Raw genomic sequence first — 144,179 nt, 5'->3', positions numbered from 1 at the left:
GAGTTGGACCCTCCCCCTCATCTGCACACAGTCTACCCTGCCAGTAGTTTCAAAACATGGATGGTCTCTCAACATTTATTTCATACTCTGAATACAATGTGGATCCTTGTTTAAACAGTTGAAAGGTTAGAATTAAGCAATAAGCGCGTTTGATGCCGTTGTAAATATCACGATAACCTCACACCTTGACTGCATTTCTTTCTAATGCGCTACCACAAAACTAGCACAAAAGTTAGAGTGGCTGCGTCTTGTTGTGGCATGGCAACCATTCATATGGAGGGAATATATTTCATGGCGGAAGATGAAATATGAATATATCGTTACTTTTTCGTTGCTGTGCCTTTGTTTCATTAAATCTTGCTAAATCAACGTACAGTAGTAACCATTTTAGAAAAGCAATTACGCGATTCAGCCAATCACAGTCAAGGACCGGAATTATCCGTTTTAGAATATGATCAATTACTACAGTATAGTGGTATGCAAATTGTCACTGGCCAGAATAACATTTGATTGGAACAATGTTACCAGTTCAAACCCCCTTTACAGTACATTCACTACATGCATAAACTCACTGGAAAAAAATGAGAAATCTCTACTTGGTATATTATATTTCTCCTAGGTGAGCTTAATTTAAAACCAATTCTAGAATAACTAACTCTTATTGCTCCTTATTTCTCATTAGGATAAGCAGGGGAGCTACAGCTGATTTTGTGTCTCATGAGACCATGAAACAACACTTTCCAGAGAAGACTTTGTTTCTTTGGGAAGCTTCAAGTCCTTGTCCCTGAGTTTCAGTTCTAACTGTGTGATGCGGATGGACTGAAACCGTAGGGTGCTACACATACACAGATCAATGTCTTCCCTCCGGAGCCAAGTACTGATGATGTTTGGGTTTTCCCTGACTAGTCTCAGCGGGAGCTCTGCCCCTGTGGACACAGCACTGAAGCTCCCTTTGTAGAGTGCTCTATGTCCATCACAATGTCAGTTATCAGTTGGACACCCACGGATCGGAAGAGGAAATGTTGGAAGTCCAGGTATTACAAAACACTGACAAGCACCCCCCCCCCACACCCACACAGACCTCCCCACCCCAACTCCTCCCTCAAAGTTTAAATCTTAGTTTGGGTTTGGGTATTCTTTCTATGTCGAATTTAGTATGCAAAGGTAGGCCTAATCTCTTCCCTCTAAAGCTGTGAATACAAATGCTATTTTAAGCTGCTAGTGTAGGACACTAATGACAGGAAAACAATGCACTTGCATTAATTACCCATTTGGGTAGCCCTTCAAAAACCAAGGGGCTAGTTGTCGTTATACAAATGGACCCCAACTCAATTGAGGGATTGATACCTTTATGACGCACACAAAATGGAGCATTTGGTCTAATTTAAGAGCATAACAATCTCCCTCTTCTCCATGATTTACTCATAAGCCTGGACTGTACAAATGGGACTAATTGGATCAACAAAGCAAACAGTTGCAGCTGGGAAGGTTTTAAAACCATTTGTGCTGCAGGGAGTTTTCTTGTACTGGTTCTCTGTTCTTTAAACAGTGAACGTCTTTGTCGTCATCGTGCCCAAACACAAAAGTGAGTCAGCCACAGCACAAGTTCAAAGCGGTCTCTTTGTGATACACCTCTGGCGTGTTTGACATTTTAGTATTGCACATGTTGCCGCGAGCCGAAGGTACGGTACAGATGGTGAGTTCCTTGTTATGCAACGGATCCACCTCAGGTATGGGGGGGCTTTAGTGGTGATTAAGTCTCCGTGTGTCTCCTGTTGTCTTTCACATCTTTAACATGCGTTCAGGAGATGTACCCCGGTTTCTCTCAGTGTGCGCTTCGGCTCCCGTGAGCTGATTAATTCATGTGGACTCCCAAGTTTGAGTCAGCATGTTTCAGGGGGACGGGCCAGCTGATCCGTTAGGGTTTACCTGAGTTGATGGAGCAAACCAGACGCACTTGCTTGTGGCATGTGGAAGGTAATGACGCTTGCCATCTAACGCTATCAAGCACAATAACCGAGACGCCATCAACCTGTTTACAGTGTGACAAAAAGATGGCTGATTTGAGAGAGCTCATAGGCTGACGTGGCTTGCACAGTCTGACATTCTGGTATGACATGCATGCACCAAGGCAGGAGTTCTCTTCAGCGCAATGCTCCTTTTTTTTTAAGTGTGAGAGGGCCTGGAACATTGATCTCTTTTATGCTTGACTTTCACATTAGACTGATTTGATTGATGGTTAGAAAATTAGAGATTTATCAAAAGAACTGAGGCAAATAGCAGTTAAATTGTAAACAGAATTCCTCTCAAGAGGTTGAACGGAAACATACAATGACAATCTTTATGTTGAATAAAAATGCACTAAAGGAAACAATAATTTATATAAAGTACTCTCAACTTAACACACACAGACACTGACACACACACACACACACACACACATGCACATATTAGAACTTGATGGAGTTAAATTTAAATGCACTTACTTCCTCTGTTTTCACTTCCACTGAATACCCATGAAGCATGTGAAACAAATGGGCAAATATGCAAAAATGCCCATGTTTTCATGTCAGTGACATGCATACTGTTCATACTGTATCTTTCATCATGGAGTGTCTGTCTAATGATGTGATAACGAAAAGTTACAACGTTTAAATGACTTAATTTTGCAGTTTGACAACTTTTTTTGATGACTTTGGCCATTGTATTCAGCTGAGCAGTTCCAGATTGCATAAAGGATAAACCTTCTCCTCCTTCAGGCTGCCTCACCAACTGTGAGGCTTCTTGGCACTGCACAAACTTTCATCCACTGGATGGGATGTGAATGCTAGTGTGTACATCATCATCAGCATTTGACAGAGTTCCATTAAAAGTCTGTAATATCCAAATATAAAACATACAAAGATTAGTCATTTAATGTTTGATTTAAACATGTGTAAATTACTACTAGGGGGGGCAGGTCCTTTTTTGTTAATTGTGTAAATTATTAAGATTTTGAAGCACGTATTACTATAATATGTAATGCCGTTTGTACCTCATTCAGAGTAGTTCAGTTTTCACTCTACATGGCATTAAAACAATACTGCATGAACAAAGATGAATATATTCAACTCACATATAGCTCACCGCAGGTGTAAAGTTACATTAATGCACTCAATTTGAACTTCAGGCTGAGTTAAAGTAGGTTATGGTAACTTCTATATGTATTCTCCAGGGCAGGCACAAAAGCCTTGAATTTAAAACATCTGCGAAGTACAAGATTATTAAAAGGAAAAAAAAAAGAAGCTCTGCTTCTTGTTTCACTCCCCAGATAGCAATTTCCTTTGGGCTGGATCCGCATGAAAGCCTTTAGATCCGTATGTAGCGGACCTACGGTATCTGACTGTGGGCCAGATGTGGCCCACACACAATAAGCGGACCCGTATTGCAGATCCGTACAACACAGAATAAGCGGACCCGTGTCACACACAATAAACGGAACCATATTGCAGATCCGTACCACACACAAGAAGTGGACCCGTACCACACACAAGAGGCGGACCCGTATTGCAGATCCGTACAACACAGAATAAGAGGACCCGTGCCACACACACACAATAAAAGGACCCGTATTGCAGATCCGTACCACACACAAGAGGCAGACCTGTACGGGTTCGCTTACTGTGTGTGGTACGGATCTGCAATACAGTTCCGCCTCTTATGTGTGGTACGGGTCCGCTTATAGGGCTCGGGAACCTGACGTGAAAACTTTGCGGGCACAGCACAGCTAATACTATATTTCTGCTTCTTGTCTTCTGCATCTGAATGAATGGACATCACGTTCAGTGCGCTACCAACATGGCGGCAATATTCCTAGAATGCAAGTCGTGTGCCCGAGCCCTATTGTGTGTGGTACGGATCTGCAATGCGGTTCCGCCTCTTATGTGTGGTACGGGTCCGCTTCTTGTGTGTGGTACGGATCTGCAATGCAGGTCCCATATCACATATGACTTTAAGCAGACATTCACATCCCCAACTGGTCACCACTATAAAAAACTTTGCAGAAGAATTAAGGATGCTTATCACAATTTTATGACTTTATAAACCTCATGGTTTAGATATAAAATATAACCTAGACATTCTCTGATAACTTTAATTATATTTTGTGTAGGCCTACTTTGTTTGCTTGTTTGTTTGCTTTGTTTGCTTCCCAGCATGCATTGCAAATATTAGTTTTGAATTTTGAAACAATGTGGTTGGGATATTTTAGCTTATAGGCTAACCTACTCCACTGATGTTTTGAACAACAACATTACCAGATATGACCATTGACTTAGTAATTTATTAGGGGGGAAATACACCGTAGTCGTGAAAGTATTAGACCTAACCGGGTATAAATACCCAGCTAACTGATCCAATTTTTATTCATTTGGACGTGATCATCAATCTCCAAGCCGCACCCACAGGTAAGCTAAATAAATGTGTGAAATGAAATACTAGACGTAGGCGTAATTGCAAATCATTACTGCATGCCAATTACTGCTTACCGACGTTGACAGCTGTTTCACTCACATAAATAGTATCCTAACGCCACACGCTCGTGACAGATTGACTTGGGTAATCTCCATGGCGCAAATGCTAAACGGTGAACAGGTAGTTGGGTGAAATTCGATTTTTCCTCTTTTTACGTCGCAGTGACAAAATACGTTTTTTAAAAAGCTCTGAATCATCGCCGGGACGTTATCTTGTTTGTTGGGAGCAGTCTCAGCCCTTATTGCCACCAGATCAGTTAAACGGATCCAAAACAATTTTGGACCGATGTGCGTTTGGACGGCGGATCAGGTCCACTATTCAGATCCGTGCCGGATGTCGTGGTAGGTGTGTTTTGCTATCTGGGACGGACCTGGACGAGTGCAAGTTCATATCTGCCGCAAATCCGTCAAACAGATCCAAAACAATTTTGGACCGATGTGCGTTTGGACGCCAGATCAGGTCCATTATAAAGATCCGTGCCGAATGTTGTGGTACATGTGGCCCAGTTCCGTCCCAGTGCAGTTTTGCTATCTGGGTCAGCGATCCATTTGTACATCTGCTTTGGAATTCTACCTCAGGTCCTGTGTGCAGAGTGGTTAGCCATGAGTCTAGAGCCAACCCACTGGCCATCGCTGGCCCAATAATGAACCTAGGGAGAAGCTTTTAAATGGTACACCCAGACAGAAATTGAAATGCAAATAGAAATAGTATGTCACTGTGAATGGTGCCTCATTGGTGACATGAAAAAGATTTGGGTTTTTTTGGCAATTGATTATTGAGCTCAATAGGTTATCAATACAGCCCTCTTTTCAGTATTCATGATGAAGCAATGTAGATTCACTCAATTTGACAAAAAAAAAAAAAAAAAAAGATAGTGGATAAGAATCGTAGACTGCACCTTTAAAGGTTAATTAGCTTGTTTGCCATCTACCCCAGAGTTAAGGCTCGTTCACACCAAGAACGATAACGATAACGATAACGATAACTATAAACAAATATCGCTCTCATTAATATGAATGACAACGTTCACACCTAAACTATAACGATAACGACATAAAGAACGATATCGTTGTTGATCACTTTCAGAGCGATTTTGAGAACGATAAAAAGCTAACAGCCAATCAGAACCCATAATATTCTAGCCATCACATTCATTAACATGAGGAGAGACACTTCTTATCGTTGGCCAGTGTGGACGCTTTTATCGTTATCGTTATAGTTATAGTTATCGTTATCGTTCTTGGTGTGAACGGCCCTTTACTGTAGATCAGAGACTAGCTATAGGCTAACTGGTCTAACCCACTTCCAGTGAATTATGCTAAGCTAGGCTAATGGTGACCGACAGGGTTATTGTATTGACCTGTGTATCCTCCTATCTAACTCCAGGATAGACAGGAAATAAGCTGATTTCTCAAAAAGCTGCGATACCTGTGGAAATAGATGGTTGTCTGGTGAGGTAAAGTGAAACAGTTCCTATTACATGTGGGGATTGGGATTTCAGGCAGGAAGGACTGCTGTGGTCATTGATGGACAAGTTTTAGTGATGAAACTAAACTCAAACAAGATCAGTAGGCCTACGTGCTATTCAGTAGGGATCCTGCACATGTGGAAATCATTGACTCAGTAGTCTCACCATCAAATACCACAGACAGATAGAGAGAGAGAGAGAGAGAGAGAGAGAGAGAGAGAGAGAGAGAGAGAGAGAGAGAGATGGGTACTGTATGTGGAGGCGGTAATAGGTAATAAAGAGAAACTGATGGGAAAATGATTAGACAGGTTAATGACAGTATGATTTTTTACAGCATTTGTAGTCATGATACAAATGCTTACGGGGAAAGGTTTGCAGGTCTAGGTAGCAGGGCTTGCTCTGTGTTGTGTACTGTATGTGTGGTGTTTCTCTGTAGTATCTTAACACACAGTGTTTTCTATATTAGAGTCACATTTGGATCTGCAGCATCGCAGCAGCGTTGACTCTGTCCACTCTGCATACAGTACTTCAACAAAGCTGAGGAAACCATCTCTAAAGATATTGACTCACATCCTCCATTTTGAATTTCTAAATATGAGCATAGTTTTGGACAAAGCGATAAGCAATGTTTCAGCGTTTCTTTCTGCACACTTGGTTGTATTTTACTTCACACACACACTGGGTTCAGCATTTTCTAAACTTTGATACAGCTGAGCTACAGTCCATGCCATTAAAATCACATGTGCATTCCATGAAATATATGAAAAACAATTTCATGAAAAGATACATGCCCCCCGGCAAACTGCTGATGTGTGTATCATTTTATCAGCATGCACAAGCTGGCTCTGCCTGTGCCAACGCAAACGTTTCTCCAGCAGGAGGAGGTTTGTCTAGCCCTCAGCTCTAAAATGATGCAATCAGGCAGCTAGGCAGCCAGGCTGTGGGTCTCTTTGAAAGCCCACCTTTCCCCCATGTTAGTTTCCAACAGAGACATATTCCGGCTTTTTTCTAAGAGCAATATGGTGGTCAGAATACTGGACCCTGGAAACCCAGAGAGATTTCAACAGTCGATAGGCTGGAGGAGTGCCCGTGTTGCAGTGCTGGTTTGACACAGGTTTTGAAGAGCTTTTTGCTCATGCTAGGCTGAGCCGTATGAGAGTTCCATGGACATTTGTAGCCATTCCTCACAACTAAAGTTCTATTTTTAGCGTCTTTTTTTTTTTTTTTTTTTCAAAAACACACTTGATGATAGACCTACAGGATAAAGAGCAGCTGGTGTGCCTGTGGAAATTGAAGCTTTGAAGCACATGCAGTTGTCATATCTGCAACATATTCATTTTGTGCAAAGTTCTCAGGTATTACGACTTGGTATTCACTGAATCCAATTCACTCAAAGACATGAAGTATTCCTGAATAATTCTTGACAGATACTGTACTTTGGACCCTATTACTTGATTCCCCTAAACCCTAAGACCAGCAGCAAACACAAACACACACACACAAAATAAATCAACTAGGCCTACATCACTTAAACACTAATCACTATTAAATTCCACTGAATAAACATATAATGAAAAATGAGGGATAGTGGAATTGTTGCATTGCGCACTCTATTCATATGTGTGACTCAGTTAATTAGATAGTTTCTACCTGTGACAGTTAATTAGATAGTTGCTATTTACTGTCTGTAACAAGTTCTCAGTTAATTAGATAGTTGCTATTTATCTGTAGCCTAACAAGTTCTCAGTATGAGGAATCATGCACTGAACAACAGCAAACTGTTTCTATGGAAACCATACAAGTGGAAGCCACTTGTTCTTAAATCAGAGAATATGCTTGGTTGAATACAAGAATGTAAACGATATCTCAGTGTTGATAACAGTGCTTGTGTGCATTTACCTCATTTTGCAAACGGAAATACATACCTGTCATTTAGTTTGAATCAGCAGACCAATATGTGCTAAGATATTACACAAACAGCATGATTTTGTCATCCACAGTGCATTATCTTCCGAACCCGCATGCAGGGCTTTGACTTAACACTCTCTCTCTTTCTCTCTCTCTCTCTCTGTCTCTCTCTCTCTCTCTCTCTCTCTCTCTCTCTCTCTCTCTCTCTCTCACCCTCACTCTCATTCCCCCAGTGAATAGCCTACCACAAATTGTATTTTGAAGTCTCTTACATAAAATAAACAAATCAGTTTTCTGTGGTCATGCGTTTCCGGCGTCTTGAGGCACGACGGCGAGCGCATCTCCGTGCCGAGGCGTCGTTCGGGAAGCTGGAGGGGAGGAGTCACGTTGTTTACCCTACCCCGTGCCTTCCTCCTTTACCGCCCTGCCTGGCTCCTATTAAATCAAAGAGCACATGGACGCGTTATTAAATGTAAAATATTGAAATCCAGAAATTTCTGTTTTCATTCCACTCCCCCGCTCTTAAATTGATTTCACGCTCCACGGCTATCTGCATGGGAAATAATACGCTGAATTATTAACTGCAGGGATGAGGAGGAAGAGGCTGAGGAGGAGGAGGAGGAGGAGGAGGAGAGGAGGAGGAGGACAGAGTCTCTTCTTCACATAATCAGAGATAAATACCTCCTGTCCATTAAGGGACACAGTAACAATAGAGTGCGTACTAAAGGTGGCCTCGTTCGTGGCCTCAGATGATGGCACTGCAGCCTCTGAGCCGACAATGGAGACATCAGATCTGCTCCTGTCATTGCGCTTACATAATTAAACCTGTCGGGTGCAAGCTCCAGCAGGCCATTTGGGTCTAATCCAAGCCCAAATAGAATGGCTAGAGTTTAGAGTGTGCCGTTATGGCGAGCAACGCGACCGGGACAAAGCACTTCTCTTCCTATTTAAAGTTACAGTACAACCGAAGTGGAAAGTTGTATGCGGCTATCATCATTTGTGCACCATTAGGATGTTATGTAATATTATCATGTTAAACTTTGTCCCAGTTGTGATTGCTAAAACATACACTATAAGAAACTGAAAAAGTGTGATTTAATATGAAATTAAATCAAATACAACTTACAACTGTTTACAACAAATTAACGTGAGCGGTACCCATGGGAACGGTATATGCCACTGTGTCAACCACTATCTCATCATTATGTCCTCATTTGTTATGTCATCATTACGTCATTACTTTCACTATTTAGGACTTACTCGATACATTTCTGTTCTGCGACAGTTCAGCTATGAATATTTTTGGGGACTTTCTGTGTTTCAGCATTGATGATCTAAAGCCTCTCACACAAACAGCACTCACAAACAGGCAGCGCAGAGAGAGATCACCGGCGCGGGGGTTAGTCATGACACAGAGAAGTGCTTTTTAATTTAACAGAGAGCGTTTTATCTCTGAATTAGCACGCTTGTGTAAAAGGCCCTTAATCCCTCAACGCAGTGCAGTGCGGCGCGGCGCGCTGTTTGGTGGTGCCGCACGGCTCTCGGTAAGAGATGATGTGTCCTGCACTCTACAACTCTGCGCAGCCACATCTCATGGGGCCCCTTGAATTTCAGCAGACAGATGTAGTGTCCAGCTGTCCTCCCACACCGGCTCAGGCTGGCTCTCCCAGGAGGAGTGGGAGGCCCAGGAGTCAGGGCTGAGAGATAGTAGCCCTGACAGGGCCAGAGACAATATCCTTCTGGGATGACAGCCCTGTAATATCAGCCAGGCTTTGATACAGCTGAACACAAGTGCACAAACACACAGCGACACACACACACACACACACACACACACACACACACACACACACGCACACACACACACACACACACACACACACACACACACACACACACACACACACACACATGCATCAATGTTAACAGCCCCACCAATATGCACCCACATGCGCTACACCCATCAATAGATGTATAGGTAAAAATATAGGTAAAGGTCTATAGATCAACGTGAGATAAGATATTCATGTTAGAATAACATATAATATGAGCATACATACATTTATTTGACAATTAAATTAAAAGCCACACGTAAGATACAACATTAGGTCTGCAGAGGTTCTTAAAATGCATGAAAAATGTTTTTGTAAATGACAAAAAAAAAATCAGCTTCCAATATGATTCCAAGCTTACCAGAGGGTATCATTATTATGTATAAGAAATGACAAGAATGAAATGAAAGGCTGTAATTGATACCTGCAGCTAGTGAATTGCCATTTTCAGTCCCAGCCCTGATTTTGTAAAACACAATTCCAAGCGATTGGCCTTTAAGTCTATTAATAATTCATGCATTATGTTCATGATCATAATGTTTAAATGTTGAAGGTGCTCACCGGAAATAAATATAGATGATATATATATATATATATAATTATAATATTGTTATTTATCAAATTCATTCTAGCTCATGGTGTAGGATCTGTCATCCCTGCAAAAGCCTATCAGTGTAGCAAAAGCACTGACACTCAGCAGACGTGTCTGGTTACCATGAGGACGTTTATTTGTACACAATGGGAAGGCTGTTGTGCGATATCTGGCTTATTACACACTCTCCTGACCAAATCAGTAATCTGACAAAGAACATTAATTAGTTTTCATTTTAAAATGAATATCTATAAATAGTGCTCCTGGGCATGTTGCTTTGCGGCAGCAACCACCACAATGGGGTTCTTTCTCCAAACAGGCGATGAGACACATTAATGAAACAAGATCTGTTCTTGTTGTCAGGAATTGTTTGAGGTACTTCAAGCTAATGATGGTCATTAACAAAATGTGCTTTTATGTCAGCATTTTTAAGCAAGTAGAGCGTTAGTTCTGACATCCAAAACATGACTTGACTATCATATGACCATGCGTTACAGTAATGCAGCTGGTAAATTCTTTGTTAAATTCAACATTATTTTCAAAGTGGATTAATTGAAGCATAAGGTTCACCATTCATGCTTTAGAGACCATGACTAGAGACCAACATTTTTCTCAAACAGAGACTGACCATGTGCATGTCCATGTAAATCTTATTTGAAGGGATGTTGTTCATGTCCTTTATGACAGATTTAAGAGTCTTGCCAGGTAAATTACTTTTTTGAGCATCCTGTGTGAAGGGGTGAGAGCCTAATCTTACATTGTGGCAGAGTGGTGAACCTTGCCTACAATAACTGTTACTGTAATAGCCCTCATGCCACACAGATCTGTAAATATGAAGTTGGATTTGGAATGCACGGTAACAGTTAATCTGCCTCGACAAACTGAATTGAATTATAAATGATTGGTCAACCACTCAATCAAACCCTACACCACTGATTATGTTGCTCAACAGAACAAAGAGGCAGAGTACTGTATGAATTGTATAACTTCCATTAACATTTATAAGGTGCCAATATTTGTGTTAATCTGCCAATGTTCCTGGTAGACCCACCACAACATCAGGCTTTTAAATCAATACAGCCATAACTGGCATATCCCACAGCCCTGATCTATGTCATCGCACAACCCTATCTCAAAGGTCTGTCTATGGACAATTCTTTCAACCTTGTGGCACAGGTGTACTCAAGTAGAAACATCTCAGGGACCATTGATAGAAGTAGGATGCACCAGAGCTCAATTGGAAGTGTCATAATAAAGTCTTTTCATTTAGTTAAAAAAGGGGAAAATCAGGAAACACTCTAAACACTTGGTTTTCTTGTGTTGGAGCATTGCATGTATATTGATAAGAAAAAAAAAATCCAGTAAGATGCATCTGAAACATAACAAAATGTGGAAAATTTGAAAGGGTCTGAAATCTTTCCGGTTGCACTGTTGTGTTTGAAAAACAAGATCAAGTTACTTCCTGTTATATTTTTGTGTGTTTGGTAGAAAATTGTGTGTGGTGATTTGCAAAGTCTGTTTTAGGATATTGAAAACTGTGTCAAACACTGAGAATTTCTGTTTTGCAGATTTGGTGTGAGGTTATGGTGTTTGCAAGACATGTTAGAAAATTGTGCGACAAACAAAGATTTAGTGTACAATCAGTTGAAAAACACTGTATTACACTCGGGTCCAGTGGAGGGGTGTACCGCCTGCAGTCATTGAAAAGAAGTTATTTTTTCATGCTCTTCACAGGAAATGAGTCTGAGTTTAAAGAAATAATCAATAGAATCATTTTTCTTTTAGCAAACATTGAAAACAAGTCCCACAGACCCGAGCACGTTAAGGGTTAAAGACGGAAGTAGATATATTTATTAGGGCTCAGCTCTGACATGTATTTTGCTGACCAACAATTTCTTTTTTGATTGCTGAGTTAGGTCTCTGGAGAAATCACACAGGTGCTTTACTGAGTGACTCATAATCTCATAACAACCTAAACTGCTTTCTTCACGTGCAATAGACAGCCCATTACCCAGTAACAATGGTGGTTGTCCCTGTAGAGACCAACTGTGGAATGGCTATTGATGCCGGTAACTGATTCCATTGAATGCCCCTTGAAAGGAGTAGCCTATGAAACCCTGAAAGTGGTTCTCAAGCGACCATTAGTATATGGTCTAGCCTGGGGACCAGGCAAACCTGGGAGCTCATGACATTTGCACTGCCACATTTCTGCCCGGCCAATAACAATTGTTGATCTGAAATAGGGCGGGCTTTATAAAATGACAGGCAGATAACCTGGACAATGCCTTCATTGATAAGAAAAATATATATTTGCTTAATACAATAATTAATATTAAATATATATTAATATACATATGAATATGTATTTGTACATTAAAAAATTTATTTCCGACAGGATTCTGTATAAGTTTAATGTAATGTTTAATTTACCCATTGGTAATGCCTCTTGGAAATTTAAAATGGACTCCTTGGGTCCAGAATCAATATGTCAATTGGCCTGGCCTTTCTTTTCTCAATGAAATCCCACTCTCTTTGCTTCAGTGGTCTTGTATTGGTATAACTGAGTGATGCAACTTTTGCGCTTCAATATATAACAGAATGAACAGAATGCCAATCTTCCTTTGAGTGTCTATGCCAGGCATATGGCCAGAGAGGATCCTTTCTGAACAGCCGAGGACTTGGAGCAGGTGGGTCCAAACGGTCTAGGCGGTAGTTGTGGCTGACTGATTCTTGGTAGGAACTGCTAGGGCATATTTCGAAAACAAGTTGGTCATTACCAGGATGTAGGGGTAGCTTTCTTCAGATCGGCCCAATGACAGGTAGTTTATCCTCTCCATTTGGAATGGGTAACTTGTCTGTATAAGTGTCAAGGGTGCTCTGAACTCGGGCCTGGTCTTATTGGTGATGCACTGTGGCCATTCTTGCACCAAGGTAGTTACATCCTTGGCCATTCCTGACCAGGCCCGAGTGGCTTGTTGTGGAACCAACACTTGCTGGCCAGGGTCGCTGGTCTCTTGCCGAGCCCACCTTCTCTGCAGCTCTCCGTCCCTGTTCTCCAGCTGAGACCATACTCGCCTCCACCTATCATCCACTAATTGTGTCCCGAGGGTCTTTACCTGTTTGGACATCTCTTGCTGCAGTTCACCACGTGGTTCCTCTTTCCAGTCCTCCAGCTTCCTATGCGTCTGTTCTGGTTCTTGATCTCTTGTCCTGTCCATAATCAGCACTGCACAGGTAAGGGTGGCTCTTACGGCACTTGCCTGGACCTCCATGGTTAAACTGCTCAGTTCCTCTTCTAAAGCAAGGGGCTTAGCAGTCAAAGCCCTGGATCCTTGCCAGGGCTGTCAACATTAAAGTTTGTTCCATGCATCACCAGCCTTCAAGCCGAGCACAAACTGGTCCAACAGTGAAAATAGACAGCACAGCATCTTCTTCTCCTGAAATGGACAGTGCAGCATCTTCTTCTCCAGCAGATTCTTTGTGTAATAATTGTCGACACATAGCATGGCACTTTTACAGTCGCACTCCCCACCTTCTCCTCAGGGCATTGGCCACACTTGAAGAACTGACGGTCTCCCCAAACAATCCCTGTAAGCCTTTAAGAAGTTGTTCACCTGTGTCACATCTCTGGGCATCTAGCAGTGCAACGTCACATCTGGCTTGGCCTTTTAATGAACAGGAAGATTGTTGTTCGCCAGAGAATACATGTAAATGTGCGCGCAGCAAAGTTTCCACCTGGGATCGCCATTCCCCAAACCGCCACATGCTCCCCACAGAACTTTGGAGGTCAGGAGGCACTGTAAGACCATGACATGGGTAAAGGTGAAGCAGGAGTACCTGACATACCATCAGTTCCCTGAACAGGTACATTAGGTATACTGGTAACCCCCCCCCTTTAACTACTTGGCCCTGAGTGGTCATCTTCTGTGTTACTGCATCCTGCCGACTACGCCAGAAAAGAAGGAGTGTCAGCCTCATGACATTTTAGCAGACATTTTTTTCATCCAAAGTCATTTACATAGACAACTATATTACAAGAGATTACAATATCATTACATTGTCCCCGGAGCAACTTGGGGTTAAGTGCCTTGCTTAAGGGCACAATGGTGGAAGCCGGGAATTGAACCAACAACTTTCAGGCTACTACATGCTAGCCCAGCTCTGTCCTGGCTTAAGTGCTGTATCACCTCTACTCCTCTCTGTCTGTTGAGATCATGGATAGGCTAAGTAATAAGATTCTGTATAATAATACTCCAAGTTAGCTGTGAGTCTCGGTAGGAAGTGAGTGAATAGCAATCTCCCGTCACATAGTGAAGCCAATCAGAAGAGTCACAACAAATTGATCAATCACATAAACGTGGGCACTGCAACCAGTCACAAAGTGAATGTATTAATAAGAAACACAACAATCTATAGTTAAGTTAATGTGAGCACTACAATCAAACATCACCCTAAATCAATGCTTTTCCCACAACTATTCCCAGTAGGCTGACATCTACAACTCTTGGGTGGTCTATCATTATTAAGTCTCTATTGAGGTCAATGAACATTTCAGCTTATTTTCGGTCTCTGTCAATGCTAGTTACATAAATGTTTCATTTATTCTAGTGAAAGGCTTTTGAACGGAACACTTTTGTAAAGGAATAAAACAACAACAATTAGCTAGCCAGGGAAACTCCAAGGTTAACTTTATATGCAACGCACCGAGTTAATAATGTAGTGGTCCCTGTAGTCGTGTATGGACTAGAAGCACATTATACTTGCAGAAATTCAAGATATAGCTGTTTATCTCATTAGACGCAATGCACAGGAGAATGTAAACATTACAAAGGGAGAGTGGATGTGGACCTTGAGACATTGAAAGCCATTTATGATCTTTATCATGCTTTCTTGTATACTGTACTTACAAGTGTAGTGTAAGTCACATAAATGAAACAGTTTGCTACCAATGTCTAATGTGAGAAGTGTGTCTAAAATTAGTCTTAAGCTTTTAAAAGGCACCTTCACTGTGACATGCTGGCTCTAGGCATGAAACATGAACGGGGAGACCACGCAGATATTCCAAAAGAATAAGTGAATTTATTAAGTAAAGATAATTAACCCATTTAATCCCAACGGTCACAATTGTGACCGATTTTTTTTTTTTGCTTCTGTGCCTTTACAGATGTCATTGTATGAAGTATCAATACATTTTCCCCAAAAATGGAAACCTGAAAGGGTCTCAGTTAAATATGTGAAGTGCCAAATGTGTAGTGTAATTTGTCACATGGTCAGAGCTGCTTATGTTTTGGTTGCACCCTGAACAGAAAATTTCCACCCAAAAGCTCCCAAACTAAAGCTTAGAAAAGTATGTTTATGTAAAAATAGGGCAAAGAGTTTGGGTACACATAATCTTTAAGGTGTCTAGTATGGAGGGATGCAAATGAAATATGTGAACTTTGTTCAGCGTTCTCATAGCATGAGTGAACATGAAGACGGTCACAATTGTGACCGCTAGGCAACTACAGAGTCAGATTTTGGGGATTTTCTCTTTTTTTGACACATTTCTTTGTCCAATCATCTAATTTCCAATAAATTCCAAACAGAGATGATATGGGGACATTGTCCCAGGTCTGTTATTTACATTTGAATGTGTATCACAATACAATACTCAACATTGCCTCTGCAATTCTCTGCTATATTCTAAGTGTGCCGATTTTTACATAGAGAAACCATTGTATCACACTATTATACATAGCTATTGTAATAGCTAATTTTCTATGTTGTTCTTTTTCTTAATTTTACTTTCAGTAATGTCCTACACATATAAGATCTAACTGACTGTCCAGATTTTACAATCATACCTCAAAAACAGTAAATCATTGTCCCCATTGACTATATTCCTATTCCTATATTGCATATGTCACAGGTGGTGGGGGTTGTAATCAACTCGCCAGTCAGCCTGTTGAAGGCAAATTGGCTGAATGTATGCAAAGACTTGCAATAGACATGAACAACCTTACCAGAAAATATATTCCCCACCCCTTTCCCAACAGCCCCCCAACCCACCCCCCAACACACACACTTATGCACAGTAAAGGGCCTATGTCACAGGGGCCAGGCAGACAAACCAGAAGCACAGCTTCATGTGATCAAAAATAATTGTCTCATCAATCTGTCCTGACACTATTGTATGTCCACGTTACAGACTGTGTCCTATTATGTATTTAGAACCTTACTTAATCCAGTAGTAAAATGAATTAAATTGAGCAAAATAATGGATATCACACCGTTCTGACACTAGATTAGGCCAATAACTGAGGTCAGAGCAGGCTCCTATGCTCCTCAGGGTTATTTGGGATCAGGGACAGGGGTCCTGTGTTCTCCAGGTCAAGCATTGTATGTTTCCAGGGTCCTCCAGCATTATAAAGCACATAGTAGATACCCGAATGAGCATAGGTCCCAGGATATAGGACACTGGGGACATAGAGCCTTATGAATATGAGGCCTTTGGAGCAAAGGGACCAGGTAACTTAGGATGTCACTTCATGTGTGTTCACTAATTCACGGATGGGATAAATGCAGAAACCAAATTTCTTGTGTACGCAAGTATACTTGGCTTAAAAACTTGATTTACAATAATAAACAGACAAACGACATCTCTTTTTGCAACATGTGGTGGTTGTTGCATTGTGGTATATAGTTGATATAGATGATATAATGGCTTTTCTATGTAAACATGGTAAGGTTGTTCATGTCTATTGCAGGTCTCAGCATACATTTAGGCATTATGCCTCTAACAGGCTGACTGGCGAGTTGATTATACCCCCCACCACCTAGTTTGTATATGTGACATATGTAAAATAGTAGTCAATGAGGACAATGATTTACTGTTTTTGAGGTATGATTATCAAATCTGGACAGTCAGTTAGATCTGATATGTGCAGGTAATGACTGAAAGTAAAATTAAGATAAAGAACAGCATAGAAAATCAGCTATTACAATAGCTATGTATAATAGTGTGATATAATGGCTTCTCTATGTAAAAATCGGCACACTTAGAATATAGCAGAGAATTGCAGAGGCAATGTTGAGTATTGTATTGTGATACACATTTAAATGTAAATAACAGACCTGGGACAATGTCCCCATATCATCTCTGTTTGGAATTTATTGGAAATGAGATGATTGGACAAAGAAATGTGTCAAAAAAAGAGAAAATCCCCAAAATCTGACTCTGTAGTTGCCTAGCGGTCACAATTGTGACCGAAAATAAAACACTCCTTTTCACCCACTTTTTTATTAAAATTTTAAAAAATAGTAATTGATTACTTCAAAGGGTTACTCAAGACACATGATTTTAATATTTTCATGTCTGGGAAAAATTTGGGATTAAACGGGTTAACAAGGACTGAATGATAAAGATATAAAGTGATGTGTAGTGTAAGTCAGTATAATGGAAGTAACCAAAGGTGTCATGCAATAATCAGTCTAGGGGTTCTAACAACGAAATCCAAACGCCGGGAGGAGGAAGCAGAGAGTGACTGTTGGAGATGCAGGCCTTTTATGCTCCTGCCCATTAGGTGCACCTAATCACCATCACCTGCTCAGGATAGTAGGAGGGGACAGAGAGGGAGAGAGCATAGGCAAGCCACACAACAGGGCGGGATCTAAAACCCACCTGTATCCGTTACATCACAAAACAAGAAGCCTTCCCATTATTACGACACAAATGACTGAATTGACCCGTTGGGAAAATTTGGCTGAAGGATGTTTTCTGCATGTGAGGAAATACAGTATATAGCCTCTAACTATATGCATTTATTAAAGTGCATCCTGCTGATGGTGGTTTAAGCCTGCTGTCCATTACATGTGAAGCATGAAAGTTTTTACATACAGTACTGTTCATTTTGTATGCATGTTTTCTCACCTGAAGGTATTTTTAAAGGCTACATCTCCACTGGTGAATGAAAAGATCATGAATTTCTAATATGAATGGCACTGATGGTATTTACAGAATAAACATATAGCCTAGCCTGTAGCAGCTCAATCTGAAATTAATATTTGTTGAAATTCCTTTAGAGCGTAAGTGATACAGAAAGTAAATATTAACATTGTTGTAGTTATTGAAGCAGACTAAAATGCAATGCTGACTTCAGTGACACAAGCAGCCGAAGAGATATCAGCATATTGTATATAGGGCACAGAAAAACCTCACTGATCCAGGCCATTACCTGAACATTGGCCTAATCTTGGCTTCAAATCAGGTATTCTTTACACATGGCTTTCCTTGCACAGGGCTCCTTATAACAAGGTCAAAGGAAAAACCAAGAGCATCTGATCACTGTCTCATGTCTTGTTGTAGAAGAATTGTGGCTTGATACTGAATCTTTGTCCTTTAAGGACTGTTGTCCTTTAATAACCTTAAAGTTGAAAATCAATTTTGTTTGTTCTAAAATGTCTGATTGGAAAAATGTAATAAAGAAAAACAGAAAATAGGCTAGTGACTCCATGGAAAGAGATTTTCATGTTTAGTTGGAACAAATAAGGATTTGGATTGTTGTGTTCTTTCTGTATGCTCTAGGCGTATCAAAATCAGAAGTCATGTTGTTTTGTTGATGTACTGAAGAACCTTGGTACCAAATACCAGATACCAACTCTTTTGCAAGTAGCCTACTTACTTTTGTTAGTATTTTCTTCTCCTTCTTCTCTGAAGGTCTCCTGGCACGTGTGATGGTCCAACCTCCTGATGGAATCTTCCTGTGTCTCTACAGCACATGCTAAGTCAGCATTCACTCAGGCAGAGAATATTCCCCCTTGCCATTCTAACAGTCAAACTTGGGGAGATGGTATGCATTCCCCACTTCCTGTTTCCTGTCTTGTACTGCGATGCAAGCAGGCTCTCAGTCATAAATTTAGCTAAGGTGCGTATATTGAAATTTATTATGAAAAGGGTCTAATGTGCCAGTTTAGCTCGATGAATGATGACTTCCCCTGAGCTGACACAAGCTTGGCCAACAGTAGCACTTGCGAGGCAATAGATCACTGCTGTGTAAAAGGCCCTCACTTGATGGTTGAGTTGCTCTTGTGGATAATGTGGACAAACCCAGCAAACAGTGTGTTGTTGTACGGGTGATATGTTGTTTAAATAGGCCCGCTACAACCAAATACTGTATATGCTCAGATGCCCTATTTTTAAGATATACTGTAGTTATGAATGTCATACATACTGCATGAGAGTTATTACTAGCTAACCTAGGAGCCAATTCCATCGGACTCTAAGCATCCCATGTACATTCTGAAATGAAACATTTGCCCAATCATCTCACCATTCATGTAAACAACTGCAAAATTACTGTAACACTGTGTGTCTCTGCCACACAGGTCAAATGCCTTAAGTCTAATCAAATGATCCAACAAGCGCCACTCACCACTATTCCAAGAACATTCTGGCAAAAAAAAAAAAAACATTTTCATAACTCAGGAGTGTCTGATTTCTGATGGCTGGCTGTATTGATCAAATCCCCAGAACACATTTGGCAATCAAAAAAGGTTGTGTTTGATGAGTAATGTCAAACATTGTGCAGTAAAAGTGGAGAGATATGTTCCCTTCTGATCCAGCGTGTGGTTGAAGGCCCTCATTCACTCACAAGGGGGTTACTTGAAAACCCAGTGTTGGGCTGCAGTAGTTTGAAACTCCTTTCAGTCTGTCAGTACAGTGAACATTAAAGGAGTTGGGAGTGGAGTGTGTGTGTGTGTGTGTGTGTGCGTGTGTGTGTGTATGTGTGTGTGTGTGTGTGTGTGTGTGTCTGTCTCTCTCTCTCTCTCTCTCTCTCTCTCTCTCTCTCTCTCTCTCTCTGTGTGTGTGTGTGTGTGTGTGTGTGTGTGTGTGTGTGTGTGTGTGTGTGTGTGTGTGTGTGTGTGTGTGTGTGTGTTTGTGTGTGTTCTGTTTTAGCCCAGTTTTTAGGCATCACCGAACTAGAACAGTCAAAACAAATGCTTTGTATGTATGTCTGAGTCAGAAAAGGGAAGGGAATAGCTTAGCATCAAGTGACAGCAGACCCGTGTTTTGTGTTTGATGTTAATTAGTCCTTATTCTTTAGTTATGCTGTGAATTAATTATATAACAAACTTAAAAGAATCATCAAAATCATTGGAAAAAATACAGCCAACTTACTTGAAACTGTGCTCAAAAGAACTACAAAGAAGTTGAAGTGGTAAAAAAAAGGGCTTGTCAGTCAGTCACTAATGACGGCACCCAAAATAGTTATCCTCTATTCAAGGCAGAAATGAATACTCAGAGAGATGGATTCAATACTGTATTTTGCATTATTTTGCGTGACAAGTGAGGCGTCCTGAGAGCTTTTCTGTCATGAATAATTTTAAAGAAAAATTAGGATTTACTCTTTCTCTTCTCTTTCCCTTCTCTTCTCTCTTTCTCTGTCTCTCTCTCTATCTCTTTCTATCTCTCTCTTCAACTCCACTCTAAGCAACTGAAAGCCCATTGAAGCTGTGCGATTGTTATGGCTCCTGATTGAGAGGGGAAATGCTCAAGCCCTTGCTTATTGTTGGGAAAACGTCAGGATGCAAAATGAAAGAGCTGCACCGTGTCATATTTCTCTCCCTGTCATTTATCCCCAGAGTCCCACCACTGTGACGCTTTAGTACATTTGTTCATTGTCATAATGTCTCTGATAACTGAGGGCTTCAGTTCCATTATAATAGGTCCCTGTGTTACACTACAAGTGTGCTGAGAAAATAAGGATAAAAGAAATAATATTAGAATGTGTAAGATTTAGATTTTTACCTTCATCACTCCGAGGTTGGTGGGGAAACTTCTTGTGAACACTTCATTAGAACAATCCATGAGAACATGAGCTCATGCCAGCAAGGAAGAAATAATGTGAAATTCACTCAACTGCTCTTTTCAACCACAGAAAATAACACCCAAACTTCAGTATAGAAATATAGACATGTTAAGAAACAGCGACAATGAAAAACTCTTGTTTTTACCACAATGCTCTTCAATCAAGTCTTGGCTGTCAACTTCCTAGAAAAGAAATACATAACTTGTCGAGAAGATGATTGCTCACCCCCTGGTGCCCTCCTGAGGCAGACAGGCCTAATGTGTGGGCATCTGATGAGTAGGTTGATGAGTGAATTTCATTAAATTATTAACACTGTGAAAACAGTAAGTGTGGAATTGACAAAGCAAACACAAGAATTGTAATGAAGATGAGCAATGAATAACTTAGATTCACTGAGCAGCTTTTTCCAGAAAATACAAACTCAGTGAAAGAGCTGAAATAAATTAAAATAAAACAATACACCTTTTACAAATCAAAACGACAACTGACTCTTTAGTTAAACCTTAGCCATATTCATGAAGGTGGCATATCATACCGTCACATTCCTAAAATAATTGAGGTTGAAAAATATTATTATTATTATTATTTTTTTTTTATCAACACAAAAAACTGCAACAATAATATATTATATTTATTTGCAATGTCACTCAAAAGGTTATGCCAGAATATGACTATATAATAACAATGTATGTCAATTATGTAACATAACAGAAATAAATGACTGGCAAATATCTGAACATGCCTTTGTAACTTAAGCAATTGTAAATATTCAACAATGAAACACTAACAAAACAAACTAAACATCATTCTGAGGGGGCATGTGCATCTCCTCATTTCTCCCTTTAGCTATTTCCAAATATATTTATTTATATAGGCTCCTAAGGCTCGTTGTCTTTTGACTTACAGTAGGCAAAATAAAACAGCCCAAATCATACTCTTGACATAGGCCGTACAGGGGTAGAATAGCATGATCTGTTCAGCTGAGGATCTAGGTGATTTTACCAGAGGTGGCCAGCAACAGGAGGATGTAGCTTATGCAAAAATTAAATACAAAATCAAAAAATGACTTAAGCAATTATTTTAGGAAGATGACGATACTCTATTATAGGACAGTGTGGATATATATCAAAACAGCAGTGCTTACACATGATAATGTCAATATTCGGCAGAACACGTAACCAGACCAGAGGATGTCAAAGAGCAGATACAACAGGATACACTCAGCAGCAGAATTGTGAAAACCAGTGTTTGACAAATGGAGCAACCTTGCTGTGCTGTGTTCACTGAATCATGCCGTATATCAGCCGTCGCCTCTGCCTGGCCTGCGCCATCTCATTCCGCCCGCATGTTGTCCTTGAGGCGAGTGGGCCGAAGCCAAATAATTTTGAGTGTGGTAATCTACTTCAAGGTGAAACAATTGTCCTCTCAATTATTTCAGCGTGACATATTCAGGTCCCCACACAGAGGACCTGGAAATAGAAGCACATAATGGAGGGGTGTGCCTTGTGTTAGGGAGCCGGCCTCATATTTACCCTGATGTGAACTGTCAAATAACAATGGGACTGCATCTGCAGAATGGCCATCTCAGGGCCAGAAAAAATAGACAGTATGGTAGAGAGAAAGGAAACACACACACACACACACACACACACACACACACACACACACACACACACACACACACACACACACACACACACACACACACACACGGGCTCATCACAGGAGTGAGAGGCATCCTATTTGAGATATGGTCCAATGAGGAAGGTTTAATGACAGACAGATGCATGCTTTTAGCTGTCACATTTTTAGAATTGGGAACTCATGATTCTTTCATTGGCCGTTAAATAAATGAACAGGGTGGATTGCACTGCCCGGAGAGATACAGAACGTGGCATATGTCCCAAAGAAATGGGCCCCGGCAGAGGGACTTTTGGACGGCATTCCAGCTCGGTGTTCAAGGCCCATCTGACTCTAACTTGGCACACAGCTTGCAAGGAGATTCACAGCACAGAACAGTGTGTGTGTGTGTGTGTGTGTGTGTGTGTGTGTGTGTGTGTGTGTGTGTGTGTGTGTGTGTGTGTGTGTGTGTGTGTGTGTGTGTGTGTGTGTGTGTGTGTGTGTGGTAGTCTGTATGTGTGTGTGTGTGTGTGTGTGTGTGTGGTAGTCTGTGTGTGTGTGTGTGTGTGTGTGATAGTCTGTGTATGTGTGTGTGTGTGTGTGTGTGGTAGTCTGTGTATGTGTGTGTGTGTGTGTGTTAGACTGTGTGTGTGTGTGTGTGTGTGTGTGTGAGAGAGAGAGAGAGAGAGAAAGAGAGAGAGAGAGAAAGAGAGAGAGAGAGAGAGAGAGAGGTGAGGTGTGTGTGTGTGTGTGTGTGTGTGTGCGCACACGCATGTGTATGTGTGTGCAGCCTTTGTTTTCGTTTCCATTTGGTTTATAATGAGCACTGGATGTGTTCAGCGATCATTTCAAAGTTTGAGGTGGAGGTCCCCAGAGAGCTGCACCAGACATAAGCCCGTGGACTCGGAGAGATAAAAGACTCCGAAGGCTGCAGTCAGAGTCGTCCTGCCCTGCTCACCGGCTCCTCTGAATACATCCATATTTTAACAGCTCAATATTAATGAGATGCTATCCACTATCCACTATTAACTTAGCAACATCCAGATGATTAAGATGTTTCATAAACAACAACTTTATCTCGATGAAAAAGTGTTCAGCGTGCTTCTGATGTCTGTAATCACAGCACCCGGAGGTATGTTGCTAAATTGCCTCCTAAGTTATATATTTCATGAGGCCCTCAAACTGTGTCTGCATCACAAAGGAGGAGAAAGGGCGTTGCTACAGTATACATGATTTACGGAGCAGAGCAGAATGTAGCAGACTACATCTAATGTGACCTTGTGAACTTCGGCTCCAATCAAAAAAAGAAAAAAAGAAAAAAATGCTGGAATGTGCAGCTGTCTCTCCCACCATGAATTCGGAGAAAGTTAGCTCAGCCCGTATCCAATCGTGCTTCCATCCTTTCATCCATTGGTCTGCGTCTGCCCCTGGCTACATACTGTAGAAACATCACTGTAGATAAGTATGTATGGTATGTTATGTTCAGCTGCTACTTTCCCCATTTCGGAGAAAAGCGGATGTACAACATCTCAAAGCAGCATATGTGGAAAAACACCACCAGCCCTTGATTCCACCAAACCTCATGGTATCATATGTTTCACCAGACTTCCACAACAAGGAAGATGGCTAATATCTGATTATGTGTTGAATATGTGATCCTTCTGGCTAGCCAGACCATACAGCAATGGTTGTGGTGTAGGGGTACACTCGGAAAAAAAAAAAATTGGTTCTTCAGAGTGATGCCATAGAATAACCTGTTGTTGTACTTCAAAGGACCCTCAAAGGCGATAGCTCTTTGAAGAACCATTTTAAAAATATATATACTTTGGGGGGAGGCTTTTCCTGCCTTTAATTGGACAGGACAGTGGAGAGAGTGACAGGAAGTCAGCGGTAGAGAGAGATCAGGAAATGATCCCGGGTCGGACCCAGGTCCCTATGGGCATGCATGTGGACCTGAATATGGTACAGTACGGGTGATTTGATCAATTGCACAGCAAGAATTATGAGGAACCATTTCCAATGTGAAGAACCTTTCACTTGATGTAATGGTTCAACATTAAGTCATGGTTCTTTTTTTGCAAAACGTGTGAAAATGTGCTTAAATTGTGGAAATTTGATGCTGATGTTTCAGTGGATCCAGCATTTACTGTAAATCTAGTAAACATATTGAGAATGGAGGTTTGTGTTTACAATTTTGAAAAAAGGGAGGAAGGTTTCAAGAAATGTGTTGTAGCAATTGTGTAAAACTGCATACTGGAAACGACAGGCATTTCAGTACTGTGAATGAGAAGTACATTGCAGTCTACAACTCACAATGTACTCTGAATGCCTCATTGATAGTTTCTGTCCATTGTTGATATGAACCTGCACTGTTCAGCATCCTGTTTAGCCTAACATTTTGAAGGTTTATCCAAACTTGAGGTTGGGTTTATTTCATTTAATTCTAAATCTGAGGAAGTGTTCTTTGAATACTTAATTCTTGAACTATACATTTGTATAGTATTTTGTGTTTCGATAATTCATTCATGTGGTGAATTGTATATTTATTTTACTATTTCTTTATTCAGTAAACTTTACTGTTATTGAACCATTGACTATTTTCTGAGTTCATAGACACATATAACTAAACAGAAAGTCAGCAGGAATCTTATGTATTATATACAATTGGGAATAGTTTTAACTCAGGAAAATGCCCTTTAGTACCAGGAGATAGGCCTAGGGGGCGCTACAATAGTTTCTGTCCATTGTTGATATGAACCTGCACTGGTCATCCTGTTTACACTTTGAGCTAGCTTATACTGGTTGTGCCACATCATTTGACACAAGAGTGATCAATTTTGAGTTCATTGTGTTATATGGCATTGGTGCTTTCTATGTGTTTTTCTTTTGCCGCTTACCATTATACATCACAAGTGCATCATAAAACAAAATGTGTTTTATTGTATGAGAGTTTTAGAGTTTTGGGGGGGAAAAGAGTCTTGAGATCTGCAAAGTGTCACTAAGAATGCTTAATGGGTGTAATGTTGTGTTAATTGTGTGTAGTGTTTTGGAAAAAAAGGCATTGTTTTCATAATTGTGCTGTTAAACAAAATAAATAATAAAAACATTTTTCAGAGTAGCAGTAGTAGTTTGCAGTTCAATTATTTCTGTTGAACACCTAAGGAATTCAGGTGTTCTTCAGAAACAAATCTGATTCATTGCCATATGTGCACCTTGTCCAAATACACTGATATGTTTTCCACGGTGCAGAATCCCATCATGCTTTTCTGTCTGTGGTCTGTGACCTGTGTGTTTGTGTGTACATAATTTATGTGGTTTGCATACTGTATAAGTTCACTTAAGTGATTCCTCATTGTGTTGTTTTACTCCCTTGACTTAATAGTGAAGTACTGCCAGATGACATTGAGCGGCACTGATCTTTTTCATGTTGACGTGTGTCCCAGTAGCATACTTCATTATGTTTGCTCTAAACTTTGCGTACTCAAAGTTTTTGATTGTCTGTCTTGGCAAAATAATTGAAATTAGAGATGCATGCACCCTTGTCATATAGAGACAGGCTGTATGTTTCCTTCTGAATGGCAGTAGCAGAAGTTTGGTTGATGGATTCAGTTTGCCTTTGCATAGCTTAGTAGGTTTGGCATCTGAAATTGTCATACATTCATTAATGTGCTTTTCAAGAGTAGAAATTAGTGTGTGACAGAAGACTGAATTGGCATTTAGAGGTACAGATGAATTGGGTAAATGGAATAACGGCTTTTTCACATGACCACCATATGATTTCTCTGGTTCAGCTTTTGAACACCTGTTATATTGCCATGGGCAACCACTCACAACCACTGTAGTTAACATTAGTGATGCAAATTGACCAAATAAAAGGGCAAAATTGCCTTTTGTTGACCCCAATCAAAATTTAGCCATTAAAACACCCATTAAAATCCAAGTGTAATCAATGTGCCAGACAAATACCCGATTAATCATTTGTGTGGGGTGACGGATCTCTTTGACCTGTAAATGGTAAATGGCAACATAGAAATAAAAATGTCTCTAAACCTCTAAACCTCCTCTCTTAGTCCAATTTCTGTCTTTAATTCTCATGAGGCACTGGTAAGACAGAGTATGTCCTAGGGATTAATGTGTATTGATTATCTTTGTTCCTAAGTGAAACAAATGGCCAAATAGCCAGCTGGATGCTTGGTTCTAACCAGGAACTAGCATTAATCCAACACCCCAGGGATCCTAGCTTGCTTCATGCTATATGCCCACCCATTGCACCCGACTAATCAGAGTGATTGAAGGGGAAGCGGTTTCAGCATCCACTGCTGTAATGACCCTGGTGACGGATAATCCTTTTATTTGGAATGTGTCGGCTTGGTGACTACTCAACAACAATAGGTAACCAACTGTCATGAGTCTCACTGATTTATTATTTTACCAAGATTTTTCAGATTGCATGGATTAATTTTTAGAGATGGCTTCTGGCTGCCTAGCAGTCTCCCATTTGCTGCCTGGTGGTAAGAGCTACGTATCTTGCAATAATCTTGGTAAATAGATTTTGTGAAAATACTCTAGACACATTTTCTACCATTTTGTTGCAGATATGGGTACAAACAATGGCATTAACACAATCCCATTAATTGTTTTTATTTGTTGTGGAGAGGGGTTGTTATTTTTGATTATAGACTATTAGAAAAAAAGGTGCTACAATACTGTATATAGAACTGAAATGGTTATATTGTATGCTTCATATATGCCCCCCCCCCCCCCCCCCCTTAAGTTGTTCTGTAAACCATTTTAAAGGGTTCAGCAAAGGAACCCTATGGGTAAAGCCTGTGTTGTTCTATATTGCACCCCAATAACTTTTTTTAGAGTGGATGAATGGGCTGATTGGGCCGTGACACTGTGAATGGGCTGTGTCACTTTGATCTACTAAAACAGTAACCAACAGCAACTGGAAATAACAGCTAGACCTGCAATTGAATAGGCGTTTTAATGTTGACATTTGAGGAAATGGCAATCTAACTAATTTTGAACTCACTTTCAGCAATTATTTCATCCCAATCCCTCCACAGTAACATTAATGTAATCAGCTAGGTAGAGCATGGGGGCTAATTACCTTAACATCACTGCCAATAAGCCGAATCACCAGGGCTCAGGCAGTCTCTAGCACTCTGCATTATGATGACTTAACGGAGACAAATACCAATCTGTGGAAATTGTGGCAGCTATGGCTCATTGAAATCTGATGCAAGTAAACATAACAAGTACTGTAAGTCTAGAACCTGTTGTACATACAACACTTTCTAGTATGTCTAGGACCTACAGCACACTCCGGTACATAGAACCTAGTATTCTAACACCACTTTCTGGTATGTCTAGTATCTATACTGCACTTTGAACATAATGTTTTATTGGTATTTTTTGTTTACTATCATTATTGTTATTTATATAGACTTCCATCTTTATTCACAACTATTCTTTTTTAAAGGAATAACTTTATGCTTATTCATATAGGCCTACTGTAAGTCCCTCTCGACAAAAACGTCTGCCAAATAACATAAAAATAAACATTACATGAGAAAAATCAAATTACTGGTGTGTATCCTCTGTTTTATCTCTTTTTACTTGAGACCTCACTCTTCGGTAGATTGCGTCCACTAGTTTTTGTTTTGTTTTGTTTTTGATAAATCTTTGTTTAAATTTACCATTGAAAATACATGTTGATGTAGTCTTTATGTGACCGTACAAATATATATGATATTATGCTTTCATTCTATCATTTTGAGACTATATTAATATGTATGAATGTGTTTACAGTGCTTTATGGATACTGAAGATGAAAAATAAGATTTAATGCTCACTCTGACTCAGGGATTTCTCGAACATCTTATTATGACACTATGTATAATAGTGTTATTAGAGCAATGTCTGTCATTGTGAATATATTTATGGAATATTTTGCGGAAGGGGGCAAAATATACAGTATGCATTTGCAACTCTGTGTGTTAAATATGTAATGCACAGGTTGCTAGGAGTGGACTTTCAGGGGTCCCAGTTCTACTAGCCTAATTTCCTCAAATGTTTGGTGGTGTATTCTCTGTTAAGACGAGCTTATTAATTATCCCTGCCATTGCTGCTCAGTTCAACAATGATATGATTTCATTGTTACTCACCCCAGCTTTCCTTGTTCAGTGTTTTTAAATATGTATGAATGTTCAAAAGCACCAAATAACATCTGTTGCAACATTTATAACTCATATCAAGATTTCAAAACGAGTTTCTTCAAAGTAGAATTGTTTATATTGTGAGAGAATGTTATTTCTCCATAAGCACTGGTGTGTCATTAAGAGCTGAACACTGTTTGTTTCGAAACCTTAGGAACAATGTTGTATCCCTGTGGTTCTCTATAATGAGTTCTCAGACTATAATGAGATAGGACTAGTGAAACTTTAGAAAAATCTCCATAGATTGTTTAATACAACATACCATATTTTCAACCATTTAACATCAAGAAAATTGTTAATAAAAAAAAAATCTGCATATTACCTTTATTGCACAGAACAACTGAACATATTTTTCATTTTGTATTTTTTTTTTCTGATATTTTAATACAAAATTGGCTTGGACTACATATTCACATAGTCCTGGGTTGAACTGAAAACAGAAAAAGAAGACATTTTCAGAGTTATCATTGAACTGATGAGGACCAAAAGGCTCAGCACGGTCGTCACATCGAAACAAAGAGAGCAGTTGTAATCATCGTCACGAGCCATATCTTTCGCTTCTGAAAAACGGATTACTTCAAAGCCTTGGCAGATCACCACGGGTAAAACCATCTGTGGCTCCATCATCTGCATATCCAGTCTACTCTTGCAGCCCATTACTGTATACTTTCTTATGTCATCCATCATAAATAGCTGAGGTTTTATCTATAGTTTTACAAACCCCAGCTGTTCACACAGTGTACTTGAAAATGTAAGGTCTTTGTACACACAACCACAATCATCTTTAGAAATCTATATTGTTTTGTCTCAATTACACATTTGATACCTCGAAATTCAGACCTGGTATGTGTGTTACAGGAAAAGTATTTCCTATTTTTGGAATTTTGTTGGCAACATTTGACAATCCAACCCCCACTAAGCAAATCTATTGGTCTGAATGCTTGCAGGGGTGCTGAGCACATTACGAGTTTGGCATGAATGACATTAGAGTCGCAAGACGTTTCTCCAGATGAAAATGACAAGATACAACATCCAGTCAATAGAAGATGTGAGTAAGTAAAGCTCTTTGTCCAAAGCTAGTCAATGGTATATATTTTTTTCAAACAGAACAACAGTGGAATTAACACAATATCGCTCCCACTGATGAGGTATTCAACCTAACTTCAACTCTATGGGCAAAATGCAAATCAGACATCTTAAACAGATTTTACATTCTGTTCATCACTCTATCAGTAAACTGGGGACTCCATGAGGTGTTTCATTATTCAAACCGAGAAATGAAGAGATGTTGCTTCATTTCGCTCCCAGATTTTCATAATGCAACAAGTCGACCTTCAGGTCTTCATCAGATCATCTTTCCACACATTATACGTCAATCAGACATGTTTAATGAGTTTGCATGATATACTGTACTTAACAAATTGGAAATCAAATGAATGCGGTAATATTATACAGGTTAATGAACTAATGTGCTCATCATCCCTTTCACTCCTCTGTCTCAGAATGACAAAGCAATAGAACACAGAATATACCCTAGAAAAGAAAAGAATACAAAAATGCAGGCAAAAGGACAGCAAAGGAGAAGGATGATCCTGCCTTTTGCATTCCAGTGATTGATACGAACATTTAGAAGGGTTCAGGTTTGTTTTATATATACTTCTCTTTAGTTTCTTTTTCTTTTTTTGAATAAAAATCCACAAGAACTTGAATGTCTTAGGACAAAATTCACTCTCAAAGTAATGGTCCCTGTAGGCCAAGTTAATATCCATCAAGTAGCATTTCGGATATTTTTTTTTTTCTCATATAGTCAAAACAAAGAACACGTCTCCTTCATATCCATCTTCAAAGTAACTGGGGGGGAAATCAGATGCTGTACCACATTAACTCTGTATCCAGGGGTAGTCACCGGGGAATCCTCTTGTCTCTTTTTTTTTTGTGGGTTTATTTTTCTTCAACACCATTAAGTCCCCTGAATGCGCTAAATCATTTTCATGTTAAATTTGCGAGGAGCATCTGTGGCACTGTTGCTTATGCCAGCGTCAGACTTGCGTGGGACATATTCGATCTCTATGTTGTGCTTAGTGTTCCCTTTACCCCTGCTCCACAGAAAAAGCAGCACAAGACAAAACAGAACGACACCAAGGAAAGAGATGAATCCCATGGTGGTGGCGATGATTAAGGTTTTGATGTCAAAGGGAAAGGGGACAATGGGTTTCGTCCCATTGGCACCATTATCGTTGGGCTGGTTAGATATGAAAGCAAAGGTTTTGTTGGGCTGATGAGGCCAATCGGGAGAGTAGCTGTGAACATGCAAGTGGGCCAATGCAGTGTCATTGCCGCCGGCATTGCTGGCGATGCACACATACGTTCCGTTGTCCTGAATCTGCGCGTACCGCACTTCAAGGGTGCCATCTGGGAACACTGTAAGACGCCCGATGGTCTTAGTGGTGATGAACTGCTTCTGTGGGGAAAGCCACATAATGACTGGAGCAGGGTCGCCATCGGCTTGACATACAAAGTGGACTGTGGTCCCTTCATCAACATATTTCTGTTGTGGCTTGCGGTCACGGATTCTGGACTTGCGGCAAGTGAAGTAGTTCGGCTGGAGGATGTCTGGGAAATCCTTGAATTCCTTGCCTTGGACAAATTCGGGAGAGGCGCAGATTGGCTGTTGCCTGTTGAAGTTGAGTCTCCACCGTCGACGGAAAATCCACAGAAGCCTACAGTCACAAGCCAGGGGGTTGTCATACAAAGCCAATGTCTCCAAGTTCCCTACGGAATGGAATGCTGATTCCTCCAATGTGGTCAGTGTGTTTCCAGACACATTGAGGATCTTGAGATAGTTTAGGCCTCTGAAGGCGTAGGGCTCAATCACAGCAAGCCTGCCGCCCACCAGATGAAACTCTTGAAGCCTCAGTAGATCATGAAGCTTATTACCCTCAATTGTGAGGATGGGGTTGTAGGACATATTGAGGAAACGCAAGTAGACCAGGTGTCTGAGCGCCACGTAAGGAATGGATGTAAGATTACCACTAGTGATGGTGAGGGAGGTGAGGTTTAACCCATACAAGCTGTTTGTTGTCATGGTATCAAGGAAAGGCCAGTTGGCAATCTCGAGCACTTTGAGTCTGTAGAGCCTTTTGAAGGCGTAATCCTTGATGATGTTGATGTTGAGGTTGCGTAAGCGGAGGGCGATCAGGCTGGGCAGGTGGGTGAAGGCCTCTGTGGGGACGGCTGTCAAGTTGCACTTCTCCAGGGTGAGCTGCTCCAAGCTGCTGAGGCCGTGGAACGCTCTGTGGGAGATGAACACCAGGTCGTTGTCTCCGACCTCCAGGGACCTGAGGTTGTACAGGTCTTGGAACATGTAGTCCAGCAGGATGACTATTTTGTTTTCGCTGATGTCCAGCTGGGTGAGGTTGCTCAGACCCGTAAACACCCCCAGCTGGATGAGTTTGAGCTTGTTGCTCCGCAGCCCCAGAGTCCGTAAGTTATAGAGGTTGTTGAAGGCCCCGGGCTCGATGACAGAGATGGTGTTTTCGTTCAGCTCCAGCTCCTCCAGGTTGGGGTAGCTGGCGAACTCATCCGAGTCGATGGTTTTGATGCGGTTCTTGCTGAGATCCAGCAGCCGCGTCTCGGCTGGGATGCCCTCTGGGACGGACATGAACTTCTTGCGGTGGCACACGACTGCACGCTCCTGGACATTACACTCGCAGCGGGACGGGCAGCCTGTGGTGGATCCTGACAGCACAGTGCCAAGCATCAATATGAGGATGGGCTGCCAGCAAGCCACCAGGTAGCTGTGCCCACTCGCTTCCCCAGCCACCATCCTACTGGTTACCTGTGGAGACACAAAACAGAGGGAAATGGTTCACTCTCTGAGCTGCTATATTAATCCAACAGTTTAACAAGGCTGTACTGAGTTTTGTGCCAAGAGGAATTTTAATAAAACATATTTATAGTAGCACACAAAAAGCAGGTCACTGTGAAAAAACAAAACAAACTTTATTGATTGTATAGATTGTTATGAAAACAACTATGCTTATTATCAAGTGGTAAATGAATCTGTAAATGCTTCATAGATACAGTACTTGTCTATGAAGGGTCAAAGTAACAATAATTAAATATAAAGTAAATTACAAAGTAAAATGTCATGTAAGTCATATCACCAAGTATCAAATTTAAATATATCAACGATTATTAAATGTAATCTAATGTAAAGTTTAAATCAATGTCATTTGAATTTTGAATTACATTAAACTTTAAATCAATTGAATAAGAAGTTGAATTAATTTGAAGTCATACATCACATTTATTTGCCTGTTGTTCTCATTTGGAATAAGACTTAACATTTCAGCCTCATGCAATTCCGTGCGCCACCATTTAATTCGAACGCCTTTACTTCAGACTTTGGACTTTGGTACTTCAAGGTTGTACTGTCACCTGTCAATCATGCTATGTCCCCCGCCCCCCGCCCATCCACTGAATCTGAGTCGATTTATCAGTTCTTTAGTAATAGTTTCCCCCACTTCATCACCATCACTAGAGCCTTCGTCCTTCGTCTGACGCTGGGTTTCCACAGAGCATGTCACCATGCGAGATCTTCTACTGTCTTTGCGCGAAATAGCCTACGCTTGCTAAAATTTCACCCAGGGGGTGTTGTCCAGTTGTCACACACCTAGCGTTTCGGCTGAGTGGTCAACAGGTTAGCTTAGTGGTTAGTGGTTAGCTCAGTGTTTAGTTAGCTAGACAGTCCAGTGCTTCAGATTACATTCAGGGGTTTATTTAGCCCAAGTATGTTCAAGTGGCATACACACAAAAATCCGTTTGAATGTTTTCATGTTGACAACAATTCATAATCTACAGAAACACCACAGTTCATATCAGCGTGCTAACTATCTAGTCGCCTAGCTTGCTATGTGTTTTCAATTGGTTATAATGGGTCAACAAGCTAACAAGCTAACAAGCCAACCTTCAATGATAGTGTGTCCTGAACACATTTGTTTAGCATATAAACAATAAACCGTATCAAAATAAGCCATTAAAAGTGGTCAAGAAACCTTTATTCACATTTAATACTTCCAGTTACGACCCCCGGAGCCACCGCCATTGATTTGTTTTTTTCCCACCTCTGTGTAGCCTACAGTGTACAACGTGGTGATAATTTCGCCTGGTGTGAGTGAGTCTTCCTAAAGACCTGATAAATCAACTCAGATTCAGTGGATGGGCGGGGGGCGGGGGACATAGCATGATTGACAGGTGACAGTACAACCTTGAAGTACCAAAGTCCAAAGTTTGAAGTAAAGGCGTTCGAATTAAATGGTGGCGCACGGAATTGCATGAGGCTGAAATTTTAAGTCTCATTCAAAATGAGAACAACAGGGAAATGTAAATGTAATGTATGACTTCAAATTAATTCAACTTCTTATTCAATTGATTTAATGTAATTCAAAATTCAAATGACATTGATTTAAACTTTAAATTAGATTACATTTAATAATCGTTGATATATTTAAATTTGATACTGGTGATATGACTTACATGACATTTTACTTTGTAATTTACTTTATATTTAATTATTGTTACTTTGACCCTTCATACTTGTCAGTCATTATCTGGATACTTTATGAATTAGTTTGTTTTTTAGTGCACATTATTTCACACATAACATAATTTGCTAAACCAAAGATGTGGCTATATTCCTTATCAACCCCACTCTCAGTCATGCCTTATTGCTTAATTAAAACAATACCTGTAACAAATAGTTGCAGTGGTAAAATGATGCTATGCAAGTGTGGAAATGTAAAAACACAATAAATATGCAAATAATAAATACTTAAACCATGTTAATCATACTGGAAATAGGCTTATTTTTACATTATCTATCAGACATTTCCATCTTTCTCTACAGTCAGTATGAAAGGACAGCAAGGATATCATTATGTGTCTAGTAGGCAGCGCTAACCCCTGGAAGCTAATGTAGCCATTACAACATCATCATTGCAACAGATTAATAGGAAACTGCTGTTGTACACTCGACAAGCGACAGCCACTGTTGAAAACATGCTTGCTTCCACCACACAGTTGCAGTGAAACAGGATGGGGTGGTGCTGCAGACCTGCACTGTGCCATGCTCAACATCAATCATTTGAGGTGAGAGTCTAACACTAACTGATGGCTCTTCAAATTGGGCCAGGTGCGGTTAGAATTAACAGCATTTTTCAGCGAGTAATCTAATTCACGCTGTGTCAGGTACCCGTATGCTCGGAACATCTGTGCGGTATAAGGTTTGCATAAAATAATCTTTTCTCAGCTTTCTCTCCCCATTCTCTTGACAATGATATGTGCTCAGGAAGCATCATTTGTAGGAAGCATTTGTACATAGTGACATGTGTGATGCATCTTGTGTGATTAACATTCATCTCTAAAAATGTCTAAAGCACAAAACTGTTACATGATGAAATTTGTTTTAGAGGATGTATGTTCAGTACAAAGGAAGTAGTACATAGTACACTCCAAGAGTAGACATAAAGATTGTCAGTATTCTTTTTTCTGGTGTTGTCATTGAAAGTCTGAATACTAAAGAAAATACGTGTTGCTCTGATCTGATTATATCACTCACTGCACACACAGAGACACACACACACACACACACACACACACACACACACACACACACACACACACACACACACACACACACACACACACACACACACACTGGATAAAACTGATGCATATAATGTGAGCCAATACCTTGTATATCAGCCTATACCTTGGTTGTCTGTTTGCAATATTCTATTATTTTTCTATCGGCAATTTACAGACTAAAACATCAGAGATAAATCATTCATGAAAGGCTGAAAAGTTAAGAAGCACTCATATCAAACTCGGATTACAAGGCAGGTCAAAGAGCGATAGGTCACTTGACTAAATCTGCAAGAAATCATCCGCTGATAACTCAACAGTCAGTATTGCTCCACCATCTGCATTCCCAGGGGTACGAATGTCACTTTGTGATAATCAGAAATGTCTTGCCAAGAATTCCCAGGGCTCTGAACTTTTTGACCTGCTTATTAATTTGTCACTCAAAACAAACGCCATGTGGGTTAGACCATTGACTGCATGCCAAAATCTTGGCAGGAATTGAAACATACTGTAAATGCTTGTCATCCCCAGAAAGAGTCAATGGTCAACGGAACAGCACAGAAAATAAACTCAATAGCGGAAACGTCAATATTACCAGATATGTTAAGCTAATGCAGTGTGGCCACCAGTAGTGAACTCTGTACAAAGCCATGATAGCAATTTGTTGTACTTGTGAGTACCCTCATTTTGTGATAACCAGAGGAACATGGAGAATTTATTTCTGTGTTACAGTTTTACCACTATAATTTTGGTATCAGATGATAATGCAGAAAGTCTGTACTGATTGCTGAAAACCCTCTTGTGGTTAGGAAGCAGTCTTGCCCACCTTGGACTCAGAGTTAGAATGTTGCTATGGATTCTGATTTGATGAGAGCTGTGTGTGGTTTAGTGACTGCAACTTAAACCTTTTAGAACAGATCAAACGTCTGACACCTCTGATGAACCTTTAGTAATTTAAACCTCTGCCGTACTGTAAGTGTATCACAACACGCTCAGGCCACTGAGATAATTACAATCATACCCTCCGTTTCAGAGAATAACACTCATATTCTAACACTCAATAAATCTCAGTAATTTTCTCACAAAACACATGGAATAGATTCGTGTTTATACATATAAACATTTAAATAGATGTATTCAGATGTTAACTGTGTGTGATAACTTATTTAAGAGCTGATCTTAACAAACAAACCCACAGGAGCAAAGCAACTCTGACACAATGGCTCTTAATTTCCTGTTTCTCACCTTAACTATTCACATAATTTCAGTTCAAAATATTTTGCTCAAATTGTGGTTGTGACAGCACAAAAAATCCCTAAAAATTAGACACTGACCTTCACCTAAACTTTAACAGCAAATGTTCTTTATTTCATGAGGAAGCATAACTAGGCCCTGGCAAAGACACAGTCCAGAATGGCTCATATTAAAGATATGTCTGTGTCTACCTGTCAGCATACTGGTCTGTGGTGCTCTCAGCCTAAATGCCATCATGGTTAAATACCTGCGATCTGAGGTAAAATCCCTCTTACGAGGCTGTCAGGGCTGTTGGAACAGTGTTAAACTCCTAAGCCTGTGCGGGGGACGAAACTGATGTCTCAGCACTATGGCTAATCCTTTGGGGAAAGGTCCTTCTGTTTTATTGCTATTCCATTACACGTCTTTGAAAGTCTTCTCCATAATAATATGCAGAATGCATATGACTCTTAAGTAAGATTGACAAACTAATTTTCAAATATCCTTTTCCTCGTTCTCCCCATCTATTTCACTTAAGATGATCGTTTTTCTGCACCTTCCCACTACATTTGGCCCAAGAACTTTAATCAAAAAAATATGGATCTATTTTTCATTTGATTAGACGTTAAGATGTTTTTGCTCCAGTTCGGCTGGTCTGACTCAGCTGGATCATCCACCCGGTTTCACTGCTTCCCAGAGTACTCAAATGAAATGCAGTGGAAAGGTGACCCTCATGTCATTGTGATTGAAATCTGGATCAGCGTTGGTTGACCAGACCTTCCATGATAGGGCGCCGCTTAAATCGGAGTTGACGCCGGACAGATGGGTGGTAAAGCTCTAATCCTGGTGCAACAAGGTGCAAAATTCCAACTGTGACCAGCTGTTTGCCTCCAAATACCTGAGGATCACCTCCGTGAGGGTCAGACACAGACCGACACACCGCGCCACAAACACAAAGCTCATATTTTCAACACAGACATTACAACCCAAAATCTTCCAGTTTTCTTTTTTTTTTTTTTTTTTAACTCACTCTCCTAAAGGCAGTCAAAATAGGTATTTGACATCTGAAGATTAAAAAGAATATCCCCCCCCAACATAATCTCAATCTGCCTGTAGTAGCTAAATACTGATGATCACAGAGAATAACAATAACTAAATGGCCTGCCATTACGAGTAATGTAGGGAGGTCAGCAGTTCAGTAGGCACAGGCTTTTCACCAAAGCCAGATTTGCTTTACCATTTACCACTCAAGCCTGATCCTAACAACATTAACGTGACTAGATAATGTGCTGTACTACGAGCTGTACGGTTAATGACATATGTATTGGGACCACAGAGTTATAGTCAGCATATAGCCCACGCTATCATTTGGTAGAACTGCATTTGCAGACTGCATCACCTTCGGTTAACCTGTGGAGGAGCTGATCCATCCTCTCATCACAACCGGCCAGGGCAGCTATTACAGTGAAATTCTACCCATAGAGCGCTTATAGTTTGTATCCATTGCTTACACACTAAAATATATTGCTTAGACCAAAGCTTCCATACCTAAACACCTATGTAACATGCAGTGTAACCATAGCTTAAACGCATTGTCTACTTTGCATGTTGCTTGCATTCTGCAACACACTTTTTTTTGCTAAACACTACACAGGTTTGTTGAAAAATTCAATCTCCTGTTATCGCTGAACACTTACATTAAAAATGCAAAACACATCTGGTAATTGGTAATACCTACTACTACACACATACCTGGAAACAGTTACAGAGAAAATCAAACACGAATCAGTCTGATACTTGGCACTCCAAATAGACCATTATGTATACCTGTTCAATTACAAAGGCACACTGTTGTACTTGCCCCTTTACTCCCCGTTTTGTGTGAATGAAAAGCATACAACCACTAATCACATGCATGCATGCATCTTCTGAAAGCAGTTTGAAGAGGCATGCAGAGACACTGATGTGGGGTCAAGTCAAGGGTGGATATGAAACATGAGATGATATTTTCCCCATTTCTTCGCCTGTGAGGATATTGTTTGATGTAGATGAGATTACTGTACTGTATGTAATCCCAAGGCTATCTATAGACAGACTGTCACAGTGCTTTGTATAAAAACACATACATGTAAGTGTGTTGCTGCTGATTTGAAAAAGTAATTCAAATGGCGCATGTGTGTATCATTATGTTTCAAGACTTAGATTTTTTAGAGAGGCTTGTTAAGTTTTGATTCTGTTTCATTTTGGCATAGACCTGAGCTGTTTATCTCAAAGTGCTACCGTATGTCTTATTTGCTTGTGTGTAAAGTTTTGACATAATGAGGCAAATTCTGCAAAAAGTGTGTAAGCGATAGGCAAAAACTATAACAATGGTGCTGGAAATAAAACAAATAAAAAACAAACCAGGCCTACATATAATATTATTAAAGGATCATGTCATTATCTAACTTTATCATTTGGTTCCCAAGAGCATACTAGAGCATAATGAGAAATATTATATTCAATATCAACTTTGCAGAATTTAAAAGTCTCCCAGGTAATGTTCTAAAACTATGACTAACTGACTACTAAGAAGTGTATGACATGGCTCCTTTAAAGCATCCATTATGAAATTCAGATCTGACTTGTACCTCGTGATGGGTGGACTGCTCACTTCCAGTCTTCTCTGAATGCACTGAGTGCCAGATTGCTAAAGTGGTTGCAGATGTTAATGCTAACTTGTCCTAATGCGCTCCTGAGGTAGCATTTCAGCACAGATTAGCTTAATCCTTTCTGTCAAAATACTTGATTAGATCTCGCATCTGCTCCACACTTAAATGCCATCGTCTCATTCATGAGTGGGATGAATGGGCAAGAATGGCCCCGGATGGACGGACCAAGCGTTCCCCCCCGCTGAGCTTTGGAGACGACCGAAGCAAATGGCACGCGCGCTCCCCAGGCCTCGTAACACACGCTTGTACAGTATGTTTCGCACATACGAGGGCCCGGTCCCGTCCCAGGGACGGAGGCCAGAGTGGCGAAAGCCCCCACTGAGCTCTCGCTCTTCACAGCAGTGGAGTGTCCCTCCAGCAGCTGTTGTACGCGGTGCGTGTCCCGCAGGCGTCACCCCCACCGCCTCCACCCTCCCCAGCACACTGACCTTCAGAGTTCCTCTGAGCCGCGTGCTGTTTAACGGGGGAAAATGAAAACTACACACCATGAAGAAAACGTATAATCGAAAAAAAATAATAATTGATTCAGGGGTGACTTTCCTTTCCTTTATGTTTAAGTAACCTTGAGTGATCATTTGATCCTTGGTCTCATACTGTACATGTAGTTTTGCAATGAGGAGGATTCTGGTTCTTAGATTTTCAGAGCCATGCTTCACCACGTGAAGGCAAGGGGAAAACACCCGTTCCAGACCTTATTGAGAATGCAGTGAGCTGTCAGAATGTTTGCCTGGTGGCAGAAACCTGATTTAAAATCCCTGCATCAATATAACATTAATTTGAAAGAAGAGCACAATAATATGAAGGCTGCATTCATGCAATGTGAAATCATTGTTGGCTGCTGACTATGCAAGTGGTGAGAAAATATCTTATTTGAATGTTATGAAAGAAAGACCACAAGTAGGCCAAAATCACCCCCAGTATCATTCAACAAAGCTATGCTGTATGCATGTGTCTAAGAGGTTTTTAAACATGTCTATTCTCAAGCTATTTCAGTCAGGATAGATTATAAATGTAGCCTAAGATATGTCATGTTTTTGTGAACCTTTGTTCGGTCATTGCCTCGTCAAGATCTCACTGCACTAAACACTTCATTGCTCACTCACTCACTGAAGAAGCTGAGGTGGGCCACAGCACACAGAGCACATAATCTTTTACCTATTGTGGCAGAGTAGTGTACAGCAAACAGACACTTTGTGAAGCTGCAGGGGTTGTGACTGCCATTATGTACACAATGGCACTCACTCAATTCCTATTGCATAGAGTGCATCTTGATGTGTAAATACCCATATACTATACAATTCATCCACTTGCCGTAGCAATAACTGGAAACATTCAACAAAGTATCTATTCTTGTAGAATTTCTTCCATACTTTGAGATCGACAATGATCTTATCTGATCTGTATAGTCCTTGAAGTGAAAACAAATTGTGTGTATATTGTAAACCTGTGCATACTCTATATACTGCATATTGTGTGTGCATATATTATTAACAATAAATCAAAACAATTAATCTGCTGGCAATGGCAAAACAGCGGATCTATATTGTAGCCTCAATGAAATGTCCTACTGTATGTTAATAAAAACAGGTGCCACTTTTCACAGTAAAAATATTCTGTTTACTAAACTGCATTTATGTGATAACCCAGCATTCCATCCAGCATTGTGAATCAGTAGAAAATATTGGTATTTCCCCATGTTTCAAATACCATCATTATTTCACACTGCATACCCTGAACCCTTATTTGCCTGAAGGAACCCTGCACAAGACAAGAGTATCTATCCTTACACTTCAGAACATTTTATTTTCTAGCCTGATCACATGGTCTGATAATTACAAACATAACACAAACCTTCTTGCTGAAGATCTAAATCAAGATAAAAATGGCTTAGACCTTTTTCCTTTCCTCACATACTGTAGTGCAGTGCAGCAGACCTTTTCAGTGAAAGTTAGTCAGCCTGTCCCGTAATTTCATTTGGACTGTTTTATGTAGGCTGTATAAGCCCCGTGTGGAGCAGGGTGGGGAGAGGGAAGAGAGAGGCGTTTGGGCGATGAGAGCAATGTTGGGAGTTACATATGTTCTTTTCTTAGGCACTGCTGTAGCTGACTCCTCCGTAAGGAAATGTACGGTGTACCTACTAAATCTACCACTGGCTGTGAAAAATGTATATTTGTACATGCAGTAGTAAGTCAAGAGGGAAAATGGAGAGGTATTTAAAGGAATGCCAGTCCGGAGCTGAACTATAACTCCCCTCACCAACATGGTTTCTGTGAATACATGAATAAAGACATTTGGTGACGGTGATGACTCACTGGGCTGCGAACGGGACGCAGGCCATAGCTCCGCCCTCCCTGACACACTAGCACACACCGTCAGACAGGCCCTTTGATGTACGCGCGTTACACAATGCGCCATTCTCACACTGTGATGCGGGGGGGGAGAGAGAGCCCCCTCTAACGATGAATAATTAAGCCGTTGCTTATTATGCACATGGGCGTGCGTGCGGTGCATGGCGTTGCAGAGCGATATTGACTTAATAACAGCTGGCATTTAAAGACTTCCTCCCACTGCAGAGAATGCCTCAGTGTTTTTGCCGGGCCCCTGAGCTCCGTACTGAGACATTTTAAGAAAATGAATGGTAATTGGAGCTCGCTGAAAGCCAAGTGAACCCTCACTAAAGGAGGAAGTGAACCTCAAAGCTCAGCACAACTCGATGCCCGCCACTGTCGCTGCGGCGCAAAAACCGGAAGCCGCCGAGGGACGCTCGGGACAGAAGACGAGCCGAGGACGCCGGCCCAGAGTCCTGCTAGACTTGGCCACGCGGCCACTTTTATTAGCCAGCAACGGGCGCGTTTACTTTCCAGCATCCTACTTCATATGCTACAGCTGACACGCTCCATTAACCAGCCTCTCCATCAAAAACAGGAAGGCAGCTCGGACAAGAAAAGTGAAATGCCACTGCCTGACCGATTACCGTCCTCGGACTGGCTTTCATTCATTAGCATAATGACACACACATTTAAATGCTTTGCTTTTGCATTCGGCTGTGTGTTTACATAGCATTCCGCACAAAGGCTTCCGCACACGCACAAAAGAAAAACTGCTAGCCTATTTCTAAGCAGCAGCAAAATAAAGGGTTGGTTGCAACCAATGCATGTGCAGCTATGGCCACATGCAGTGTGTGCACATGTTGGGCATAAAAGAATAAACTATCAATGGACTGTGACACACCAATACAGTGCACTATAGCTCACTGCACTTAGTATGGTAATTAACAAGGAAGTCATGACACACTGTATCTTGTGTGAACACGGTTCACATTTCTTCCATGCTGGCAAGTTGTGCAAGATGCTATCCAGCGATCCATAAAGAAAACAAAAAGCCCCAAATCTCCAAATCTATCCTTCTTTATGGCCATCAAGTTCATGAGCTCCATACAGTATAATCACCACAGCAACAGCGCTTCTGTTTACTGATTTAAATGTATCCTCTTCAATGCGGTGGCTTCAAAACTATTTCTCATGAGTGCTTTCTAAAAAAAGAGTTGAATTATAATGACTGCATGTACAGTACAACAACACATGTTGAGACTATGGAAATAAAGCACGGCAGTGCTGAGAAAAAAATATGCTTTTTACTCTACAATTCAAGCTGATCGAGACCCTATGTCAAAGCCACAACACTAGCAGAGCATTATGGAGCTCGAACATGGCCTGTCTGCCTACACAGTATTACAAATCTTATTATGGGTCTTTTAAAGGCTTTTAACATCAGGTTGTTGTATTCTGAATATGGCAAATGTTGCCGGATTCTCTATGGGTAAGAAGGCTGTTTGAAATTCAGAATGTTTCTGACAGTGAGTCAGTGGTAATGGTGTAACTACAATGAATCATCTGTTGATAAAAGCCTCAAAGCATGGGAGTAGGGTTGAACATGCGTCACTAATTGTCAATGGAAGCTTAATGCAATTTGATGAGTTAGGCTATGTACATGCTTTCATGTCTTAAACTCCTTCAGGTAAATCTGTCATAAAGATTGAACATTTCAAATGGTCTAGCATTTGTTGAGTGGTTTGTCTAGCTGGCTATTAGTATTGAACCCCTGAAACACTCATACTGCCATTTAAATGACGAAGCATAATTTCCATTGAAATCACAGGAAACATCTTTCCAAGCGTTTGTTACAGAAGGCTATACGTTGGACGTGCTACAGTTCGAGCTTAGGTCTTAAGTTTGTGATTCTTTGCACTCCTCTCATCTTTTCCTTTTTTTCTTCTTCTTCTTCTTCTTCTTCTTCTTCTTACAAACATGGCGAGGCTGCAGCGGCTCTATCTCTGTGATAGGATGGCCTAATCCATGTCCTCTGAGAGATCTCAGGCGAAGATGGGGTCTTAATTAGTCAGATGAAAAGACCTCTGAATGGGGTTATTGATACAGCCGGGAACTGAGCACTAAGCAAAATTGAAACACTGCTATTGAGGAGGGAGGGAGGGAGGGAGAGAGAGAGAGAGAGAGAGAGAGAGAGAGAGAGAGAGAGAGAGAGAGATGTCTCCGAGGTTCAGAAAAAGCAGGTCAGTCATGACTATCTTTTCCACCAAGGTCCTTCTTGATCTTTCCACCTGTGTGAAATACTAAGAGGCTTACGCAAGACAGCTGACCCTCGTATTTTTTTAATAGAAGATTATGAACAGTAGGAAAACAACAGCAATTTTCAGAGTGTTAAACTCGATGCACCAGGGAATTCTGGGTAATTAAAGACTAAATGACTTGACTAAGCTGTCCTCACGTCCCCACTCCCTTCCCTCCCTCCATGGCACTATTGTGGAAGCTCAGGTCAGAGAAATGGCGAGAGGCGAGCGTGCACGCTGGCGATGTCTTTTAATCCCTGCTGTTCTTCAGGAGACTGAGTTTCACCATTGACAAGGGAAATCTATTTCACACGTTTCATGTGTATCAGTGACAAGGTGACCCTGCACGGCTCTACACATGGCTGAGGCTCTCTGACATGGCAAATCCCCCTGTAGCCCTTATGAGATGCAAGGCACAACACACACATAGAGAATCATAATGTGTAAAAGCAGATACCAGTCAGGCAATATGTATTCATGCCCATGTAAGCACAAACATATACACACACACACACACACACACACACACACACACACACACACACACACACACACACACACACACACACACACTCACACACACACACACACACACACACACCGAGAGAGAGAGAGAGAGAGAGAGAGAGAGAGAGAGAGAGAGAGAGGAGAGAGAGAGAGAGAGAGAGAGAGAGAGAGAGAGAGAGAGAGAGAGAGAGAGAGAGATAACAGTCAAGAAAACATTATGAAAACTACATATTGAAAGTACATGCCTTTCACTTTGGTTAAAAAGTATTGCTAGGGCTGACTGCATTCCACATTCAATAACTGCAGAAAATGCTCGCATAGCTTTAAAGATGTGCTTTCCAAAGTGTTCCAGTTCAAAAGCATTGAAGCAGCATTTATTGGCAACACTTAAAAAAACAGTTTCTGAGCAGCAATGGTTCTTAGTAGCTGGTAGCCTGCCTGAAGCAAAGGTTTCCAACCTGGCTATTCCTGTGAGTTATGGCTGTTTGGAGCAGCAAAGGTGGGAGGCAGTGAGTCTCTGCTTTCCTTATCGATGGTTGGCTACTTATTAAAGACATATCTAGAGACAGCCCAGAGTAACGCACACGAGCGGAATTATTTATTTGATATTAGCATATCTGCCGAGGGCTCAGGACAGGGGAAATTGTATTAGGGAAGATTAATTCTCAGGCTCCTTTCTTAGGCATAACACAAGCTTCACCAACTTACCAAGCTCATTACGTGTCATCTTTAACAAAAAAAAAAGTAAAAAAAACTGTAATGTATAAAAATGGTAGGCACATTCCAGTTTGATATGAGACTTGTCAGCCGGGAAAATAATAATTTCTTCACCTCTGATAGTCTGCTAATGTTTCACTCTGTGCTTGTGACTTCTCTCCTTCTTCCGGGGGCCTGATAAGGTTCACCTGCTGGATGGTTAATGAGGCGGGGTGAATTTGACAGCTCTGTTCGCACCCTAACCCCTGCACTGAAACCCTGTACGGAAGCCTCGCCAGGCAAGTCTGGCCCATCTTGACAGACACCTTTGCACTTCTGTTGTTCACGCAGAGCCTCAGAGGAAGACAAGGTCAAATGGCATTTCATTTCCTGGGCTTTGATCGCCTCGTCCTTTCATCACAACATCACTTCCCTTCTCATGCTGCGGCTTAACCCGTTTCAATTGACCAATTTGAAACGATAGCCAACATTGTTGCAGAGGTTTTGCAGCCTCTAGGCTTTATTTGTATCTATTTTAGACAGCGCTGTATGTATAAACTAGTTTAAATGTATACGACTCACCAACTTTCAATAATCGGATCACTGAAAGAAGCCTGAATTATTCCATTTAATTCATGGACTTGATGACTAATTGTTGCAGTGCATGATGATGACAATGAATGTTTAGTCTAATCTTTTACTGCTGCTTTCAGAGTAGCCCTGTCCAGCATTTTAACCCCTAACCAGCTTTGAGGAGTCTGCCCCTTGTTCTGCAAATCTGCTTTCAAATTGTATTTATGTTAAATTAAATGTTCTCTCATATGAATTACTCTCTCATACACATCAACTTGTAGCTGCCTTTTTTTCACTGATTAAGAAGATCTACTTGGACATGATTTTTTTTCTGAAAGGAAGGAAAGTGTGGTCATTTCAAATCATACTACAGTGACTATGCTGGGAAAGAGAAAGAAACATTGGCATGGATTTTTAACCAAATTGCATGAATAAAATCAAGACAACCTGAGCAATATATCATATCAGCCTGTCTCCAGAGACAAATATAATTGCTCCATGGTCAACTGAGCATGGTAAGTTTAGCAACGTCGTGTATGTTGTGGATATTTAGGCAGCCCCTTTAAATCAAACGTCATCCATTTTCTCTATGAACAAATCCATTCATTGTCAATAAATATTTTGCCAAGCTTCCACTACTAATAGCCCTGGCCCAAGAAAAATCCAATGGAAGGTCTCCAGAGCACAATGAATGCGGAGAGAATTCATGAGTTTGCCATTAACAATGAACTAAACCCATTCAGCCTTCTTGTATTGGGTCAGTCTGTGTTACAAATTCCTCTCAGAAAAAAACACACAGGTGAATATTCATCTCCAATTATCCCGCTGCTGGTCAAGGACACCTTTTATCTGTCAGCAGCTAGCTCATCTGCAGTTGTGTACACGTCAACCAATACAACTCGTGACTCACTCTCCAATCCTTCATGTTGACGGCTCTTTGCATAGCTTCTGAGGGCCTTTTCTTATGCTGGGTAACAGGGCTGATGCTAACGTAGGTAGTGTGGTTCTGGAACTGAGGATTACTGATGCTATCGTAGCTAGCATGCACGATGATTCTAAGCCTCTGAGGATTACTATTGCTAATGTAGCCATGCAGTGCACATAATGGTTCTGAATCTTTCAGGATTATTGATGCTAACATACAGTAGTTTGTGTGCACAATGGTTCTGTCTGTGCCTGTGCACTACTACTTACTAGGACACCTAACGATTTGCCTCCTCGATTTGTACCACAGACGTGGTGTTGAAATACTTGATGGCCAAGCCGATCAACTGGCAGTTAATGTATGCAGTTCGCAGTGACAGTCTGTGCATAAAACCATTTAAATTAAGACAACTAAGTACTTGTCATTGGATCAGGCAGGTGGTGGTCCTACAGCGGGTCCTGACAAGTTCTGATTCTCTGAGGATTACTGATCTGATGAGATATGGTACCATCAGTCGAGGCTTAGCTGATCTCAGCACAGCTCGATATTCGCCCTTTTCACTGTCATCTGACTCCCAAGGACTGACCATGATGCATTGATGCGTCTGAGAGCTAGACCATCATCACTGGTCAACGCTCCCCTCTCCGATAACTAAGTGGGTATTGGACTCCTTCTTAGATACCGTACCATTAGCCTCCACTGGATATATGACACCTCACTTCCTTATTTGCTCCCTCTCAGTAGACTAGTGTGTAAGCTAGCAATGTGTATGTTTGCATGTATATGTGTGTGTGTGTGTGTGTGTGTGTGTGTGTGTGCGTGTGTGTGTGTGTGTGTGTGTGTGTGTGTGTGTGTGTGTGTGTGTGTGTGTGTGTGTGTGTGTGTGTGTGTGTGTGTGTGTGTGTGTGTGTGTGTGCGCGTGTGTGTGAATGTGACTTTACATTTCTCATGTTTCTTTGAAATTGACAGAACAGAGAGGTAGCTCAGATGTGCTTCTATTTTTGTACCTGGTAACTGGGTATAACTGGCTACTTACACATCCTTGTGTCACAGCAGCAATTATTGAATAGCACTAACATGGAGGATCCTAAGGTAGGGAAAAATAAAGGTGCAGGAGAGGATATCATTTGAACACATATAGCATAGTGGTTAACTGTGTTGGGCAAACTACACATTTAATCATTTTTAAAAAATCTAACAACAAATCTAAAAATAAATAAAAGTCTAACAGGTTTGGTGTATGTACAGTATGCGTGAAAACATCTAGAAGAAGCCAGCTTAATGTGCAGTAATATTCTCTACTGGGGCTATTTAAAACAGGCACTGGGAAAGAATTAAAAGCCTTGTGTATTGTTCCTTCTGTAAAAGGCCACATTTTGGCCATCTATGAATGCTGGGGATGTTTCTGCTAACAAACAGATTAAAAGCAAGCGCGCTGGACAGCTGAAAGGATGAGAAAAATCGGCTTCCAGAGTATTAAAATATTATAATTATCTGACAGGCTGTAATTCAAGTATCAGGAAAGGACCCCTCCGCATGCATCAGAGGCAAGAGAATGAGAGAGTGTTGCAGTGTTGCCTATCCTTAATGCACTCTAAAATGATTAGCCGACATTAATGGCTTTTCTTAATGGGCAACAAAACAATGTCTTCCATAAAGCTTTATGGGAACCATTTAGATGTTCTCACTCTGTGCTGGCATTAAGAAGGACAGGTGAAACAACCACGCATTAGAAAACAACACAGCTTAAGGAAGAGGCATATTTCTCTGTGCACATTTGTGCGCGTTGAAGACGCGCGTCGTTGACACACGTTCGCATATGTTGGGAGGCATGTGACACCCCCGCATGCCGTATTGATGATGCAACTCTTGTCATGCATTGCATGTGCGGGTCACAGACGCAGGACTATTATTCAGGGCAGGCCCTTATCTGTTGCAAATCATCGCCAGGTTTAAAACCATGGCAACAACGTCATACTTGACATCAGCAGCTCAGTAATGTACTACAAATATTTAGCCTGCCCACTGTTTCATCTGTCACTCAGGAGTGAACTCTGAGGACATGAAGTGGCCATTCAGCGGGGTAATCACCACAGCGAAGGTCTCTCGGTGACAGCAGTCACGGAGGCCATCATAACGGGGGTAAATGGACACATTAATGGCCCTCGGAGCTCAATCCACTACGGCATCTACAGTAGACGCCTTCTCCGTGAGCTTTTGTTTTAGACCACGCCATATGAAGGCTCCAATCTACTCTGATGACAGAATCCGGCCGTCATACACATCAATAACGGCCCATTTGTGCCGTCTTCTTCAGCAATAACAACATCCTCTGCAATGAGAGCGCCTTCCACCGGAGTACCACAGGGAATCCAAATATGGGCCATCTGATTTCTATTTCCGTTTATTTACCATATTCGCACAAATCAAATGTTGGATAATATAATGAATATTGATGCTTTCACTGTGATATATTTACTACTGGGGCCATATCAATATGGCCACCACAGACAAATAAACAAATCCAATTAGGGGCCTGCATTTGCGGGACACTGCTTACCTCAGCTATACTCCCAACCCCCAGATGCTGACAGGCTCTCCTAGCACCAGATTCTGTATAAGCCCCTGTTGGGCTGTTATCCACCCCCACCTAATGTGATTTGCAGCCCCCCTGATCAGTCGCTGACATGCATGTCAATCATCACATCTACCAAATGATGGGTGTGTCCTTTTAATTCACCCTAGCAACAGGAGCGGAGGCAGTTGCATTGATTCACCCACACCCATGGAATACTGATTTGGCTTCCTGGATGAGCAAGAGACACTTTGTAAGCATAATCACACCATTCAAAGCCTTGAACCCTGACCCTCCCAGTAACCGGGTGCTTCGCAAGGCTGCTTTGAAAATGGGGCTGGTGGAGAGAGGAGAGAAAAAAGAAAACAGAAACCCAAACTTAAAGACGACCTTGTTATCAAAACACAGTAAGGTCTGTTTTGCCATCTAATCTGTTAGAAGCGGCTTATAAATGGTCATTTTAAGAAGCGCTGTCTGACTTGAGAACGCCACAAATGGAGATTAGCAGCTCTATGCTTTCACCAATAGAGTGAATATAGAGTATAAAGGAAAGAGCTTCTGGAAATAACGTTGCCGAGGACATCATCTTGCTCCAGTGCTTACTGCCTACTGCCCTTTTACGGCCATGTGGTTTCCCAGGCCTTGGGCAGTCCTGGGTGTACACTCCAGCTTTGTAAATGTTTTTAAAAGGTAGCATGGCTCTTCTGGGTATGGTACCACTACCAAATCACATGCAAAGATTAATCCAGTGTGTGTGTGTGTGTGTGTGTGTGTGTGTGTGTGTGTGTGTGTGTGTGTGTGTACGAATGCCACAGTTCTTCAAAATGAGTGCCCCTTCTCCATCTGATTTCTTTAGGCCAGTATGTCTGGTTGCCATGTATACTGCATGCCCCCAACATCTTGTGACATTTCCCTGGGATTCAATCAGTAGACCCATCTTAATTACCATTTTAAGGTTGAACATAATCACAAATTTACAGCAAGTGGTTGAATGGAATGTTTTAAATGGCACTAGGACAGAGATGATGTTGCTCATTTGATTATGGGGTAGATGAGGGGTGAGTGTGTTTGAAGGTGATTCGGTGTGTGTCTGCATGTGTTTGTGTGAGTGCATGCATGTGTGTCAAACTCCATGCCTGTGTGTATTTGTATGATCTTGGAATGAGCACAGAGTAGGGAGGCATTTAATTTTGACATTTCAGTTTGGTATATCAATTTGATTCAGCTTTACTTAAAAGAGTGAACGTTGCCTTTTTCTCTGGGGCAGTGCAATTTATTGCAATCTATTTATTTATGCCATTGTTTGTTACACCAGCCAACATAAACTCCATCTCTAAATTAACAGTACAATGCTGTGACCATGTTTCTCATTAAACAAAAAAACACCACTGACTGACATGCCTGAAAATGGTTTAAGTTTGCCCATATGCTCAAATGCAACCTGTCTCTGTTGAGCTATTAGATTGACATGCCTTTGGTTTCCTTTCTACACACACAAGTAAAAAAAAACAATCTTTACAGTAGCTTAACCTTGAGTGAGTGGCAAGAGAGACATAGAGGAATAAACAGCAGTCCCAGAGAGACAGACCCAGAGACAAACAATCCACATCAATCTGGGTGCTCAGGTTTCACTCTGAGAGAGCCGTGCAGCTCACAGCTGGAGCCCAGCATACCGCCAAGAAACACGACATTCTCCAAATTATACCAGAGCCAGCCGGAGACGCGTACTGTAGCACTGCACATGTCCATGTTGAAAATGTCTCCCCGTACGGATGGATTTGCTACGATTCAAGCCAAGGCCACCAAGGACAAAACCACAAACCTGTGGGGGTGCAGTGAGCCTCGAAACGAACTGAGAGAAGAACAAGAAGAAGAACTAAGTGATAGCACACTCACCCTGGCAGCACATTAGCCCAGGGATCTGGTGAAACAGCTGAATTAATATCTAACTGGCATGGTACAACAACGGCAACCCTTTAAGCAGGCTTTCAAAAAGGAAAACAAGACCAAAAAAAAAAAAAACATGCTATGTCATCACAGAATTTTAAATGAAGACCTTACACATTAGGGAGCTGTCAGGAGAGCGAGAGGTGTTAACTCTACCCTACCACACCACACCACACCACACCACACCACACCACAGCACGAACCTGTAGGACACAAAACCTTTGGGATCATCGCACAAGATGAAACCCAGGCCTCTGCTCCATCATTACTTGATCTCAGAGGAGCTACTGTAGACCCATCTGAGATTGGTTAGCACCACAGGGATGATGATGTACGGCACTGGGATGAGAATGCATGCAATATACCTGCCCAAATGTCAACACCTTTGGCAAAAGAAATACTCCAAAATACTCAATCATTGCTATTTCAGACATTTGTTATGCACCTTTGACATGATTGCACTAAAGTAAGACATAATCACCGCAACTAATGAATGACAAATACAAGTATTCTGCTGTTAACATGTAAATAGGAATCAAAATATGGGAATGACCATAAGTAGCTAAAAGTAAGCTATAGATGAACAAATGCAACATACACATATTGGCTGGATAACGTAAATGAGCTGTCCCTGATGCCACTTAAATAAATGCACTGAAGTGCAAAGCCATAGCAAGGTCACAAAAGATAAAGATATTAGATAATGTCTATAATATATTTAATAGAGTAATGGTGTTAAGAGTATGTGGCCAGAACATTGCAGTGTTTTAATGGTGAAGAATGGAATAATTAAAGCATTTTGCATAAAGGCTGGTGATTTCTTTACTCTGACAGATGGGAACATGCACACGCGCACACACACACGCACACACAAACACACACACTCTCTCTCTCTCTCACACACTCTCTCTCTTTCTCTCTCTCTCTCTCTCTCTCTCACACACGCACACGCACACGCACACGCACACACACACACGCACGCACACACACACACACACACACACACACACACACACACACACACACACACACACACACACACACACACACACACACACACACACACACACACACACACACACATACACACACACAGACGCAAGCAAGAATATCAGAGAAAACAGCAAACAAACTGCCACACCCTGGCAGGTCTGTATGTGAAGTATTTAAGCTTTCATTACAGTATTTAAAGTTACAAAAATATTGCCTTGAGAAAGTACTGAACGTAGGCTTTTATAAAGTATAGCCAGCATTACTGATCACATAAAAAACAAAATGCTTAGCTATACACATGAGCAAAATTTGTAAAAAAAAAAATGGAAAAAAAAACCGGCATCTGCTCAATGCAGCCACACATAAAGAATATGCCAGCTAGGTTATTATGGATAGGTCCAATGCACTACTTTAAATTGGCCAGTATTGAATAATTTGGCTCCTAAATGTGCTCCAAGATGTGGGGGTGGGGGTGGGGGGGGTCATCAAACATTACCAAACAATAATAGTCTATTATACAGTATATCTTTCTCAATAATCGAAGTGTTTGCAATATAAGAAAGAGAAGCTGGTGTATAAGGAGTCACGACCATAAGAACTGGGCGTTAATAGCTCTCAGAACAGAACATGCACAGCTATATTTCATTTCTGATTAAGCACATAGAAGCGCGCGCGCACACGCGAACAAACACAGACACAAACACGCACACATACGCACACAAACACACACATATTGTTATATTTGCATTGGTACATTTGACTACTCATTTCTTATGTTCACTCCTCTGAAATAAAAAGGGTATATTCGTCATCAAGTTCGACATTGTAGCCTACCTGAAGAGGACGCACGGACTCACATAAATGTGAAAGCACCACTCTTCCACAGCGGGCTGCCAATAATTCCTTCACTTAGTAACTTGAGGTATCCAGCCCAACAAGGTAAAAATGATTGCATCCTATGTTGTTTTTTCTTTAATTCCAAAAACGTTGTGTTAGTCTACGCACTAGGCGCGGTGAAAATCTACGATGCAAACTGCCTTTGCGCCAATATGCTGTAGCCTGTCAAAACACTCTAGAATTTCTCTTTACGGTGCAGCATCTCCATTTCAACAAAACAGTATTCGAATTCATGCTACAGCATTGTCTGTGAACCACACCTTGACTTACTTTAGACTACAGTAAAGCTCCGTTGGCTTAATGTTTATAGAAAGCCGATAATGATACTGGTGCTAGTCTACCTGCCGCAGTCGAGCGTGTGGTATTACGACTCACCTACTGAGCCTGGCAAGCACCCTCACTCATCTCCTCAAACAGCGAGTCCCACCGCAAAAGACGAGCTGACAGTCACTGCCTCAAGTCCATTGCATCTGGTCAGCAATTAAAGAATTCATTTGGTTTCTGTCAGATCCCCGATTGTTTTGTATTCAACGAATAGTCCAGTGGATCTGCAAAGTCATTCTAAGGTATTTGAGTCTGGTCCTGGGATCAGGATCCTATCCTTCTAAGGGAGAGTTCTCCAGCGTCTGATAGTGCTAGTCATCAAAAGAGGGTGGGTGTGCGAAGACAGAAAGACAGTGTCTCTTACACATTCGCCTCAAAGATGACCGTTCGTTCAGCTTCAGTCTAATCTGTACAGCTCGAAAGAATCCTCTGTGGCGGTATTGCATCGACGGGAGGGTGGGAGGAGGTGAGAATTAGAACCGTAATGTGTTGTAGCCCTGAAAGTAGTCCTACATCCAGTGGTCATAAAGGGTGCATACAGGCAACCGAAAACTCTGGCACATATTTATATAATTCTATGATATAATATAATACAATGTAATGTAATGTACTATAATATAATATAATATAATATAATATTTTTAGTTTAGAGTTGAAAATGTTGGGGGTTTTTTTTAGCACAGGTTATTAACATCTCAATTGGCTACACTGTTATTTTGTTCTGCCTGTATGTTTGTAAGATTTGAGACCGTGCAGGGGCACAAATCGAAGCTTCTTGAAATGGGATAAACAAAAAAGAGTTGGTGCCCATGTTTGGCTGATTGAACGACTCAAAGCCTCATTCATAAAACAATTTTGTAGTCATTGTTTCACATTCACATTGTTTTGAAATAAAAAACAAATTATCCTTAATTTTCTTCTTCCTTCTGTTGTGCAGGGAAGACAGTATAGCCATGTTCCCTTTAGTAAGGTCTTGCTGTAGCAGTACTCATGCTTGAGGGGTTGGGGGCGCTGTGGGCTTCACAGAGACAATATCCTCTCACTCAAGTCATGAATACAGACATTCAGGCCGGGAGTCCAATAGCGTTCTCTTTTCCACCTAAGACAGCACTCAGCATGTGAATCACATAGCAACTAACTGGCCATCTGAAAATGTATAAATGATGTAAACAAAGACTTTGAGTATGAATGCAAACATATACTGTAAACCTACATGTATATTCCTCTAAAGTAGACATGCCTCCCCAAAAAGCAGTAGCAAGTGAAGTATCAAGATTCAGGTGAAAGTCATTGGCATCGGCCCACGCTCTGGCAGGACAACACAGGGCTTAAAAGAAGAGCTCCCTTCTTAAGGGTATCTCCTTGAAAGCTAGAGGCAACAACCTTGTTAAAGCCTTCTAAGTGGGAAATATATGACTGCAAACACAATCTGCACTTAATTGCAGTCAGGCCAACTGCGCTCTTATAGCCTCAGCACTCTGAAAATGCTGTGAGCAGAAGCAGAGCAGGACGTTTTGTACTCCAACAGGCTATCAAGGTAGGTTATTATTACAGGCATGATTATGTTATTACACTGCTGATTTGCAGCCATGTCCCTGTGTGTTTTTGTCACTTTTAATGGCATTAGATGAAAGAAAATGGTCTGTAGTAATCAAACTGTTAGAGGAGAGAGGGCTTATGATGAGAAGGCAGTGTATGGATCTGAGGGACTTTTAAACCCCAAGATACAAAGAGAAATACAGATGTTTGAAACGACATCCAGCAACCCCCATCCCCTAAAAACCACAGTCACGTTTTATACATTTCTCTGAAAACAAATAACTGCCTGATATGTGCCCTAACCACCGATTTGTATAATTGAACAGATGATACAATTACAGATAGTCCAATAATTACATTAGTTTTTAATTGATTGGCAGCCATGTTGTAGTCGTCTCTTCATGAGCAAATTGGCCATGGATCTTAACTACTTTCAGGTAATTTTATGTGTGCTCTATTCTTTCATTTGATGTTGTTTGTAAACTGACAACTACAATATCACTTAGATTATATCTGATAGCCAAATTATATCCACTGAAATTCATTCCAACCATACTAGGTGACAATAACACCTCATGCATAGTATTGTTTTCTTTGTTGGCAAAATAATTTGAAACCTGCAATAACTGATGTGCTTAACCTTCCAGAGTAGACATCCTCTGCCTTCAGCTTACTGATCTGTGAGAAAGGTCACGGTGACCATTACAATTTAGTGGAGGGTTACAATAATGACACTAGTCTTGTATCCAAGGCCCCTAAGGTTCCTGAAGAAGCTGAGAAACAAGAGGCTATACTTGCCACTGATATTCAGATCTGTATTGTGTGTGTGTGTGTGTGTGTGTGTGTGTGTGTGTGTGTGTGCGTGTGTGTGTGTGTGTGTGTGTGTGTGTGTGTGTGTGTGTGTGTGTGTGTGTGTGTATATATATATACTGGATATACGTATATGCTGGTGGCCTGGGAAGCAGAGGCCCTTTTATGTTTTTTCCCTCGGCATGGTACAATTCATTGCCCTGCTGTGGCTGTCAGCATATTGCCAAGACAATAGCTTCCTGACACTCCTGCCTCCTGTAAAAGATGTTGCCGGCTGGATTGTGCCACAGCACTCATCTAATCTCGTCCAAATCAAATCTCATTCCTTCATTTTCCAAACGGGGGGGTCGGGTTGGTGAGTAGGCCCCCATTAACCATTGGGGAGTAATCTCTGTTTTAGAGGACATCGAAATTTGCCACTGTAGATTATGGTCAGAGGAATGTGAATTTACAGTCCTGATGCTATTTGGACTGTGACTTCTTTGTACACACAGGTACTATATGTATATTCGAGGGGCTAAAAATTGAAGCTATTTGAATTTAAAGCCTATTACACTAGTCTCTGGACATACCTTCTTTCTCTAAATCCTTAGCTTGTCTGGCTGAATTTTTGAAGGTGGTAGATCTCCCACACACGATGGACCCCTGGTGTGTGTGGCAGAATGGAATATGTCTACATGTGCAAATATTCATGATGCTCTGAGCCTGCCTGGGTTGCATCTACATGCACTGTACTGCACTGACATGCTTAGAGAGTCCTTTTAAATCGTATTTCTCCAAGACTTTAGATTGCCAAAAGCTATACATGCAAGAGGAGAGAACATCTGTCAAATGTATTGAAATGTGACTATAAAAATCTGAATTTTCATGGATTACTGAAATGTAAGCTGGAATCGTATGGGTGTGTTCCCCCCTTTTCAGATATCACAATTCACAGATAAACCTCTAAGAAGCCCTTAGCTAAGCGCCAATGGTGTCTGTAGGTTTTGAGCATGCTAACTTGCAGAAATGTATAGACCATCTGGTCTGGTTAATATTGGCAAAAGATGCATCATGACTGATCATTCATGAGGCAGAAATGGCATCAATTTTTTAATGTCATGCACTGCAGATTATCATGGGACATAAACCTTCATGGTGACATATTGTACCCTGTCATTGATATCATACCATCAAACCATATCACAGACAGATATTTTGCCTAAATTCCTCCATTCAATCAAACAATAATGCAAATACTTATTTATTAGTTATTTGTCAAAATAACTCCATAGTATGCAGACATGAAAAACAATCCGAGGTACATTTATTAACTGTCTAGGCATATAGCAGTTTTTGATGTGGGGCATTTTGTCTGCTACAGTGACATTCACACGTGGTGGACGTAATTAACCATCTTTATGCGTGTCCAGCCTCGGTTTGATGAGAGATAAAGGAGGTGAAGAAGACATGGCACCCTGTCAGCTAGCATGTGGCCGTCTCCTCAGTGATGGCCTTATCAGCATCTATTTAAATAGCAGATAGTTCAAGCAGGCCATATGGTCAAAATAACATGTCTGCCCGGTGCTTTGTTGAAGGGAAGAGGGCCTACCATTCACATCTTATGCTGAGTATCCACACAATAGTGCCAACTGAACCGAAGATGCCTGTGAATCAGCTGGGTTATTAATGAATTGGATTTATTAAGCAAACTGACCTTTTCATGCATTTTGGAGATTCAATATATCTCCCTGGATTGTATTTGCTGAACAGAAGAGCAGAGGAACATATTGCTAAAGACATTAAAGTGTTGATTAAAGAGCACTCTCATATATTCATATATTTTGATATTTGATCATCTCATTTCCATACCCTCATTTCAAAAACTAAAAAAAAAAAAAAAAAAGATTAATGGCAAATGACTTGACACCTGATCCATCATGACGGAAAAAAAAAATATATATATATATATATGTATATTGAATAGAAGTGTCAAATAGAAGACTTAGAGATAGAGTAGTCGACGTATAAATCAAAGGAGAAGCCTCTGAGGAGACACAGTAGTGTGCTGAAACCGGTATTCTGTGATGCGCTCATTAGTGGTTGTGGGGATGCCCTGCGGGTCACCCAGCATGAAGCTCAGGCAAACAACATGGCAAACCAGCGGCCCCCCAGAAACACCAAAGCCAATCATTCCCACAGGTCTCAATAGGATACCCACACAAGGTTGAGAAAGCTACCACATGCCTGCTTTGCCTTTCATCAATAGCATATATAATTTATCTATTAGCTTCCCTATTCTACAGTTTGTTTGATTAGCCAAAACAATACTAGGTGTAGCGAAGGGAGAGAGCAGTCACCCAACCTGGACTCAAACCCGGGTCTCAAGGGCAACACCAAACCTGTCGCTTGACCACAATGTCAAACAGCTACTGTAGGTTTGCTGGTACAGTATGACAGTCAGAGCACATACTCAACTGTAGTGATGGCACTCCATCACAATAGGTATATTTATATATAATAGCCTATTTTTTTTTTTACTTAATTCTGACCAGTGACCATTCATTTCAGTCAGAGGTCTGTGCTCCGTTCTATTGGTCTGTATTGCTGGCTTTCCAGACAAGAAAAGGCACTTGACTCCTCTTTACATAACCTGCTTTCTTTGTCTGCAATTGACTCCATTTTGGTCCTTTCTTTGCACTTGCTGTTGAAATGTACTTCCTGCCCCTGACTGTGACCACCACCAACACTGCCATTCTAAGCTGTGTTTTCAGGGTTTATTTATTGATTCCTTTATCCATTTCTTTATCCCTTGTTCTGATGTTTTTTTCTGCACTTTCTGTGTGTTGGTCTGATTGTTTTTTTGTGTTTATATATGGTTTGTTTATTTGCAATCCACTGAATACACTCTTTGAACATAATTGCAACCTTTCCTCACCAAGCAGCTGCGCTGCCGCCCACCCATTCACCACAATCTCCTTTCATTTAGATTTAGATAGCGCTCACAGGAGAGAGCTGCATTATTCCATAGCATTCTCTGAAGGGTCCCCTGTGCCGTTTCCTGTTTGCATAGTGGTGTTGTAGTACACCTAATTCTTGATTTTTCCCTTTTTAGGCATTTGGTTATTTTTGTGAGAGAAATGTTCAGCAGCAGCATCTGTTGTTGTGGTAACTCAGTACTTTGTACCCTCGTCATCATGAGCAAGTCTCTTTTTTTTCCTGCAGTGAAACAGAATCATTTCACAGCCATTACTACACTCATGGAGCAAATTTGGTTGTTTCAATTTTGTTTTCTGTAGTGCTTCCTTTCTGGTATTATGCTTGATGATTTCTACCCTGTTTTTACATTCTTTGAAGCATTGTCTCTGCTATGTTTACAAGCTCATAGGAGTGAGTCAACCTAGGCAACCTATTTCCGATGGCTGCAATTCCCAAGCTGGTCTAGAAGTTTATGAGACGAGTCTGTAAAAAAGGGCTCAAAAAGCCTTTACATTATTCTATAAATGAATGCCCTCCATCCAGGCTTTCCAATTTACTTGATACTAGCTGTGACTTAAACAGCAACACTGACCTCTCCATGACACGGTCAAAGAAGGACAAATATGAACAAATCCCAATTCCATCAAACACTTCTTTTCAAGGGTAAACACTAGGCACAGACTATGAAAAAGAGGTGTAAACGACGCACACCAAAAAATGAGGTGCAGGCAACTGTAATAAACGTAGTAAGGAGAGAGAGATGCCGCACACTCCGAGTTTAGACAGACTATTTATTGCGGTAACGTTTCGGCCAACGGCCTTCTTCAGCTCGCTTAAACACTAGGCACAACCAACCTTACACTGGTGTGTCTCTTACTCTGACCCACAGATATTCCCTTGTGCAAGCTAGCCGATAAAAGGTGACTGAGCTCACCAAGCAGAGCAAAACTGCATCAAGGCATCTCTTATACAAATGATTACATGCACATGTTCCTCTCCATAATCCTCTTAAGAGATCATTAATGCTCCAGAATGTCTGTCCCGAATGACTCAAAAACACCATCTCCAACACCCACTGGAAAAACACTGCGAAACTGACAGTCACCGCCCGTGTATATTTAATTCACATTTAAACATCAGGTTTCGCAGATAAAAACCCGTTCGTTATTGTCACTCTCCATGTCAGCTCTACACCAGAGAATGTCTACACGGGCTTTTATCCATTCCAAAACAAAAGCGCATGACAAATATTGTCAGCCAAAAGGGGCCATTTCCAGAATTAATAATGGGGCTTCACTGGCTAAGGGCTACATGAAGGTAGCCATTGTGATGATGCCGAGCTGTCACTCATTTAGCTAACCCTCCTAACCCCCCCTTCCCCCCCACCCAAAAAAAGAGAGAAAAAAACTCATCCAACCTTCTCACTCTTCCCCACCGTTCGGTCGCCCTAAGCCCAGCAATACACCTGATGAATTATCCATGGGGCTGGTAGCTCGTGCCTGGGAAGGGAGAGGCAGTCGCATTGTTCTTTATGTTGGATAGTTCACCCACTGAGCCGCGGAGGCTATTACTGGGGCCCTCTGTCCCATCAGCCCTAACTCAACCCGCTAGAGCCCCCCATGCTTCCACGCCTCAGCAACACACACACACACACACACACACACACACACACACATACGAACACACACACACAAAAGCTCTGTAATTGGCGGTATCCATTATAAGTGTGCTCGCTGTCACACTCTTATACTCCATCGCTCACTCCACTTTTTCCTCCGATGATCTCTGCATGATGGAGGACCACACCTGTGCTTGAGCCATCATCACGTGGGCACGTGGCAGCCATAATGAATCTCCCGCATGCCGCGACGCACACGGCGTGTGACACGCAGAAGGATTCACCCCGATGAAGGAAGATGGCGTGAATTGTCACAGCTGCCAACAATGAAGGTAGACACCCGCCCTTCCCCTCCCCACGTCTATGATCAATGAGTGATGTTCATTTGAATGGCTGCTGTTGCCATTGTGATGGTTTCATTCAGTTTGAAATTTTGTCTCACCCTGATCATCATCTTTAGCTCATTCATACAGTGCGTTCAAGTCAGACAGTCAGCATTGTAATGCTAATTGGTGTATCTTTTGTACTATCGCACAAACCACACATATTTTATTTCAGTAGGATATTCTGTAATTAAGACAGAAAAAGCCTCCTGTTTTGTAATGTCTAGGAAGTAAATGAACACTTTGGAATTTGAATAACGCAATTAAAACAATTTAAATAATTAATACTTTCTTTGTGCTCTGAAGGGACGATGTTCACGTTTCAAAAAATGTGACGACTGAAATTAGTACTTGAGGCTGATCTGTGAACTGATCCTATGGAGGAATTCATTTTCCTCACAATTATAAATAGCCACTTTGTCACATTCTCTCTCTCTCTCTCTCACACACTCACACACACACTCACGCACACGCACACACACACACACACACACACACACACACACAGAGCACATCATCCTACCACCCACTAGCTAACCAAATGCCTTCAAGCAACAGCCTGAACCCATATTAGGAAGCATAGAAACAGGCAGCAAGATAAGCCTGTCAGCCTTTTTGAGAAGCGACTGCAGTTTCTTGTAGACTCAAAGGCAAGCAAATGGACGGAAAAAAACTTAACTTGTGATGTATGCCAAGAGACAAACAAAGCTGTTACAAAGGTGTACATAATCCTATGGATATCTGCGTCACACGCACGCACATACGCGCGCACGCACACATGCACGCATGCACGCACGTACACAGTTGTCAGTGTGTGTCTGTGGCACAATCTCAGAAAATATCCAGGCTGAAATCTTAAAAAAGGAGACAAACTCCTGCCGAGTATGGAAAGAACATGGTTAGTCAGCTAAAACCTGGTGTAGTAGACTCATTGATCTAGACAAGGACTTGTAGCCTAGTAGAAGGAAACCAGCGCTGAACACATACGGTAATGTGATTTATTTCAACACCTCCACACAAGCTTCATCAGTGCTGATGGTTCAAATCCCATAGACACTTCATGTAGCCTATAAGCGGATGAATCCCATGATCCCTCAGACAGAAAATCTGTGTGGCGTGGTATTCATTCACCTGACCTATGTAGCCCTGGGGTCGCTTTAATGTCCAATAGTTGGATTTCACAGAAATAAATGAAATTCACACAAAAAAACCCCCACACAATCCATTTGCTTATTTCAGTTGGCAGGAGCATGTCATAGTTTTTCCATTAGGTTGACAACCTAAAGGCAATACAATTAAGTGAAGTGGATGGCCTCTCAGTCCATAATCCCTTATGGACTCCCAGGATGATTAAAGTACCATGCTACATTTCATAAATATGATAAATGCTTTGTGGCTCACTAAATCATTCATGACTGGATGATTACCGTACCTGAAGACGGACCACTTTAGCACCACACAGATTTGGGGAAAAATTGAAAATCAAAATGAAAAAATATAGCACATTTCTTACACTCAAATATATTTGTGCTACAGTATTTTCCCCGACTAATTAGTGTCCTTACAGTAAACAAAGAGGAAACTCTGTCAGTATAGTAGTAATAATGGTATAATATTATTAATTAATACAAACTGCTTTGGAGTGCTTTGGGTTTCAGCACTCTGTATGGTATGTGAAGGTCAGCAAGTAACTTTGCTCTTTGCAAAAGGCTAATGTTTGAATGCCACTCTGGTGGATGACCTGTCAGTCAACACGTACTGTATCTACACGGAGAATGGATCAAAGCAACTCATGAAATTAACCATTGAAGGTCTTCTTGAGAAATTAAATGCTCTTTATTAAGTCTGTTTTTTATATCCCCTTCCAATATGGTGAATAGTATATTATATGTGTAGCCCATGGCTACAATAATTCTGGCAATGATGGACAGAATACAAACACAAAACCTGGCTTATTTTAATTAGGCCACTGCTTTAGATAGTCTATCTTACTTTTATTCTTAAATACTAGGTTAAGGTTTACCCACCTCTGTCATAACAAAGTTACAACGTTTACTGTTTGCCTATAAGAAATATTGACGTGCACAGAGAGGAGTGAACTACATGTATAAGTTAGCTGGGAGAAAATGTCTCGGTGAAAAAGTCTAAACAAGTAAGTTTAACCACAAAAGTTGAGCTCATAAAAAGGAATGTAAAGAACCTGCTTTCACTAATACAAAGCCCGTATCTGATCTGCTGCCGCTGTTTATCCATTTCAACTTTTGCGTCATCGACGGGTAACGCCCCCTTTTGGGGGAAACAAACGGTTTGGATTCCCCCAAAAACTGATGTTCTGAATTTGATTTTTGAGAGAGGATCTGAATTTTGTCGGAGGAATTTTGTTTACTCCGGTAACAGAACAAAAACGACATGCCTAAAAGTTGTTGCGTGGTGGGCTGCACCTCAAACATTAAGAAAAACCCTGGTGTAAAATGTACACCTTTACCATGGATAAATCAAGCGGAAAGGCGTATGTTGTGGCTTCAGGCTTTAAAGAGGGAAGCGCCAGATGGAGGGTTGTGGGACCCAAAGACCCCTCACACTTGTATGTGGGAAACATTTCATAACAGGTAAGTCGATTATTAAATTAATTCAAGCCCCAATCTGTATGTATGTATTGTAATGTATTTAAGTAGTGTAGGCTACTTGCTTGTTACTGGCTTCATTTTCATTACTATGTATCACGTAGCTAAGGCTAGCACATTACGATACTTAGTATCTAGCTATGGCCTGGTAGCTAGGAGACAGTTACAGTAGGCTATACCATGTATCATTAATGTATTAGGTAAGGCTAGCACATTATCAACTAAGCTACTTAGTATCTAGCTATGGGTGTATACCAGAGTTTTTTTTTACCATACTGAAATGTATTTTACAATGTTTAACCAATTCCAGGAAGTCATGTCAAAGAACCCCTGCACCCGGATTATGTGCCCACCATATTTCCTCACCGTACTGTGGCAGACTCAAAACAGAAAATAATATAAAAACGCCAGGAAACGTGAACAGATGTCCTTTCTCAAACGCAAAGTAGCTAAAACGACTGCTGTGAGCCCTGATCTACCTACAAGTAAGTGTAATGACATGCACTGTATTAAAATATGCAGGTTAAAGTTTGATTGGGTTTAGATGTGCGGGCTAACGCAACGTCTTTTTCTCATTAGTTATAGATGAAGACGAAGATGCTAACGATGACGATGAAACCAGTGACCAGGCACTTGACGTGTGGGAAGAGAATGGCTTTTTGGGGAAAAAAATCTCGCCATGTCATGGTGCAAATAGCAAATGCCATGCATAGTGAACGATGAATGCTTAGTGAATTATCTAAACTGCATCGACTAAAGCACATGCATAGAAAGGGATCTTTTTCCCAAAAAGCCACTCTCTTCCCACAAGTCAAGTGCATGGTCACTGGTTTCACTGGTTTACAGATATCAAGTAGGCCTAGTATAGACTAGGTAAACCAAGCCCAATCTGCCGGTGATTGGATTTCGCCCTGTAGCTCAGGCTGGAAATCTGTATATTTATCTCTCCTGCTTCCTGTCCATGTTTGCTGGAACCAATCAGAAACTAGCTTATCCACCAGGCACACCTGGATTGTTGGTCTGATTGGTTGAAGGACTATATGCAAATGTGTACAGAGTAATTTGAGCTATGCCTATTGATCAGGCATCGTGTGTAGCAGAAATACAGCACAGACTCCCCAGACTAATGTTCAGTCTTAAAAGATTGAGTTTAGTCTGGTGGTAGCCGGGCTAGTTCGAGTGGTTAGAGGAAGCCTGCATTGCATCACTTCCCATCCAACTGTCAGATGAGTTAAGTCAAATCCGCAACAGAGCAAGCAGACCAAGATCATGTGACTTTCATGATTTTCATGTTTAAACTTCGTCTTTGTCTTCGTCTTCGTAATATTTGAATGTACCTGATATGTATCCATTAAGAGCCTTCCCCTGTGTATCGTGTTACAAATTGCACAGCTCATTTACTCCAGCCACAGTAATAGCATCTGGAAATGGTAAATCCCAGGATTCTAGGTTTCTAGACATCTAAATTCTCCTGGGATGGGGGGCTAATTCGGACTGTATCCATTCAACAACAGACAAGTCAGACTGGTCCAGCTCGCTTCTGCTACTTCACGTCTAGCACATAAGCACAAAGTGTGGTTAACTTCCACAAACCAAACAATTTCCAACTTCAATGGAAACAGGAGAGACCTTCATAGCTTAGCTGTAGCCTAACTGTCGCTAGTTGAATGAAGTTTATTTTTGTAAAATAAAAATGATTTAAAATATCGGACTACAAGAATAATCTGGCGGGCCAAACAATATTCCTGGCGGGCCAGCTTTGGCCCATGGGCTGCCTGTTCTCAACCCATGCTCTAGGCTATCCATAACTACACAGTGAGTAGCATAGCCTATCAGAATGCATAAATAACCCTGGGTAGTAAACGTTTATTTAAGACTGCCTGTGGCATATAATAACATAAGGCTGGTGGACAGTGGCTGCCGAAAGAAGAAATCTACAAAAAATAAAATCCTCTCAGCCGTGACTTTTTAATGTGGGGGCTCTGGTGCCCCGCCATGGATTTCCCGTCCCAGGTGGACTTGCAGTGAACAAGGTCAGAGGTAAATCTGGACCAGAGGATCGATGGCGGCGGGAGGGGGGGAGTGGTGGCATGACTGACTCCCACGCGCGGGTGGTGGACTGCGGAGTGCCTCGGCGGGTTAAAGCCACACAAACCCACCGAACAAGGCAACACAGAAACCTGCTGGGCAGGCAGAGGTGTTAGGATCAGTTCCAAGCTCCTGCTTTATTCCTGCGTGTGGGCTTATCCCACGGATCGGGGGAGGGGGACGCTTCACCGTAAGCATTCCACTCTCACATGTCCTCTCTACAAGGAGATTCTGACCTTCAATCCTTGTCTCAAACTAAGATTAGACACAATCTTTTTAGACACATTTTAGTCCAAAAGCTACATTCTCATGTTCACTCTTAATCCACTGTGTCCTACTCAACAGTAAATTGCTGCTACAACTATTTAGATACTGTTTGGAAGTTTTATGTATATCTATACATAACAGCTGTGGTCACACACTGGATAGTTAGCCCACAAACTATCTACAAATGTTCAGATTATCAACAACCTATCTGTTGACACTAGGTTAATGACAAGTCATGGTGAAGGTTACGGTGTGGGATTTGGATTTGGTTGATGATCTGAGGACTATTCAAGTGTGTTACCAAAAATGCAAACTACTTCCAAGTGATCCTAAACAGGATCACTGCAGCTTTAAAGCATGTCCTTTGGGCTGGTCATTGTGACTTATTGTAGGCGATTTGCGTGTTAACAATCTGTTTTTTTATTTTATTTTATTTTATTTTAAAAAGGGAGATCTGAATCAGAAATATGAAAATAATCAAGATGCCGACCGAGTTCAATTCAAGTCCATAATTCGATCCTGTGGTAATATATCACTACTTTGTGAGCACAAGTCTACAACAAAATGATTTCCATCTAAGACAATCCTTATCGTTTGAAGAAAACAACAACAACAACAAAAATAAAACCTAATTCAATTAGGATGTCAAATATATTTCAGCTAAATTTGTTTGTGATACGAACATGAACAACACATTTGAGCACTGTCATAGCGCATTTACCTTGAGTGACCTGTTTACCCATCTGTAGTTCTGACAACCTGAAGGCCAACAGCTTGTACAGTATGCTACAGCTTGTTACAATGAATGATATCTGCAACATGCATCTGTTGCACAAGTAAGGGCAAGCTGCAATTGTAGCACAACTTCAGAAACCCTGGCATGTACATTCATATTCTGATATAAAATGGACAATGGATCAGGTTAAAAAAAAAATGAATGACCGAAATAGCCTTGTGAGGTTGGTGTCTAACTCAGGACAACAGCATGTCGTGTATTGCAGGCTGTGCACACAAAAAGATCACAGCACTTGTGTCATAGCCACGTTCAGTCTCATTTTCCCTTCCAAGTAGTAGTCAGCCCAGATAGCAAAACTGCACTGGCACGGAACTGGGCCACATGTACCACAACATTCGGCACGGATCTTTATAATGGACCTGATCCGGCGTCCAAACGCACATCGGTCCAAAATTGTTTTGGATCTGTTTGACGGATTTGCGGCAGATATGAACTTGCACTCGTCCAGGTCCGTCCCAGATAGCAAAACACACCTACCACGACATCCGGCACGGATCTGAATAGTGGACCTGATCCGGTGTCCAAACGCACATCGGTCCAAAATTGTTTTGGATCCGTTTAACTGATCTGGTGCCAATAAGGGCTAAGACTGCTCCCAACAAACAAGATAACGTCCCGGCGATGATTCAGAGCATTTTTAAAAAACGTTTTTTGTCACTGCGACGTAAAAAGAGGAAAAATCGAATGTCACTCAACTACCTGTTCACCGTTTAGCATTTGCGCCATGTAGATTACCCAAGTCAATCTGTCACGAAGCATGTAGCGTTAGGATACTATTTATGTGAGTGAAACAGCTGTCAACATTGTTAAGCCGTAATTGACATGCAGTAATGATTTGCAATTACGACTAGTAATTTATTACACACACTTATTTATCTTACCTGTGGGTGCGGCTTGGAGATTGATGATCACGTCCGGATGAATAGTAATTGGATTAGTTAGCTGGATATTTATACCCGGTTAGGTCTAATACTTTCACGACTACGGTGTATTTCCCCCCTAATAAATTACTAAGTCAATGGTCATATCTGGTAATGTTGTTGTTCAAAACATCAGTGGAGTAGGTTAGCCTATAAGCTAAAATGTCCCAACCACATTGTTTCAAAATTAAAAACTAATATTTGCAATGCATGCTGGGAAGCAAACAAAGCAAACAAACAAGCAAACAAAGTAGGCCTACACAAAATATAATTAAAGTTATCAGAGGATGTCTAGGTTATATTTTATATCTAAACCAGGAGGTTTCTAAAGTCATAAAATTGTGATAAGCATCTGCAAAGTTTTTTTATAGTGGTGACCAGTTGGGGATATTGTGAATGTCTGCTTAAAGTCATATGTGATATGGGACCTGCATTGCAGATCCGTACCACACACAAGAAGCGGACCCGTACCACACATAAGAGGCGGAACCGCATTGCAGATCCGTACCACACACAAAAGGGCTCGGGCACACGACTTGCATTCGAGGAATATTGCCGCCATGTTGGTAGCGCACTGAACGTGATGTCCATTCATTCAGATGCAGAAGACAAGAAGCAGAAATATAATATTAACTGCGCTGTGCCCGCAAAGTTTTCACGTCATGATCCCGAGCCCTATAAGCGGACCCGTACCACACATAAGAGGCGGAACTGTATTGCAGATCCGTACCACACACAGTAAGCGAACCCGTACAGGTCCGCTTCTTGTGTGTGGTACGGATCTGCAATACGGGTCCGCTTATTGTGTGTGGTACGGGTCTGCTTCTTGTGTGTGGCAGAGCCATAGAGAGAGCAGAGAGAGTTGCGACACGCTTTGATGTCGCCGCCACGCGATCAAAAGTTCCAAAAAACCTGCGCTGAATGGCTGAATTCCAGGAGGGTGGGATGTACTTCTAGATGCTGGAAGGTGTTATAAATTAACTCATTAACTACTGACCAAGAGATTGGCTGTAAATAGTTCCAAAAGTCCCATAATGAGGAAATAGCCTGGAAAAAGCACTGCCATTTTTTCCTACGGAGGTCTATGGGAGTGTCGTCACTCTGTTTTATCTACCGCTCTGGTGTGTGGTATACGGATCTGCAATTCATGGGTTTCATCAGGTCCCTTTCCACAGGTGTATAAAATGAAGCACCTTGATTATCAATGCAGACTGCATGGTGATTGATACACCTGTGCAAAGGGACCTGATGAAACCCATGAATACGGGTCTGCCTCTTGTGTGTGGTACGGGTCTGCTTCTTGTGTGTGGTACGGATCTGCAATACGGGTCCTTTTATTGTGTGTGTGTGGCACGGGTCCTCTTATTCTGTGTTGTACGGATCTGCAACACGGGTCCGCCTCTTGTGTGTGGTACGGGTCCGCTTCTTGTGTGTGGTACGGATCTGCAATATGGTTCCGTTTATTGTGTGTGACACGGGTCCGCTTATTCTGTGTTGTACGGATCTGCAATACGGGTCCGCTTATTGTGTGTGGGCCACATCTGGCCCACAGTCAGATACCGTAGGTCCGCTACATACGGATCTAAAGGCTTTCATGCGGATCCGGCCCAAAGGAAATTGCTATCTGGGAGGGAGCCATGGGGTCAGACCTGGCTTTGTCGGTTAAAGTTTTTTTTTTTGCAGAATCTAGTAGACTAGGGGTACCTCTTTAAGATTTAAGAGGGTGCCCGGTGATATCCCTTGGGCAATTTCGTATATTAAGCCTTTCTTGTCCAATGTGTTGACTATAAGGCGGATATACTATAGGGTAAAAAAATTAACAAGCAGATATCACTATGAAACTTCACCAGTTGATTACTTAGATCAATATGAAAAATAAATGTATTACAAGTTTTCTGAAATTTAATGTTTGAATATGCAAATTAGGTATGATGTAATTAAATATGCGCTGATTTGCATAAACGTAAAAATATCAAATCTGAACATTGGATAAAGCCAGTTTCAATTTTTTTCTTTTTATTTTGTTGACATAAGAGATGAAAAGTATTTTAGAGAGGGAATTATGGATATCTCATTTAGTTATTCAGTAAATCAGAAAATACTATACCAGCCTTTAAAAAATCCATTTTCGCCATGTTTTTTGGAATAAAATGTCATGTAAATCAGGCTAAGAATAATATATCAACAAACCCCTCTGCAAAAACCTTCTAAACATGGTTAGGTATAAGACTGAAAAGTTTGGTGTATGTAGATGCTTGTGAAGTGGAGATTTTGTTCTCCGAGTGAGAGAGGAAACTCATCCATATCCGCCTTATATTCAACACATTGGACAAGAAAGGCTTAATATACGAAATTGCCCAAGGGATATCACCGGGCACCCTCTTAAATCTTAAAGAGGTACACCTACTCTACTAGATTCAGCAAAAAAAAAAACTTTAACCGACAAAAGTGAAGTGTTCCTTTAAGGTTCTCGTGAGCTTTTGGCAGACCAGACCAGTCACTAAGCCATGGGGTCAGGTTGCAACCAACCCAGGTCAGACCTGGTTTTGTTGGTTAAAGTTTTTTTTTTTGCTGAATCTAGTAGAGTAGGTGTACCTCTTTAAGATTTAAGAGGGTGCCCGGTGATATCCCTTGGGCAATTTTGTATATTAAGCCTTTCTTGTCCAATGTGTTGAATATAAGGCGGATATGGATGAGTTTCCTCTCTCACTCGGAGAACAAAATCTCCACTTCACAAGCATCTACATACACCAAACTTTTCAGTCTTATACCTAACCATGTTTAGAAGGATTTTGCAGAGGGGTTTGTTGATATATGATTCTTAGCCTGATTTACATGACATTTTATTCCAAAAAACATGGCGAAAATTGATTTTTTAAAGGCTGGTATAGTATTTTCTGATTTACTGAATAACTAAATGAGATATCCATAATTCCCTCTCTAAAATACTTTTCATCTCTTATGTCAACAAAATGAAAAGAAAAAAATTTAAGCTGGCTTTGTCCAATGTTCAGATTTGATATTTTTACGTTTATGCAAATCAGCGCATATTTAATTACATCATACCTAATTTGCATATTCAAACATTAAATTTCAGAAAACTTGTAATACATTTATTTTTCATATTGATCTAAGTAATCAACTCGTGAAGTTTCATAGTGATATTTGCTTGTTAATTTTTTTACCCTATTCACCTGTAGTATATCCGCCTTATAGTCAACACATTGGACAAGAAAGGCTTAATATATGAAATTGCCCAAGGGATATCACCGGGCACCCTCTTAAATCTTAAAGAGGTACCCCTAGTCTACTAGATTCTGCAAAAAAAAAAACTTTAACCGACAAAGCCAGGTTCACCTAAATTATGGCATTTGGCTCCCGGACTATAGCACTGTAGAGCACAGGAGAGTGACAGAAGCGACAGTCATTCAAAACAGGTCTGATTTGAACAGAAAAGGGCCTTTTTGTGATAGAACAAATTAATGTTTTCAGTTTTGAAATGTGCTGTGAACACATGGTTAGTGCTTCATTAATTTCTTGACCACCTCCTATCTGCAATTAATCCAAGTATGTATTAGCTGACTGAGAACCCTCTGTAAGGTCAATTAACCATTATTTCCTCATCAAATCATGATTATTTATTCTAATCAACTGGAAACTCTATTTATACTATTCACAGGAAGAGTTAGAATAGCCTTGCGCTTAGCACAATCATACCTTTTTTTATTGTGAAGAGTTTATTTACTTGGTAGGGGGTTTCAGATAAGCAAAGATGCTTTGGAAATATATTAGGGACTTTCCATTGATGCCCCTGACGCATTTTAAAACCACAAATTACGGCACATCGAGGACAAGCTCGGTCCAGTGGTCCATACTTCAGTTACATGAGCGCTCGACTTGTCAACCCAGGGCTATGAGTTCAACCCACTCTGGCACCTTAATGTCAGCTGACTCATGTTGGGGCTTTCCGGTATCGTCCCGCTGAAAGGCTCACAACATCCACCACATCACTTCAGCTTCAGAGTTATGTCACTGAAGCAGTCTGGGAAAGTTGTGGGCTGTTGAATTATGCCTCCACAAAGGAGAGATACACACTACAATTTTCTGCCTTTGCTTAGACCTTCTCACACAAGCAATTCAGCCACCAACAAATGTTGGTTGCGACCCAAAGCAGACTGCATCCGTGGATGCATATATGCAGTGCCTTCAGCTATCTTCACAGATAAGGTTGTGCTTTTATGAGGCATGTTTGGATGTCTCAAGGCATTATTTCAGTAAATGACAATACAAGGCAATACTAGACAGCACAAGTATCCTTGCCACCTTGCAAAAGTATCAATCAGTATTAAACAGTGGACAATACCAAAAGGGCATTCTTTTGGGCATCAGTGCCCATAAACAATTAGCCACAACAAATTAAAAAAAAAAAAAAAAAAAATTGAGACAATGCTTGAGCCTGTTGCACTAATAGTTTTTAGGTAGCAATTGATGACCCCTTTCACAGAATGGTTTCACAATCAGGTTTCAACTGATTATACAATAACAATAACTCCTCATGGACACTCACTCTGAGAGAGTGTACTCGAGAAATAGTAATTATATTAACTCGTATGAGATAACATGTAAATTATACAAAGGACGAGAAATGTTTGCCTGTCTAAATAAACGGCAAACCCTGATCTAATTCCTATAATGTAGAAAGAGTGAGAAATGAGTTTGGGAAATTATCAATGTCACCTTCAAAAACCTCAATATTGAAAGACCACAAAAGACTCAGTAGTTCATTTAAATATTATGACAATATATTGCTTCAATTATAGATGATAATATAAGTATTTGTTTCTTCAAGCGAGTAACATTAGGCAACTTCCAAATGTCTACTTCGTTCCCACTCCACATGTGTCACTGAGAACTTCAAACAAATACAAAACCTTTCTGCCGTTTATTGGCAGACTATCACACATTTCTTTCCATTGCCTTTGAGCATTCAGTTCAACTGTTGAAATTGGATCCAGGGTCCTGTTTAATGAAAGCCTTGCGTCATGGCTTCTCATGCCATAAAAGGAGTGATACACAAAGAAATAACGACAGTAGACTCCAGAGTAAAATCAGAAAATCAACAATCACTCTCAGTTTGATTGGAGGAATATCAGCCAACCCCCTCTAGTAATGAGCGTATCCCAAATGTAACTTTAGTTTGGTTATATTTTAAGAAGACTTTGTGATTTGTAGCCTGACGTTGTCATACTCAAAATACTTGTAAAAATATGAGTCTGATACTGCTCTATTGAGACATAATTATGGGGCGTGTTTCAATCGATACAAGGGGGAAATGTCTCTGCACTCAGTTGGATAGACCTCACCAATCAGAGCAACTACATATCTTATCGTGAGCTGTCAGAAGAGCAACGGAACTATCCTTCTTCTCCAAAAATGCCTTAAGATTGTTTTCTGGTCTTTTTAAAAGTTCTTGCACTATATCTTGTACAAAACACAATAGCAAAATCTAAGACAACAAAATAAGTACAGTAATTTCCCGCATATAAGCCACATTGTGTATAAGCCGCAGGACAGTGTTTTATGCAAGTCAAAAGAAAAAAAACATATTAACACCACATTAACTGGCCCCCTGTATTAACCTCATAGCGGGAGAAATTTTGCAAAATCAATGTATAAGCCGCGGCTAATAGTAGGGAAATTACGGTAGCAAAAACTGACATTTCCCCTCCTTCGTTTTTGAAAATAAATCAGTATTACAAACATGCTATAAACAGCTACAGGGTGTAGCAAACCCCGCAAGTGAACAGGCCAATCAGTTCTCCCACATATCCACCTTGCCCAAAGTTTTCAGAAATAATATGTTTTTGACAATAAAACCTCAATTTCTGTTTAAATTAAATGGCAAACCGCATGGAAATAATATGCACAATACGTACAAAGCCCAATTTGATTGGTTCAATCAGCCCTAGTTTAGAACAAGTCCAGACTAGACCGAACTTCTCTACCTCAAATGTTGTGGGCGGGGCTAAGTTCGACTGGCACCCAAGTTACATGTTTTACAAAAAATGCAATGTCTTCAAAGCTGGTTATGCAATGAGTCGCGGATGATTATTTGTGACTCTACCTGATCAATACAACCAGATCCAGGTATTTTGCTTATTATGTGTGTGTGTGTGTGTGTGTGTGTGTGTGTGTGTGTGTGTGTGTGTGTGTGTGTGTGTGTGTGTGCGCGCGTGTGTGTGTGCGCGCGTGTGTGTGTGTGTTTCTGTAGGGATGTCTGTTCAAAACTATGTTAAAATCGCATGCCTCAGTAGGCTTTAAAGGCTTCATCAAAAACAATTTCTTACAAATGCTGACATGGCTGCACATCTCTTGATGCTGCAAAACCAGTTGAGATTTGCATGAGATGAAGTCAGTCATAAAATCCCATTGAAATATTAAAGCACGGTCACATCAATGCAGTTCTGATTGGTCAGTTGTAGAGAGGAGCACAACCACTTCTCTGGGAAAACTGCAAGGTCATCAGTTATAACACAGCAGAACAGCCAACTTCCATAGTCATGCTGAAACTCATTTGAGGATATGTCCACATCATTAAACAGTTTAACATTTTTGTCTCACTCATCATAGGCAAGCTGTACATAAAAAAGAACACAGTTGTTAATGGAGCATGAATGGCAAACTCCTATGGGGGCACTTTCCTCTTTGGACACACTCTTACTAAATACATTCACAACTGGTCATTGCAAGAGCATTGGAATATACAATAATTGATTGCTTGCATTATGATCAATTAATCAATGCATGTTAAACCTTCCATTGGCACATCTGAAGGTTTAATGCAATTTTTTAATCCGCATTTTAGACACTTGTATCAATGTAATGATCACCAGAAGTGTTAAATGTTAATGAAATCCCCTGCATGAGGGACTATTTGAAATCCGTTACATACAGTACACTGCACACTGAAGAGCAATGTTGTTTTGTCATCTGGTAGAATATCGACAATTTAAATAAACACAAATTCACAGATATGCATATGTGACCAACAAAATCTGTCTTTTCCATGTCTGGGAGCAAGACAGATTTGTGAGAAATTTCTCACTTTAAATATATCTTAAAATTTCACACAATTCTCTCCACAGCAATCATCGCAAAAGCTTGTAATGCAATCAACAGCAGCGTGGCTTTAAATTCCCTCCGTAACTATACGTTTAGAGTTCATGACCGCATTAAAAATGTCTGAGAGCATCATGATCCTCGCCTCGGTGTCTGGGTTTTCATCAATATTAACAGACAGGCATTGGCGCATTTAAAGTAATTACCAATAGCCACTGTCCTACACTGCTGGTCTGGGCCGTGCACTGCCATCTTGTGCTGATTGCTAACTGTGTTCACAGGTCTCCTTCTCTGCACAGCAGCACTGAGTTATGGGTATACAGTAGTTCCTCCAAATAGTTCTAGCGGGCATGATGAATACTGTATGTGTAAACCTCATAGCAGGATGAAAAATCGGCTGCTTTGGATGCACTTGAAAGGAGGCAGCAGACAATATCTATCTGCTTGTCTTTCCACATTTTCTTACATGTAGGCTGGTGTTGTTGTTTTAATTCTGAATTGATCTTGGGCCTGTACTATGAAGGGAGCTCAACCTACCCAGATGTAACCCAGGGTTACTTTGCTAAACCGGGGTTGACAAAACCTGGTTATCTTCATTGGTGTTAATCGGTACTACGACGCTGAGTAAGAAGTTGATTTGTTGAACTGGGGTTAACCTCATCGGAGTTGGTGCGCGTTCACATAAAATGGGCGGGTTGCAGCGCAAATCACCACTTTTAATGATGACGCGATCACGCTATTTTACGCATAAGGAATGAGCAATGATTATAAAAAAGTTGAGAGGAATTAAAACCCACTTTACGATACATCAAATACGTCGGCAGCAAACAAAGCAAGACAAGGCTGTTGGCAACGTAGGCTATTGCAGATCGGATATATGAAAGTAAAGTTTTATTTCATGTTCCTTAAATAGCCTGTGTTACGGAGGATTAATAGCTTGCGGAATGTCTGAAATGTGTTGAAATAAATACATTTTGAGTTCATAAGAGTCCTACAGATGCAACACAATTCATGCCATGTATATTAATAAATATTAATAAAGGATAATTGAATGTTTAGCCCCATTGACTGATTTAGTGTATGCCTATCCTGTGAACATTTTAGATGCAACGGCAGTGCCGCTGGCAGCAGGTGAAAATGAAACTCAAGAACATTCAGAAGGTTTATAGGCCTAGTTATAGCTTGCATTAATATTTCTTAAGTATGAAAATATGTTATATTGCCAATGCTTATAGCCTCCACTTTGCCTCGATCAGCTGACAAATGCAACGAATTCCCTCGGCTGAGAATGTATAGGCTATCTTTCATAGAGAATATTATATGGAGAAAGATTCTGGCGGTCTTTAAAAACTCTCGCCTTGCGAAGAGAGGCGCTTACAATTTGCGCTCCAATAATGTATCTTCCAAGTAGCCTACGTCGACATTGTGGGGTGTGGTTAACCGCAAACCTCGGGTTAACCAAGATCATAACCTGCTCGGAGCAGGTTTGAGATGCAGCGTAAATTGCCATGGCAGCATACCTAGGTTAAAACCTATCCACCTTTCGTAGTACGGGTTAACCGGGAAGTTACGCCACACGTGATCAACTTACTCTCGAAGTTACCCAGCTAAGCCAGTAACCCCGCTTCGTAGTACAGGCCCCTGTACACTGTAGCTCTGTTTTTGTTTTCCTTGAACTATTGACAACAGTTATTTAGGGAAGGAAGCGGTAATTGCAATGTCAGTTCCGTGTAGATAATACAAGGCCTCTTGCAATTTGGGAACTCTTTCAATACATAACTGTTCAGCTAAGCAAATTCAGCACTGTACAACAACAACAACAACAACAACAACAACAACATCAACACACACACACACACACACACACACACACACACACACACACACACACACACACACACACACACAATGTAGAATATATCAATACACTATCAAGAACACTATCAAAAATACCTTGTCAACAGTGTCAGCTAAATTAGGCCTTTCACAAAGTTACTGCATAAGACATGAAAATAGGCCAGAGTCCACACACAACCAAATAGGAATTCTACTACATCTCACTGTATTCTATGATAGCAATCCCCGATAAACACTGTGTGTGACCAAAGATAACAGCACATTATCTCATCTCTAGAACATAGTCCATCAACCCCACGCTTGAATAAGTGCATGTATCTTTAACAAAATAATGTGTCTGCAATAAATCTTTGATGTTGGACATCAGCTCACAAGCCAGGGTGCAGTAGTGTCTGGGATCGACGCACAAACACACAAAGTACTTTTTCAAGTACACTTTCAATATGTTATGCCATAAAGATCAATAATTTGGGACCCACTTCATTTGATGCGACCTTTAGCACAATGTCACTCATTCAATCTTTTTAAAAAACATACAAAAGAAACAGTCTATGTAACTAATAATGACCCAAAGTGTATTATTGACGGATACTTGAAAGTGTTGGAGAAAGTTTGTATGTTGTACCCAAAGCTGCAGTGGGTCCGGTGTATTTATTTCAACTGAAATACCTGACAGCTGTCTCTTATTTGACAGTAAACTCAGTTTTTTTTTGTATCTCTTCAGACTTTATGTGACTACCCAAGTGATCACATAAAGATTCCTCATCTACCACATTTCATTTCTGACAAGGATTCTTTATACGCCAGACCAAAGAAGAACATTTTCTTTCTTTTTTCACAGGGGTCCAAGAGAACCAGAGCCTTTTAAAAAATCAGAAGCCAGCGGAAAAAAAAAAAAAAGAAAGAAAAAACCCCAGAAACTCTTGGAGGAAGTGTGTGATACTTACAGACAGTTAGTGCTTGCCTGTGGTTTGGGACGGGGACCTGCTCACAGAGTGGGAGTGAGTAGATGAGAGTGAGACTGGCACCTTCTCTCCTCCGGCCACATTCTCACATTCCCCGCACCGTTTCCTCAGGACACCTCTGCAATACAGGAGAGAGGAAGTGGCTTAGCATCAGATCTCTATCTGATCAGTGATCAGAGCTGTTTTTTCATACATTAACTACATAGTAATTAGCATGTCATTCATTGCTATTCATTTCAATTGTTTACTTTTTAGTATCCCAAATACACATTTCGTGTATTTGTAGGCTTACAGATTTTTCTTTATGTTTTCTTTTTTGTTGAACTACAAGCAGCTACCACAAACTCAAACTCAGCAAACCAAGCAAAGCATCTAGTGGACTGTCTTCCCATAAAGCTGGCTGATGCAAGCAGGGACAGACAAGAGCAAAATATTACACCTGATCCCGAGGCCCTGACAGCAGGCCAATCTTGATAACTACACTAAACTGAAGACTCATGTCGGTATGGTAACGCTGTCAGCTGTACACAGATCAACATACTGTATGAGGAAATGAAAACAACACCAAGGGCCCCGATTTGAAAGCAAAGAGGTGACCCATGCATTGGCACATTATACTCACAACAGCAGCACTATGCTAAAGGTCAAAGGTCAAGCTTACTTTGCTATGTGCATTTATTTGTTTGGCACAGGTTTCAAAGTGTATCACTGAAATTGAGTCCTTTGAGCTAATAATACCAATCGTAATTCTGGCATGCACTGTGATGACAAGCACATTTGTGACTTTTACTGGTCCAAGTGCAACAGACATGAAAACATCAAATTGCAATTGCGAAATAGCTGAATATTTGACATTGGACTGACATTAGCCATCACAGTTCAAATCACGACAGCAGAAATGCATAACTTCAAGTGTAAACATTGCTATGGTGGCAAACAAGCAACAATGCTCATAGCCAGACTCATTGCCAGTAGCCTGGCTAGCGCATACCACTTCTCAAATGAGCAACCAGACGTTCATTTTCTCGTATTTGAAAAAATGGCCAGATCCGTTCATTGGGCGCCACGGATGTCTATCAAATGCGCATAGCTCATCCAACAAGGTCTCACACCCAACTCGTCAAACGAGGACGCATGCCAAGTCCCCTGGCGTCAATATCGGAAGCCAAAGGTGCCCCAGCGCGTTCATATGCAACGCGAAGGGCTGCCATTGACATCAGTGTAAATCCTTTGGCGTCGAATGTAGACACAAAAAGGCAACGGAAACTTCTCGGATATTCTGTGATTGGTCACCTACATCAGGCGAAAATTTGGGTGTTAGTGTCCAGACTGCCTTAGCAACGTGAATGAAATCACCGCGCAAGGCAGGATGGGAACACCCAGGCTACTGTACATCGCCAGACAAATTCTGCCTAAAACATTAACTGTGGTTTAAAATGTGGTCTTATGGGCCTCCACCGTTGACTTCAAGACAGCACTGCCTGCATGACACTATGGTTAGGCAAGGGTTAAGGTTAGGGTTAGGATTAGGTGCCTTGAAGTCGACTGTGGCATAGCGTTGCCTTGACGTCGAAGGCGGTGGCCCATAAGACCATAATGCTTTGAATTCTCAGGTTTTTGAGTGAGCACGCCTAAGCAAGTTGTTCTGCTTATGATGGTTATGGAATTAGCAGATTCTTAGATAAATATAGCTCTGCCTGCAAGTGAAGTGTCACATCTTAATGTGGAATGTTCAAGACAACAGATGGCTGATCTCTCTTGTGTTAGATCTCCACCCACTAAACTATGGCAATGATTGCTCAAGAGAGTTTGTGATATTATTAGTGGAAACGACACTTTGTGGCAGCAGTTCTTTGGAGGTGCCAAACCATATACGAAGAAGTTCCAGTGCAGAGCACATGGTAGCTTGACAGCAAGACACCTTGTGTAATACAATTCTAAATTCTTAAAACATTTAAGATCAAATTCACCTAGACTGCTCCTGTTGTCTGAGTATACAGATTCACGGCTCTTCACAATGCAAGTAGTGCATTGACTTAAAAGGGATTTCCCAAAGTTCTACCAGTCATTAATTTCAACTAGAGCTAGACCTCTGAAAAATGAATGACCACTTCACTTTGCGTCGGCGTCCGGTTTGCCCTGTCGGTACTTATTTTCCCAATAATGACCAGGGTTCTATACAATGTCCTTTACCTAAAAATACAAGAAATTGGAGTTGATTAAAAAGTGTTCATTGAAAAAAAAATTTAAAAAAAGGAATGACGAATAACTTTCAAAAAGTTATGTCTTGCAAAACAGTTGGACAATTTGGATTAATGTAATTGTTCTGGATAAAAGTACTGAAGTATTCAAGTATGCAAGTCTGACTAAAATAGACATACACATTATCAGGATAAATTATCCACTGACGAGAAGGCTGGAAAAAATGTGCACCAGTTTAAAGAAAGAAACTGCAGTAACCTTGCTATGATTATAGTATAAGGAGAACATAATCCTGAAGTTCAAACAATTAGTACAGTCATTTGTATTGTTCCGTAGTTGTTGCACAATTATAGACATTTTTTGAAGTGCCTTGTTTAACACACATTAGAGATCAGTGAAATTAATTTTCCTGCCTTTGTAATGCAACCTTGGCACACAATATTGGTTTAAAAGTACCAAACATGCTCTATTAAAGCAAAGCCATGGCTGTATTAGTACAACAGTAACAACGGCAGCATGTTTTGGCATATAATAATGAGAGAGCTCATTCATTTGAACTGGACAAAAAAAAAAAAACTTTTTTAAAGAAGTATGACATTTGCAGATGAGCTATTTAAGGACAGTCGTGGTCTGGCTGAAATGTGAAATGGCTGAACAATGGGTTTGCTTCAAAAGTGGAGGCAACCTTTATAGAGTACAATGTGAGCAGATATCAGTGTGCGTGTGTGTGTGTGAGAGAGAGAGAGAGAGAGAGAGAGTAATGAGCATTCAACAGCCACGCTGAAAATAATTGTGTTTAGTCTATCAACAACACTACAGGCACCATTTTCTATGCCAGATGAGGCGGTATATCCAGACTGTGATTTCAGCTGTGTTCATGTGACTGCCCTGCTGTTGGTTTGTGTAGTGCCTGGCTCATTCTTACAGGCAACAACCTTCTTAGCACTTCATTCAACTATTACACACAGATAGCATGAACCACGTGGACGCATAATGTTGTTCTTTTCACCTCAGACATCTTAAAATCCAGTCCTTTCTGTATAGCGCCTCAAAGATATGCCCACGTGTTGTTAACTATCATTTCCCGAGGACCAACTTGTGGTCATGCTTGAGGCACACTTCAGACAAATGTATAAATGTTCCACTCTCAAAACAAGTGTAAATAATATTTTGTGTGTTAGCTAAACAAAACGTGTACAAACAAATGAAAATTAGAGGGTGAAATATACCATCAAGAATTAGCATGTATTGCAAATCAAACAATCCTAATCTGAGTTAAGAGTTAGGTTTTTATAACAATAATCTATCGTAAAAATGATTGATTAATATTATATATTATGGCTATGTTTATAGTTATAGTTATAGTTATATATATGTTATATATGTTATATATATATATACACTGTATAATCATGGTTATGGTTGTGGTTATCAGTTTGGTTAACGGTTATAGTCATGGACTCATGGCTATTAGTCATGGTTATGGTCGTGGTTGTTGATAGGGTACTGGGTGTGGTTATGGTTATGGTCATGGTCAGGGTTATGGTTATGGTCATGGTTATGGCTATGATTATGGGTGTGGTTATGGTTATGAGTGTGTTATGGTTATGGTTGTGGTTGTTGGTATAGTTATGGTTATAGTTATGGTTATGGTTATGAGTGTGGTTTTGGTTAAGGTTATGCTTATGCTTATGCTTATGCTTATGCTTATGCTTATGCTTATGGTCATGATCATTGGTATTGGTATGATTATGGTTATAGTTCTTGCCAGACACTTTTGTCCAAAGCAAAATAGAGCATTAACAATACTCTAGTTAGAACTAACATAATAATTGAATAAACAATGTATTATTCAAGGTTCTCTAAGCGATGTTACATGGTTTCTAAGCTAAACTTTCTTTGTCACACATACATCAAACATCCCCTCACCATCCGCTAGCGGCCTGTCTTCTGAATACACTGCTAACGAAATGGCCCCAAAATGGCAACAACAAAAAAAGCCTGGTCCAGCCTGGACCACGAAACATAACAAACTGTTCCAGCCAATCACCGAAAAGATACATGTTCAGGAGAGTTTCAGTTGCACGGACGGGACGGAGAGGAAGGGGCAAGCTACAGTAGATCTCTGTTTTGTTTGTCAACAGAAGTAGGCTAATGTTACCCAAATTAGCTCAGAGCATTTTTAATAAATCATTTGCAACAATAAATACTTTACTGACACGCCATTTTAACAGGATACAGGTGTGTGATATACTCTGAGAGATCCTTACAGATTTGATGTATGACTTGTGTTGGAAAGCATTAAATGCACATTAATTAGCATAAACACATGTTTAAATGGCAAACTGTCATTTGAAATTCAACACACTAACATATTGTACATGTGTACACTCTCTCTCTCACACACACACACACACGCACACACATGCATGCACGCACGCACGCACACACACACACACACACACACACACACACACACACACACACACATGCACACACACAGAATGTCCATGACCAGACCAAGGTCACTGCAGATGCATACCCATGACTGTTAATGACGTAATAAAAACCATGAGCTATTACAGTAAATAATTAGCAATAACCAATTACAACTTATTGATTTCCTGACAGGCACAGCCTGTTTGTAAATTTGGTCCAATTATGATCTCTCACAGCATGGAGTCCTCCACCCCTTGAGGTCAGCTGTAATGACTTCATCCTAGAACACCTGCATGGAGGTTGTACTTATGAATGATGCAACAACAACATATTGCTATGCACTATTGATTCAAACAGAATGCTGATGTGAATTATTCTGGAGAGATAACAACCCAGTTACAGTAAGTATTATGTATGAGGCTGAGTGTTTCTGTATATGTGCTTCCCAAGTCATATCTGCCCATACTTGAAAACACTTGATTTATGGCTAATGTGAAATGGTTGAAGTGATAGCAAGGCGGAGGTTAATTTTGTAAATAGTACATAAATGGAGAGCTAATTGGCTTCATTATGATCTATGGACTGAGGAAGATGACAGTGGTGAGTTACGGGCAATGCAGCTTATCTTCTTACAGGAGGCCTTTACAGTACATCTTTCCTCCTCCCATACTTGTTGTACTGTAGCTAAGCGCCGCACAGAGAAGATGTGCTTTCAGAGAGGGGTGAAATCAAATCAAGTCAAATTGCTTCTAACTTGAATGCAAGATGGCCGACTCGAAGCTGGCAAGAGATTCCTTCTTTCAGTGAGGCAGAAGTATCTAGTGAGAGGGAGCGCGCCGCAGTGGATTTTAATTCCCTGTCATTCTCAACATTATCACAACTGGCACTTTGTCATTCATCTGGATATGAGAATTACTCTATTCATCTGGTGCTATGGTCATCTATCAGTCTTGGAGTAATTATTCTTGAGTCTCCATCACGCTGACAGGACGACCGTTGGTGCTCCCCCTCTGATAGCGTGTACAAAAGTCACTAATCCCTTTCACTTTGGAGGGTGGTGCTGAGAGGAGGATTACTCAAACAATACCAGGCAGCGAGAGCTCAAACGGCCGGGCAGAGTGGCGTGGGTTGGGCATCTTTCCAGACGCACTCTGGAGACACGACAATTGAGAGACAATGCCACACCTGGTCTTCTTGGCAGAGCACCGCGAAAGAAAATGATACATTCTACCTACACACTGGCCTAAATCAAGGAAACATGTAATCAGACCAATTCTTGGTATATAAGTAATCAGGCTAATGACAAGTTGCATTGACAGTAGTATTACATGTATTTTTCACGTTTTAGAGCATCATGTAATTTGCCTAAGTACCTTCTGCTACTGTCAGATAGCGTTTCAATTCCCCTGCTGCCTGTGGTAAGATTAGGATATCTCTATTCGCACATGAATGACCGACTCTACAAGGCTCATACCTGCGCACTGTCCCCCATCTTTCATGCGATAGGCTCGACAAACATGATTTCAACAGAATTACCTTCCCCACAGGCCACACAGGCTTCTAAGACCACACAGCGAACTGGTGGGTCTCCAACACTTATTGTTTCTAGATCTACAGAACAAAAATAAAAATGCAAGATGTCATCATGAGTTAAAGTAAAATATCTAGGACTAGTAAATAACTAAGTAACTAATGAATAACTAAGGTTTGTTTATAGTCACATTTGGAACAAATCAGTGTTAGTTAGCAGCTCATCATTTTCCCATTCAGAACTTCACAGGCATCAACTATGGTTGCTAAAACTGACAAATAGTATAACACTATAAAAATCAGAATGCGATTCATTCAATGTTCTTCAAAAGACAGTCACACATTTGGTAAACTATTGCATTTTGAGATGCACCTAATCAAACAACCTGATAGCTCTGTCACTGTGCCGCATGTGTGCACAGCTTGTGTCAACGTATTAACTAACTAACTAATTCTACAGTATGTGTAGACACAGATATAATCATACAAATCTTGCGTTCACAATCGGATCACAAGTTAACTAAATTGCTTTCACTGAATTGTGAGTTGCAAATTGTAAATCCAGAAAGTTACATTGGACAAACTTCCAAACGTCGCACTGTGCCTTGAAAACGGGGGTAAGACTTAGTTGTCAAGTACAACATGCACCCCCTACCATTTATATATTAGGGTAGGTTAGGGATGGGGTGGGAATCACGAATGAATAAATATGGTAGTTTTAAACATAGATGTAAGCATTTCTCATATGCCTTTGTACTGTATGTCAAACATGTCATACAAAGATACCCGGTGTGCCAAGCAAACTCTGCAATCTGAAATTGTGCCATGATGCAGCATGAACTGATGCAGCAAAGTGTAAAAAGTGATGTGTGGTTTTGTGTATGTGTGTGTGTGTGTGTGTGTGTGTGTGTGTGTGTGTGTGTGTGTGTGTGTGTGTGTGTGTGTGTGTGTGCGCGTGTGGTCTGGTGGGGCTTTTATGGACTGATAGGCCAAAGCAATTGAAATGTTCCATATCTCAAGGTATCAAACGTATCAAGGTAATGCACCAAACAACTGCCAATCCATAGATAAGACTCAGCCATTTCTTATCGCACTAGAACATTATTAATGGTTGGACTGTGGAGAGATGACAACAGTTACACTTTTAAATTATTAACCATGAAAGTTTGATTTAATGGCAGTATTCATCGGATATTGAATGGCTGTTGACTACCAGAGAACAAAAATAAGCGTATGAACTGTCCAGAATATTCCAGACCAAATTCCATGGCGGACACATTCTGATTGAGTGTAGAAAAAGTAAAATGTCCTCAACCTTTTCTCTTATGACTGCAGAAAACCAATTGAAAATAAAATGGCCTTCACCCTTTTTATCATTACCGGGAAAAAAAAAAAAAAAAAAAACGAAAAGAAAGGCTGTTAAAAAAAAAAGTAATTGCTTAATTTTAAGGCACGAAACAATCTCACTAATTAAACAGAGCCTCATCAAGCCTAGGAGACTGATGGGTCAAAATCTGCAGCTTATCTTCAGGCTCAAAGCATTAGTTACATCTCTAATCAGGGAAGAACACTTTGAATGGACCAACAGCACAACATCAAGGGACCCATGCACATCCACTTTAATTAGAGGGGCAACAATTAATCAATTACTGATTTGTTGGCAGCAAAGGTAATTAATCAGACTTTGCTAAATTTAATTTCAACATTTTTGTAACTACTTAAAAAAAACACACACATTTCAATACTCTTGTCATTTCATAAAAGCTGTAGGCGCGTTTCACCCAGGGGTATAAAAAAATAAAATAAATATCATTTGGAGTCCTGGGCAGAAGGGCAACACTTGTTCATTTAGCATTTAATAACTACAGAGCATATACTGTGAACCTCTCCTATTCACAAACCAACCGGAGGTCCACAGGTCTTTTCTATGGCAGTGATGGCTTTCAAAGTGGACCTTTCACAGGTCTGTTGTGTGGCATTGGGGGAAAAAATTAAGCCTTCAACATAACATAAATCAAGATAAAATGTTCCAGGTACAATGTTCAAGACACAATGTTCTACTTCCAAGTTTGACCCTGACGTGCATTATGTTTGCAATTTAATGTCAAGTGTTAGCGTGACATTGCTGCAGGAGCAACTACTCAATGACACCTCTGCAGAAATGTCACAGCTTACCCTTCTCTTTGTATACCACGTTTATTGAATGGTGTCTAGTTGCTTGCAGTTGAAGCTACTTAATTACATTGCTACATACAGGGCCTCCATGGTCCTGCTTATATGAGTCCTTGCCTTAACCTTGACGTCCAACTATGGATGAGCATAGATGCACATTATCTGCTGACTAAGGACAACGTGAGCCCCTTTTCAATCACAGATACTGTCAACCCACCAACATCAAACACCAACACACTTAACAGCAATGAAATTCTTGTAGGCGAGGAAGCAAAACAGTGTGTCCTTGAAAAGTAGATATCTAAATGAATGGGTAAACAATAAATATTCCCTTGACATCCACATTTTTTTTAAAATATGCAACAATATATTTGTTTAACACAGCTGTATGGAGCAGACACTGAGACACAAAGGGATCATGCCTACTGACTTTATAACACATTTTTTCTCTCGCTGTTTTGCCATGGAAGAGGAGGAATTTGATAGTAAAAATATTTGATTGGCAAAAAATTGCATATACTGTAGTGTTGACCATATTTCTGAATGGATATATACTACAGTAGCTTAATGTGAGGGAAACCAAGAAGCAGGAAAATCTCATGAAAGTTTGTAGTAAGTATTCATACAGTGCATTTTTCATGCACAAAGTGCAATACAAAGCACTTACACACATCAATGAAGTCATAACAAATAACAAAATATTTAGATTGACTGAGTTCATTGCTTACATTTTGATCATTTGAATTAGACACACTGACCCTCTGTGGCTTACATTACATATACTCATGGAGGGTGTGGATAATCATCTCCTGGACAACTCAAGTCAGCAGTCTTATACCCTTGATTGTAGTCACAAGTACATTTTGTTTTGTGTTGTGTGCATAATAACAATTTACTCAAACTCGTAATTAAATATTCTAATATTCCAAGACACTGTATTTTTTTTAAGCTGTATAGGCTGTACAAATAGGAGCTAACATAGAAAGTCATCAACTTCAAAACAGCAGAACTCTGATGCATTTTCAATGGCTCGTCCTCAAGATAAGCAGTTAATGAACAAACAGCTGAAGAGCTGACAGGAGAGATGGGCTTTAGGGTTCATCTGAACTGCTGGAAGATAAGGGGTGTCAGTCAGCGTGATCGACTCGTGAGAATACAGGTCCATCCATTGTGGAGGACCCACCCGACTCTCAATAGACTCTCATTTATCAACCTCAGCATTCACCATGGCAATTATCTAGAGAAAAATCCAGCCATGAATGCAGAGTGAGGGCTTTCATGGAAGCCCCCAAAACTCTCATAAACTCGACCCCTTATAGCTTTTTTTTTACATTTTTTTTTAAGGTGGCCATGCTCTCCTTAACTACTTTTACAGGCAAATAGCTTTCTATCCCCTGTTATTTGAAAGATGCTAAACTGTCTTCCACTAATGGTGGTGTTGTAGAGAATCAGCCTGAGGACATATTAGCAAACAAGATGGAAGTAGCCCACCTAGTGATGGGAGGAGACCAAAGCGGCACACTATAATGTGTCTGTAACTGCTCCAGTAACTGCTTGCCTTTAATCACTACAATCGTTCAGAATATTGCTTTAGGACATGTTCTGTTCAATGTATCCTGAGTAAATTAACACTAGTCCATTGAGATAAAGACGAGAAAGGAAAAGACTGTCCACTTTCCGTGTTTAATTATTTTGCTGATGAAAGAAATGGAGACCTTTATAGTGTACCATATGTAAAAGCTTTAAAAAGGTGTAAACGCCAGATAGCCATGACGGTAAGTAAAATCATTGAATGTAGCTGAGTAAAGCGTTATCATCAATAGTTAAAATTTCAATACATCACAAAATGTATAAAAGGGTATAACAATTCAAAAAAAAAAAAAAAGGAATTGCATACATATTGCAAGAGCATTGACATTGGTTAGAGCACAGAAAGCAGTCAGTGGCTCTTCAGGCCACCAGTATTTTGCATTTACCTTGAAGTCCTATGAATTTAAACAGAGTGCTTAACACTGTCTAGGGCAGCAGCTTAGGATGACTGCTCAAAATCTCAGCCCTCACAAGATATGATGGAGAACAGAGACAATCCTGCTTAGTTTCCTCAGCAGGGACACACAGTAAATATATCACAGAAAATAAACAAAAGTGCAGATAAACATGCAACATTTACTCAGTGTCTGTGTGTGAAATGAGAAACTGTGCAAACATCTTTCTGTTCCCAGAACAGATTATTATATATCATGATGATATACATCATAATTTATAATTATTTAGTAATAACTGTATCAAGCATTTTGACTTTATAAAGGCTTTATCTCCCTTTATATGTATATGTATAATGCTTTAGATACTCCTTTCATTGAAAGAAAATATTGCTGTAGGATATCATTGTTATATTGAAGTGCATTTAACCTTAAATAATATCAATAGTCCTCATACAATAGTACTTATTGTTCAGAAAGAGAATATACTGTATATATAAAGTGTCAAAGCCAGACAAATGTGAATATGCTCAGAAACCAAAAAATGAATCCTTATGAAATCAGTCTTCTGTGACAGCTGGAGAGGCAAATATTTATGGTATCTTCAGTTATTTCAATAACACAATGGCTTTTTCGAAAGCCTAGAAAGGGTATGCTGTGCCATTCACATAACAGACAGGTGGCATTATATTGTGAATATCAATGTGTACTCCTTGTGTGATAGCACCATGGGGCTGCCAGTCAGTTCAGCAGCATGCCAAGCACTGAACTGCACGTTGTTCAATTAGCCTCAAGCAAAACTCAGACACGTACCAGACAGAACTAAAAATAGCCAGGAAACAGAAGCATGATGTAGATGAATTTGTCATAATATATATGTGACTTATGTCAAAAGTGCACATATGCATGATATACTGTACAATCAGTCAATGTCTCACATACACATCATATCCCTTCCTAATTACATCACACATATCAGCTGAAGGGACTATTTTACTTTAGCACTGTTACTACCAACGACACATATTAGTTAGAGGGACTCTTTTACTTTAATACTGTTACTGCATTTATTAAACGTCTTTGCTAATACTCATGTGCATCATGTGCACACTATAATATATGTAGAATGTATGTAGGGATAGAATTCAATGTATGTAGGGATATAATTCAGTTTACTTATACATAAGGATCTGCAGGATCTACAGGATTCAGCCAATCACAACTCAAAGGCAGTCGCTCCAATGACATGGATATTTTTCATCTGATTACAAAGAGATAGATGAAGGGAATTCTTCACTATGCTAGACATTTTAGACAATGCTTGCAACTTTTTTTGGAACAGTTAGGGGAAGCCCCTTTCATTTAAAGCATGGCTGTCAGCTCAGCTGGTACAGTACACAAAGCAAGATCCATAAAGAGTATTTTCAATTGTGCCATTATATGCTACAAATGCAGTCATCCATTAAGCAGAGATACAGGTTCTCTGTGAACTCAACCTGTAGTTAGTAAGGGATATATACTGTATATAAAGTGTGTGTGTGTGTGTGTGTGTGTGTGTGTGTGTGTGTGTGTGTGTGTGTGTGTGTGCGTGTGCGTGTGTGTGTCCGCCAGTAATTATCGGAAAATAAGTCCTGACAGGATGAACAGAACCCTGACGCGCAGCGGAGACAAAAATATAGTAGGCCTATATGGCTGTCAACATACTGTATGTAGCAACTCAAATGTTCTCACAATGGTATGGACGTGTATACTGTATATAATATGTGTGTGTGTGTGTGTGTGTGTGTGTGTGTGTGTGTGTGTGTGTGTGTGTGTGTGTGTGTGTGTGTGTGTGTGTGTGTGTGTGTGTGTGTGTGTGTGTGTGTGTGTGTGTGTGTGCGTGTGTGTGTGTTTGTGTGCACAGTGTGCATGTACTGTATATATAGCCTACTGTATATATACAACTTCCTTAGTGAGAGAGATGCCTGGATTGTTTTAGTTTGTGCACCTGAGATGGCTCAAGCATATGGGCAGCTGAGACAGACCTAAATGTTTCCTAAATGTTCGACCCCCTCAAGGCATACAGTAGTTCCTCATTACAAAACACATCAAACCATATTTGCTTAGACAAAGCGCATCAAATCACATTTGTTAAGATGTTATTAAAGTTATGCTTTCAGCTGAGGGCGTTCATTTCCACTCACATACAGTGAACAAAACAGTTTAACAATTTATTAAAGCCATATATTTTCATAAATGTTGAAAGAACACAATTTTGTTTTGCTTTTTTTGCCTTAGAATGATGGCTTCAAACCTGTTTAGAACCCCTACTGACTAACAATAAGCGGAATGGAATATCTGACTTTGCTGATATTATTCCATGCATGATGTTGTTGTGGGTAGTAGCATGACCCTTTTAGATGATTTTAAACACATTGGACACCCCTTCAGCACCACGGGGGTCCTCAGAATGTTGAAAACTAACGGAAAGAGGAAATTCCTACATCATGTTATGTTACTTTAATGTATTAAAATGGGTTGGATGGAAAACACCACTAATGGCATCAACACCTTTCTTTGCTCATTTGTGGTTCAGTGCATGTTTGCTCACTCATTCCAATGCACAAACCCTTTACAAATTACAAAAACGACAGAGTGAGTAACGGAGACTACATTTTACATCATGTTGTCTTACAGATGAGAGGGGATGTGCTGTATTTAATGTCTAACAAAGGAAAAGTCACACCTCCACATCTCAGTATCTACAGTATCTGTGGAAGCGATGAACCAAAACACCCTGACTACTGGATTCCTCATGTGAGGCGGTGAACCCTGAACAGGAGAAAGAGCCGAAACATCAGTTCTAAAAATAAAGCCACCAGATAACACTGAAGTGCCAACTTAATGCATTGACTTGTTTTCGCACGGCTGGGTGTAATGTGCTCTCTCTAGTTCTTTAAAGCAGGGTATATAACATACAACTTCATCATCACAGACCTGTCAAAAATAAAATATTGATTATTTCCAACCTAATGCAAACCGAACGCAGATCAACACAGCATGAGATGTTGATTTGTTTGGGGGTGGGGGGGGGTTTAAAACAAAATAAGGGCAATATCTGTCACCAATGATTAGGAAATGCCCTGCTTGAAGCCATGCTCAACTGCTTGTCAGTTACAATTTCCACTGCTGTCTTTTCAAGCATCCTCTAATCAATGTCTAATGTCAAGTGCCATCGCTCTAATCAAGTGAACTAATTATAAATGGTATACCATAGGTTGATATGAATGGCAAATGATGCTGTCAACATCATGTGTATTTCTTGTTGTATTTATAATTTATTATTTTGCATTTATTATTGAATCCGGGCACTTCTTTCTACCATCATTACAACTAAATGAATCAGATGAATGAAAGATCACATTTCAGATGAATCAGATGTTATTCCTAATCCAGCTCAGTGGAAGATATGCGTGATATTATTAACTAATGTGGTTAACTGCACATATAGCTAAAGCTACAATATACAAACCTTCCTAATGCTATACTGTTTCTCCTCCCTCCTCAAGCTTCTCCCAGCCAATCACATGCATCCTTATGTTTGACTGACATGCCACAGGACTGATTCCAGCTTCTGGAAGCATCACCGTTACACAGATAGGAGCCACAGCATTACACAATTCAACCATAGATGAGATGCCCTGAGTAGAGTAAGTACACAACAAATGTACACAATCCCCTGCACACAGAACATTGGCAAGTAAAACACTGTGAGGAAAATCTAAAAAGAAACTAAACTTGTGATGTGTGATGATCAAATTGTATTGATCTGGTATAAAGATTATTATTGTGTTATGATGAAAATCCAAAGCCAGAAAAAAAGGATTCACTGTGAAAGAAAGCAGAAGAGGCTGCCAGATCGAAGCCATTATCTACACCAAGAATATACAATCATATAATACAACACAATTGAGTTGCTTCACCTCACAATTGACTGACATCTGACTTCGATGCATTTTCAGTGTCCAATAAAACTAAGCTCCAGCATCAGAAAAATATAGAGACTAATGTGAAACCATCAAAATGTAAGCCGATGTAAGCCGAGTTCCTACTGTAGATATGGTATGACGTTGGATGATCAACAACAGTATCAGCAACAACAACAACAAAGACAAAACATTTCTACACTTAAATTTGTACACTTTCTTTTAGAAGTTGATGGTGTCAGGTGGTGCACTTTTGTATTGGCCTACCTCGGTTCCTCAGGCTTTTGCACATACTGTAAATACACCACAGCAGGCGTTTTTAATTTTAGAATTAGAGCACATTTTCTTTCACAAACATGGACATGGACGTGGACATGGACACCAACCAATTCCAATTACTGAAGAAGCTCTCTTTTCTCAGCAACCAGCAGCAAACAGGAGCAAGCCCGGGGGAATATAACGACAAGCAATCTGGATTGGGCTTCTCAGTGTGCCGCTCTCTGCAGACCTTTACTCGCGTAAACAACCCTCTCTTCTCCTTTTAAGAGCAGGAGGAAGCTAAAGTGAGTTGTAGAGGCTACTGGGCAGTACCATTTGTTTTCTCTGAGGAGCCCCGTCTATGTATGTGTACTTCCTTGAGCATCATCAGTTCAGTGAGAGACTTCAGAGCCAATAGTTCGCCCTTCATCTCCGCTGTGTTGCCATGGAAACAAGGCAGAAGCAGAGGCGAACACGGGAAGTGAATTTATATATTTTTTCAAGCTTCACAAACTGACTGGATATTCAAGGCAGCAAGACTGGTGTGATTGCCCTCTTACAATATATTTTTTCATCATGCAGAAGGCACCTCCGGTTGTGATAAGCAAAGGTCAGAGGTCAAAGCCATAAACCACGGAACACGATACATCTTAGAAGAGCCCACCGCTGAGGCTTATTTACCAGCAGTTTTCTCTAGGATTCACTAAATTATCAAAGTGAGTGTATTCAGACATTAAAAACCGCTTTGATAGTGCAGAAAAAAGCAATTAGCAATAACACGATATCAACATAAGTTCATTGAATTATGATGCCGGAAATGGTAATACTGATGCAGCATAAGAAAGCGTAATATAATATTATTAGTTTAATTACAGCACACAATATGTAATCACATGGGGTTTGGCAACCCAAATCCAATCTTTTCTTTTGGGCTTTTTATACCTTGAATCAGGTAGGATAGTGGAGAATGGAGCGGTAGAGAGAGTCAAGGTGGGATCCGGAAATGACCATGGGGTGGTAATCGAGCCCGGGTCACTGGTGCGCAGTGCAGGTGCCCCAGCCAGTCACACCACGGCTGGGGCCCCAGATCCACATTTTCGAGGCCAGGTGGGGGTGACTGCCCTCTCCCTTCACTACATGGTGTCACACGTGGGGTGGCTGCCGTGAGGCCATCAGAGGCATGCGGTGTGCCCTGCAGCATGTGTGAGCTGTATGATGGACCTCCAGGATATGTTGACCCCTGTGTGATGGACCTCCAGGATCTGTTGACCCCTGTGTGAAGGACTCCAGAGGTGGGTGAAGCACTAGTGTGTGGGGCGCCCTGAGATGGGAGAAGAACGGCTGGTAGATGTGTGAGGGACACCAGTGTGTGTGTGTGTGCAGCACACGGCCATGCTTTCAGAAGGGGAGGGACATAATCCTGCGTACAGTAAATTTTACAGGCATATTGCTCCTTTTCTGACTTGTCGTAACACTTTACAATCACACCACTTTGAATGTCCTCATGTCCTTATAGGGTCTTTCATGAAAAACTTCACCTAAGTGACTGGTTTCTCCATGGAGGGCCATATGTTTGGGTGTTTCAGACAGCCATGTAGAAGGTAATCTGAAATACCAGAAGGTCACATAAAGAAGCTCCACTGGCTCAATGTACTGACACCTCAGATAATCATCATGCTTATTCTATACCGAGAAAAAGATGCTTTTAAAAGTGCTTTACATTGGTGCCTCTGCACTGATAGTCAGATAGTTATGTCCACACACTGCAAAATTCCTGCATTGTAATGGGAACTACCGTAAACGCTTGTGTGTTTGGATTCACTTTCAGAAAACAAGAACTGGTGTCTAAAAATAATATATTGTTTCCAATTGTTTTTTTGTTTTGTTTTGTTTTTATTTTCAAGTAAAGTAACGTGTTGTGCAAAAGAATATGAGCAGCTGTGAATGTGAGTGTTTTTGCCATAGTCTTTAGACAAAGTCCTGAAAGACATAGGTCTTGTTGCCCTGCCTTGTTGCAAATCGGAGGAAGACTGAAGGTGAGAGCCGAGGTGAAGGGTTGCACGTGGATGCCAAAGCAAATGCTGCGGCGGAGGAAGTTAGCTGTGAATATGCTACATGCAGCCTGGGGGGCTTAGGAAGGAAGTTAGCTGTGAATATGCTACATGTAGCCTGGGGGGCTTAGGTAGGTGCAAGAGGTGTGGCACATACATCACTCTGCTCAGCCATTCAGAACGCCACTTAATCCTGATAAAATGGCCACTTACCATTAATCACACAGGAAATGGAGGCACCACTAATTGAAGTTGAATGAAATGTATTGAGACTTATATTTATGCCGATCTGCACCTTCATGCATATATATAGCTTGCAGTCTCACATTGCTACTGAGGTATAAACACAACAATTGGAGTGTATCAATGCAGTTCACACAGGTATGTTCACATCTCATTATTTCAAAAGACTGATGCTTAATAGAGAGGACGGTCTCTGCTAAATGTTTCGCCAGTCAAATCTATTCACCCAAGTCTGATGCCTAGAATCCTAAATCATTATCTAAAAGACACTCCCACACATAACGCACATTAGTGTACCCGGGGTTTTTAGGACTTGTTTTAACATCCCCCTGAGGCAAATCATTTTATATTTCAAGGACTAGGCTGAGTGTTGGACCATGGGTTTGCTTTCAAGACAATTGTGTTGCAATGTGAATTATGTTAATATTCAGTTACAGAAAATGGGCTCTCTGTGCATGCAAACAAAGGTATTCCTTTGGGGACTAGCTCTTTGCTGTTGTATTGTTTTCCAAATGGACAGCACAGATAAATTATTGATGGGCTGTTCTTGTTTGGTGCTCTTGCAACCTCTTGTTTTTAATTAACAGCCAGTAGACCCGCTAATCACGGTTGTGCACCAGGGAAGGAATAAAGTCAGACTGGACAAAGAAAGTTACTTCAGATCAAATCAAACTCATGTTCAAGTTCAGAACAGGCCTGCTGCATCTATATGGACTCGCAAAACATTGAGTGTTGCGACACTTGTTAAACACTTCAAGTCCAACACCGCCATTTTATGATTGTCACTGATTGTGATGACCGATAAGTCTAAAATAACACAGTCCACTCAATTCCTTTAGCTTTCCATCACCGTCCAAAATCAGCCAGGCAGTAATCAGCTCCTCAAGCCATTTCCCTGCCCCGCTCCCCTGCTGCGTCCGCTGGGCTGGCCTCAGCTGCACACCATTAGCCATTGTGAAACCTTTGCTGGACCACAACAATAACTGAAGTGACCTTCAGGCACAGGAATGAGCCCCGGCATTCATGGCCCTGTAGCCTATACGCTGTTTTTTAAAGATCACCCCGTTTCGAGCTGTCCTTTTGAAACTTTTACAGGCGGAATAATCCATAAAGACGAATCCATCGATTTCCCCCATTAAACAACATCGACCTGATAAACAACAAATGGCATGTCGCCAGCCACAGACAAACATACACATCCATGAGGGGAAACACACCTACAGTATAAGGTAGACCACTACTCTACGCCAGAAAGCCTGTTAAAGTTGCCATTAATGAAACATTTTTTAAAGCACTACAAAGCAAAGCCACCTTACTATTTTTCCCGGTGACATTTTAGAGGAGAAATGCTTGGGACATCATTGTTGTCATCAAACATTCATATTTGTCTCTCACCTGCTGAGCAGTAGCCTAGTCTGTACTAGAGGATATGGTTTAATTAGATTTGATAAAAACGTTGTATAACCAGAGTAGTGGGTCGGCTGAATATCCCTGTGCATATTGGATAGAGTTTATCATCATTTTGTAAAACATAATTTAGGAGATCATTATTTATCTTACATAATTTAGAAGATTGACAGTTTTCTGTAACACAAGGGTATGCTTTCTAATGAGCAATTCCATTATGGTGTGAAGTTGTGAACATGTCTAGTGATTTCTGACAGAAATTATAACTCTGGACTCCGGACCAGGAGGGAGTTTGAGACACATTCTAGTCTGGTGTTGAAAGGCTGTAAATGAGTCTGTCTCTGTGAGCCACAATAAGTCACTGTTTCTGGTCCCCTATATGCAATTATGAAAGTAACATTCTCCTAGAATGAGATGGATGGAGTGAAGGTTGTCCCATTATGGCCCATCTGCTGGGACCTAAAAGATTGCCTGTTGGCACACAATCAATCCCACACAATTCAAATGAGATTAAAAAATGTGCAGCTAACATCTAAGGGTAGCAGGCGTTCCATGAACACACCTACACGAGGACAGATCCTTTGTGCTAACCTTGTTGGAATATCCCTGATTTACCCCAGCCGACGGAGAGAAGGATGCCATCGCTATTCAGTTCAGCTGATGATGGGACCCTGGCCAATTGTAACTGTAACATGGACAACTCTTACATGAATGAGCCTAAATGGAGTCGATAGAATATGCCCCTTTGGGTGGTGCTGTGGCGTAAGTGGCCACAACGAATGTAGCACATTCAGATCCAAGAACCCACGGGTACCCGGGTGCAAGTCCAGACTGGGCTATGTCCTGATCCTACAGTACCTCACCTCTCTCCCACTCCCTCCTGTTTCGAATGGGGACCACAGTGCGAGTCCAGACAGGGTTATGCCCTGATCCCATCTAACCTCTCCCCCATCCTCCTCCTGTCTCTCTTCCTTATATTATCCTGTCTGATTCAAGGCAGACAACCCCAAATAATAGAATTAAAAAAAGGAAAAGAGAAGGCATCTTTGCCACATTAGACTAAGGCTCCTGCTATGGAACACCAGTATCCATTCAAAACACCCTTCATCTCCTTACATTGAAGCTCAGACTTGAGTATGTTCTTAAACATATCCTTTTTTTCAGTAAGCCATTTAATTGGTGACAAGTGGAAAGGCCATTGACACAAAAACATGAATCATGAGGGAACAAAAGCACAAAAAAACAAGAGCAAAATGGCACTTTACAGAAATGAATGTCATTAATGGCAAACCCGGCAGGAAATGACTGCCCCAACACTTTCAAGACAATAAGCGGCACTTTTATTATAGACTGCATGAATGAGCATGTGTGTGTGCTTTTGTGAGGACACGTGTGGAATGTCAAATCTTTACACCCCTGCTCTCCTCTGCTTCTCCCATGGTCATGGCAGAGGAAAACTGAGCCAGGCAGGTAGTTCATTCTTATTAACAACTATTTTAGCCACAAAATGGCAGTATGATTGTTCAAATGTGTTATTGTAAGAAGTTGCTTTATTGGGGGTGTACAACAATTATTGTGTTGTATACTCCACTGCATGCCAGGGATTCATTTTCCGATACTGAACAAGAAACTTCACATCATCTCAACATTCTGTTCTTAAAGAGACCCTATGCAACTTTTTCATAGTCATAAAATCGCTTAGAAATCGTTGTTTTGCTTGACTGACCCGTTTTATCGAAAACAGTCACATTTCCTCCCGCCCCTAGTGTCCCTCTCCGCTATTACAACCTTGCAACTTTCTGATAAACGATCATTTGCTGTTTACATCTGGAAGTCAGAGACGCGAAAGGAACAAGAAGAACCACGCTTGCATTTATATATTTATATATAGCCTATATATGTATAAATATACACGCTAAAGCTGTCGGGGAAGCTCTGCAGAGAAATATGCAAGCATAAAACGAGCAAAAACGAAACCGAAACCAGAGATGAAATCGCCAATCCTGCATTATTCCTCTTTAAAGGGGGTGTCTACAGTTTTCATCACAATTTGCCAAATGCAGCTAATTGCTCTGTGTGGTCCGCTAAATATCCTTCTGTGATTTAAAAAGAAATACTGTACTCCTGCTACACCTTGTTTCAGGCGCTGTTGAGTTCTAATATCAACAGCGTTTAACCAGTAACATGGACTGTACCTTTCAAAATATATACAGTACTGTATATGGATTCCAGCCTTGCGCCTGCAGCCAAATCTCAACTATGGCAATATCCTTCATAGGCTGCACTCTCGCTCATGCCATATTTCTGAAAAAGTGTTTTGTAAGGAAAGAGAGCAAATGGAATGTACAAATAACGTGAATGAACAAATCAATATGTAATATACTAACAGATGGATACAAATTAATGTGTACAAGTTTCTCTGATTCAACTTGGATATAGAGTGACAGTAGTTGTTGCCTGCAAGGCTTAAAAAGAATGAGAAAAGAAAAGAATTTTAAACAACTCAAATGGCCGGTGATTAAGACATGTTCTGATAGACTTTCTTTAAAGGTAATCCTTTAAGAATGAAACAGAGGTCTAACACAGAGATCATAGCAATTATAGACTGAAAGCTGGAAGAAATGCAAGTAAATTGCCTCTTTTGGAGAGTGTTAACCTCAATTTGGTGACAAATATCAGCTTGTGGTTTAGAGAGACAACCAGATAGGCCTAATCCTTGTTTTGCACACCAATTGTTCTATCAATGGTTCTTTTGCAATAGAGAATTATTCTCAACCCTCCATCAGTTACTACAAAGAGAAGGACCATGAAGCCTCACAGTCTTTAAAGATTATGTTGAGGTGAAAAGTGTTGGCTACTTCTATTTCGCATTCAAATTCACCACAATTTTATCTTTAAATAGTGTAATCTCTGAATTCACATCACTTTCAACCTAGAATGGCAGTCAATAGAGTAGGCCTATACCTTCGCCAGGCATCTGAGATCTGTAACAGATAATCTACCAATGAAAGGAGGTTTTCACCCTCTGTTGTGTGTTTGTTGCTTGCGTGCTTTGTCACATGTAAAGATTCTACAGCGCTGCACGATAGACTGAGGGAAATCCATGAGATTGTCCTGCTTATCTGACTCACAAGACACCAAATGGCTAGAAATTGTGCCATAGGCTACATAACGGTCTAAAGTGAATCAGAGAGGTGCCAACCGAATTTAGCCCCACCCACAACATCTGAGATCAGGAAAATCGGTCTGGCATTGCTCCGTTGTGCCGCAACTACAGTTCTGTATGCTCAGACCAGAACTGTTTGGACAACGCAAATTGTCAGGATGGGCTTTATATGATGTTTGGTTGAAACATACCTCACAATCACAGTCCAATGAGCAGCATCAGACTCAAATTCTGATGGTGACAACATCAGGCTAGTAGGCTATCTGAGATGCATTTAGATATTCCTGTGCATGTTCAGAGTGTAGGGCATCACTGTGTCCGGTGCTACTCTGCAGTAGAATAGGATGAGTGTAAAACCCAATTCACACTAAAGATTCCCGACGCAACGAGTCTGAGTTGCAGCGGTGTGAATTAGAAGTTGCACGTAGTTGCAAGCCGTCGCAGAGCATTAGACATGTTGAGTCGCAGTTGCAAGGTCGCGGCTCGTCTGGTCGGGAATCTTTGGTCTGAACCCTACTTAAGACGTGTAGGGGAGTTGCAGCTAGGTTATTTTTCAATGTCAGGGTAACAATAGGACAAAAATAAACAGGTAGTGTTACACTCACTCACCAATGAAGTAGCGTAGTTGGCCCAAATTTGTACACACATCTAGATGAGTAATTTGGTGGAACTGTGTTTTATTATGATCTAATTACACAGTCATCAGTAAACAGTAAACAAGATGCTCTGACTGATTTCTTTTTCATGATAATTGCAGATATATTTTCCACTCTTTCCTAGTAGATGCATGAATAAGATGAGAGGAGTAAATTGATATGTCATTGGTAATGAGTTTGTGCTTGTAGCCCATTTACAACACATTTTCAGCCAGCTTCATGAAAGTCAGGCCAATCATTTTCAGAAAATCCTGCAAACAAACAAACAAACCAACCAACCAACAGACCAACCAACAGATGGATAAAATTGTGGGACCAAGTGGACCAAGAGTCCATGCTTGATAAATGTGTTAAAGACTTAAGCAGTTATTTTTATTGAGGGTCAATTGCACACCTTGAAAATGTAGACTAACTTGTAAAAGTAAGAAATTAAATTAAGGAAAACGTATGATCTGCCTGGTATTGTAACAAGACAAAACAGAACTCCAACATAATGTTTACGAAGGCTCGATTAAAAAAAAAAAAAATCATCAGAATTTACCTCATCATCACCATACATTGTTGAACAAAACATGTTTTGTCTGATCTCCTTCTGCAAAAGCCCCCAGGAAGTCAGATACGGCCAGCAAGGTAACAGGCATCAGCAGGTGTCTTCTGTGTGTCTGTCTGTCCACCCTGATCCCTTCTGTAATCTTTTATCAAGGCATCAGCAGCCCAAAGAGGAGAACAGCCCCTCTTTACTCTGAATATGAAATATGTATAAGTTGTTTTAAAATTCATGTAAATGACTTAGGTGCATAAAACCATTCATGGCTTGCTGTTTTAGAAACATTTAATTCGAATCCCCCTGCTCTCTGAAAAACGACATCATGTGGAAAATATCTTGATGAATATTATTAATATGCAACATGACTCTTTAATGTCAGTTTCACAAATTAATTTATCTCCTCAGGCTGTTTTCTGAGAGCAATGTATGGCTTGAAGTTTGAGTGACTACCTGTGTCTGAAGAATCATCCTTACCACATACCAACCAGGCAATAGTGTGTCATTGAACGTTGTAAGTGAAATATGGAAAATACATATTCAGTGCTGAGTGCTGGCTGGCTAATGAGCTCTGGCTATGTGTAAAGGTCTAGAAAATCAGATTGTAATCCAATTTAACCATAGTACTGGATGCATTCAATTTAATCAACTGTTAATTATTCGACTATTGATTCAAATTGTCCCTGACAGTTAACACACGGTTAAGTGTTACTTAAAAGTTACTGAAAAGCAATACACTTTGACTAGATAATCCTTGTGTTCTTGCTGATATCTGATTAACCATACATTTCAGTCATTGCAGTCGTTGCAGTCAGCCCCCACTGTTTAGGCCATAGGTGAAAGAGTTTGGATCATTATCATTTGGAGCAATAGAGTGCATTCAGGCCCACGCATAGAGTGGGGCAGAAAGCTGTTTCTGTTTGTACTCAGTCTCTGCAGGATTGTTAATATCCCAAAGGACTATAATGACTAAAACCCTTAAATATAATGAAGGCCTTATAAACATGTCACATTCTGAGAAGTTACTTTTTTTTCTCTCTCTCAGAATGGCTGACCAGTCAACAGTCCACACAACCAAAGAGGTCACTCTAATTGGTTCGGCAACTACACATGGCAAGCGACAAATGACGAAGCAGCAGTATACATCATCCTTATGGAGACTGTCACAAAAACAGATAGAATAACTGAGGTAGAGGATGAACTATGGGTGAAATTGAAAACATACATTTTCATTAGGGTACATGACAATATCCTAATAGTGCCCAATGCCAGGGGCCAGGCCTAAATAAATCAGTCTGTGTAAATAAGTGTGGGCCCACTGCAAGGCCGGGGGTGTTTATTGTTGTTACTACTAATGAAAAAGCAAAAAACAACAGCACCAAAAGGTGTTCTCCATGGCAACTATAAATTGCTACTGTAATATACATACAGAATACTTGTTCATTTATAAACACACCCATGCATGCACTTGCCGTGTTCGACTCCCCAAACCTGCCGTTTCTAATCTGTGCTGCTTTGGATAAAAACATCTGCTACCTATCAGTCACCTTTGCAAATGTGCAGCCCTGTGAACAGTTTCCAGTAACTGATCTGTGCTTGTGTTTGTGGCTGGCGTTGATGTTTGTGTGTGGGCTCCTCAGCTACGCTATCTGGGGGGAAATAGTGTAAACTAACAAGAAATGAGGCGATAAGTTGCCTTATCACAGCACACTGCAATCCCCACCAGGTTCTAGCCACTGTGTCTCTTTACCACGCCATCCACACCAACCTCTAGCTGCTGTGTCCTTTCACCACACCAGCTTTTGGGTGGTGCTGCTGTGTTCCTTTATCACTCCAGTCTTTGGGTGGTGCTGTGTCTACCACATCAGCTTTTGGGTGGTGCTGTGTCTCTTTACCATACCAGCTTTTGGGTGGAGCTGCTGCTGTCTCTTTACCGCATCAGCTTTTTGGTGGTGCTGTGTCTCTTTACCATACCAGCTTTTGGGTGGAGCTGCTGCTGTCTCTTTACCACACCAGCTTTTTGGTGGTGCTGTGTCTCTTTACCACAAGCTTTTGGGTGGTGCTACTGTCTCTTTACCACACCAGTCTTTGGGTGGTGCTGCTGTATCTGTTACCAGATACATTTTGGGTGGTGCTGCTGTATCTGTTACCAGATACATTTTGGGTGGTGCTGCTGTCCTTGTACCACATCACATTTTGGGTGGTGCTGCAATATCCTTTACTAGATCAGCGTTTGGATGGTGCTGCTGTCTCTTTACTACATCAGCTTTTGGGTGGTGCTGCTGGATTCCTTTACCGTGTAACATAAGGGTGGTGCTGTGTTGGTGGCCCATCAGCTGGGCGGTGACTCATATGAATCCTAGCCATCAGTGTTAACAAAAGAGAGACAAATGGACAAAAATATTCATTTGTACAGTAATATGTTACCGGACAAAAGATATCCATTTTTCACATCGCAACCCATCTAACTTTGCTGCCTAACCTGTCACTTAAACATGAAAACCCAAACTTTTCTGAGCAGTTGTAACATCATCATTTAATCATCAGTTGAGGAGAGCAATGATGGCTAGCACACGTGATTCAGGGGGAAAAGCTCATTCAGTTTAACAACCTTCCCGGAGTCTACCCTAGACTGGCTCTGTCTAGTGACGTCTTCCTTAATGATTGTATCCTTGTAAATGTGAATATACCTTAAATGAGTCTACTCCAAGTTACCAATTCAGCATTTAGGTGCCATTCAGTCTTACTGCTTAAATGGCAGTTGAAGATAGTGAAGACGAATTTGCTTGATTGAAAACAGTTTTTTTTTGCTTTGCGTGGAATTTGAGTTGCCAAACCACAGCCTTCTCTGAAAAGGAAGTAGGAAGGAGTACTGTGGACACCAGCACATATACTGTAGTAAATATTCCAGAAAAGCAAACACTGACTACTGGTCGGTAGTTTCCATTGTACACTAAGTCTGACCCAGCTGTACTGGGGATTGGTTCATCTGTAGCATGCACTGGCCTTCACAGGATTTAAAGAGAGCCTTCAACCAATCAAAGGTCTGACACTTGAAGATGATGCCACATGGTGAACATGTACTTTGGTAAACAGAACATACGATTTGGTATCTTATAGCATAGATATACTGTATAAAGCTTTATATATCTCTGTCTTATAGTGCCATGCTAGCTGGATGTAGTAGTCAGCCTTCCATCATTAAAGATTTATTGTACAGAGGCAAAGCATTACACTCACTGACAATGTATTTCACATAGAGATCACATTACACCTCCAGAGGCAGCTACATACTACCATGTGACTTATGCCTCCAAGCTAGGCAAGCTGTACCACAAGATGAATATAGATAGATAGATACTGTAGACACTGTAGATAGATAGATTACTTTATTCATCCCAGAAGGTAAATTATGGAGTATTGTACCATTGGTAAGATCACTGTTAATTCACAGGTGTGTACCAGTGTCCTCCCCATTTCCCCAAAGTTGCATCAGTTAGATAAACTGATCTGTTATCATTAGATCTGTGGAGAGACACACCTGTCCTGTTGTCACATAGAACTACTAAGAAACACAGGCATTACCTGTATTGATTTGGCCACACATATCACAGAGAGATGCAGTGTCACTCTGTAGATCTTTCTCTCTTTCTCTCCCCCATTTCCATATGTCTGATTTTACATGGATCTGTCTGTAAACCTGGCAGTTGTGACACATTTCAAAACATATTCTTATTTTGGACATCAGCAGCAAAAGTCTGCATGAGCCCCTCCCCTCTGCTTGCTGATTGGTGCATTAAGTAAAATGGCAGTCACTGTGGGCTTGCTTATAGCTCGCTTAGACCAAAATCACAGGAATAACTGACCATGGAACAACAGGCCGAGGGAGTTAGGGAAGATTTCTTGGTGTGAAGTTATCTTCACTTGACATTCTGACCTCCTAACAGCTAAGTGTACAGGTTCTTTCAAAACACTCAGTTGGAGGTGTTACCTCTTCATTAGCAAGATCGAGTGATCTGCTATTAGTGCCTCAGAACTTCTCTCCACGTGGATGTAAGCTTATGCCGGATATCAAATATCCTGTTGTGTGATAGTTGTGTGCTGCATTTCAATCTAACATTGAGTTTTGATATTAGGAAATAACTCACTGAGTTCGCCAGACAAATCGGAAAAGGACCGCAGCATAAAATAAACAGTCCATTAAAAATTATGTCGTATAATCTCCAAAAAATGCTGAACATTTTATCCACACAGCTCAACTTAGAGGAAAAGCAATGGACATGTCTTAAACACCTTTTCTCATCACTGTAAAATTATTTGTTCAGCGTACCTTTATTTCAAATGAGCACAGTGCATGAAGATCTGTATTTTCAAAGGCAGTCTTTTAATATGCAACCACTCTGTCTAGAAGAATTCTAAATGAAACAGAGCAAAATCCCTCCCAACACTGTTACATCATTTTGTTTATCTTTTATTACTTTTCCGGCCTACACTGTGTTATTGTGGCTCCACCTCTGACATGGGAAATGTGATAAATATTGATGTTCATCTGAGTAGAGGCAGTAGAAATTGCACTCTGAGCCTCGTCTTTCTTTCCGGTTCTTCTTTCTATCTCTCCTTTCCTTCCTCCATTCCCTCTCTCTCTTTCTTTCTCTCTCTCTCTCTCCCTCCCTGTATTTGTGTAGGTGTGTGTGTGTGTGTGTGTGTGTGTGTGTGTGTGTGTGTGTGTCTGTTTATGTATCTGCATTTTATTCCTCTCCAAATATTGGCACAGCAGTGATGCATTCCCAGTGATATATTCCCTGCGACTGAAAGCTATTCTGCTTTTCCGTACCTTTGTTGCCGCATACTCTTTTTAATTCCTTTTTAGGATTGTGCTATGCAACTCATTTGCATACAATTCATTTCCAACTTGCCAATAGCCCCATCTGTCTAAACTGTGTTTGTCTGTGTGTGTCTGTGTGTGTGTCTGTGTGTGTCTCTGTGTGTGTATTTGTGTGTGTGTGTGTGTGTGTGTGTGTGTGTGTGTGTGTGTGTGTGTGTGTGTGTGTGTGTGTGTGTGTGTGTGTGTGTGTGTGTGTGACTGTGTGTGTTAACTGAATAAGTGCTGAACTTAGGCTTTTTTTGCTGTCTCAGTGATGAATTCAACAGTTATCTTTTATGAACCACAGAAATAGAATGTACACAAGTGTATTCCTCAGATCCATGCTTGGTTCAGAATCCCCTGACTCTTACTTGTAAGAATCCTCCGAGCCAACATAGTGAGCCTCACAGTGTGTTCTGGAAGCTAGAGGCTGAAACTCTCCATCCTCCATACAGTACATCGCCCTGGATGCACACAATGCATGAAGTTTCCTCAAAGGGGCTGAACTAAAAATAACTTCAGATCAAAGTGAGATAGCAACACAAAAGGTTGCATTACAAAAGCCTTATCAGTCTGACTCATAATCTGATATACTGAGGAACAGTCCTCTCATTTTCACTTCCTATCTTTAGAATAACCCCAGAGCCCAAGTAACACATACCATAACACAAAAAGTATGCAGAAATGGAGCGCTTACCCGAGCTGTGTGCAGAATGCTGATTATGGAGATGTCTCTTTCAATCCACACGGCTAGTCATTAAATCCAAATTGCTGAAGAGAAGATGAAAGATGCCATCAAAGTGACATGCAGGCACAAAAAAATATGCTTCTTGCTATATCATGAAAAAAAATGGTCCATTCAGTCGGAGGGGATGGCGCGGGTGGCAAGGTGTACGAAATCCATGTCCTAGATACTTTAAAAGCCCTACCTCCAGACTTCGTCTCGGAGAAACACAAATTTAGATCGGCCAGCCAAAAAAGAACCACGGGGAGCACCGGCGGCAGACAGTGTCGGGAGGAAGAGGGACGGAGATGGGAGAGGAGAGGAGAGTGAGGCAGAGAGAACGAGGGAGCGAGGACAGCACAAGGTGGAGAGAGGGAGGAGCTGCAGTGAGGAGAGAGAAGGAGGGAGGGAGGGAGGGAGGGAGAGAGACTGATAGAGGGAGAGGGAGAGAGAGAGAGAGAGAGAGATTGGAGCTAGCCGGCAAAAGGAATCAGAGAGGAAGAAAGCTTCTGCATGATCTATGCAAATGTGGGAGATGCAACTAATAAAATTCAATTGGCACGTTTTGATCCAAGTGCCAGAGCAGCAGGAGAGCACCGAGCCGCTTGGCAGCTGAACGCAGAACACAAGCGCGGGGCCGAGGCCAGACGCTCTGCAAAGCGCTCGGATCCTCTCACTGCCCCTCCTCACGGCCCCTCCTGCGTGGAGTGGATCCGCTCCTCGCTGCCCCTCCCGCGTCTCCGGCTCTCCTCCTTCTCAGGCAATAATGATTAATGTGTCGCACTCTGGCAAAAAAGCAGGGTGGTGATTATGGAAAAAGCCCAAAGTTGGAATGTGACAACAGGAAAGGGCTGGGTGCAGGAGTGAGGCTTCCGGTTTTATGGGGTACTTTAGGGGTGGTCTGGGTACCACTGATCCAAATAGAGTGCTGTGTAATAAAACAAAGAATGATGACTGGCTGAAGTGAAGGTAGTGGAGTAGAGTATCCAGAAGAGGCCTTTACAATGCTGCTCAATGAACATCCCGTAACAAGCAGGGAATTCTCCAAAATTCAAGAAAATAGTTCAAGAGTTTGAGGCAATTCGGCTGAAATATGTCACAGCTAATAAAGCACTCATGCAGAGCAAGCAAAATGGGAGTGACATAGGTGCATGTCAAGTGGCATGCCCTAGAGAAATACCCTGCACACTCATACTCTGAAACCTGGATCCTCTTCTCTGTCACGACTCCATATCCCAAACGGAAGCGTGTTCACATCCTCATCCTGACATTACAGGGAGGAGAGAATTAACAGGGTCGTTGAGACAGCAAAAGCATTCTACATCAGTATTAGCCAGTATAGTGTATTTTGTGTTGAAATATTTAGAGGGCTGGTATTAAAAGTCTCATGACCTTGGCTGCTGTGGGATAAAAGTAGACACATGAATAGAGGCAAGTTCCACATGCAGCTGCAAAAACAGATGCTTTTCTCAGCACCATGGAGAGCTGGCTGCCTAGAGCGAATCATATATATGTACTGTATAGCCCATGAGTTATTTAACATCCCCCTCTAGCCATGCCTGGTCATCTTGTCCACTGACCCAGGGCATTTCACTTGTGTTACTGCACAATTCAGACTCCTTTTGTCCTTCTTCAGTAGTTACTTATTTTTTTAGATAAACAGTTAGAACAAACCCTAAAACCATAGTATTTACTGAGTTGGTCGAGTCATAGAATTAGCTTTTGTTGGACCAGTTAACTTTCCACCTCCCCTTGGAGTTGGATGGAAACACAACTATTGACATGCCTCTTTATGCAGAGCCAGTGATCCCCATTTTGCGCCCACAGACATGAACTATGGTGAAGTATCTTGCTCCGCCTGAACAATCTTTGGTTGCTGCTAGTAGCTAGTTGCTGATTGGTCTGCCACTCAGAATACCTCAGTGGTTCATCTTGCTGTGAGTGCATTTACAGACTATAATCAAAGTCCTTATAGGCAAGTCCCATCACTTGGCGGCCATCTTGGTAACATAATTGGGCAGATATTTAGCAGCTTTTTCCTATTCAAGCGAATGGGAAGGCATACTGTATGTAAGGGTTGCTTCAATTGCAGGAAGGGGCAGGCATTGGTATATGTGTAGACAACTGATATTGGCATTACAAACTTAAACCATTTCTTTGGAAGAGGTTTTGGGTGCTGTTTCTATTACAGTCTTGGAGCAAACTGACCTGGCAGTGGTAGATGGGCGGAGCCAGGTATTCAGAATTCCATTGAGGATTTTATCATGCAAATACCCCCTCAAATGTGCCTCAAATGTGAATTTGCAGATACAGTTTCCCCATTCTCTTGGCTAACGCTCACTTGTTTGTAGATATATAACTTTCCACTGCACACTGACTCTTGGTTATCTGCTATGGCCAAAACCCAGTCATTCATTTTGTACCTCTCAGACAAATACTATAACCCATTATTCTCCTCAGCTCATCTTTGCAAAACTCGACGAAACCAAATACACTGTATAACAACGAGGGTGAGTGCTACTTGTGTGCTCCTTCTGCAGTATGTAATTACTCACATGAGCACATTTAATGTAGCGGCAGCATTTGTTGGATAGTAGCCTACCAGCTGACTTCTGTATGCTGCTGTAGGCCTATCTCCGGCTATATTCTACTTGTTAGCCTGACCTTTCACCTAGTAGTTTTATTCTTTCTCAGTAAGGAAGCCCTCTGTGACCCATACATATTTATAAAGCCCTCATTATGCCATCATTCAAAGCAATCATTATCAGGGGGACCATTAAAGCTGGGTCTTGCCTCCGTGCACTGACATTGAAGATGTTTGAGGTGGACACGGCGTAAAAGAAAAAGGCTCCAAGGTGTGTTGTTCTCTGGTAGAGTGTGTTGTATAACTGCATCACTTCCAACGTGTTGTACACAGAAAAAAAATGCATGTCTCTTGTAATGGTGTGTATTATTTATGTATTACAGGATACCACACATCGTACATTATACATGGAGGTTGTGGAGGTGAACCTAATGGGGGAAGTGTATGGAGTAAAAAAATGATTTCCCCGCTCCTTTTTGTAAATCAAGGTCAGACACCAAATATTTATTTTTCAAAGCACCCCTCATGTTTGCGGAGTCAGCAGAGAGAATGCCCCAGAAAGCATATTCCCTTTTAATGCCTCAACATGGTGTCCTATCTGAAATACCCACTTGCACTAAGACAGCAGTCATACAAGTTTGCTCAGTGTGCAGCAGTGACGTTATCCCATTGGGCCTATATAGCATTCACATAACTGGCTCTTTGATGCAAGTCAGTACAACTGAATAGTCTTTGAGGGGGTTAGTCTACATTTGAGGGGGTAGCCTAAATTAGCCTATACCTTTCTTATCAATGTAGCAGGGTCATCCCTACATGTATGTTCCCCAGGTCCTTGTTCCCCGGTTTTCGCCAAAAGGGTCCTATGTTCCCCGGTATGTATTGCAACTGGGGAACATAGGACCCTTTTTGGGAAACGTGGGGAACATAGGGCCTTTTTAAAAAATGTACCAAAAAAAAGGGTCCTATGTTCCCCGGTCCCATACAAAGTGGGGAACATGGGACCCGGGACCCGGGGAACATAGGTACGCTCCCCAATGTAGCCACCAAGCTAGCATAATACATCAGATTCAAACTCTACTACTGATGTTCCCCTCGCTTAGAGCACGCAAGGGGCTTACTGTACTGTACTGTACGTCTGAATTAGGCTGTCATTTCTGTTCTGTTTTTGTTCTCTTCTATTGTCAGACTGTCACTGTGCAATCACATCAGTTGCTTAAAGGGTCGGTCACTCTTGTTGATATCATGGTCGTGCACATACAGTAGGTCTTGTAACATGGTGAGTGAGAGTAGCTGAGACAAAGATCATGAGAAGACAGGTTGCGTAATTCACTCCCAAACATGTAACATATCGTTACTTTTACATTTGAATGATCTGGTTTGATCCCATTTTTATTGTATGGATTTCCATGAGTGTAATCATCTATGCAATAGAAAAAAAATAATGGTGATCACTTTTAAACCTGCAGGAAACCATGACAACAATGTGAGACTGAAATGAGACATATGGACAATGTGATTGCATAAGGACTCTGTATAAATGTAAAGTCAACTGTCATCATCTTCCTCTATGTTTTTTTTTTTTATCATTATTTTTTTTATTTTATTTTTTGGGCTTTTTGCCTTTATTCATAGGACACTGAAGAGAGTGACAGGAAGCAAGTGGGAGAGAGATATGGGGTGGGATCGGGAAATTACCGTAGGTCAGACTTGAACCTGGGTCCCCGTGGGCACTCGGACCCGTGGATGGTATGAGCGCTGTAGCCTGTTTCACCACAGCACCCTCCCATCTTCCTCTATGTTAAAAGGTGTTACTAATTATTCATGCTCGATTGCACCCTGTGCTGTGTCAAAATTGGATCAAATCCCTATATCACTGCACATCATTGCAGTTTCAAACTTGGGCTCGTTGTATTTAGCGATCTGACCTAACCAAAGCTGCCACCATTTGTCTAGTGGTATGATACAATATGGCTTGAGCTCTTCCTCACCACCATTACATTCTGAAGTACCTGGGCTAATACCCTCAGTATAATGCACAGAAGACTATGCTATAAGTGCTTATTACAGTGATGAACCTACATGCAGAATTCAAAGGCACAACAAGGAAGATCCATTGATAGATACAGTAGTAGATAGATAGATAGATAGATAGATAGATACTGTAGATAGATAGATAGATAGATAGATAGATAGATACTTTATTGATCCCCAAGGGGAAATTCAAGATTGTTGTAGCAGGCCAAATTAATTGTTGTAGCAGGCATTGCACTTTGTGGTTATGCTCTTATATGCTGCTAGACATTCGAAGGTTTTGTGACACATGGACATACAATCTGAAATGCAGTAAGTATTTGTGTTCAGTTCTGTAAGGGCATGTCAGAGAGCAATCCACCTTCATCCAGCAGCAGATCATGTTTTTGAGCAGCATCCATTTTGAAATGTATGTTTTGCATGGACGAACTCCACTATTGTTTATAGGTCAGTACTGTGAAATAGTATATCTACATATTTATATATATTCTCATTCATGAGTTGTTCTCAAATATTATTGTTAATAAAGTCTTTCATGATTTGGGGGACAAAATGCACCAAACAAGAAAGCACTACAAAGTAACTTTCCAAGTTTCTTTCACAAAAGAGTTTTTCTCTGTCATCTGTTCAGTTTTGTAATGTTTATTTTGGATCTCTGCCTTACTTTTCCACCACAGTTGTTTTGCCAGACAGCCTCCTATTTGGAAACAGTGAGGCCTTCGATGACTGAAAAACCCCATCTCTGAATGCAGCATGCCTCTGCTGAGCTTACAGCTGTCAAGAGAACTGTCAGCATTGGGATAAAGAACGCTTATTTTTAAAGGCAATAACATATCATGGCTTTCAGAGGTAAGTGAAGGTTAGCAGATGGATGGAACGGTACGGATAATTGACATTTACCTAAATGCCTCGTACTCTAAATGAAACAGGAATTAATTATTGCCTGCTCGGGCGTCACCAGTCACCTCTCCTGTTATAAATGTCACTTTCAAATTTGAGAAGTGGGTGGTGAGACTCCCAGGTATTTTGGGATATGTTATACTTGTCTCCTGAATTAGCAAATGGACTTCATTCAACAACAGGGTTACGAGTTTCACTACAGACTCCTCAAATTCTCTGTGTTTATTCTGCATCAGATCTCTGTGAAATATTGATTACAATCGGGTCTATACATTGTGTGTGTAAGCCAAAGGGCACCTGCTAACCCAAGTTTCAGCATATCCATATCAAGGTCAGACTGTTTCAGTAAAGTAAACTTGTTCTCTTAAGACAGCGCTGCATGCATGTTCAACAGAGTTTGACGCATGACTGATTAGAGATGAACATGCAGCATCATGATGTTGTCCAAACACATCAGCCGGGGATGATAACATTGGAGGGATGACGCCGCAACTCCTTGTTAACCTGGCAGATTACATAATTACAGGGGCACATAATCGGTTTAAATGGGCTATGACTTGCCTTATTATGAAGTACAGTACAGTAAAATGTGAGATGAAATGTAGCCTAATTGATTTTATGACTAAAATGTATCAGTGGAAATGATACATACTGATACTGTATAATCAATACTGATACTGTATATATATATATATATATATATATATATATATAGGCAAGTAGGTGTTCTTTTCTGAACTGCTTTGCAAAGCGTTTCATTTTTCAGTAGTGCTCTGTTAGGTCAAGGGCAGACATCGACCCACTGGACCGTGTGATTTGCCTTTTTGCACATCTGAGGTTTAAAATACCCTCTAAGTATTGGTTCTTACTCATCTTATGTGAGTGTGGCGAGCTATGGCAGCTGTTTTCCATGGCTTGGTGCTGCAAAGTTACCTAATGTTTGTTATCTTATGCATTATTCACGCTGAAGCCCCCACAACAGGTGAGCTAGTATGATTGTAGGAGAAAATGCAAAGAAACCAAAATAAGGAATTGTGCCTTGTATGATTCATCTGTGGGTCTGTGGTTACCGGTCCCTTGGGTACATCTGTAAGGATTTTTTACAGACTGCAATTACCACTGTTTTGATAAATGATATGACACATCAATGATATTTTTTATTCATCAAGACAACCATTACAGTTAGCCTATGCCAAACTAGCCCACATCTTCCCAAACAATCACACTGCCTGTGGGTTTCAAAATGAGGAAATGTGGACTGTTTCCTAGACCAGGGTTTTAGAGGATGCCAATCAATACTGATTGGGATAGGTTCAGGCGAGCAAAGATGGTGGCTCCACTCCATCTTTCTCCACTCCAATCCAATCCAGTGAAGATGTTACCACTGCTTCAGATTTATTTCATCTCGGCTGGAAACACATTCTCATAGTAGAGCAACTGCAGGCCAAAAACAAAAAAAAAGCCTTTATGATGAGTGGTAATGTCAGTGGCGGTGAAAATTTGCAGGAGATAAATGACACATACTGTGTGTCACAGCAATGTGATATGTGTGACTTCATGTGACCTTGACCTTTGACCTCACAGCCTTGAGTAATTAAACTGTTAATCTAGCTTCCACAGTGATTAACTGTGCCAATGCAGACAGAAAAAAAGATCAGGTCCGGGCCTAATAAATCAGTCCACAATATCACTATTGTAAAGAAACACAATACAGTAATGGAACCAGAGATATATTGAGCATGATCAATACATGCTCATGTTGGTGAATATATTATGGCACATTTTGAAGCAAAACAATGCAGTCCACACAATGTAAATTGTGTTTTCTAAACAAAGCTCGGGAAGAGCCTATGGGATTGATTGACATCACTCACCCCACTTCCGTTTGTAGGAAATGAAACCTTCCTTCCTGCCCTTTACATCATGCTGGAGTTGCAAAGCATCTCAGCTCCTCCCCTACTCCTTCATTTCACTATTAGCTCTAAGCTCTAAATTACCCCTCATCCATAGGGGGTGTTAAGGGACATCACTGGCATGTGATCTCAGCTATTGGCATCCTAGGACCATGGCCAGCCTCCAAGCCAGACTAGCTACTCTCTGCACTCAGTCTATAAGCAATCCAATGGGCGAACTAGTAAAATTCTGTTGGTACTGTATCTTGGTTGGTAAGACCAATGAATATTGTAAAACCATTTGACAATAGATAGAAAACAATGGATTTACTTATGCTGTAGATAAAATATACTGTACATCCTTCTGATTGCATTTTGCAGGTGTTGCTACCACCACTCTCGATTCCATCCTTATCATCCCCTCTTGATAGGCCCTCCATCCTAGTGACTGAGGGAGACGTAATCGCATTGAAAAGAGCCAGACTAGCATCTCTGTGACATGTAAATGAACAGAGATGCCAGGTGGACAGGGTCAGGTTACCAGCTTATCTCCCATTCTCCAGTACTTGATTGGCACCTCCTTGGACTTGGTGACATTGAGAAATAGAGAGAGAGAGGAGAGAGAGAGAGAGAGAGAGAGAGAGAGAGAGAGAGAGAGAGAGAGAGAGAGAGAGAAAGGGAGGGAGGGAGAGAGAGGTTGTTTTCCTGGCACCATTTTACGTTGCGGATCACTGTCTCATCATTGTTGGCAATCATGCCAGTCGCTTTTGTGTCGTCTGCAAACTTTATAACCGCGTTGGGCCGATGTACATGTACATAAGAGCACAGGGAGTACAGCAGTGAACCCCTGAGGCAGTCAATTACTGATACATCATTCTCTCCCTTTTCTAGTGTAACTGAATTACTTTTAATTATAAGATGACATCTGCATAGATGACCCGTAAAGAACATGTTACCTATATCATTATATTAGGACAGTGGATTATAAAAACACCTGCAGTATGCAATGGCCATACAAATATTTTGTTGCATTATTGCACAATTATTCTTATTTGGCCTTTGCATATCCCAGTGACCTCCATGTGTTAACCATGTAGTGTAGCAGCAACCAGCAGTATATCAATAACATAATGAATGAGGCCCATCAGGTCTTAGTGAGTGTATTTAATCATTCACTTTAGCTGTCCATTTCAGTAATAAGGGGATTCATACCAATTAACATTGAGTTAGACCGAAACACCCAACTAAATGTTCTTATCTAATTCTGTGTCATGAGATGGCTAAATTAGATCTATGGTGTTAATTTAGACTGCAAGACATTGTTTACTAGCAACATTTTTTCATAAATTTCATCAGTAGACAGCCAACATAGACTGTGTTTAGCACCTGAAAGTCATCAATTATTTCGTTCTTGTTAGAGCGCTAAACGCCTGAACTGAATTCTTGTTCAGGGCATAAACCTAGAGTCAACTCTTTGTAAGGTCAGTCGGTTGGATCCGGGTCCTTTTTAGCCAAACTTAATGCCACAGGGCACTGCAGTGTGTGAACCTCATTATCACTGCAGCAGGAGGGGCATTGCCAATTCAACCTTTTGACATGGTTTAGGGCTAATTACAATGGCACAGCAATCTGTGAAGGGGAAAAAAAGAAAAAAAAGAAAGAAAAAATGTGAAATGCCAGGGTTCATTACTGTGGATGCAGCATGTGTTTACCTTGTCTTTTGGCCATTATGTATTGTTATTAATGCCCTGTTCAGTTCTACACACTGGAACAAAATGACAGTGAAATGTTTTTTTTTTCTTCATCCCTTACTAGTCATGTAAATAATAGTTAGTGTAATACTGTATGCCTTTGTTGATGTGTTTAGTGTAGTGTACTGTAGATTGTGTTTTGTGTGTAGTGTCTACACTTAGAATGCAGATTCAAAGACAGACAGCTGCTATTGTCTTATTACGGAACTGACGTGGTTGTTTAAAGATTCAAAAACTGTTGTCTGAAAGGAATATTGTAATCTGCAGTTTGTGTTACAACATCTCAAATTGAGCAAGAGAAAATAATGCTAGGATTGATTATGTCCAAGTATCCAAGTCATAATTTAATTATTTGAAAATCATTAATGACATGGATGGTTAGCCATATTAAGAATGGTTTGTTTCTTAGTCTTTTATGTCACTTTGTTTTGAACTCCACTCTCTCCACCCACTCACATCACAAATCAGTTCAGCATTTCAACAGATTAAGACACAAAACACTCAAACCATGGCAGACGCCTGCCTGGCACAGAAGTGTATGCTGGTGGCGTTGGCATGAGTTTATGGTCTCCAGGTAGGAACGCGGAGTGGAACTAGGGCACTGAGATTGCATTAGCTGTGCCAGCAGCTGAGTTAGTCACGATCACAGTTGCCTAAACTTGATGAGTCCATATGGTACTAGCTTCAAGCAAAAAAACATTTGTTTATAACACCAGGTGTGCTTGGCCAATACACTTACTATCACATCCTGTGTAGTAGTGATTGGCTGAAGCCATCTTTGGCAGGTGCTTGCTGAGTCGCCATAGACTTGCACAGGCCAGTGACCATATGAATGTGATTTTAGCAAATATGCAGATGTGTGTTATCGTCTTTAATATTTTATCTCTAGTTTGTTGTTTTGTATTGTCTGTTCTATTGTGTTTCTACAGTTCAACGCATACTCCACCCCTTGTGTTATGACAGGGAATTCATTCCCAGCTGATTTCAAGCTCAGTTTCTGCTACAACTGAATGGATTCCTTGCACAATGCTGTCCTTGCTGGTTCACTGGGTGTTTGTCTAGGATCATTAGGGTGAGGCTATTTGCTCCCCTGGTACAATTAATTAGCAGTGAATGCTATTCATAGGCCGGTGTATACAGTAATGCGTTCCATTAATACTGCATCTGGTACAAATATCAATGTATGGAATTTGCACTCCTGTACATTTACCCAGGCGTAATTTTTTTTTTTTTTTTTTTTTTTTAAAACAAGTTTTTGTTGTTATGTCACAGTGTGTAAATAGCTCAGCTGTGTGGCCTAAGCTATTCGTACCGAAATGTTCCCATTTAAAACGTGTCTCCTCTCAAGTTAGAAAGCATGCTTGTTGTCTATGGGGACTATTTTCAGATGCTGCGTGATATCACTGCGCCCATGGTACGTTTGCAAGTTGCCTTGATTATTACGCCAGATGAGAGTGTAGTTCCACGTCAAATCAGCCTAGAAAAACGCCAGGTTTCATTTTCAGTTGGTCTTATTGCACTTCCTAACTTGAGAAGAGACACGTTTTAAATGGGAAAATTACCGGAAATCTTAGTCACTTTTAAACATGATGCTAGCAGGCAAGATGCTACTGGTCTAATCCGTTGCATCTATGCTAGGCTGAAGCTAAAAGTTGTATCGCCAGACTCACAGAATGGCTGGATGAACGGGAAAAAGGTAAATATCAATTGTTTTGCTCGAGGGGAGGTGGAAAATTAGCTTATTTCCAAAAATGGCGGAATATCCCTTTAAGACTGAACATTACATTAGTATGGGGAGCCTGCGCTTTATTTCTACGGCACAAGAAGCGTGATCAATGGGCATCGGAAATGACTACGCTTGGAATGGATAGTCCTTCAACCAATCAGACCAACTGGATTAGCTAGTTTGTGATTGGACCCACAGGTTGTGGACAGGAAACAGGGGAAATAGATGTGCAGGTTTAATTATTAAAAACTATTGCCCTTGTATGCTTTTATGTATGTCTTTGTTTTGTATTTATTTATTTATCGTTCCTTTATTTATTAATTAAACTATTATTTGACTATTGCCCTTATGCTATTATTAACTGTTCCTGTTTGCTTGTGTTTATGTAAAGCACATTGAATCACCTCTGTGTCTGAAATGCGCTAGGCCTATACAGTGGGTATAGTAAGTATTCATACCCATGCTAAAGTTGACTAAAAAGAGGAATATAAAATTATCTTTTGAGAATTGATTGTAATGCCTTAATTCAAAAAATGAGTAAAAATCAAACCGCGAAGGACACTAATTTTCTTTGTGATTGAAGAATGTATCGTAAATAGATAAATGTTCTTCCTTAAATACAGGTTGCATAAGTAATTGACCCCTATGTTAAATTCCCATAGGAGCAGGAGGATTTTTTATATGTTTTTATTTTTAAAGGCCAGCTATTTCATGGATCCAGGATATTATGCATCCTGATAAAGTTCCCTTGGCCTTTGGAATTAAAATAGCCCCACATCATCACATACCCTTCACCATAGCTAGAGATTGGCATGGTGCTTTTTCCAGTTAGCCTATTAGCCTGTTTGATGCTCATTGAGCTCAATGCAAATCAAACAGGCTAATAGGCTATCTGGAAGAAAGCACCATGCCAATCTCTAGCTATGGTGAAGGGTATGTGATGATGTAGGGCTATTTTAATTCCAAAGGCCAAGGGAACTTTATCAGGATGCATAATATCCTTGATCCATGAAATAGCTAGCCTTTAAAAATAAAAACATATAAAAAATCCTCCTGCTCCTATGGGAATTTAACATAGGGGTCAATTACTTATGCAACCTGTATTTAAGGAAGAACATTTATCTATTTACGATACATTCTTCAATCACAAAGAAAATTAGTGTCCTTAGCGGTTTGATTTTTACTCATTTTTTTAATTAAGGCATTACAATCAATTCTCAAAAGATGATTTTATATTCCTCTTTTTAGTCAACTTTAGCATGGGTGTGAATACTTACTATACCCACTGTATACTGTAGACTTGACTTGACTTGACTTGACAATAATGCAGAACATTTAAACCAGTAGCACAAAACCTGTTGCTGATGGTCATTATTCATTTTCACTGCCTGGTCAAGATTTACTGGACTTCTTATTGTTCTGAAGAGTCTTGAGGTAATAGACAATTATCATTATTTCAGGTATTAGATTATATTAAGATAATGTTTGAGAAGGCACTTAGTTATTTTAGGTCATTTTCTTGAACACAGTCATGCAACCTTTATCACCCCAACGCCTTCTCTTTGGGCTCCTGAGTCTGTTACATAAATTAAATACTAATAAATTCACTTCAAGGCCCCTTTCAATCGAGCACCAGGTCATGACCACAGAACTAGCACATAGAACAGAGTTTTTCAGAGGATTAATTATTTACAACATCAAATGATCTCATCTACCCCTGCTGTGAATTACGAGGGAGGAGAAAATCTGAGTAAATTAGAGCGTGCACTTCCCGACTCTGATCTAGGGGCATCAAGTACATCAAGAGCAGAGAAATTTTACCATCAAAATCCAAACCCTTATTCAGCCCTCTCCTCATGTCCTAGGACATCATTAGACCTCTAGTATCGGTTCTCAGATATCAGACAAAATGGCCACATTCCTTTAACTGAGAGGCTTTGGGTCTTGGTTGGGGGGTGGGTATGGGTGGTAGTGACTGTCAGTCTCAATGCATCACACAGTTAGACAGCATACTGAAGAGTCAAGTTACTAAATCACTTTGGACAAAACTACATCAGCCAAACCAGGCACAGACAAAATGACCTTATTCCTCAGATTAAGCCTTCATGTTTCTGAAAAAAAAAAAAAAAAACGTTTGGTCTGTCTGGTCTAGGTGCCTGCCAGCTGGACATCAGACAGAATGGCATAGATAAATTGTCAAAATGGCAAAATTCCCTCAGACAGACAGGCTTCAGAATAAAGACTGAAAGTCATGTCCTCGTCCATTAGGGTCCGGGGTCTACAACCTGATAGCTCGGCAACGGACAAGATGGCCCGTTGGACAGAAAGGCATTAAGTAAAAAAAAAAAAAAAAAAGATAAAGCATGGGAAGAAAAAAAATCATGAGCGTTTTTGCTCCAACGAACCTAAACCGCTAATATAAATGTATTTCAAATAGTTGACAGTTAACATCGACTCCAGTTACCACTGAAATGTATACTATTATTGATGGAGAAATAGCAGATCATGGAAAGTTCATACAACATGCTAGCTCTACAGTACATTGCCAGTGCTGTGACTTAGACAGAGTGGATTTGTCACACTTTACTTTGTTTTCCCATTTCTACACATTCTTATGCATATTCTCTCTTGATTTTGCTGTCTTTAGCGTGCTTCATATCAATAATGGATTATTCCATAGGCATACTTAATTGAAGCACGGGACAAAAGACATCAGCTACTGAATGCTTTTGACAGAATGGAATAAATTTTATTTTGCCACAATACTTTCTTATCCCCATTGTTTTGAAGTGAACTATAATCTTCTGTTCCTATTCTCTCTCAAATGAACAGCTTAGTAATTAACACTCAGTATTTGGCACTAACTCGTTCAGTTGAGATGACAAAAGGCTGGGAAAGGGTTGTCTCCAAGGAAATAAGACATCTCATGAAATGCACACACAAAGAGCTTGGAGTAATTCTGAGGAAAGATGAATTTTATCTCAAAATTATGTTTATGTACAGTATGATATTGAAATGGAAAGTGGTGTGCTGCCCAATATTTGCACTCACATCGCACCCCAATGTCTTATTTTGGTGCATTGTTAGCCTAGCACATGAGTGTGAGCCAGAACACATTATGCTCAGATGTGAATGGCAAACAGAAGGACCTGATCCAACAGTGGATTCTCCAGGTATTAGAAAACTGTCTAACTGCCTGCTGTCTGAATAATAAAAACACGGACAAACACAAAAACATCTGCTGTGCCAGCCGCTGCTTCCTAAACTACTTCTGTCAGTCAGTCAGCAGCTACAACATTAATGCCTTTAAAAGGTAGATATTAAATGTCATTCACAGCTCGTCTAATGCTTTCTGAAACACTGGGGCGGCCAATTTACGGTCTCAACTGTGCCATCAGTGGTCTGTCATTCAGCTGTTTACGCTCATCCATTGTAGTGAAATGTCAAAATAATTCAGTTACACACATAATAGTACATCACTATTTTGCACCCAAGCTGGAACTTACAGGTCAAAAGACGACAAGAGGGTAGCTATTTCATTTACAGAAAAATGACAATAGCTTTCTTCAGAAAAGACAATATAGCATTCCTTGGCTAGTAAGGCTTGTGAGGCATTTTTTCCAGGACCCAAGCAACCTTTTCATAATACATTCTATCACAAACAGTTGTCACATGCAATAACTAAACCATCATGCTTTGTTTGTTAAAAACACACAGAGAAACCCAGGGCTACAAGGTCAGTTAAGTGACATACGCATGGGCTATGCTGGCAGCAAAAACTGCCTGACAAGTTGACTTTTTGTGGCCTTGGGGGTGCATTTTGTTGAGTTGTTTTTCTATCTCTTATGTCATTTGGACATTCAGGAAATATGTGTACCTGACAGAAATACCTAAAACAATACATACCCATTTTGACTATACAATACCTGCAGTCCACTGAGATTAACAGGCTGAGGCCCCAAAGGTACTGTATATTTAAGATGATGCATATAGTTCTTCATTCAGTTCAACGGCAAGTCAGTGATTATTGTGTGATGTGGTTAATTATATTTTATTCAACATAGCATCTTTAGGTGCAATAATATATAACCTGATAAAATTGGTAACATCATGAGTATATCATACAATACTACAAAAAAACAAACTGTAAGCAACTGGAGAATGAGCAACTGGCTTGAGCAAAGCAATAATACAATGTTTTGTTTTGGTTGCACATATTGCACCATTTTACTTTTGCAGACTCGTCCGTTTAAGAAGGCATAAATAGCAGCAGTTTGACCCCATAGCTAACTAGTTGAAGCATCTTCTGGGAATACATTAGCCAGCTTTTAATAAATAATGTGATACAGGGACATACATAGACCTGGACGATAGTGGAGAATAGCTAACTTCCTGTTTAACTTCCTGCATGGGTTTGATCAGATTACATCAATGCATTCTCATATCAGGTCCATAATAAAGGAAAAAAGAGGTATATCGAGTTTGAAGGCCAAGTGACTTTGCTGTCTTATTTGAGGGCAGTTTTGTTTTGCTGAATGGGATTAACAAAGATACCTGTCTACTCTGCCTGGGTTCCTCTCCGAGACAGCCCCAATAGGAAGTGAAGTCCTGTCTCATCCCACTTCTGTTGGACTGCTTAGTTCAATTTGCAATGGGGAGATTCTGTGCCAGGGCACATGGCTCAGCTGCTTTTACAGATGCAAGGTTCAGTTAAAATGATTGGGGCTAAAATATGCAGTTGTCACCCTGATATATCTACAAGCATAATCATGATGCATTTCACATCAAAATGCATTTCCATTTGGAGCAAGTTAACAATTTGGAGTGTGCATGTATTAATCCGTACTATTTTGCTATGCGGCTGCGCTCTGGAAAGTCATAACATCCTCTGTTAATGCTGAGATAATCAGAGTTTTTTTTTTAATTATTATTATTTTATTTTTTTTGCACATACAGGCACATATACATACTCATAATGCTTTTGGTTCTTGTGCACTTCAGATGAGATAGTCTGCAAGATTATGTTAAATGCTGAAACATTTCACCATTTTAAATAATGCGTCGTTAACATTAATTCTTAACATTCAAAATGAAGGAAAATGTTTCAGGTCGGAATCGGATCCATAATGAAATCATTGTGCATTTGTTGTGTTTCAGCAGGAGAATCTGTCTGCTCTCTCTGCTTGAATGACTCGGCTAAACAAAAGCAACTACACTGTACAGGTTAGTGCAACATCTCAGTCATGTGTGCTAATTGTCAAACAACGCTCACAGTGGGAGTTCTTGTACAAGCTAGGATCATTTACTTGTTTGCCTAATTGTTTGACAGAGGAGTAAATGAAGGATGTGTCATTGAGGGAGGTGAGTTTGTTTGTGTGTGTGTGTGTGTGTCTGTCTGTCTGTCTGTCTGTCTGTCTGTCTGTCTGTCTGTCTGTCTGTCTGTCTCTGTCTGTCTGTCTGTCTGTTTGTCTGTCTCTCTCTGCTAAAAAAAAGCACATATGTGTTCCCATACAATGTAATTAGAAAATGGACATTCTCCTGATCAAGTGAAGAGTTCTGAACTGCTGTGGCATCACAACATAATGTTGTCAGGGCAACGCTTACATCTATGCAGGTAGAAATGCAACAAATCCGAATAAACTCTTTCCATCAACTTTAATCACATTATTTATGCAAATTGAGAGTTTTTCCATCACCATCTAGCAAATGGTATGTTTATGCATGTTAGAAGATTGTATACACATTTCAAGTGCCTCCTGTCAGGATTTCGTAGTCGAGTGGTTAGAAATTAAAGTAAAATTAGAATAGAATAGTTACCCAGCATTGCTTGTGTCTGTCTCTGTGTGTCTGTGTATTGTGGAGGTCAGGGTTGCTATCAGCTGTCCTTTTTTTCCCTGCAGGAGGTTCTTCATTTCATGGCTATACACGTATTTTAAATCACCACAGAACCAGAGTGTTGTCAGAATGAGTTGTGTGGACGGTCTTCTCATGTGACTTGAGATGGACCTTCATTTAATTTGGCCTGGCAGATAATGCCATCCTGTTGTGGACTGATACAGAGGTGTCGTAGGTTGCTATTGTTGTCCTGTGGAATAACATTACCGAAGCCTCACTTGATATCTCAATGTTGCAAGTAGCTGATTGTTTTCTCCAACGGACCAGCTTTTCTTATGTAGTGGGCTATTATGGTGGGTGATCCCTCAGCAGTACCATTGTTATGTAGAATCATTCCATTGATTCGTACACGAGGGCCAACATAGGGTAGCTAATCAAGTTCACACATGATACAGAGAGATGCAGAGAATTGGAAACTCCAGAGATTCTGGTACGTACAATGCAGAGAGAAGCAGGCTGAATGGAGGAAGAGGAGCATGAAGGCACTGAATCAGCCTTGGATGAGACAGGGCGTGCTGTCCCGTAGGGTTTGTCTCCCTCCCAAGAGAGAGAACCACACTGGGTAGTCAGGTTGTCTTGCTACTGGCAAACAGATCTATTTCTGTTCCAAATCATCTGTAGCCTGGCTGTGTTTTTGGTGCAAGCCAACGGGAGACGGTGTGTTTGTGCTCCGCAGAAATTCACTTGACATTTCCTGCCGTCTTGGGAGAGACGAAAGCCCCTAAACGCTGGGCCCTGCAGCCACAGAGCGCTCGCTCTTGAGAGCGGGGCGAAGGGAAAACAACCAACATTCGGAGTCCAGGCCCGCGAGGTTGCTGCTGCTGTGTTGTTCCTTAGTTAGCATGCTGCCGGGCAGCCTTCAAATGGTCAATCCCGTGGCAGCTCGGACAGCAGTCATATGCTTTGGGGTTTGTCAGCGTCCGCTCCCGGCTGCCAAGGCAAGTGGGCCACTGTAAGTCTGCCTGACCTTCTCCTGTGCATGTAACATTACTCGTGTATGTAAAGGATAATGGACACCAAGATGTACTGTTATAGAGTATGAGCCAAGAGACAGGGAGTTCCATGATTCAATAGCCTACTGTACATACTGTCGTGGAAAAAATATTCCACTTCCCGAATCCAATTAACACTAATTAACACTTAACACTTAACCATACACTAAAGAGAACAATGGAACAAGGCAATACCTTGCATATGCCTACCACACAGCTGTGCGGTCCTTTCAAAGTTTTTAGTTCTTCTTTTTCACTCTCAAATGTTCACTCTAAAAATGGACTTTAATGCAATGTTTTCATCTATATTTCTGTTATGTATGTGTAATACCAGTCTTATACTTGCAGACAAGTACATTCCCACCAGACTCTGCGTTCACAACCTCGGGCGTGGGGGGCGGGCGAGTTACCAAGAAAGCCAAAACCCAAGGGCTAAGCTCTGAAGGCTTCTGATGTAACCCAGATGCATTTGTGATGAATATACAGAAATACGTTTATATAATTATTTTAAAACTTAATATCAGTCACATTGTTATTGGGTTGTGTTTTTTTTCCTCATCATCATTATTATTACTGTTATCATTTAACAGTAAAAACCAAATTACAGTTTGATTGATATGACCTGGACTTATTCCTTTTACTCTTATATATTAGTGAAAGTGGACTTAAGTATTATATATGATGGTATATGTGCAGATAATATTATCTGTAGTTATACTGCTTTAAGTATACATTATCTTGCTTTTACAAGTCAAAATATCAATTTGTTCTATTATTTCATTTATCATTCCCTATGCTATATGTCTCTAATGAAATAATATGTCTTGAAACTGTACGTCTTTGACATGACTTACCACAGTCCTCTCAATTGCTCAGACAGCCTTAATTACTTTGGTGAGGAATCAGAGCAGTCACAAAGACGCTCCTCCAGAGACACACTGATAAGGGCATATCACATCCCAATGTAAAGAGAATCCCGTCTATTATGCATTTTAATGAAATTGTTTGACCTTTCTGCCATTTCCCTCCGAGACCACAGACTACAACGTGCCTCCTTTGCCATAGCCTGTGGTTCTAATATGTCTTCATGTTTTTGTATTAGTGTAGTGTAGTCAGTGTGCAAGCGCTGTGATGCTAGACTGCCTTGTCTTGAGACACTAATATCTGCAGAGAAGCCCACGTTCACAGCAACTTGCAGATCCCTTTAATCTAGAAACAATGATTAATCAGCCTCATCAGGGCCTGATTATTGTTCATTACACATTTCCTGTAAAGAGGTTGTTTATCACATGGGCGATATGAGGGTGGCTAGGAAATAGGGGAATGAATGTGATAAATCTAGCGGCGAGAGATTTTTTATCCTCTCCTGTTAATCTGGTAGAATTTAATTGTATTCATTGAGAGACAATTCCCTGAATGAATTGGAATTAGATTGGCATCCACGGCCCCATTTGTGTGAAACTGCGGCTAAAGATCAATCTTGCAGGGGCTTCTTTCTAATAGGTATGTGCATTCAACCTAGGCCCTATTCTTATCGCTATGGTGACAAAGAGGCCTAGAATATTGCCTTGAGTGTTTACTAGTCTATTTTACCGACCGCTGAACATGACCGGCCTCACACTGGATCAAACTCCTGGTGCATCTTCAATTAAATCCTCAACGAGCCAGATTTAAATGGAATGAAATCGTGCCACATTTCTTCCTCTCAATAATAATTCCCCAACGTGAACATCAATGTGGTAATCGCTAAACAGGTTGCTGATAGGAAATTAGTCATTCAATCTGGGGGCCACTGGTGAGCCCACTCCAAACGACACCTCCCACCAACATGGCTGAAAGCCTGGCAGAACAAGGTCATTAGGAGGTGGGAGGGGAGCGGAGAGCGGAGGTGGTGTTGTCCGGGGGGACTCGAGGTGGTGGTTACTGAACTCGATCCAGCGCCGGAGCGAGCGGTCCAGCGGCGGCCAGCCGAGGCTGTTATTGAGCGAGGCTGGCAGGGCTCGCGCTGCTCTCCACAAAGTTGCCATGCGGCCCTAATGACCTGACTTCCTCGGGAGTCTGGCGGACATAATCACGCTGAGAGGGATTCTGGCTCTCGCAGGGCTCCCTGGCCGATAACAAAAGAGCGCAAGACCAGAGCACACAACAAAACAAAGCAAAACAAAACAAAGCAGCACAACCTTCGGAAAAACAACAACTGCTGTTATGTCTCCTATTGCTCGCTGTTCTGTTCTGTCTTCCAGACAACGGCGCTACAGACATTGTTCAGCACTCAGGGAGCTGGCTCAAGCTATGTCCTACAACTGTGGAATCAGCGAGGAGAAAAGAAGTATCTGATGAGATAGCTGGATTCCTACAGTATGTGTGGGAGGCACACGAGCTCTCAGCGGTCAACACCAAAGCCCTGTGATTGGTCTGCACTTCAGTAGGATACCTCTATCCAGTATAGGTTACTTACAGTGATACGATTCAACCCTGGAGTTGATAGTTACATTGAAAACAATGCAAGAGGGTCAGGGTTAAAACTGCTGATGTCGGAAGCCAAGTGCAGCGTTGCCATCTCAGGTGAAATCACTCACTAGGCGTGAAGGCTATCTTTAAAATCGCTAAACAGCAACACGGTACATGTGACTGGTCCTGGCACTTGGGGCCCAACTGGAATTCCAAGCAAGTATAAGAGCCAATATGTTTAATTTTCTCGTCAGAGTGTTGAATCATCCGCTGTTCATATCTGACAGGCTCTTTGGGGAACACAGTAAAAATCTATATTTAGACATATCTACATTATGTATTCGGGAATTATTCAGGAGGCAGACTCAGCCTGCAGAGCTAACTGGAGCTTTCTGCTCCTGCACACTAAGGGAGAGAAAGAAGAGGAAGGACTGATAATCACATGGAATATAAATAATATTCCTCAATGTACTTATCAAAACATAGAAAAGACCCTTTATTGTGCTCTGTAGTTGGTATTGTGGATTTTGATGTGAACCAAGGCAATCCACTTAATGTTCCATATCTGGGCATCTTGTTTTCCTAGGCCCTACGGCAAATTCTAAAAATATAAATGTATTATTATGGTGGTGGGGTTTGAATGTGGGATGCTCTGACTTTGGAGAGAGAAATTAGTCAAATAACTGTTTCTATTTTACATTTAAATTAAGTCATTTTATCTACAGCGATTTACAAAAGAGGGAACCATCAAGGTGCATTTTGACAAGGACATGTTAGTGCAGCAAGTACTATTCGCATAGGATGGAGAGGCAGTTGTTCGACCTCTGGTCCCATCAATACTACGCTACCAATGTGGTATTATTGTGTGTAACGCTGTTAAAGGAGACAGAGATGATTTAATCATTGTGAGCAAGTCAGTGCCATGAACAACAGGTGGATCTTGTATTTCTAGGAATTGATCTCAATAAATTAGCATACATCCATGCAGATGAGAGCTGCGTGGAACACGTGAGAGGGAAAATATATACTAGCGTGGGTAGGCAAATTGTCATAAGGCAGCCTCCATGATTGCCTCTGATTAGTCCTGAGTAGCTCAGTATAATACACTAATGTAGAACATGTCAAATGAAGGCATCACACAAAGTTACATGTTTATAGTGACAGAATTTAGAGTGCTGTAACACCACGTTCGAGCCATCCATATCATCAATATGTGACATACGACCATTGGGAAATTCAGTACAGACATACTCTGACAGCAGGCAACATGCAGTATAATGTCATTGTATTGCTACAGTATATATCTAGAATGAATGATAATAATGTTGATGTTTTAGTCACGTCCAAAGATGCTGCAAAATAAAAACATAGCTATATTACAGCAATCTAAAACCAAGCCAAGGTAGGATACTGTAAATGAATATGCAACTAGAAAAGCACTCAGACAGCGCAAACCTCCACCAAGTGAAATCATAACCGCCTCCTGGATTTCAGACCGTCCCTGAAAATTTCATTGAAACCCATTGATAACTTTTTGAATTATCTTGCAAACAAACAAACAAACAAACAAACTAACTAACAAACCCCAATGAAAACATAACCTCCATGGCGGAGGTAATTATGGAATCATGAAATGGAGCCTCAGACCTGATTCACTAGAACAAGTGTGCAGAGAATCTAAACTGCTTGACCTCAGCCTCATCAGACCCGTGTCCTACTGGTAAGGGAGTCGGACTTGTGACTGAAGGGTGGCCGATTGATAGCCTGGCACGCCCTCCCAGTGACGTAACACCTTCGGCGTTGCTGTCGCTGGTCTGGTCAACTGCTAATCGGGAAGGATTTCTGAATTCCCGAAATCTGCGGAACCAATCAACTTTGAGCAGCTCCAACGGCTCTGGGTAGAGGCGTGTTCAAGGCAGAGGAAAGAGTGTTGTTATTGGTTTAAACTCGGCAAACCGCTTTCTGAAATGTGTGCATGTGTGTGTGTGTGTGTATGTACTGTAGGTACACTACCCCGGATGGGTATAATGCAGTTTCCTACTGGACATTGACAGTGGAGGAGTAGTTGATCACTAGTGGTACAGTCATAACCACTGGACTGAAACACCTACAGTAGCGTTGAAACATTGATTGATTGATTGATTGATTGATTGATTGATTGATTGAGCCTTAAGCAAGTCCCTCTGAGATACTGCTGGGGGGCAGCCGTGGCCTATAGGTTAGGGCTTCGAGCTTGTAACCGGAGGGTTGCCTGTTCGATCCCCAACCAGTCCATGGCTGAAGTGCCCTTGAGCACCCCTCACTGCTCCCCGAGCGCCACTGTTTGGGCAGGCAGCTCACCACTCTGGGTTAGAGTGTGCTTCACCTCACTGTGTGCTGTGTGTGTTCACTAATTCATGGATTGGGATAAATGCAGAGACTGAATTTCCCTCACGGGATCAAAAAATATAGTATATATACTTCTACTATATACTGTATATCTCTTCTGCCAGGGAGAAGCTGGTTCTGGTTAATTCATGTGTGTGTGGATATATCCATGTGATACCATTATAAACAAGAAACACTTGTCTTGTCTTGACTTATCTTGACGATGAACTTGAGTGCTTTTTTCAGGTAAGGTTTGTTACAGAATACCAGCAGTAAAACTGTACTTTTCCAAATGCACATGGGGGACAACACTGACACAATGAACATGTATGCATGTCTCCTTCTAGAACATATTTAAAAATAATTTCCATATCATGTGTATATTTCTCATAAGTTAGCTTAAAGTTTTAAAGCTTTTTGATTATGTCTAGAGTACGATTCAGGAACCTTTGACCACTATGTCACTGAATAATCCTTTCAAGCTATGTTCTTCTCAGACAACAGTGAACTGAAGCGTGAAAGCTTTGAAAATAAAAGCCTCTCCAAATGAAAGACTTCACCACCGGCATGTCAAATGAGTATATTTAGTTAAACTTGTCGTTATCGGGAAAAGGAGGTGCTCTGATAACATTAAGTGCCTAAAGGATTCCTTAGATGCAATCTGTTTTCACTAATAAGAAAATTGAGTATGATGTCCATCATTGATTATAATCGGTCTAGTCATTTTCTAAAATCTCTCTCTCTCGAACGAATAGGGTCTGGCCTGGTTTACGCTGGCTGTTTGCAGTGGCCAGGGTCTTCAAGCTGCCTGCAGGGTGTTAATTCAAGAGGTGCAACTTCAGAAACATCTGTTCTCTTTTAAGGCCACTTGAGTATGCTGTCAACTTCTGATGCCAGCACTTCAGCATCACCCTGCCAGGGAGCACTTTGTCACCAAAGTGCAACACTTGACTTCACATTTCATTTTCAGTTCATTAAAGGAATTAGACAGAGCGCTGGGCTGTCCTGGCTCAGAATTGCATACAAAGAACACAATGCATTTCCACAAGGAGTGAATCATCAGTCATACTCCTATTAAATGGAAATGGAAAGTCATTAAGCAAGTTTTAAATTGCTCTTTGTATCTGCTGCATCACAATCTATTTGATGTACAATAAGATTAATAAAAAACCTTAAAACATTTTATTTATTTATTTTTTATTTTTTAAACTAAAAAAAAAAAAATCCTTTGGAACAAATAAAGCATCTATCTATTCTATCTATCTATCTATCTATCTATCTATATATCTATATATCTATATATCTATCTGTCTATATCAAGCAAATTGTGCAGTTGTGTTTAGATGAAAGGCACACACCTGGAGGAGATGTGCATGGAGAAAGTGGGATCCCACTCTCTGGAGGCATCCACAGGTCTGTACTCAGTCCATGGACACAGTGCATATAGGCCTACCGTATGCACCAGTGCTGAGGAAACAATGAGATACTCCCCTGGGGATCTTAGACGGAGAGTTTGCTTCACTATTAATCAACATCATCAAAAGAAAGTCTGGGTTAATTTGCTCCGCTGAAAAAGGTGTTATCTGTTGTACTTGGGCTAAAGATTCAAATATTACCCCTTGGCTACGCAAGTTAATCTTAATGACAGATAGAAGGTGCCGTTTAGGTAGTTTGCTGGTGAGTTTTTGTATGGGTATATACTGTATGAGCAAAGGTAGTCTATGTGCAAGGTAGAATTGGTGTGTGCTTTCATATACGTCCCAAACATCTCATAGGAGAATTGCATCTCCCATTGCAATGTCCCTATAAATTGCACACTATCCCAATGACAACATCCTCAGCACTAGGGCTCCAAGTTTTCTTCCTTCTTCCATTCTAGAGCTTTGACTAGATGACAAAAAAGGTCAAAAGGGCACATTTACCAAGTTCGCGACCAATCCAATGGTCAAGTTCTATACCGATGTAAAATAGAGACCTTATGACAACAGATAATCATGATGTGTCTTAAGAAATTTTTTGAAACTGCCGTCCAACATGCTCACATCAAATATGGCTGCCCATAAATGAAGCCTGTGTAAATATGAACAGCAGAGATGTATCATTATTGAACGTGCACGCAGGCCATTTAAAGCCCCGGCAACGCAGCTAAAACAGCAAACATGACTAAAAGCTATAATCTGAGAGACTAGCTCCTTCTCACTCTGAGTCTGTTTGTCTCTGCATCACTGCACTCTAAGCAGGAACGACAGTGCATCATGCAGGGAGTGCGGAGCGAAAATTATTGGTTGCCAGCTCTCACTCACTTTCTGAACTACAGGAGAAGAAAGCACAGGAGATGCATGGCAGAACACTTTCTCTCTCTCTCTCTCTCTCTCTCTCCCTCTCTCTCTCTCAGTGCTTCCATAGCATAGATGGATGGGGAGAGAGAGGGGGGAGAGAGGGAGAGAGAGAGAGAGAGAGAGAGACAGAGAGGACCATTAACGTCCAGAGCTGATTCCTCTGACTATTGCTCATAAGGAGCACTCTCACATCCCACTTTCTCAGAAATGCTACTCTCACCTCCTGGAGCTTATCATGTGTCCCCTAATGCACTGGCCTTTATTCCCCTTCATACACTATTCAAACGCCATACATCTTATTCTGTCACTGGGCACATTTCATTACAGTTTTATGTTGTGCATACTGTACATGTGCGTTGAAAAAAAAAATGTTCCGTGTGTTTCATTCTTTCTATTGTGTGTATTGCTGTACTCTCAAAATGAATGTGTCAGAAACAACACAAACTCTTATATGTGTATCTGTGTCTGGATACAGAGATGTTTGAACACAAACACACAAGTTGTGTTATTTTCAACAATTAACAAAAGCAATGTGTTGGACCTATCTAGTTGTGTTGGAGATCTGTTGTTTCAACACATTCATTCTGAGAGTGTATTACTCACACATTCAACTATAGCAAAATGTGTGACTGAAGAGAAACAGGTGAGTTAGTGCCGGAACTTGAGCTCAGCTCTGATCTTCTTTTTTTTCCTTTTTTTTTTTTACGAAATCAATTCTGGTCTGATGCACATTACTACATACTGTATTTCAATGCACTTGTCTACTATTAGCAGTAACAATGTGCTACCACATTACACAGAATACATTACAGTATATCCTGTATCCTGCCCTGTCCCAGGTCACATCCACATTGTGCCCCCTTCTCCATTCAAATGTTACCCCGAATAAATATATGTAGCTTGCAATAGCAGCATAGTTAGCTCCAAATATATATATATATATATATATAAACTAAGGTTAGCACAACCACCAGTGCCACTACTATTGTTAATATATTATGAGATGCACTATATTTGTCCATTTCTTATTTCAGACCTGTGTGCCATATTTTAATATTTCAGTGATGTCGGCTTGAGGCCATTTTGAGACTGTCCAGGTTTCCGTAAGTAGGCAGCATGGTTGGGTGGGTGGACAGCTGAAACCCCCTGTCAGGAAAGTAAAGCAAACAGATGGAGAGGTTACCTCTCCTCTGGCAAACGCCCTATACTGGCACACGGATGAGGGTACCAAGCAGGCAAACTCTCCCTTGTTTATTACTGCTTCTGCAATTCAGCAGTAGCCTACTAGAACATGACCAGAATTCAGCAACCAGCCAATGACCTAATATGTTTACACTTCAATTGAAAAAAAAAAAAATCTCACTACCAGGGCAGAAGGGGTAAAAAATAAAAGATGAAAAAAAAAAAAAAAAAACAACATCAAAGCCACTCTCAGTAACACCCAGATCGCGTGGCCAGAAGGGAACAGATAGTGCAAAGCTTGTGAGGAGACGCCGAGAAGATTACAATGTGCGCCAAAGCACACAGTGAGTGCGCCCGAGGAGCTGGAGGAGGGAGAAGCACACAATAGTGCACTGACCGGCCGCACGTTTAGAGGTGGGAAGAGCACGGGAGAGGGGGAGTGGGCCAAGAGTCGCGGCTATGCAGCCCGCAGGCACTGATGTGCACGCCGCCGCAACAGACGAGTCGGCCGGGGTCATGGGATATTCTGAGGACAGGAGCATGCTGAGTAGCTGCCCCAAACCGTCTCATGCTACAGAGAATGCTACAGACAAGACAAGATAGACATATACACAGGATATATATACTGTATGTATGGAGAGAGGGAGAGAGAGAGAGAGAGAGAGAGAGAGAGAGAATACACAATAAAGTCCTAAGGCTTATATTGTGGTCCTTTCATAGATACTGTAAGCTTGGTGAATGTGAGCATGTGACTTTATATGTGTGTGCACACGCTTGTATGTGCATGCACACACACACACACACACACACACACACACACACACACACACACACACACACACACACACGTCATCTCATCATTTAGTCATTTAGTTGACGTAGAGGGTAGCATAGAGAGGGACACAGTGAACAAAGGGAACACAGAATAATCCATCCATAATCCAATCGGCACACAAAACTTCCTGTCTGTCTTCATTACATAAAGCAATAAGATAAATGTAGCTTCTTTTTAAGAATTGTTGGGATGCTTGTATACCATAAAATGCAGATATACGGTTGCATAGTGCTGGATCCAAGGCCAATATCTCAAAGTGCGCAAAGTATAATTGCATGGTGTAGTATTGTGTCATTTCTAATTTGGACACTTACATGTTATTGCACTTTACAATATAGCAAGCATGTTCTAAAGGAGGTGTAGGACAGTCGTGTCCGTGCTCTAATAGAGGTATATGACAGTCATGTTCGTGTGACCTTCCTGTGTTTGCCATACATGTGTGCTTATGTTGATGGAGTTGACACTGAATAAATGCTTTGGTCCATCTGAAGTCCCAGATAATAAGATGAACACATTTGTTGCCATTATCAGTGCAAGTAGTTAAATGTTTATATATATATATATATATATATATATATATATATATTGTTTTTCAAGGACATTCATACATGTAGTTATGAAGTACAGAGTCTTTGTGAACAGATATTTATGCTACAATAACGCAGCAGAATTCTTGCCTCCACTATTCCAAGTGATGCAAGCAGTAGGCTATGATAGCCGTTCGGTCAGACAGAAATCTGAATTCCAGCAGTGACCCGTTGATCCACGACCCCTTACAGATGCTGAGATACTCATCAGGGGCCTTCACACTCACAGCTGAAAGGTTTACATCATGAAACCTCTAAGCTCCTCCTGCATGCCTGCCGCACCTCAGGAGCCTGAGTACATTTCATGGGCATTGTCCTGAGCAACTCCTCCGAACCCGTTTGCATTGTCTCGTGGAAATCAGGCACGAACGCCACCAGGCCGGTGAATGCCTACTACTGGTACTTTAGGCCTAATTGGTGGGATGTGTGCATTCAAGCCTGGACTCACTGCTCTCTTTTCCATTTCAGACATGGTATGCGGAGTTCAGAACAGCACAGTGAATGTGATTAAATGAGGATCTGCAAAAGACAGAAGGCATTTTTGCTTTTTTTTTTCAGACGGTGAGTCATTCTACTTCATACTATGTTTGAACTTAGAAAAAGAGAAGAGTTATTTCCAAGGAGGAACACCGTAATTTCCCGACTATTAGCCGCAGCTTATACACTGATTTTGCAACATTTCTTCAGCTATGAGGTTAATACAGGGGAGCCGTTAATATGGTGCTAATATGGTTTTGTTTCTTTTAACTTGCATAAAACACTGTACGGCTTATACACAATGCGGCCTATATGCGGGAAATTACAGTAAGAGGAATGATTTGTCTGGGAGTACCCATGCAAATATTTTCTCTGCAGGTCCGTTTGGCCAAGAGGCCATTGAAGCCCATTTCTAATGCCCCTAAAACACAGGCACACAAATGCAATCTCTAATCGCTATGGACATGTATTTCTTTGCAATTGAGTAAACAACTGCATTTAAAATATTTGTTTGCAAGATTGCTACACTTCTGGAACGATCTGGTAAGAGTGTGTTTAATGTCACTGCTTGTTTTGCCTCTGCTGAACCTTTTCCAGACCCACTCTCAATTCTAATTGAGAAGGCCTGCGTGCTAACCAGGCAAAGCGAGACATGTTTGTTCTGATTTCAATCTTTTCAAATGTGGATGCTGCATGCCATGACTAGCCATGGTTAAGATGCCATGCTTTTTTTTTTAAAATGAAGATCCGTATTAAATGGCTTTTAGGAGCCTTCAAAAGACCTCATAGTTAAAAGTCAGGCACGGTTAGAGATGAACCTTAGTGAGAGAAAATAGAGCAATAGTGCAGTACATCCCGCCGGCTATGAAAGACTCACACCCCTGACAGAGGGGTGTCTTATAATCCGATCTGCAGCCATGTGAGTAATCATTTCACCTGAAAACAAACAGACACAACTCAGTGGACGGGAATGTGGCGCAGTGGTCTCAGAGGTGGGTCAAAGCTGGAGGGCAAGCTAATTAAGAGCATTATTCACTATTATCCAATGGAGTGGATTTGTGTCTGTTAACGAGCCAGGCTCACCAGAAGCTGCCTTAATGTATGTGGATTAGGACACATAATGGAACACACACAAATGCGCACGAGCCCCCCCTGTGGCTCCAGGCGGCCGGCGACGGAGGACAGGAGGGATAAACATGCAGTCTCCCAGCGACTGGGTCTTCCAGCGCTCCTCGCCCACCCCACGCCACAAATAAGGTGGAGAATTCCCAAAGCCGTGTCAAGGCTGCTCAGTCACCTGCTCAAGGACACAGAGGACGCAATCAGAGGGGTTGGAGCGGCTCCAGAATTCCCCAGTCTGCACATTTCCATCCCCCAGCAGCAGCAGCAGCGCACTCCACAGCCTGCGAGCGCCTCGTATAGATTGGCTGTGTGGAGGCCGACATGTTAGTTGCCTAGGGTCAGAGATAAAAATTCATACACCTCTTCACCCTCCTCTTCACCCTCACCCTCCCACCACACACACAGACACACCCACACCTACAGTAATTTCCCACATACTGTATAAGCCGCATTGTGTATAAGCCGCAGGACAGTGTTTTATGCAAGTTAAAAGAAACAAAACCATATTAACACCATATTAACTACTCCCCCCATAGCTGAAGAAATTTTGCAAAATCAATGTATAAGCCGCAGCTAATAGTCCGGAAATTACGGTACACCTACACCCACAACACACACCTCCTCTCTCTGAGTAACCTGTCTTGCATAGTGAAACACCACCATGGCTCCTCTACGAAAATGCAGTGAGTCAGCAGAAGATCATGCAGATCCCTCCTACTGTCAGGAGCACACAGAGCAACATCTGTAGCAGACAGCCTGCTAATCGCATCTCCTCCCATTTCAGATGAGGCAGCATTGTTGCAGTTAGCAACACACACACACACTCACACAAAAGGGTCTTCATTTAGCTACTTATGGCATAGATATGTATGGACAAGGTAGCATAAGGTCAGCAGAAACAGAAAGGCAGAGCGAGACCATATGCTCTGGTAACTTTAGGACGCGCAAAAGACAACCTGTGAGGAGGACACAGCTTTCAAAGGCATTGTTCCACTCAGCAGGCTGTCAGACGTCCAGTCCAGGTCATCGTCCAGTGCTGAGAGCAGCTTTGTGCGGGGCGTAAATCAGGACACCGTTGACCTCTCATGAATAACGTTATGCCTCCAAAATATGTGCACATATTGGTACAAATATGGCCAGGTCGGTGAGCATTAATAATGGATTCACTGATGTAAAAAAGAGCAGGAAATTAGAAAGGACAGGACATGAGGATGCGATGACTCACCATTGAATGGTCCTCATTTATTTTTCAGGGTTTTATGACCATGGACATGCTGGTCCTCTTACGGTCATTGAATGGTCTAGAACTACTCTTTTATTTGAGTTTTTTGTTACCGTTTCTCTCTCTCTCTCTCTCTCTCTCTCTCTCTCTCTCTCTCTCTCTTTTGTCTGAGTATGCTCTGGGTCCAGCCATTGTCTCTGCCCTTGGTTTTCATTGTGTGGCTGATTCTCCTCCCGTCCCGTGGGGGTATGTACTAACGAGTCAGCCATTGCTGCAGTTCTGCTCTGTTTCATGAACTAAGAAAAGACAGCTGCTGTTGTCGTTTAGTTTGTAAACATATCTTTAATTATTCATCGTCTCGTTGAGAATTGGGCTTTGAACGGAAACGCCGTGCCATTCTCCTGTATGGAAACAGTGCACGGTAATGAGGAGCTACACTTGGCCAAACAAAATCATCTAATTGGGTATAAACAAATCATTTAACATTTCTCTTAAGTAGATTTCATCCTCCTCTCCCCACCCACCTCTTAAAGTCATTGTTGTTCATTGAACTGAGTCATTACAGGCCGAATGCCTGCGATTACCGTCGTCCCCTGCAAACTAACTTGTCATTTGATCATGATACAGTTTTTTTTTTTTTTTATCCCCAAATGGCATAATCAATAATTATGCCTCCTGCTAATGTTCCTAATTGCTTACAAAGGAAACGTTCGGTGCAATTATATTCTAATGTATGGAGGTGTATTTAAATAGGCCGTGCGAATGTGCAGGGGATTCTTCAACACGGTATGATAACAGCACTCTGTTACCTCTAACTTATCATTATAGAACGCCAATAGATTGGGTTATTGTTTCTAAAGCTTATATTGGATATAGACACTTAAACTGCCATTAGTTTGAACAAACATGTTTACTCAGGCCTCTCGGAAGTGCAAACTAAATGATTAATTGTGATCTGCAGAGAGCAATCAATTTTGTTGACAGTGTAGGAAGGAGGGGACTCCTCCATACCATAAGCAGTAGGAAAATCTTGGTTCCAAACACAGAGACAGAACAAGACCTTTTGTGCAGTTTACATTGTATCAATACGATTGCACAAATAAACCAGAGCACGCCTCTGAGTCAAGTTTTCATGAACCATAAAGATGCACATTACAAGTAACATTTCCTTATGAAAAATACATACTGAGCTTAGGTCCAGTCGAGTGTATGTCTTGGTAGCCTATAATATACAATCCCACAAGAGTTCAACGCAAAGAAAAATATAGTGTGATATGTGGAAATATGTTTTATATGCCGATCGATCCCACTCCGAGTTTATCAGTCTTCCAGTGCTCTAGTTTGATCAGAATCAATGCTAAATGCCTTAGGCGGTACAACATTAGACATGACTTGCATTGTTTCTGTGGTTAATGTAGCTATGATGTTCTAAGTGAAATGTTACGGCAAGAATACAGAAGAGCAATGGGAGCCCCATCATATCCACACTAGTGTGCTGTACAATGCCATGTCCAACTAATATCCACAGAGTGTAGAACACTCCTGTCAAGACAAGGTTCAGCTTGGACTGAGGGGATGAGTGCCAGTGACAGTCTGCCCGCCCAGTGATTCTAATGAAACCGTATTTGCCTCCAGAGCAACGCTGAGAAGACACAGGCCCCAACGTCAGATTGCCTGCTAACCTCTAGTAGCTAGCAAGGGCAATATTATGGCTATGATACCTGTTCTTGACTAATGTAATAACAGTAGGCTACTGAGAGCCAGAGTAGGCAATCGACAGTGAGGTTACCTTGACCACGCACGTACAGAACACACACCCACGAATGTAGTCTGAATGTCAAGATGACAGGGAACAGACACAGTGATGAAGAGAGATGTGTGTTTGGGAGGAGGGATGCAAGCCAATTACCATGACCTCCCTATACCTGATGAGAGTTGATGATGGTGTGGAGCGAAGACCATTTAAATGTGCAGGACAGACTACTGATGCAGAGCTCATATAGGGAATTAAACCTGCGTAATCAATAGCAACTAAGTATGGAATGATGCAATGTTTTCAATGTCTTTCTGTAGCCTTTCTCTAAACCTCATTTGTGAATCTAAACTGTCTATAACTTGTCACGACTACCTAGCTCAGAGTAGCCATGACATGAAGGGAGACCACACCGTTTGAACAGTTAAATCAAATAATTTATTAAAGCATAAAATGATACTATTAAAGCATGAGCTAAATCAAGACAAATGTCAAGTCAGTAAATGAGAAGCAACAAAAGGTTAATCAAATGTGTTGTGCAGATCAGTGAAGTGTAGACTATGTGTAAAGCAAAAGGCAAAAGGAGTATAATGGTGCTGCCACCACCACCAGAGCCAAGCAAAGCAGAGCAATGCAGCGCAGAGCAAAGCAGAGACAGAACAGCAGGTCAGAGGTGTTTTTGAACAGTCCCGCCAATCAGCTGTTGTCTAGCCCAGGTAGACCAACAAACAGACAGCTCCCCCTTCAGACCTGGGGGAGAGAGACTGCCCAAACATTCACTGTCATAAGGTGGAGTGAGCACACCCAGCACGGCAAAGCCGGGCGTGACAAACTCTATAAAGATTATGTAAATGCAAAGGACATATGGCAGTGATTACCTGTGATTCTCTGCCTCCAGACTCGTATCAACATTATGTACCACAGATGTGGATATATCCTTATCAACCTCACTCTCATTTACGCCATATTGGCTAAATCTCACTGATTATATAATATGGAGATACTTGGAGGAGGCTATTATTTTTCTATTGAAGAAATATCTGTTTTTGCCCAATCTAATTAAATTACCTGTGGTCAATCTGTCCATACAAGCGTGTTTGTGTGTGTGTGTGTGTGTGTGTGTGTGTGTGTGTGTGTGTGTGTTTGTGGAGGGCAGGGTGATGAGCCTAGGGTCTTATCATACATTCTGCTCCTTTAATCACAGCCCATAGTGGGATGTCATGCTGGATGAACCTGATAATTAAACTGCATGCCCTGCACGCATCATAAGCAATTCCTGTTACTTTATTATCCTTACAAACAATGCTGCTCGCTCAAATATTTAGCTGACAACACATTTATCACATCAAAACCATTTGATACCTGTGGCCATGAGGTGCTCCTTGGATATAGGCTACTCTCATATTGGTTTTAGAATCCCTTCATCACATTTGGTCATTAAGATGAATGAAATATACAGTCTGAAATGCATGTTAAGTCTTCTGAACACATTAAAGCGATATGGCCTTGTCTGATCCTCACTTGCTGAGTGCCAGTTAAGAACAGGGCTGTGAGTAATGCAGATGTACGCATGCTTTGATGAAACTTTGCGTCTGTTACCTCATTTCACAGAGAGTGCTGTCTCTGCTGGTTGATTAAAAGGCTGGAGTTCTTCTGAGCATCTTTCCTTACACATCACATCAAGAAACCCAGAACAACATACTTCAGAGAAAATGTCAAAGATAATCAATGCCGATGACAGACAATGACAATGATGCAATGTACTTCAATTAAACTACTGTCATCATGAAACCATGGAGTGGAGTACTCCTTTTAAAGCTTTTAAAGGATGCAAAATGGCTCTTTTACAGGTTTCTCTATACTGCATGCTCAAATGACTTGGATCACAAATACTAAAGATGATGATTTTTGTTTTCAAAACAGAGAATTGAAGTTGCATTTCAAGAGCACAATAAAAGTCACTTGTCCCAATATCTCAATTTAACAGCACATCATATTTCCTCTTTTTTTAATTCAGAATGTGTTCACGAGATTTCATCTTATACAATTTACAGTTCTGGGATCAGGCTGGTCAGTCTTTGGATATTGCTGCCAGCCCCTGGAGAGTGAGTCACGCTGGACTGATTTGGTGGCCCTACCTAACCACTTTAGCCAAGTCCGCAGAGATGCAGACTGCAACCGAATCGCCAGCTATAACCATTCTTTATGAAAATGCAACAGTGACATTTCCAAAAGCACATATTACATTCAAGTTCATATTTTGTCACCTGCTCTGGCATGGCCTTCACAGCTGAGTGTTAATAACTCCCACATAGCCTCCAAACACCACTTTAGACTAGTCCTCACAAAATATCCCCAGGCCTGTTATTTAGAGGAACTTTATGTCTCATTACGTTCAGTACCGCTGCGAGTTGAGAGAGGGAAAAAATTGCACAGTCTTTGGCTGTGCCCACACTTTTATGCACCTCACACTCTAGTTTGTGTCTGTTCTGTTCTGGGGACAATTCTCCATATCTCCCATAAACATGAGCATTTACAAAGAGGCTATCAGGCCACTGGGAAAGAAAAAAGCTCACCTTGTTCAGGAGAGTTCAGGCTCGGTTCAGTATTTATCAGGCTCAGAGAAGCCGACTGGTGCCACGGACTGTGTGCAGCCTTGGTAATTTACCAAACTAGAGAAGCATTCATATTATCTTCATTTTCCTCTTCTTAAGAGAAGTAGGTGTTCTGAGTCGCTGCTTTAATAAAACTTGAAGTTGGTGTCTCTTTTTTTATCAACAGTGAATCACCAACAAAGTGAAATAAATTGGCTGGGGCAGAGTTGGATGTGCGCACCCTAGGCCTTTGAACAGGCATTCAAAGGACACCTACATGAGTAGCTCCCGCCTAACATCAAGCCCACGCCATCACCGATCTCTTCTTCTATGGGTGCAGGGTTCTTAATAAGCGCAAATGACCCCTCTAGTTCGTCCGCTTTCAGTGTGTTATGGGTCTGTCGCTGTCAATGCTTGTCTTTAGAGCTTTTGCCCATGTGTGGGGCATGCGTTGACTGGAAAAAGGTTCAGAAGATTCTAAATGTCCCACATGTTGAGGATTTTCAATTTAAATAAGATTTTTATGTCAAACATAATGGCAGCTGTCATGAAAGATTACAAGTGTAGAAAACCTTTTGCTCATCATTTCACCCCACACACACTGTTCAGACGTCAGTAAAAAATGTTATTCTACCATGACACAGATGTTATTCTACCATGACACATGACTACCACACACACACACTTACTCACACACACACACACGCACACACGCACACAGTATGATGAAAAAGCATGCGATGGTTTTCTAAGTGTCATTGTCACTGAAGTGGCCATAATGACAGCAGTGTGAAACAGGCGTAAGAGCAACGCTCGCTCGGCTATCACAGCCCACCCAGGGTGTCCAATGGTTGTTGACAAAACGTGTCACGATGGCGGGCGTTTTTTGGACAGCGCGGTGAAGCGAGGTCTGGCACTGAGGACGGAAGGGAACAGCTTGTGTTTGGGACACACTGTAAGGCGGGGTTTACACAGAAAGCTTTGGGGTTTGATAAATGAGACTCCACAGCTAGGGCCGTACTAAACTGCTTCCCTGCTCAGCTGTGGTGACAATGTGATTAATATTTGTGAGGCATTAAGCCAATTTATCATGGCTATGTCTAAGCCGTTGGCAGAATTTGACTGCCACATGGATTCAGGGCCTAAGAAGAGTTTCCAGGACTTGCCAGCCATGTCTATTAAACCTAAATAATATGACTAATAAGACAACTTCTTATTATTAAGCTTCAGATACATTACATGCACTGAATCAATTCAAATGTCCTGATGAATCATTTACATGTGGGAGTTATTGCATACACAAATGAATGTCCAGATATTCTAGCATCTCTAGCACCAATTCCAGTACCTTAAAGAAAATCTGTAAGAAGGTTATATACATTAGTGACACAATTGTGAAGGTCAAGATGGCCTTTCACCATTTCAGCTGCTTGGTATCATAAAGAAGTCCATCTCTCTTGAGTCATGATGTAAGCAGCATGTAGCCCATTAGCATCATCAGTTGTTCATCTAAAACTGACAGAAGTGGAGGGAAAATGGCCATCTCTGAGGATATTGGCATTACTCTTTGTCTGCCTTTATAGCACTGAACGGCAAAATGGCCTTGAAAATGGACGATCTGGTGGATCTACAATATGTAGTGCCATTGTCCAAAAAGCCGACTAGGCAGCGGACAAAGCATTTCTTCAAGCAGACCACACAGATGTATTGGTATTGGAATTGTATGGATTCTGTCAATCCAATGATGAAATCTGAGAAGAGATGGCGTCAGATTTGACCATATATTAAGACATACATTGCCCAATGTAGTTTATTCAATTACAGAAAGAAAAATATCAATTGAAAAATATTCAATATAAATGTAGATAATGAAGATGTTACACAAGATATAGCCTCCCACATGTGTAAACATTAATTTGGTTTTACTTGATAAATCAACTCTCACACCGTCCTAGTAATCTGACACGACACAACACTACTGTGTGTGATCAGACTCCTAAGCTCAGACAGATTTCAAGAATGGGGTGTCCAGACCAGACACAGGACACAGGACGCTGTCCTTCACAGCAGCTAAGCACACAGCCCTGTAATGGCCAGACAGACAGACAGGCAGCATGCCTTTGAAAACAGCTTCCGCTGCTCTGCACGACCTCCTTCAACTGACAAGAATGCTAACTACACTGCCGACATTGTCCGAAAAGGCCTGGAACTCCCTGCCAGGAAGTTTGAAATACAAATCTATACCAAGTTTTGACACGCCAAACAAGATTAGAGGCAGACACACTAAATGGAAAAGTGCACCAAATTACCATCCCGACTTTCATTGAGCTTTTCCTACGTCTCGGAGATCTCTGAGGGGCAATGTTTATTATGCTGCATTGAAGTGAAGGCAGCTGCTTGGCAGGGATTATGTTGCCAGTATTAAGATGCGACTGCACTGCTATCATGGGACCCAAGACTGGGGAAAGTAGCAGAAGCTGTAACTCATCCTCCTTGGTGGCTCCTCAGGGGAGAGTGATTTAACCATAGACACTGCCGCAGGCTTCACCTACCACCATCACTCACAACCATTAGGATCAGGCCGTGAGCCAGCTCTTGTAGAGCATTAATAGGGAAACATTCAGAATAACCCTGCTGCGTCTCTACATTGCACAAATCTTGTAACTTCTGAAGTTGTGAGATTGAAGTCCTCTGAAGTCAGACTGGTGGGAGAAACAGAACATTTCTGCATGTATTGGATTGAAAAGGGAATGATACAAAAGAAAAGTAAAGAAAGATGGACTATAAAGGCCTCCGATTTCATATTAGTACTGTCACGGGTGATCAAAGAAGGGAGGAAAGAGAAGAGTTTATTAGAGAATAAGCTTTTAAAATGTCTTTCTCGTTCTTACTGAGTCACTGAGTGGTCACTGAATCTAAACCAATGGGAGAAAAATATCACAAATGCAAATAAACTAATTAATGGCTACAATGTATAATGTCAATAATTTAGTCTGCATATTTATAGTCATACTTTGTAAATACAATGACACAAAACTGAACTCCAGCACAGGTATAAGTAGTTCTATGGGGACACATTTTAATGCAATTTTTATTTTATTTATACAGCAGCATAACATGTGGATGTGTGTCAAGGCACCTACTGAGCACACCTTGAGCTTGATCCCCTGAGAGCAAACACTCATTACTTTCCATATGACTTTGACATCTTGTATCATCACAAGATGACACTCTGTCACAAGATGGCACCTCAAGAGCCAACCACCTAAATTTTGGCTCTCCCCACTCACATCTGAACAGCCATCTTGCACAACTTGACAGATGACAACTCGTTGTTGCTGTTTTCTGATCCCCCTCCAAATGTTTCTGTTCTCCGTTTATGCTATGCACCACACTCCAAGATACTCTTTATGTGATTTACATACTAAACAACAAACCCCTTACAATCACTGACATCCAACTGCAGGGAAGTTTGTTCTGCTCAACCTCTGCAGGTTATCATAAAAGAGTATAATCTCTACTTCAGAAAGTATTTGCAACTGGCTTTACTGTTTCCTAGAGAAAAAAAAAAAGCGTCCAAGCCCTCTCTCTATTTACCCCATGATAAGAAACCCTAGCTCACACTCCCTTAGAGGCCAATGGATAACACAAGGAGCAGTATAGAGGTGATCCTTTAATG

General features: G+C 41.0%; 1 protein-coding gene and 1 long non-coding RNA gene across 3 annotated transcripts; one reads left to right on the top strand and one right to left on the bottom strand.

Moving 5' to 3' along the window:
- Positions 1-29,198: 29,198 nt before the first annotated feature.
- Positions 29,199-105,830, bottom strand: lingo1a (leucine rich repeat and Ig domain containing 1a). 2 transcript variants are annotated; one of them, XM_062548380.1, is made up of 3 exons: positions 105,774-105,830; positions 77,580-77,715; positions 29,199-32,838 (listed from the first exon to the last, which is right to left on the bottom strand). In XM_062548380.1, exon 3 carries the CDS (start codon positions 32,824-32,826, stop codon positions 30,979-30,981), a length of 1,848 nt encoding a protein of 615 aa, XP_062404364.1. In that variant the 5' UTR covers positions 32,827-32,838; positions 77,580-77,715; positions 105,774-105,830; the 3' UTR covers positions 29,199-30,978. The 2 variants fall into 2 exon arrangements, with proteins under 2 accessions (XP_062404364.1, XP_062404363.1); XM_062548379.1 differs by lacking the exons at positions 77,580-77,715; positions 105,774-105,830 and adding an exon at positions 53,267-54,000.
- LOC134094742 (uncharacterized) lies at positions 60,865-139,564 on the top strand. The gene is made up of 3 exons (XR_009940482.1): positions 60,865-60,910; positions 133,801-133,893; positions 139,518-139,564. It is a non-coding gene; the product is annotated as an uncharacterized LOC134094742 (long non-coding RNA).
- The last annotated feature ends 4,615 nt before the right edge of the window (positions 139,565-144,179 follow it).

This window comes from Sardina pilchardus, chromosome 10 (assembly GCF_963854185.1).
Source record: "Sardina pilchardus chromosome 10, fSarPil1.1, whole genome shotgun sequence".
In the NCBI taxonomy this organism is placed as follows: Eukaryota; Metazoa; Chordata; class Actinopteri; order Clupeiformes; family Clupeidae; genus Sardina; species Sardina pilchardus.
Note: the sequence above shows the minus strand (reverse complement) of the source record. Positions and strands in the feature narration are given on the sequence as shown.

Bases quoted from the DNA above. Each gene is read 5' to 3' on its own strand.
- lingo1a (XM_062548380.1), bottom strand. From the start codon at position 32,826: ATGGTGGCTGGGGAAGCGAGTGGGCACAGCTACCTGGTGGCTTGCTGG.